The sequence below is a fragment of the Sphaerodactylus townsendi genome, linkage group LG05 (assembly GCF_021028975.2).
Source record: "Sphaerodactylus townsendi isolate TG3544 linkage group LG05, MPM_Stown_v2.3, whole genome shotgun sequence".
Taxonomy (NCBI): domain Eukaryota; kingdom Metazoa; phylum Chordata; class Lepidosauria; order Squamata; family Sphaerodactylidae; genus Sphaerodactylus; species Sphaerodactylus townsendi.
This window is the reverse complement of record NC_059429.1, coordinates 4,529,496-4,658,964: the sequence shown is the minus strand read 5'-3', so window position 1 is coordinate 4,658,964 and position 129,469 is coordinate 4,529,496. Positions and strand designations below refer to the sequence as shown.

Here is a 129,469-nt window from a genome sequence, read left to right as displayed (position 1 = left end):
TCTGGGGAATTCAGATTAGCCTGTACACTCCCACACACGCCAGCTGGGTGACCTTGGGTTAGTCACAGCTTCTCGGAGCTCTCTCAGCCCCACCCACCTCACAGGGTGTTTGTTGTGAGGGGGGAAGGGCAAGGAGATTGTAAGCCCCTTTGAGTCTCCTGCAGGAGAGAAAGGGGGGATATAAATCCAAACTCCTCCTCCTCCTCCTCCTCCTCTTCTTCTTCTTCTTCTTTTCTTCAAGCCCCACCCTCCCCAAGTGGTTCTCAACCTTCCTAGTGCCGTGACCCTTTAATACCGTTCCTCATGTTGTGGTGACCCCCAACCCTCACATTGATCCATTTTACAGGTGGAGAACACTGATGCAGAGTCTCAGGCGACCCCTGTAAAAGGGTCGTTCGACCCCCAAAGGGGTCCCGACCCCCAGGTTGAGCACCACTGTTCAAGAGTTTCCCAACTTGGAGCTGACAGCCGTAGCCGGGCTCATGTTCTGTCGGTTGAGAAGACTGACTATGGGACTGTCGTTATCAGGAGCGTTGCATCACCAAGTCCTGGCAGGCCCCGTCACCGTGCCGCGTTGCTCCTTGCACCCCAGCCTCGACTCCTGCACCTGCCACACCTGGATCACGAGCTGTTTTACTTACCTGTTCTGTGGGTGGGGCTTCCCTTCCCAGAAAGGATCCCGTGTCTGCTCCACCTTGAACTCTCGATCTTGACCACTGAAGGATGGGGGTGGGAGCCGGTGAAGAAATCGGTGAATTCCTCCTTTGCCACCTGATCTCAGATACAAGCAATTGTCCATCCTGCTACAGGAAAGAGCAGTTCAGCAGTTATAGAGTTAACCCAGCATTGCTTAAACGTTAACAAAACAGCAACCTAAATATCTGGGAATGCTGAGCCTGGGGTATTCCAGAGGCTGGTTGTAAATCTTTTGTTTAGCTCTTCATGTTTGTTGTTGCTTGGACTTATCTCTTTCCTTCTTTCCATCCTCCAGGCAGGCTTGGCCTACAGTGGAATGAAACGGAAATGCTTCTTAACAGCTGTAGGTATCTCCTCATTTGTTTGTAAATGGCTCTGCCCAAGAATACATCAAGTCAGGCTCTAGAACAGGGATGGCAAACCTACGGCACGGGTGCCAGAGGTGGCACTCAGAGCCCTCTCTGTGGACACGAGCAAACAGAGTCGCCCTCCCCTCCCCCACACATCTAGGCTGCCCTGGGCCGCTGGGCTCGATTATTAGCATTAAGTTTTGGGGAAGCAGTGTAGGTAACCCTGTTAAGCGCTGTTAAACCCCACCAATGTTCATGTAAAGAACTAAAGTGTGATCTTTTACCTGGGAGTAAGCTTGGTTGCTGGCAATGGGGCTTGCTTCTGAGTAAACCCTCCTAGGGTCGTGATTCACCCGTTGGAAGAGTTGCACGGTTGCTTCAAAGCAAAGCCACCGACTACCACCAAGTTTACTCCTGAGTAATGCACAACTCGGACCCAACCGTTTTTTCTATACTAAAACCTCAGTGCTCAAGTTAAATTGCTGTGTTGGCACTTTGCAATAAATAAGTGGGTTTTGGGTTGCAATTTGGGCACTGGTCTCGAAAAGGTTCGCCATCACTGCTCTAGAACATGTGAGCACCCGCACATGAAGGGAACTGGTTTTCAAGGAAGGCATGGTTGTTTCCCTTGTATCAGAGGGTGTTGCTTTGACGGCCAGCAGATGGCGCTGTTGCGGAACAGAACTGTGGTTCCAACTATCACCGGTGTGGCATGTACACAATAACTGGCACAGTTGTGACATGTACACAACAGGAGGTGTGGAAACAGTATGGAAACCTGGCCGCACGCGAATGCGACATTGTGTGAAAATGTCAAAGCAATCGGTCCAGTAGTTTGGGAGATTACCTGTCAGCAGAAAAACGCACTGATAAGATTTTTATATATATAGATTATCCCATTCTAATACTTCTTTCCTAATCTGAGTTGATCTTAAATAAAAGGAAGGAAGTGGGGGGGGGAGACTTGAGTGAGGGGGTGGATCTGCGGGGGCAGGAAACCTTTGGTAAGGTAACAGATGGTCAGCAGTGAAGACAGAGAAGCAAGTGGCACAGGCACGACTCCGAGTGGATCAGGATATAATGTGCATCCATTTCCCCCAGTAGAAACCAGTGGGGTGTATTATTATACTGGCTGTTTTGGCCTTTGACAATAAATTGGATGCATAGTGCTTTAGAGATGCACACTCCAAAAGGGAATATCAAGCGCCTTCATACAAAGCGCCTTATGCAGCCACTACTTTTGAATACACATCATTAAATACATGTTAAATGGGGATAGGAACTCAACCCACAAGAGGTGCAAAGTTTTCATAACGGTAGCGTGGCTGCCTCTCTCGCACACATGCATAAGCACGAGCAGCCAATCTATTTGTGAATCAAGTCCAGTCTCTTACAGGCTGGCCAAGAAGAGAGACAAGCATGAAAGATCCCCCCCCTGCACGCGCGCGCTTTGTTCTTTCTATTTCAAGTGACTGACAGTGCAATCCTAAGCAGTCACACCTATGTAAACCGACTGAAATCTATGGGGGTTTAGGGAGGTGTAAGTCTGCCTAGGATTGCAGTTCGAGAGGTGTTCGGCTGCCATGGGGATGGGGTGCAATGTGCTTGGCAGATGGCTGGCGAATGGAGGAAGAGAGGAACGGAACAGCACAGCGGGTGCTATGCTTCCAAATGGCAGCAATGGGGTGGGGAGAGAGAGTGGTTGAGAAACATGGAAAGGGGCCATTCCTCGCCCACCCCCAAAAAATTCTTTGTGATCTAGCGCCTACAGCAGATATCCCATACTTGGACAATTGGTATTGAGTATTGGGAAGTAAAACAAAGTCCGCGATTGTGCCATTTTTTTAAAGTATTTGCAGGTTGCCTTTTGGCACAATTAGGGGCCTCTTCATCCACGGCCAAAGGCCTAATTAAGAACATAAGAAAAGCCAGCTGGATCAGACCAAAGTCCATCTAGTCCAGCTCTCTGCTACTCGCAGTGGCCCACCAGGTGCCTTTGGGAGCTCACAGGCAGGAGGTGAAAGCAATGGCCTTCTGCTGCTGCTGCTCCCGAGCACCTGGTCTGCTAAGGCATTTGCAATCTCAGGTCAAAGAGGATCAAGATTGGTAGCCATAGATCGACTTCTCCTCCATCAATCTGTCCAAGCCCCTTTAAAAGCTATCCAGGTGAGTGGCCATCACCACCTCCTGTGGCAGCATATTCCAAACACCAACCACACGTTGCGTGAAGAAGCGTTTCCTTTTATTAGTCCTAATTCTTCCCCCCAGCATTTTCAGTGAATGCCCCCTGGTTCTAGTATTGTGAGAAAGAGAGAAAAATTTCTCTCTGTCAACATTTGAAATGTGTGAAATTCAATTTTTGTGACATTTTTACTAAAGAACGTTTTTATTAAAGAACGGGTGTTGTGTAGAAGAGCAAGCTTCGAGTCCAGTAGGGATTTAGAGGCCAACAAGTGGTGATGGAGCAGCTTCAGGGCTTCCGTGCTGGGCACGGGACAGAGACTGTTCTTGTCGCCGTCACAGATACGCTCCGTGTTCAGCTCGACCGAGGCGGATCGGTGCTGCTGGTATTGCTAGATCTTATCACGGCCACAATCTTTTTGGGGTACGGGGCACTGTCCTTCAGTGGATTGTCTGTTTCTCTGAGACGGGAGTCAGCAAGTGTGATGCAGGGACCAAGCCTCCTGGAAGTGCCCGCTTCATTGCGGTGTGCCTCAGGGGGCACTATTCTCCCTGCTGTTATTTAACATCTATATGCGACCCCTTGCTCAGTTGGTGCGGAGCTTTGGGCTGACCTGCCATCAGTATGCTGATGACACTCAGCTCATTCTGTTGATGGAGGGGAGAGCGGTCGCTGCCCCTGCAGCTCTACAGCATTGCTTGGTTGCTGGTTGCTTGCAGCAGAGCAGGTTAAAATTGAATCCATCAAAGATGGAGATCCTTTGACTGGGCCACAGGGGAGGGGGGATTTTCAGCCGCCGGTGTGGGTGGGGGGTCACATAAGCTCGTCTGCTCGCAGCCTGGGGGTCCACCTGGATTTGTCTCTTTCAATGGAGACCCAGGTGGCCCATGTAACCTGGGCTGCATTTTTCCACCTTTGTCAGGCCCCGCGGCTGGCCCCCTTCCTCTCCCCAGCGGACCTAGCCATTGTGATCCATGCAATGGTCACCTCCAGGTTAGACTACTGTAGCTCGCTCTATGTAGGCCTGCCCTTGCGCCTTCACTGCCCTGCCCCTGCCTGGTGGAACACTCTCCCTCCAGCTGTCCGGGCCTGCGGGATCTTGGTAAGTTCCGCAGGGCCTGTCACACTGAGTTCTTCCACGGGGCCTTTGGAGAGGCTGGCCGCTGATTGGCACCCCCCCTTCTCTTTTGCTTAGATCATACGGTCTCTATAACATCGATGGGACCTTCCGTTCCCTTCCAAAGAGGGTTTAGTTGTTGCGTGTTATTTATAAACAAGCACCTTGCTCGTTATTATATATTGAAATGCTGTATTTTAATGGGTTTTTAGTTATTTTAATGCTAATAGAGCCGTGTTCATATATATTTATATTTGTATGTTGTTATATGCTCTATTTGTTTATATGTCTATATTTTCCATGCTGTACACCGCCCTCAGCTCTTTGGGGGAGGGCGGTATATAAAACTAATAATAATAATAATTTTAAAAAAAACCACAAGACTTTCTGAGTATGAGGTTCCAAGAGTCTGACCCCAGTCCAGGGTGTCCAAGTCTGGCCCTCCAGAGGTTCATGGACTACAGAGCCCATCAGCCCCTGCCAGCATGGCCAATTAAGCACTGATCCTAGTGCAGGGGTGTCCAAGACTGGCCCACCAGAGGTTTGTGGACTACAATTCCCTTTGGAGGGCCAGACTTGGACACCCCTGCACTAGGATCAGTGCTTAATTGGCCATGCTGGCAGGGGCTGATGGGCTCTGTAGTCTACGAACCTCTGGAGGGCCAGACTTGGACACTCATTTCGTAGTCTGAAACTCCCAGGTGTGATGTAACTGCTGAAAAGGCACTCTGCACATCCTCAGGAGCTCTCTTTCCCCACCCCACCCGCTGGGAAAAGGCTTTCCTTCCGCCTCAGCCGATTCCACCACAGAATGAAGCCCCGCCCCCGACGCCTATCCTTTCCCCCCGCCTTTTTCACAACTGTCGTTTCCCGGGTACGCGCATGCGCGCACTCTCCGCTCCCTTCCTCTTGCGCGGCAACGTCGGACACTCAGCCAATCAAGGGCGATCTCTTTTTCCTCGCGCGCGCGCGCGCGCTCCCGTCGCGGAGAGGGATGGAATGCATCCGTCCTCGTCTCGGGCGCGCGCTTCCCCCTCGTCTGGACCAATCGGGAGCGCTCGTCCCCACAGCCAATCACGGGCTGCCGGAGCGGGCCCCGGCGCGCGGGCGTATTTGAGCCACGCCCCCTCCTTCGCCCTCCCTCGTTCCGCTCTCTCGCGGGGCCTCGCTCGGAGCAGGCCTCGCAGCCTCGGCCTGGCGTAGCGCGCCCAGCCGCGCGATGACTGCGAGGGGGGCGGCGACGCTGCTGTGGCTGAGGCGGGGCCCTCGCTAGGCCCGAGGAGGAAGAGGCCGCCGTCGCCGTCGCCATGCCGGCCAAAAGGAAGCTGGTGCCGCCGGCCCTCAACATCACCCCCACCATCGCCGAGGGACCCGGCCCCGCCGGGGGAGAGGGCGACGGCTCCGAGTGAGTGGCGGGCGGGCGGGCGGGCGGGCGGGAGGAGGAGAGGGCGCGCTCAGACGGGGGCCTCGGGCAGCGGGGCCTCTCCTAGGGTTGTTTGGCTGGACTGTTGTCATTAACAGTCAGGCTGTTCAGCTCTTGGATGGGATAAACCCGAACGGGCCTCGTTTATTGATGCTCGGGTCATTCGGGTTCATTTTGCTCATGCTTGTTAACACTTGTGTCATTTGGGGTTTCTTTTATTCCTGTGGCTCATCGGCTGCATGTATCACTCGGGTTCATTGTTAATATTCTTATCAGCTGGGTTCATTTTGTTAGTATTGCTTTATTTTTACACTGAAATCTTCATTGTGTATTAAAGCTTCATTGTCATTACCCCTGTTTCCCCGAATATAAGACATCCCTGAAAAATAAGACATGGTAGAGGTTTTGCTGAAGTGCGAAATAGAAGGCATCCCCCGAAAGTAAGACATAGCAAAGTTTTTTTGTTTGGAAGCATGCCCGACGAACAGAACACAGGAAAAATAAGACATCCCCTGAACATAAGACATAGCGCATCTTTGGGAGCAAAAATTAATATAAGACACTGTCTTATATTCGGGGAAACACGGTAAAAGCATTGTCATTAAAGCTTCACAAATACAAGTGCTGAGCAGTGAAACATCGGGTACTGACAAGGCTAAAACGGTATAAAACACAAGTTTAAAACAGGGCGGCATATGAAATCAATAATTAATAAATAAATGAAAGAACGTGACATCAACAGGTTGGAGTGGTGACCTTCAGAAGCTCTTTAGCTTGGAGTTATCGTTTATTGATATTCATATTATTGGGGTTAATTTTATCCGTATGGTGATTATGTTAGTAGGTTATTCACGTGGCATGTCAGTGTTCACATTATTAGCGATAATACAGTTGCTGGTCCATATGTTAATAACGTTGATATTGACCATGTATTCTTTGTTACTGGTGATTGTTATCATTAATATGTGCCGTCCGTTTGACTGATAATATCAGGGTTGTCCTTTATATTGCCAATAGTGAGTGGCGGGGGGGGGGGGCAGTGTGCCATTGCTCATTGAATAGGGAAGAAGTGCTTAAAGGGGACCTTTATTAGTATTAATGTTATCATGGAAAGCACCTGATAAGACTTCAAAATAAGATTTCAGATGTGTATGTCTGTTAAAGCAAAAATAGGGAGGAGTCTTGTGACACCTTGAAGTCTAATAACATTTTATTTCAGCATAATCTCTCTTTTTTTTAGCTTAAGCCGAATTCTTCGTATGCCATGAAACCTGCATCATGGGAAGTGGGCTGTAGTCTCCACACATCTCTGTCCCTCCATCCCAGACATAGATCCATCTCTCCCTTTGAAATGTTTACTTCATTGTTCTCAGTGGTGAGCCAAAGTTGCTCTCTCCTCCGTTTTATTATAACAGCCCCATGAGGTGGGCAAGGTTGAAAGTCACCCAGCAAGCTTCCATGGGCAGAATATTTGTCCATCATACCTCCTAGCCCGCCTAGTGCATTGCACTGAGGTTCTGCAGGAATTAAAAATTATTGGGAGTGATGATATGAATATAATTCCTATCAGAATTATGGGTGATCTTGAGATTGTCACATTGCTATGGAGACGCCCAATAATATGCAACTTATCCCTGAAATCAGGCTCCATCCCTGAAGACTGGAAGATGGCCAATGTCACACCAATCTTTAAGAAAGGATCTAGGGGGGACCCGGGAAATTACAGGCCAGTCAGTTTGACATCTGTTCCTGGTAAATTAGTAGAATCTATCATTAAAGATAAAATTATAAAACATGTAGAAAAGCAAGACCTGCTGAGAAAGAGTCAGCATGGCTTTTGCAGAGGCAAATCCTGTCTTACAAACTTACTAGAGTTCTTTGAGGGTGTAAACAGGCATGTGGACAGGGGTGAACCGGTGGACATTGTCTACTTGGATTTCCAAAAGGCTTTTGACAAAGTTCCTCACCAGAGACTGTTGAGAAAACTCAGCAATGAAGGAATAAGAGGGGAAGTCCTCTTATGGATTAAAAACTGGTTGAGAAACAGGAAACAAAGAGTGGGTGTAAATGGGAAGTTCTCACAATGGAGAGATGTCGAGAGTGGTGTCCCCCAAGGATCCGTTTTGGGACCAGTGCTCTTTAACCTATTCATAAATGACCTGGAAGTAGGGGTGGGTAGCGTGGTGGCCAAGTTTGCAGATGATACCAAATTATGTAGGGTGGTGAGAACCACAAAGGATTGCGAAGAGCTCCAAGCGGACCTTGATAAATTAGGTGAGTGGGTTCAGAAATGGCAAATGCAGTTCAATGTAGCAAAATGTAAAGTGATGCACATAGGGGCAAAAAATCCAAACTTCACATACACGCTACAGGGGTCAGTGCTATCAGTCACAGACCAGGAAAGGGATTTAGGCGTCTTAGTTGATAGTTCCATGGGAATGTCAACTCAATGCATGGCAGCTGTGAAAAAGGCAAACTCTATGCTGGGGATCATTAGAAAAGGAATTGAGAATAAAACTGCAAAGATTGTCATGCCCTTATATAAAGCAGTGGTGTGACCGCACTTGGAGTACTGTGTCCAGTTCTGGTCGCCGCATCTCAAAAAGGATATTAAAGAGATAGAAAAAGTGCAGAGAAGGGCAACGAGGATGATTGAGGGACTGGAGCACCTTCCTTATGAGGAGAGGCTGCAGCGTTTGGGACTCTTTAGTTTGGAGAGGAGGCGGCTGAGGGGGGATATGATTGAAGTCTACAAAATTATGCATGGGGTAGAAAATGTTGACAGAGAGAAATTTTTCTCTCTTTCTCACAATACTAGAACCAGGGGGCATTCATTGAAAATGCTGGGGGGAAGAATTAGGACTAATAAAAGGAAACACTTCTTCACGCAACATGTGATTGGTGTTTGGAATATGCTGCCACAGGAGGTGGTGATGGCCACTCACCTGGATAGCTTTAAAAGGGGCTTGGACAGATTTATGGAGGAGAAGTCGATTTATGGCTACCAATCTTGATCCTCTTTGATCTGAGATTGCAAATGCCTTAACAGACCAGGTGATTGGGAGCAACAGCCGCAGAAGGCCATTGCTTTCACATCCTACATGTGAGCTCCCAAAGGCACCTGGGGGGCCACTGCGAGTAGTAGAGAGCTGGACTAGATGGACTTTGGTCTGATCCAGCTGGCTTGTTCTTATGTTCTTATGGCGGCTGCTGTAAATAAAACATTTGGGGTTTGAAAATTATAGAGTGAAGGAAAACCGTGGAAGTAAAGAATCTCCTGCTTAAATGAAGGCAGGTGAAGAAGGCATTAAACTTTTCAAAGGGGGAGATGAATCTATGGCGGGAGGGAGATGCAGGGTGGGGATGGATTATATGAGACTTTTAAAGGAAGTGTGTGCATGTGAGTGTGTGTATATACGTGTGTGTATCTGAAGAAGAATGAAGGGTGTTTAAAGAAAAGCTGTACCGGTATTCCCATCGGAATGAAATTTACTTTTTTTATTTTGAACATATTTATGCCATCCACCTAATCAGCATTTTCACCATTATATTCCCGTAATTATTATCAAAGGTATCACTAATTGAGTGGTATTCAGTGTTATGGAAATGAGGAAAAGTAAGGGATGAATTGGAGGGATGTAGAATATCGACTTGCATCTGTAGACTGAAAGGGAGAATGGGTATATGGAAACAGGTGGAGGAAATGGAGCAACAGAAAAAGGTACAGCAATATGTTCTAATGATTTCCCAGTTATTTTTTATAAAGAATGAGTATTACAGGTGTATTTTACTGTGGTCAGTACCATGCATACAGCTTATTTAACTGGTCGCTATCAACAAATACCTGCACAATTGCAATACTGTATTTATGGAGAATATGTCCCTGAGGATGTAACGCGCTACATTTTTTTCTGTCCATTATATGCAGAACCAAGGGTTCAATTTTTAAATAAGTGGTTCTTGGACAATGGGAGTCTAACAGATGTGAAACAGCAAAACTCCTATCCGATACGAATCTGCTGACTTCCTAAACAGTGTCGCACGTTTTGCTGTAGCTGCTAAAAAGATATGGGCTAAATATGCTGAAAGTAAGCAAGGCTTAAACATGTAGTTTCTCTAGTAAGATAGTTGGATTAGCTCGATTTTAATTTCTTAGCATGTGATATTGTATGTTTTTGAGTTACAATTATATCCATATTTGATTTTTTTTAACTTTGTATCTTGTTTTATATAGTTGTCAGGGATTGTAACGGCCTGTGGCCATATGCAGTAAAACAGTGGTGGCGAACCTATGGCACAGGTGCCAGAGGTGGCACTCAGAGCCCTCTCTGTGGGCACGCGCAAACAGAGTTCGTAATGTGGGGGGATATCGTCCCCTCCCATCTAGGCTGGCCTGGTTCGCTGGGCTCGATTATTAGCATTAAACCTAAGACCTAGTTTCGGGGAAGAAGTGTAGGTCACCCTGTTAAGCGCTGTTAAACTGATTTTCATGCAAAGAACTAAAACGCGATCCTTTATCTGAGAGTAAACTCGGTTGCTGGCATGGGGCTTGCTTCTGAGTAAACCCTCCTAGGGTCGTGATTCACCCGTTGGAAGAGTTGCACGGTTGCTTCAAAGCAAAGCCAGTGACTACCACCAAGCTTACTCCTGAGTAACGCACGCCTTGGAGCCAACTGTTTTTTTCTAAACTAAAACCTCAGTATTCAGGTTAAATTGCCGTGTTGGCACTTTGCGATAAATAAGTGGGTTTTGGGTTGCAATTTGGGCACTCGGTCTCAAAAAGGTTTGCCATCACTGCAGTAAAATGTGGCTGCGGTCAGTATCGGCAGTGCAGGTTGAGGGGGGTATTGATTGCTGCTGGACCGATTTGGAGAGGGAAGGCCAATGCAACAGGACCTTTACTGTGGATAGCGGATTAGTTAAAATCCACACGTCGAAGAGGAGGGGGAAACCTGGATAGTTTACCAGCAAATGAATATTGAGTTAGAAGTAAAGGAGAGATAGAGGACTTCTCTTGAGAGCAGAGCAACCTCTGAAGGATGCCATGTATTTGTGGGTTTGGGGGAGGGACACAGGAAGCTGACAGCTTGGGGGGAGGGTATGCATGACAACATGTTCTTTTGAGGAACAGAACAGCTAAGATTGGGAGGCAGCTGTTAATGAAGCAGGATAGATGTCAGAGGAGGGGGGAATGTATTGCACAGCCAGAACACATTATAGACCACAGAGGCGTTTTGGGGAGATTTATAAGACCGGGGTGGTGGTGTGGGAGCCTTGGAAAGAGTGGGTGGGCTTTAGTGAGGGGTGGGTATGGGAAAGAGAAGGAAGCTAACAGCTCAAGGGTGATGGGGAGGTGGTGAAACCGAGTGTTACATAGGAAGGCCTTTAATTTATAGCTCATCTTTCTCCCTGTTATTCAAGGCAAATTCCATTCATGCATCATAAGACATCCAATTTATGGTTCAGTAGGTCTAGGATTACACAGTGGGGAGAACAGTGTATGAATATGAACCCACAAGGAATCTGGAGGGTGCACAGGGAAGAGCAGAAAGAGTGGGAAACATGGATCCTTGGCTATGGCTTGGAATTTACAGTCCATCTCCTCTTCTTTGTATTGTCAAAGGCTTTCACGGCCAGATTCAACTGGTTCTGGAGGGTTTTCCGGGCTGTGTGGCTGTGGTCTGGTGGATTTTGTTCCTAATGTTTCGCCTGCATCTGTGGCTGGCATCTGCAGGGGTGTATCACAGAGAAAAGTCTGTTTCTCACTTTTCTCTGTGCGGTATAAAAGTGGAATAATAAATAAAATAAAAATAAAATAAAATATATGCAATACTAACATTCCCAAACCTAAGGTAGGTTTAGCGATTTAGCAACATACTGTACATCATTTATAACTTAGCATATACAGTTATATTATTTGTCACATTTATGGAATTCAAAAAGTATAAATGTGCCAGAAAATTACAAAAAAATACAAGTCAAATTCCTGGTACTTGAGAATTGCAGTCTGCTGTTCCATGACATGCATTGGCACATTTTTGTCATCTGAGGTGGGAAAAATGTTGAAGATAGTAAACAAACTATGCACCAAACAGAAGAGTATATTATTATTTGGACATAAACTGGTAGGTAGGTAGAACTGCCGCCATATTTGGTTATTGAACTCTATAAAATTGAAAACAGCGGATTTTTGTGAGTTATCACACACATTGTATCTTATTGTTGACAAAGTTACTTATATTCAGAATAAAATCTTGAAAATGTTATATGTGCATGAATTAAACAATGAGTGATCCCTTTTCCTTCGTTCCTCTCATTACAAAAGGGAAATAAAATCGCTTTTTGCAGTGTACGCCAAAATGCTCAAACTTTTGCAGTGTACCCCAAAAGAGCCTTCAAACTTTTTCATCCTGTTTAAGTTGAGTGAGGAACGTTATATTTATCAAAGGATTTAGGTCATACTAAAAGAGAACATGTTTCATAGGAGGCTTTTTCAGTGATCCTCAATTTGTCCATATTTCTGCTGGGGGAAATTGCGGGGAGGGATTGTCAGGCAAAAAAATGTCTCCCCCATTGTTTTTCCTGGGGCAGCGTGTGTCCATTAATTAGTTCGGAGCTAGTTTGAGAGCTGTGTGTGTGCGCGTTATCAATAGGGTGAATTGGGGCTGATTTCTGGAGGAAATTAATTGCGTGTCTGAATTTTTCCCCTGGACTTTGGGTTAAGGCACACCAGGAGTTCAGTAGAGGATCCAGGCAACAGGAGTCCAGGGGATTGGGAGCTGTTTGTTGGCAGGGTAGGCTGGGTCCTATGTATATCTTAATGAGCAATAAGTGTCACCTGGCTACACAATTTGGTCCTTCATGGGACTGTAAGGACAAAGTGTGTAACTTCTGTTCTCAGAGGTGTCGGTAGATTTACTCATCTCTTCTTGTTGTCCTCTGATAAGAATGCCATTAGACATCAGCTGCCTGTTTCTCACGCCAGGCTCAAGGATCCTTCCAGGTCCTAGGAACAGCAGGGGCAGTTAAAAGCCATACTTGTACAAAACAAAAATGCTTTGGTAGAAGCCAGAAGGGGCCAGATCAACCCTGACTCACACAAGCCCAATGGTTCTTCCCCCTGCTTTTCTTCAGAGCACATCTCGTTGACCTCCAGAAGAAACTGGAAGAGCTGGAGCTGGATGAGCAACAGAAGAAGCGACTGGAAGCCTTTCTCACTCAGAAAGCCAAAGTTGGAGAGCTGAAAGACGATGACTTTGAGAGGATTTCGGAGCTGGGAGCCGGCAACGGCGGGGTGGTCACCAAAGTGCAACACAAACCCTCAGGGCTCATCATGGCACGGAAGGTGAGATGGGGGAAAAGGGAAAATGTTCTCCTGATGAGTGAAGCAAAGGCTCTGGGGTGCTGAACAGTGAGGCAGCCAGTACAGTAAACCTGCAAAGTCACAAATACCCTGTGTCATTTCTTGGCAGGGTTCTGTGGTACCTTGAGAGTGGCCATGTTTTGCTGTGATCCAAGAGTTTTCCTATAGAAGCCTCTCCGGAACAAATACTTAAAGATGCTCACATGATAAAAATGCCATCAGTTTCAGGTGCCTTGCTGCTGTTCGGTGGCAGATTGTCATGATTTGACTGATCTGGAATCTGGTAGCATCCCAGTAGGGCAGACGAAGGTTATCTCCCATTGCCCTAATGTTGTTGTTTTGTTTGTGGTTTTCTACTGTTCTAATTGCCATCATTCTGCCTCCTGTACAGTTCATTAAAATCAAGATTGCATCCAGAAAGGCTTACATTTCTGTGACTGTGGCTCAGGCTTTGCTCCATACCCCTTAATTGTATAACTACTTCTGTTTCTTAGCAAGGAGGGGCAGGCTTTTCCTAGAACTGCAGTTCTGTGATATGAAATGTCACGATTGCTGCAGTTTGCTGTTCTGTAGAACTAACGAAGGTAACAGGACCCTCAATGGGACCTAGTGACTAAGCATAGGCCTTTTGTGCACTTGTGATTTGCAGCGCAACTGTGTCCTTTGCAGTGGGGTCTGCCTGCATTTCCTTGTTTACACGCAAGGAGGCACCCCTCTGCTTCTCCCAAGCCTAGCTGCCAGTTTGCCTGCCCCATGCTTCTGTTTCCAGGTTGGGAGGTTGTTTGCTGCCTGATTGCAGTTTTTTAGACTCTGTTTCTATGATCTATCGCTCGTAGAATCAGAAGTACCCAAATTAAAAAAAACAAAATGGAGCCCCATTGATCCCCTGGAAGGTCTGGTGGAACTGCTCCTATGTGGGTGGGGAAAGGTGAGGTGGAGCAGAAAAACCAAGTAAAGCAAGACACCCTCCTGCTCTGCTTCTCTTTCCCTGCACATGCAGGGTAAAAAAAAATGCACTTTGCCCGTTCTCAGAAATCGCAGGGCTTTTCTGATCTGTGGCGTGGTGAGTTCTGGAGAGGGGGGAATACACGTGCAATGAAGAATCTGACTCAGCGGTTCTGTACACTTGTCCCAAAGAGACCAAATGTGTGCAAAAGGCCACACAGACTGCCTAGACCCTGAGATAGAAATTATACCTTGTGATTGGGGTGCTGTGTGGTTTCCAGGCTGTATGGCCATGTTCTAGCAGCATTCTCTCCTGACGTTTCGCTTGCATCTGTGGCTGGCATCTTCAGATCCTCTATCAGATCCTCTGAAGATGCCAGCCACAGATGCAGGCGAAACGTCAGAAGAGAATGCTGCTAGAACACGGCCATACAGCCCGGAAACCACACAGCACCCAAGTGATTCCGGCCGTGAAAGCCTTTGACAATACCTTGTGATTGCCTGGGACCCAAGTGTTATGCTGCATGCTTAAAATTCTCCTGGCTATCCTGTTCTTTCAGTCTTGCTTCTATAGCTGATGGCAGTTGAAAGAAAGAAGGAGAGAGCAGGGATGCCATCCTGCCTGTTTGTTTGTTTGTTTCTCTTGTCTGCTTTTGAAAATAGGGAGACCAGAGGTGGTGAGCTGGGCCTTTCCATTGGGAAGAGAGGGTAGGGATGGGTCTCAGGTGGCTTGTCCTGATTTGCATCTAGCATCCAACCTGTGCTTATCAGGTGTCAGGTCTTGGACTTCTCTTGGAGAGCTCTCCAGTGAACAGCATTCTGAGGCCTCCCCTTCGAGCAGCTCGTTGCCTTGCCCAGCTCAGCCTTGCAAATGTCCAGTGAATGGGAGGCAACAGGACACCTCTGCCGAGAACTCATTAAGGCTAGGGAGGAATATGAGAGTTTCTTGGGCAGATGCCATAGCCCAGGACATGACGTTGTGTCTCTACCCTAGTCAAGTTCTAAGTTGCAAGGGTAACCCGCAGGGACATACAACCTATTTCAACACTGTATTTCCTTCAACTATAATACAAGAGCTAGAGAGCCCAAGAGTTTATTTTGCCAGTCTTAAGGCTCTCTTCTTTTGCATTCACTTGGTTGGAAATTACCAGCGTCTGATGGCTTTCGGAGTGTGTAGGTGATTATTCCCCCGATCCACTTGTGTACACACTTCATATTACATGTATAATAGTACGAACTCTGAAGATTCAGCCACACACATGAAACAAGAAACATCTTAACAGTACAGCAGCATTATAGCAAAAGGACAAAAGAAGTGTGGAAAAGTTGGTGGCGTCTGGCAGTTTCAAATAAAGCTGCCAGATCAGCAGCCTTTCGAGTGTCTCCTGCCATTGGTACAAAAGCACAGAGCAAAGCTGAGCAGGTTTAACCAGGTTTTCTTCCCGGTTGTCATTCTCTCGTGACCACACTGAAACTGTGTAGCTATCCTGTGGTTTTGTTTCCGCTAATAGCTCTTCTTCGGCAGCTGTAAACGAGTGTTGCTGAGGAGTACTCCACTGGCTTTCACCTTGATGTTCTTGTGTCCCTTCCCTTCCCTTTTTTTTTTGCAGCTGATTCACTTGGAGATCAAACCTGCCATCCGAAACCAGATCATCCGTGAGCTGCAGGTGCTTCATGAGTGCAACTCCCCATACATTGTGGGTTTCTATGGCGCTTTCTACAGCGATGGGGAGATCAGCATCTGCATGGAGCACATGGTGAGGACTGGGTTCCTGTCCCCCACCTTTTCCCCCTTTCAAGATGGGACGGATAATTTGGCTGAGAGTATTCGTTGGGAATGCTGTGCCAAGCTTGACTGACTGTACATAATCTGCATGCCTGGGGCACGGCACATTTGCAAATCTTGAGTGATTCATTCAAGTGCCGTGTCCTCTGCGCTGACTCGCTGATGCCTCCCTCCTCTCTAGACACTTCCTCTCTCATGCTGCCTGCCATCTTGTCCTCGACTTCTTCACCCACTTGCTTTCCTTGTTCCTTTCGGGCTCTCATGTTACCAACTCTTACAGTTCCTTTCCCCAACACACTTCCTTGGTATCTTGGGCCCTGCTCATCTTTTAAAATACTTTCAATCCTAGGTTTTGATCGAAGGGTCTTTTAAAATGTTTTTAAGGCTTACACAGAGCTCAGAAAAATGCCTAGTCAGAGACGTAGATCCAAGGGGGAAAGGGGGGTGCGCGACGCACCAGGGGTGTGCCCCTGTGGGGGTGTGACGGGAGCGTTCTGGGGTGGGGGCGGAGGACCCACCAGTGCAGCAGGTGCTTTTCCCCCTTGCTACGGCTCTGTGCCTAGTCCATGAAAGCTTATGTTGGAATAACATCATGTTAGCACCAGTAAACTCTTGTTTTCTTGTTATTCCAACATGCCACCTCTTTTCTTTCCTTACAGTTCTCTAACATGTCACTCCATATCCTGGAATGCTTACCAGTTACCCTTCTGACTACATCTTTGTCACACCTGCACATAACCTGTTTATATACTTGTTCTTGGGCTTGGCTACATGACTGAGAGTATGGCACAATGCATCTTAGATGCTACTGTACTAAATGGCTCTTTAAGCACCTGCCCCCTGGAATGGGTGTCCCATGTTGTGATAGGCCTTAGTCCCAGCCCCTTCTTCACACCAACATACCATTCCTCAAATGGGGAGAAAATAAGGAATTGTTTTCCTCGTACTTGCACTCCTACCGTTGTATCGTCCGTTTCTCAGGCCTCAATATACTTATGAACTAGAATTTGTTTGGTAAGGACTGAGCTTTAGGAGTCTGTTGTTCCCCCAGCTCTCATATTAGCCACATGAGTATTGTGGGGTGCCTCCCTGCCCCCCACTCACACCTTTCTAGAGTTAACAGTAGCTGGAGGGATTGACACCAGTTGGTAAAACTTGCCATTGACTGGTGCAGAGCATCTATCAGGTGGGCACAGGCAAAGGATTTTAAAAAGCCCCTCTCCTCCCACCCACAGTTTTGACTCCTGATCCAAGTCGGTGTGCCCCAGCGTCAGGTTTTTTTAAGCAGCTGGAAAGATGACTGTGGGTTTTTGAGGTTTTGTCTGCTTGCCCCCTGAGGGTGAATTCGCCTGCTCACGGGGACACGGACGGAACATTTCTGCCTGAAAGCTGAAGGGGCTTGCATACAGGTTTCCAGAACATTTACATCCTGCCTTCCCATTTTGACAAAACAGTACCAAAGTCCCTTACATCTGTTATTCGGGGAAAAGAAGGGCAGTATTGCAGTGTGATGAAAATGTGAGATGCTGCAAAACTGAAATGGCTAGAGCAGAACCCAGTCACTATAGTGCTTAAAGTGATGGATTAGAATCTGATAGATCCGGATTGAGATCTCTGCTGTGCCGTGAAGTTTGTTTGGTCACCTTGGTTTAGTCACTCTTTCTCAGCCTCATCAACCTCACAGGGATGTTGTGACTAGGGAAGGCAGAACTGTGTATGTCTTGAGTTCCTTGGAGTAAGTTCGGGATACCAGTACACTAGATAGAAGCACAAGAGAACAATGCAGGGTTTGCTAGACATCAAATCATTGTCTGTGGGGAGGATATTCTACAGATAGGGCATCGCTGCAGAGAAGTTCTGCCTGATCACCATTAGTCTGAAGGGGGGGCAGCAAGATTGGGGTTTTGGAACTGAGGGTTAAGTTGGAGGTGGCAGAACTTTTGGTTCCAGCCAAGAGGATCCGTTACAGATTAGTCCATGAACAGATTTCTCTTCCAGACAAGCCTGTTGTATATGTAAGCGCAGGAACGGGCAGGGAAGGGAATGTCTCTTCTCTTTTAATACCGCTGCCACTTGCTTTTGGAATTCTGTTTGAGCCTGCCTCTCCCCCCTCTCCCCGCCACTAGCATCGTAGGAGAGATGCTGCCATCTGGTGACTTGTTAAATTGTGTTGCTTAAGCAAGGCCCAGTCTGCAACTGAGAAAAAAAAAACTGAATCAGTGGAAAACCTCTTGCCTGTAATTATCAAGTACCAGCAGAAAAGCCCATTTTAAATTAAAATAAAATGGGTTCTAGATAGGGCATGGGGGAGTGCGGGTGGCGAACTGAGCTGGCCAGTGGCAGGCCTGCCTGCCTGCCTTCTCCCACTCCCCTCCCCTGGCCGCTTCTCCCACCCCCAACTTAACTTTCGTTTCTGTTGATGGGTAAGTCTTTGCCTTGGTCTTTGGGGCAGGGAAGGGAAGGGCGGTGGAGAAATGGGGATGGTGCTGCCTGGTCCGGCAAGCATGACTCAGCTTTTGGGGTGGGAAGAGAGTGGCCGGGCCCACTTTTTGTTTGAGGTTGGTGTGGGGGGGGGGGGGGGGCAGCTGGGCCCTGTGGGGCATTGGCGGCTTACGCTGGGTGCCTCACAGGGCCCAACCAATCTTCATGGGGTGGGGGGGGGCCAGGGGCAGGAGGTTCCTGTTGGGCTATTAGCAGTCCATGGGGAACTGGTAGACAGCGAGAGGGTGAATGTGGGGATTCTTCTGGGTTCTGCCCAGCACTGATGAAGGACCTCTCGCTGGCCTTGTGCAGCATCGGCGGCTTCCCACAGATGCCCTGCAGGTCCTGGCTTGGTTGTTGAGGGGGTGGGAGGTGGGGGAAGGGGTCTTCTCCCAGGCCCTGCTCAGCATGGCAGCTTGCTTTCGATTCCCTTCAGGGCCAGCTTGGTCCTTGCGGCGGGATGGGGGGCTCCGGGCATTGCTTACTCCTGGGTTGGGCAAGGCGTGCAGGGGACTTCTTAGAATGTGAGTTGCTTACTGGCTTCCCACCAACGGGCACACAGGATTTAAGTCCAACATGCCCATTGATGGGAAGTGCATTGTCACCACGCATTCCAATCCTTAGCAGTTATGTCTAAGGCTAGTAATCCTCCTTCAGCAAATGGGAGAAAATGATGCCGGCATCAAAAGGTCGAAACGAGTATATATTCCAGTGATGGCGAACCTATGGCACGGGTGCCAGAGGTGGCACTCAGAGCCCTCTCTGTGGGCACACACAAACAGAGTTCATCATGTGGGGGGAAATCGCCCTCCCCCCCCACATACACACATCTAGGCTGGCCTGGCCCGCTGGGCTCGATTATTAGCATTAAACCTAAGACCTAGTTTTGGGGAAGCAGTGTAGGTAACCTTGTTAAGCGCTGTTAAACCCCACTGATTTTCATGCAAAGAACTAAAGCGCAATCCTTTACCTGGGAGTAAGCTCGGTTGCTGGCAATGGGGCTTGCTTCTGAGTGAACCCTCCTAGGGTCGTGATTCACCCACTGGAAGAGTTGCACAGTTGCTTCAAAGCAAAGCCACCTTCTACCAGCAAGCTTACTCCCGAGTAACGCACGCCTCAGAGCCAACCATTTTTTCTAAACTAAAACCTCAGTATTCAGGTTCAATTGCCGTGTTGGCACTTTGCGATAAACAAGTTGGTTTTGGGTTGCAATTTGGGCACTCGGTCTCAAAAAGGTTCGCCATCACTGATATATTCTGTGTGTGATTCTGCACAGGTCGGCAGAGCATTGGACTTTCTCCTGGGAAACCTGTTCACATCACTGCTTGGCCTTAAGCTCAGCCTGTAAATTTTCCCCCTTGGTTTTGTATCCAGCTTTTTAACGGCACTCCCTGATGCAGCCCACAGCAGGCCTTTCACGTATGCTGAATGATGCACTTTCAGCCAACTTCCTATGTACTTCAGTGATGATTTCCAAGAGGATTTTGCCATTTCACACAGTCCAGTTGCAGGCTGCCCTGAAGGTGGATTGAAAATGCCTTTACGTGCGAAAGCACCAGATGTTATTAAAATGCATTTTAATATTTCTTTATTTTTTCTTTTAAAAAATGAAACTTTCCATTACCATTTCAGATTGGCCTGAGGGGTAATAGAATGAAAAAGAGAGCTTTAAAATAATGAGCTCAAACCCCCCCCCCCCTCCCCGGAACAACAACTAAACAAATGAAATAACTTCACACATGTGGAGAACATCTAGTTCTTCTAAACCGGCGGCCAAGACCCCGTGTGCTGATCCTCAAGCAGTTGTGTGCAAAGGAGAAGGCCTCCTGCATTAGAACCGAGGCCACCTCTCCCCCTGTTTCCCTTGCTGGTCTTCCCAGCAGCTGCTGTTCAGAGATTCCCTGCCTCAGAACTGGGATGTCTGCATTGCCACTTTGACTAGTAGCCATTGGTTTCCATAGCATGATGTGCCACAGTGACCTTGCTGGGCTGTCTGCCACAGGCCAGTTTGTCCTCACCTGGGCTGCGCAATTGGAGGGAAAGCGGGCCAGCCAAATCAGAAGCAGGCTTGTAATGGTGCGTGCGTGTGTGCCTCCTTCCCTTTTCCTAACTTTCAGGAAACGAGCAAAGAGTGGTCAGTTGCAAGCATGTCAGCCAGAGAAGTGAGCTCTGTGAAGCAAACGGAAAACTCTCTGTGTCTATATCAGTCAGTCAGTCTTTTTCCCCCCCTTCCAAATTCAGGATGGCGGCTCTTTAGATCAAGTTTTGAAAGAAGCCAAAAGAATTCCGGAGGAGATCTTGGGGAAAGTCAGTATAGCAGTGAGTATGCTTCTGTTTTTCCGTTGTACTAAATTTTTTTTTGTTTAGTTCTGCTTTGGGAAGATTGAGGCCAGGTCTGCCAAAAAGAACGTAGACACACCTCAGTGAATTTTTTCAGACCGAGTTGCCTGTTGCTTCTGCCTCATTTGACATCCCACCAGCTTCTCCCAGGTGTTGGAGGTACTAGTCTGGGAGCTGCGTTTACACCTGCAGTACAGACCACAGTTCTCTCGTTGGTGGGAAAACTAGTGCCTTGCGTTGGTATACAGAACCCCTTCCCATGCTAAAGGGGCTTCTCGGAAATAGCAGGCATGTTGAATACTTCAAAGGACCCTTTGGTTCCATTAACACCCCTTAACTTAATTGAGTTGCTGGTTACATTACAGCCTTTCAGGTAACGTTGCATACACAGTTACCTTGAAGGTGATTTTCATGTGGGGGGGGGGGGGGAACAGTATTCCCAAGTCTGAAGTAAATGCACAAACATTTAATGGGCTGTATCCTGCTACTCTTCTCAGCTGATGGCGGTGATTTGCCCTGATGCAAGGGGCCAGAAGAAAATCCCTCTTGTGTTGCCTCCGAGGAAGGCGCTCCCATTAGCTCAGGGGTCTGCAACCTGTGGCTCTCCAGATGTTCATGGACTACAATTCCCATCAGCCCCTGCCAGCATAGGAATTGTAGTCCATGAACATCTGGAGAGCCACAGGTTGCAGACCCCTGCATTAGCTGAACAGAATGGACAGTACAACCCCGTGTCTGATCTATCCCCTTTTCTAATAGGCAAGGAGAGTTAGAGGCTCTAATTCAGAATGTCTTTCAGGGAGGGGGGCGGGTATGAAGGGTCCATTGAAAGTTACGAAGCGGCCTTGCCATTGGTCCATTTAGCTTCCCTGGCAGTGGCTCCCCAGGATCTCACACAGAGGAGAGTCTTTCACAGAGATGCAAGCCAGAATCCACTGTAGCCCTGAGCGCCACAGCCTTCCGTTCTCGCAACACGCCGGACCGTCCTAGACAGCAGAGGCAAAACCGTCCCCGGGAAAAAGCATCTGGGCCGCCTCAAGGCCATTTCACATTCCTTATGGGAAGAAGATAGAAGTAGAATTGGGGCTGGCCCAGCTAGTATGGTGGGAGGAAACCCGTAGGGCTGCAGAGAAGAAGCTGGAAAGGCTGCCCTCAGTTTGTTGCTGTGTCTTATCAGCCAACACATAGGGCAGCTTGTGTTGCTCAAAAGGTCTATATCCTTCAGAACCTGAGTCATTCCAGGCAGTTCTACCCCTGCAGCTTTCCTAGCCCCAGTCTTCCCCTGACTTCTTTTCCTCCTCATCCCCACCCCATCTCTGGTCTTCCCATCTGCAGGTTCTCCGTGGATTGGCTTACTTGCGAGAGAAACACCAGATCATGCACAGAGGTAAGGGAGCTGGGCTTCTGTTCTGTTTGTAGGGAATCCAGAACATGTCAGCAAAAATAAAATTAGGAAGTTGCTTTGCATCTGTTTACTCAACCCTGCTGTGCTCATCTCAGCCAGAATTCTGCTCAGCGTTTCTCCCCCTACCCTGCTGTTCCCAACCAGTAGCATCACAGAGGAAAGGTGAGCACAGCTATACTTTGCAGGGGGAGGGGGCAATGTTAGCATGCTCTGAGTTCCCTCCATATCCTCAGGGCTTGGAGTGATCAATAGAACAGTGGTTCTCAACCTTCCTAATGCCGCAACCCTTTAATACAGTTCCTCATGTTGTGGTGACCCCCAACCCTAACATTTATCCATTTTACAGATGGAGAACACTGATGCAGAGAGTCTTAGGCGACCCCTTTGAAAGGGTCGTTCTACCCCCAAAGGGGTCCCGACCCCCAGGTTGAGAACCACTGTCATAGAAGTACAATAATGCCAGAACCTGGGAGGAATTTTGTCCTCCTGCCCAGGAACCCTGTGCACAGAGGGAGCTTCTATTAACAGGGGTCCCCTTTTGTTTTACTGGGTGAGATTTGAAAGCGTGCAGTGGGGAGTTTGTTTCTGCAGACAAGAGCGGAAAATTTAAGCCTGCCTTATACAGGCCGGTTCATATAGCCCAGGGGCCATTCTGGCAGGGGCTGATGGGATTTGCAGTCCACGAACATCTGGAGAGCCGCAGGTTGCAGACCCCTGATATAGCCCATTACTGACTTGGGAAAGGTGCTGTGACTCATTGGCTGAGCATCTGTTTTCTCTGCGATTCAGTCCCTGGCATATCCAGCTAAAACGTGCCGAAAGATTCAACTTATATGCGAGTATATATGGTATAAGCATGGAGTAAGATTTATGCTTGGATCCTTAGTGAGGTAGCTGGAAGTCACCATATTTATATGTAGGTGGGGTTTTTTTTCCTTTTGATTTAGTATTATTATGGGGGAAGGGGGGACTAGATCAGGATCTTTTCTTTATCTTTCCATGTGTGTTCTTTTTAGATGTGTAAAATGAATAAAATTCTCATTTTTAAAAAAAGGCCTCTGATGGCACCTGGGGGCATAAAGGAGAAGGTGCTTTCATCTGTTGTTCTTAGTTGTGGTGTTTTACCTGTAACATGTGGGCTGAAAGGAAAAGCAGGATATAAAATGTTTCGATAAGCAAACACAGTGAGTCTGACACTGTGGCGCCTTCCCTTCTGTTGCATCATTTATGTCCTGCCTCTCTGTCATCAGAAAAGGTGGTGCTTAAATGGGGAGGGGAGAGTTTCTTTCCTCCAGGGACTGGCCAACCCGGAAACCACCCTCACTTCTGTAAGGTGTCTATCTCAATTGGGGGGGGGGGGGGGGGAATTAGGACTAATAAAAGGAAACACTTCTTCACACAACGTGTGATTGGTGTTTGGAATATGCTGCCACAGGAGGTGGTGATGGCCACTAACCTGGATAGCTTTAAAAGGGGCTTGGACAGATTTATGGAGGAGAAGTCGATCTCTGGCTCCCAATCTTGATCCTCCTTGATCTGAGGTTGCAAATGCTCAAGACCAGGTGCTCAAGAGCAGCAGCAGCAGAAGGCCCTTGCTTTCACCTCCTGCCTGTGAGCTCCCAAAGGCACCTGGTGGGCCACTGCGAGTAGCAGAGAGCTGGACTAGATGGACTCTGGTCTGATCCAGCAGGCTAGTTCTTATGTTCTTATGTTGGACCCGGTGAAGCACAGACAGACTATTGGCCAATCTGGCCCAGAATTTTATTAGCTCTGAGTAGCAAAAGCTTTCCAAAGTCTTCGGGCAGAAGTCTTTTCCAGATCTGTTACCTGAAGTCCTATCATGACGGGTACCAGAGATAGAAATCGGAACCTTTCTGATGCAAAGCAGGTGTTGTACCTCAGCTGTAACCTCAGTGCAACCTGGGAAGGGTTTGGAGGTCCTCTGTGCTTCTGAGACTTCATCAGAGGCATCCCTTGAGTGTTCTTCTTTGTCCCTGTAGACTAGGAACTTTGTCCACTGAGTCCAGATATGTGAGATAAAGTATCAAAGATTTGGGCTGTCAGCTAATTCCTGCATTCAGCTCCAGAGCTCGATGGATACTTGGAATATGTAGAGTCCTCATTGGGATGCTTGAATTTCTTGTTTGAGTGCCATGACATTTTCTTTTCCTTCATGTTTTGTTTTTTGTTTGTTTGTTTTGAATCCACTTGCAGATGTAAAACCATCTAACATCTTGGTGAATTCTCGAGGAGAAATTAAACTCTGTGATTTTGGAGTCAGCGGTCAGCTCATCGACTCCATGGCAAATTCCTTCGTGGGCACTCGATCCTATATGTCCGTATGTGCTTTTCCACTCTGTATTTTGGGAGTGAACTTTTCCTCTTCCAGTATGTCTTTACCCACTAGCTTGGAGGGTGGGGAAGGTGTTTTGATAGGGTTCATACTCTAACTTTTTTTCAGAATGGTTTGCATTTGTGGGTTACATTGCAGGAGAGTTTCAATGATTAGGACAGTGATGGCGAACCTTTGGCACTCCAGATGTTATGGACTACAATTCCCATTGGCCACGCTGGAAGGGGCTGATGGGAATTGTAGTCCATAACATCTGGAGTGCCAAAGGTTCGCCACCACAGGATTAGGAGCTTGCTTCTCTAGTCTCGAGCCACAAGGGACTTTTCGATACCTAGTTTTAGTTATTGGTCCTTAACAGTGTGAGAGTCTCTTCTTCTTTTCTGCTGCCACTTTGCAAGTGGTAAACTCTGCTAGCCCATAATTGTCACTCTTCCCTGGTTGTTTGTATCCAACTCGTAGAGCAGGGAAGTCTTTTGTCAGCTGAAGGGCTGTGAATTTCTTGTGCATCAACACATTCCAAGCAGCCGGTTCACTTTGTCGTCAGATGTGTTCTGTGAGATTGAATGAACTTGTGTCTTGTGTCTCCTCCCTTGCAGCCTGAACGCTTACAAGGCACTCACTATTCAGTCCAGTCGGACATCTGGAGCATGGGCCTCTCCCTGGTGGAGCTGTCGATCGGACGATATCCCATCCCCCCGCCTGATGCCAAGGAACTGGAAGCGATATTTGGCCGGCCTGTGATCGGTGGAGCGGAGGGGGAAACCCACAGCATCTCCCCGCGGCCCAGGCCCCCGGGACGTCCCATTAGCGGTAGGAGCAATTTGGTTCCTGCCATTAGAAGAAGAAGAAGAGTTTGGATTTATATCCCCCCTTTCTCTCCTGCAGGAGACTCAAAGGGGCTGACAATCTCCTTGCCCTTCCCCCCTCACAACAAACACCCTGTGAAGTGGGTGTGGCTGAGAGAGCTCCGAGAAGCTGTGACTAGCCCAAGGTCACCCAGCTGGCGTTTGTGGGAGTGTACAGGCTAATCTGAATTCCCCAGATAAGCCTCCACAGCTCAGGCGGCAGAGCTGGGAATCAAACCCGGTTCCTCCAGATTAGATACACGAGCTCTTAACCTACGCCACTGCTGCTCGATCAAACACAGGACCTTCTGCTTGATAGGCAGGTGTTGTGACTTCCCAAATAATACTCCTGTGAATGAGAGAAATATTTTGAAGCCCGCGGGTAATGGGAAGGAGGACAGTTAATTTCTGTCTGACATGGCTGCAATGAATCTTTGAAAAGGAGGTGTCATGGGAACCTGTGGAATTGTTTTCTGTTGCATCCTGAATATGTGGAGAGTGCCTTTCCCTTCTTATTGAGGTTTGTAGCCAGCCACTGTGCCATCTGGCTTCATAGATTTTCCAGGCGTAGGAGTTTAAGAGCTCGTGTATCTAATCTGGAGGAACTGGGTTTGATTCCCTGCTCTGCCACCTGAGCTGTGGAGGCTTATCTGGGGAATTCAGATTAGCCTGTGCACTCCCACACACGCCAGCTGGGTGACCTTGGGCTAGTCGCAGCTTCTCGGAGCTCTCTCAGCCGCACCTACCTCACAGGGTGTTTGTTGTGAGGGGGGAAGGGCAAGGAGATTGTCAGCCCCTTTGAGTCTCCTTACAGGAGAGAAAGGGGGGATATAAATCCAAACTCTTCTTCTTCTGAATCTCAGCAACAAGGAAGCCCTGGAAGCACCTGGTACGCATCCACAAGCCCCAACGCCACTATCGGTGGCACTGCTGGTCTGAGCCTCTAGTATCAGGGGGAGACTGCTTGGGGTACAGGGGAGTGCCACACTAGAGGGACAGATCCACGAGACCCAAGTCTCGTTTAATTGGAATCATCCTTCTAACGAGCAGCCTCCACAGGTTCTTAGTGTTGGGAGGTCATTAGAGAGGCCCGTCTGACGTGAGGCCTGTGATGGCCAAGGCAGGCCTCTCGCAGCCATATAAAGAGGCTTGCCAGGGGCTTGCTGAAGCCACCTTGGGAAAGCAAGACCCGGGCTGCACTTCAGCCTCTGCGTGACCTCACCACCGGAGATGGAGACCCTACTGCAGTGGTGGCGAACCTTTGGCACTCCAGATGTTATGGACTACAATTCCCATCAGCCCCTGCCAGCATGGCCAATTGGCTGATGGGAATTGCAGTCCATAACATCTGGAGTGCCAAAAGTTCGCCACCATGGACCTAGTGCATGTTGTGACAGAAGGGTGTGCTAATGGGGAGCTGTTAAGCTGTGTGGCTCTTGAAATCTCCCACTGCCCTTTCTCAGAGACGGCTCTCGCCTGAATTCTGCTCCGGAGAGGTTGCATATTTAGCTGCTCGGGGCAAACAGCCAATGCCTGCCGTTGTTCCAGTTTCTCTATTTTAGAAATTGGAGACAATCAGACCTTCCTCTGCGGGCCTGTTAGGACTGTAAGCTCAATTGGTTGGCTTTGTAAAATAAAAAATCTGCACATGCAACAATTCTTCTTGCCTCCCCCCCCCCCCCCTTTTGCACTGCAGGCCACGGGATGGACAGCCGGCCTGCCATGGCCATCTTTGAACTGCTGGACTACATAGTTAACGAGGTTGGTGACCTGCAGCGATTGTTTTTCAGGTGTAGGTTTCTGCTCCATAGCTTTAAAAGAATCTTGGCCGGGGGGGTGGGGGTGGGGCGATTTTGAGAAATCCAAGTATTATTCCTCATGGCTCATACTTCTCTTCCTGGCTTGCTCATCTGATCCAAATGTACCTCAGTAATGAAGCGCTCAAGCCAGGAATTGTTTTTCCCCTTCGAGCCAATCCCGTTTTGTTGCACCCCACAGTTGGACAGAGACTGTCCAGTTCTTCGTGCTGTGGGTTGCTGCTTGTTTTGTCTGGAGTTGCCTTTCAAGGGGGCACAAAAAGTGAATGAAGGGCTCTTCCCTCCAGCTTGTGATCTGGAACGCTTCGAGGCAACTGGGAGCAAAGGGAGGGGAAAGCAGTTGTGCTCGGTCAGTTGAACAGGAGTGTGAAGAGAGGAGTTTCTAGTAAACGTCCACATTTCTCGGTGGAGGGCATCTTGCAGAGGCCAAGAGGTAAAGAGCTCCAGTAATGGAGGAAGGGGATAGCGAGACTGTAAAGCAGGGGTCTTCAAACTATGGCCCTCCAGATGTTCAGACTACATTTCCCATGAGTCTTACCACTTGGCCATGCTGGCAGGGGCTGATGGGAATTGTAGTCCATGAACATCTGGAGGGCCATAGTTTGAAGACCCCTGCTGTAAAGGGAAGGCTCAGGATAGCCCAATCTCGTCAGATCTCAGAAGCAAGCATGGTCGACCCTGTTAGTATTTGGATGAGAGATGGCCAGGGAAGCCCTGGGTCCCTATGCAGAAGCAGGCAATTGCAAGCCACCTCTGAACATCTCTTGCCTTAAACCCTACAGCAGGGGTCTGCAGCCTGCAGCTCTCCAGATGTTCATGGACTACAGTTCCCATTAGCCCCTAGGTTTGGTGACATGTTGCAAATGGGAAGCTGGTTCAGCAAGGTTGCCGCTCTGTTCTGTGGGCATAAAAACCAGTGGTGTCTCCTGGCATCTTAGAGATGAACAGACTATGCCTTTTGAACGAAGGGCTCCTGACTGGTGGCGTGCTTTCCAGGCTGTGTGTGGCCGTGGTGTGGTAAACGTTGTTCCTAACTGGTTCTGGAGGGTGTTCTGGGCTGTGTGGCCATGGTCTGGTGGATTTTGTTCCTAACGTTTCACCTGCATCTGTGGCTGGCATCTTGAGAGGTGTGTCACAGAGAGAAGCATGTTGCACTTTTGAAGGAAGGGTTCCTGAACTTGCTATGTGCTGTGCTCCTAACTCGTCTTCACAGCCACGATGGTGCTTGTTGACCAAGAAGCTTGTGCTGGGTATCTTTGGGTTATTAAACTTCCCCACCAGCTGTCGGATCTTGTTCTATGGCTCCCAATCTTGATCCTCTTTGATCTGAGCTTGCAAATGCCTTAACAGTCCAGGTGCTCGGGAGCAACAGCCGCAGAAGGCCCTTGCTTTCACATCCTTCATGTGAGCTCCCAATGGCACCTGGTGGGCCACTGCGAGTAGCAGAGAGCTGGACTAGATGGACTCTGATCTGATCTAGCTGGCTTGTTCTTATATTCTTATGTTCTCATGGGGCAGCCTAGAGCCCTGGCCGCAACTTTCTAGCACGTGACTGAATGTTGTCAGGCCAGGAGGAAGTTGTCATCTTTGGAAGTCTTCGACACATGTAGCATCACGCAGTTCTTCGTCTTTTGAAGGGTGCACCAGCATTAGAGCCCAGCACTCTCCCTTCTCTGACCTCTCCCATCCCAGAATACAGATGGGGCAGGTGGTCTGCAGGGCTCCACCCACTGACCTCCACACCATGTTTCTCACTGATGATTTCCAGATCTTTGCCACACTTAACCCTTCTTCCTCCTCCCTTATTCCCAGCCTCCTCCTAAGCTGCCGAACGGGGTTTTCACTCAAGACTTCCAGGAGTTTGTAAATGAATGGTAAGGATTTGCTCTCCTCCCAGGGAAGGTCTTTGGCCCCCAGAGGCTGCCTCCACCCAGATGCGAACAGCTGCAGGAGGGCCGCTCCCCAGCCTGGGGGAGAATCAGGATCATCTTGAAGCGGCCAAGCGGCGGGGGGGGGGGGGGGGATTTCTTTTTTTCTCTCTTTCAAATGACAGAAGGTGTGCGTAAGGGATACGGGAGTGGGCCGGATAGCAAAACCTGTTTGTAGGCTAGTGCTTATTTTCAAAGCAGCTTGTTCTGTGGACCTTAGTGTGTGTATGGAGCAGCAGTGGCGTAGGAGGTTAAGAGCTCATGTATCTAATCTGGAGGAACCGGGTTTGATTCCCAGCTCTGCCGCCTGAGCTGTGGAGGCTTATCTGGGGAATTCAGATTAGCCTGTGCACTCCCACACACGCCAGCTGAGTGACCTTGGGCTAGTCACAGCTCTTCTGAGCTCTCTCAGCCCCACCCACCTCACAGGGGGTTTGTTGTGAGGGGGGAAGGGCAAGGAGATTGTAAGCCCCTTTGAGGTTCCTGCAGGAGATAAAGGAGGGATATAAATCCAAACTCTTCTTCTTCTTCTCTTCTATGGAGGGGACTGCCGTCCGCCCCTGGAAAGTGTGACCGCTGAGTGGTGGGGTTGAGTTGGGATAGTTAATGAAGAAGAGTTTGGATTTAGATCCTATAAGGAGACTCAGAGGGGCTTACAGTCTCTTTCCCCACCCCCCACTTCCAACAAACACTCTGTGAGGTGAATGAGGCTGAGAGAGCTGGGAAGAACTGTGACTAGCCCAAGGTCACCCAGCTGGCATGTGTTGGAGTGCACAAGCTAATCTGGTTCACCAGAGAAGCCTCCACAGCTCAAGTGGCAGAGCAGGGAATCAAACCTAATCTGGTCCTCCAGATTAGAGTACATCTGCTCTTAACCACTGCTGCTCACTGACAGAGTCTTGTATGACTATCTGTTGGATCCTACCCAAGTGCAGATGCCACTCCCAAGTTGGGGTGGGGGGGGGAACCTTGCAAGTGGCAACTATTAATGAACTTTTTTTTGCCTTCTAACAATAACAAAGACTTTCCCCCTCTCCTCCAGCTTAATTAAAAACCCTGCTGAACGGGCAGATCTGAAGATGCTGATGGTGAGTGACTAAGATGTTCGGGGCTGGTACAGACTCCCAGCCAAAATTGAAACTTAGAAGAAAAGCATCCTTCTACCTGGGTATCAGAGCTGAAATTGGTGCATAACTTCACAATTCTGTTGTGCTGGTTTGAGTGGTAGGGAGAATGCAAGGAGCTCCAAATGGGGCAGCTGCAGTCCTCCTGAGCTGTCTCTGAGGCTTCGGTCTGTGCCACCCCACACGTTTTAATAGCCCATGTAGATGAAGGAACCTGAAGGCCAGGTGTTGCATTACCTGTTTTTCTAGGTGCACATCTCAGGTGATGGTCACAATCCTGGGGCGCATGGTTTATGATGCACGTATGCTCAGTTGAGAGCTGTTCCTCGCAGCTCCTTCGTGTACCCTTGAGGACAAATTGAGCGGCATAGAAGAAAGCCATTCCAAATCTCCCCTCTGCCGCAGCCAGTTCTGAGCGGAACTTGTCTGAAGCCCAACAGTGGCATTTTGTTCTTTCCAGAGCTGCCAACAGTTCTGAATGTCGCCAGATTGGCCCAGCAGATGCTGGTGGTGCTGAGGCCGTTCTGTACAAAGTGAAGTCCTGGAAGATCCAGACTGTTCAAAATTGGGGGGAGGGGGAGATAGAGTGTGCAGGGGTGTATTCTTCACCCCAGCCAATATAATTTCTTTCTGGAAAGCATGTTGCAGGATGGTTTTTTATTTTTATACATATATACATACACATATATACACACACACACATATACATACACACACACACACATATAATTATACACATAACAACATTATGAAATTGAAAGTCAGGGTGGCCGATGGTGCCCAAATATCTAGTGGGTCTCTATTTTAATGGAGCAACATTGTTAGCCCTTGTGTCAAAGGAGTCTTTCCAGCAGACAGAAAATTTCTGTGAAATCCCTGTGTGGCGGGGAGAGTGTCTGCAGTTTTGAATGTTCCGTCAGGCTCTCTTTTTCCTGCCCTGCCCCTTGTAATAGCCACATCGTCATCGTCATCATCATCATCATCATCATTATTATTACTACTACTACTACTATTACTATTATTACTATTACTATTATTACTATTATTATTACTATTACTATTATTATTACTATTATTACTATCATACTTGTATACCGCCCTCCCCCGGAGGGCTCAGGGCGGTGGACAACAAGATATACAATAGAGCTCAAAATAAAATCAATAATACCAAAATTAGTTAAGTAAGTAATTATAGCTCTATATACATTAAAACCAACCCCATTAAAATGCAGCTTCCAGACATCTGTTTCCTGTGGGGGATGTTGAGGGGTTGGGGGTCCTGACCTTGTTGACGGGCGCCTTCTCTTCTCCCCCACTTCCAGAATCACACCTTCATCAAGCGCTCCGAGGTGGAAGAGGTGGATTTTGCCGGCTGGCTTTGCAGGATGCTCCGACTGAACCAGCCCAGCACTCCCACCCGCACGGCCATGTGACCGCCCCGCAGGTGGCCATCTCCCCCCCCCCCCCCCCCGGTGTGCACCTGCTTATCTGCCGTCGTCCACTGCCCTTAAGCAGAAGAACAGACCGCCCTTCTTTGCCTGGTTTCTCTTCCGTGGAGACGGCAAAGCACCAGTCCTTTTGAAAAAACCATCCACTCCTCCGGAAGCGAGAGCAGAGGCCGGCTTGCTCCGTCCCACACCCGTGTCGCTGCCCGCTCTCCTTTCTCCGGGCTGAACGCTGCTCAAAGCCTTCTGACTTGGGGGGGGGGGGGGGTTGTTGCTGTACAAGTGCTGCTGCTGCTTCTTGTTTGGTAGTGTCACCAGGTATTAGAGGGGGGCGCACGTTATCACGGTAAGCCAGTTGCTCCAGTCGTGCACTTGTTCTCTTGGGGCGGGGCGGGGGCTAGAACGGTTGGCAGTCGATTCTGCAGGCGGGTGGAAACCTTTGCATAAGGAGCGGTTGGGGCAAAGGTGGGCAGGTTACCAAACAGTGTGACTGTTTGATCAACGTTGGCAGAGGACAGGCAGGCTCCAGCCCTGTGTCTTCCTGGAGCCTGCCAGGGGAAGCGGGGGCGGGGGGGAGGATAGCAGGAGGGCAGTGAGATTCAGGAAGTCTGCTTGGTGGGTGAGAGGACAGCAGTGTGCTGCTTCTCGCCCTCTTCTCCTTCCCTGTTTTATTTTTTAAACAACTTGGTCTCTTGCACGAAAGAGAGCCTTCAATTTCATTTGTCATGTTGGGGTGTGTGGAAGATGGAGTCTGCTTGAGGGTGAAGGTGCCGCTTTTTTCTTACACACACACACACACACACCACCATGCATTCTGGGAATTGCGGTTATGATCCTGTCCTCTGCGCCGGGGGGGAGGGGGGCACATGGTACTGCCTCAGAGCCCCGTTTCCTTCCTGTTCTTGCCTTCTCAGCACTCAGCGCTACATTTCTGAAATCACGCCTACTGCTAATTTAGCAAATAGAAAGGCAGATGGGCTGAGTCGCAATTTTGGAGTAGTTGAGTGAAGGTGAGTATCTCAGCTGCAAAGTCCACGGGCTCCTCTCCCTCCAGCAGAAACCTTGCCTTCTCTCTGAAAAGGAATCCCGTGGTCCACGTGTCCTGTTTGTGGGCACGGCAGCTCCTGCCGAAGAGCAGCAGCACCTCCTGGCCTGTTCAGACGCTCCTGTCTTTTGGTGCTGCTGCTGCTGCTGCTGTGCCTCTCTCCTACGCATGCGTGATTCGGCTGTGATGCTCCTGGTCCCTTTCTCAAGCCGCAATGCCTCACAGCTCAAAGAAGGCGCTGAAGCAGGTAGAAAGTGTTTTTAGAAACATTATTACTTTCCAGAGCGGTAATGGATGCCCAAGGAGTGGCCGTTCGTGGCTTTTGAATGTGGCTAGCTTTTAACAGTGGCTGGTGTTTAGTTTCTCCTCCCCCTTCTCCCCCCCCCCCCCTGTGTCCCTGATCCTCCTTGGAGTTGATCCAGTTTAATTGCTGTGGTTCTTTTTCTCCCCCTCCACCATCCTTTGTTACGGTTTGATAACCAATAATGGCTTCTTGGAAGGGTCATCAGTAAGACCCGATCCGTTCTCCCCTGTCCATTTAAATAACAATTTTTAAGAATTCCCAGATGGATTTCTTGGATTATTCAGACATGGAATGTTCCTACCTTGTTTCTTCTTTTGGCATGTTTTTTTTTAAAAAAAAACAACAACAACACCTGGTTCCAGCTTTGGGAAAGGATAGCCAGGCAGTACCTCTCAGTTAGCCAGACTCAGTCCAGTAGGTAAAGGAAGCCATGACCAGGAAGATGAGCAAGGGTGTGTGTGTGTGGGGGGGGGGGATCTTACTCCACAGTTATTAGAACATCAAGTTGCTCATCGCAGCCTGCCTTGTTGGAGGTGAGCGCGTCAGTTGCAAACTGTAGTGAGGCACGTTCCACTCTCACGGGCAGGGGCATCAGTGGGAGTCCACATGCTGCAAGAGCTAACCTTTCCTGCAATTGCTGGCATGCCTGTTTCTGCTTGCCCCTTGCCTAGTTAGGAAACCAGCTTGGGTATGCCTACGTGGAGCATCTTGCAAAGAGGAATGGTTGTCCCATGACTCACGCAGCCGTCTTACGGGCCTGACTTGGCAGCTGCTTCCTATGGAGGCGGGAAAGCCCGTGGGCATCTCTACACCTGTACTTGGCGCAGCTGGGCATGTGGCTGCCTAAGCCTGGCGACACGACCAAAGCAGACCCGCCAGTCAGCTTTGTCTCAGGTGTGATGTCCTGGCAGAAATCTCTAGCAGGCCGGAGGTTCACGCTTTTCTGCATCTCTTCCCCCCCCCCCCCCCAATTTTGATAACTGAATGGAAGTTTTTGCCTTTATTTCCCCTCACGTCGTTGGTTTAGTTTCATCGCTGAAATGCACTCTGCAGTGGGGCGGCCCCAGAATGGCATTTGGCTCTCGGATGACAATGTGGATCAAACCTCATGCCCTTGGGTGGCTTGAAATGGTCAGAGTTCCGGTCCGCTCAGATCTGGCGTTCAAGACTGGGGATAGAGCCCCCTCTATCCCTTAAGAGCCCCAAATTTTAAAAAGTGCAGTTTGGTCTGTTACATGGAGAAGCCTGCGCACCTTTTTTCCCCTCCTTTGAATCTTTAAAAAACAGGTAGCGTCGATGTTTCCTGGCACCTGTGCGTCCCTTCCAGAGCAAGCCCTAGGCTAAAACAATCACTGGTTCTCCTGAAGCCACAAGAGAGTTGGGAACAGCGTCGTGTCCTGAATTTTCTGGAGTGGCTTCTATTTTGGGGAAGTTGCAAGCCCCCACCCCCAGCTCCCTCTGAACTTTCCCTCCGCTCGGCTCCCTCCACACACACACGCTTGCCGTCTCCTAGCAGCCGAAAGGCTGGGAACAAGCAGAACCCGCAAGCCTGTACGGTTATGAATGTTCCACCTTAGACAAAAGGGCAGTTTCCAAGGGAAAAATATCGGGGAGCTCATATTTGGGGCAGGGCAGGGAAATCTGTTCCCCCCCCCTTTTTTTAGTCCCTTTTTATGCTGCTGATTTTGTGGGTGTTGGAAGAAAATAAAAACGTAATGAACTGTGCTCTTTTTTTGTTTCCTATACATACAGTACAAGTGGCTCTACCATGGTCATCTTTTAAAGAAAACATTTGAAGGCCTTTATTTTTAACCTCGGAGTTACTCGGTTTGATGCAGTTCCTGCAGCTCCCCAGGCAGGCCTTGGCAGTCTTCATCTAGACAGTAGAGCAGCAAGTGGGAAAGGCTGGGAAGAGCTTTTGGATTTCTTTCTGTTTCTGGAGAACGTTGAGAAGTGCTTTCCTATCTTCTTGGTGGTCAGGCAGAGAAAAACGGGATGAGATTGTCTCCGGCAGGCGATTTTTGGGAAGAGGCCGGGGGGACGGGACGGGGGGGGGGGGGGGGGCAGCCTTGTGGCAGGAGAATTAGAATTTGAACTGAATTCTGCAGCTGCTTTTGGGGAGGGGGGGGGCTGGCCCAGTTCCTCGACTGCTAATAATTCTCTCTTCCCTCCCCTCTGCAGGCGTTCAGTTGTTGTCTGTCAAACGGAGTAACTCCTGAGGATTTGAATGTATAATATTCAGTGTTTGAGTTAAAAGTTGTCAATGAACCGGTGGGATCATGTGATCTAATTACTGTACTTTTTGTTGTTGTTTTGGACATAACATATGAAAAGTGAGGCTCTTGATGGGGCATGTGAGTGGGGTTATTTTATGTTTCTATGCCTCTGTTTAAATTAAAAAAGAGAATATTTACTAGGATGTTCTACAGTATAAAAGGTTCCTTGCTTTCTTTTTTGTTGTGCTTTAGGGTTTTATTTCCTTCTCTGTGTGCGTGCGTGCGTGCGTGCGTGCGTGCGTGCGTGCGTGTGCGTGTGTGTTGGGGAGAGTTTAAAGAGAATGTGGTAAGCATTATGATGGTGCAATTTTTTAAAAAAGAAAAAACTCAATATTTTCATCATGGGGAGATAAAATAAATGGCACTTTACATTAAATTGAAATGTTCGCTGTGCTTTGTCTAGCTCAGAACGGCTTACTTACCTATACCCCAATTAAGGCAGAGTCTTCACACCCCATAATTCCCTTGTGGTTGTATCTCTGAGTGGGGGAGGGGGAAATCCTGAGCCCTCCGGGGATAGGGCGGTATAGCAAGTTTAATAAATAATAATAATAATATCAGTCCCATAATGACACTTTGTGGTTTCTGAGCAGTCCCACATGGAAACTGCGCTTGCGCTGGTCAGCCACAGTAAAAATCACACACGCTTCTAGAAATTTCAGTAGGTAACGGTAGTCTAGGTTAACTAGTAAATGACTGAGGACAGATTTGAATGCAGATTCTCTTGCCTTTTCTGACACTATTCCTGTTTCTCAGACTCAAGATAGCCAAGGTACTCTTCTTTTTTCTGGATTAAAAATTGGACATATACCATATATACTCGAGTATAAGCCAACCTGGATATAAGCCGAGGCACCTAATTTTACCACAAAAAACTGGGAAAACTTATTGACTCGAGTATAAGCCTAGGGTGGGAAATGCAGCAGCTACTGGTAAATTTCAAAAATAAAAATGGATGCCAATAAAATTACATTAATTGAGGCATAAGTAGGTTTTTGAATATTTATTTCAAAGAAAAACAGTAAACTAGCTCTTTAAGTGGAAAAGAGGGTCAACAAAAAACAATATGGTATCAACAATAACTTTAAAAGTACAAAAACCTTAGCTCAGCAACCAAGCTAAAACACAAGAGTTAAAATCCTTCAAAACTGGATTCCTCCTCCTCATCGTTATGTCCAAATGTAATCCAACTTAGATTTTAAGAGGGATATTATCAGAAATGGAAAAGGAGTTCAAGTCTTTGACAGTGTGATCCCACCTTGTGACCCTTAACATTCACCAGACTTACAACAAAAGAAACTTTAAATCTGTTTTCTGTTTCATAAACAATAGTGTGCAGTATAACAATGAAATATGGCAAACCAATACAGAAACGATAATCAACATATGATAGTTCTGGCCTGCTATGCAAAACAGAGTAGCAGGGTCTCAGTCCTTTACAGTTCTCTCTAGCTGTGTCCTGTGGCACTGTTGATGGACTTGCAGCTTTGCTGTTCTTTGCTGAGCCCTCTGTCTTTATTGTCAAGCCTTCAGGGGTAGCCCTGAAATATGCAAATACAGTTCATAACAACTGAACTCTGTGAAGTTGACTGGCTACAGGCCTCTTAACAATTCTGAGGAAATGGAGCCTTTTCTTCCTTAGATGGAAAATCTGAGCTCTTTAGCTCCCCCTAATGGATCCTGGGTTACTCAAACAGCTTCAGCTATAGCTGGTGTGAGGTTAGCACAAACTAGGGCACATACAGTTGTATATAAATACCGTATATACTTGAGTATAAACTGACCCGAATATAAGCCGAGGGAGGTTTTTTCAGCATTAAAAATGTGCTGAAAAAGTCAGCTTATACATGAGTATTTATGGTACTTCATTTCTATTTCCAGAAATAGAGAATCAGAGAAGTAGTCAGAGAAAGGTACCCCTCAGTGGTTCTCCAAGGACAGGTAGACTGCCCTGGATTGGCCAGTGTCTGCACCTTGAATGGAAACAGGCACTCCTGGGTGAATGACTCATGCAGAGAAACAGCAGGCTGTTACCTCTGGAGGTGTATAACTCCTCTGGAGTGACTGAGTCACAGTCCGTGGATTTTATTTTCTGAAACTCCAGTGATCTAAAAAGTTTTTTGAAGCCTGAAAGGTCTCTGATCCCAAAAGAAACGGATTCAGAAGAACGTAAAATAAGTGTGATTCAACTCACTGTAGAAGCTTCTTGAAATTCTCTTATCAGATGGAAAGGGTTTTTTTTCTTGAAAAGACTTTTAGCTTTGGTAACTTCGAATGGTCACCCGGACTTCTGAAAATGTGCTGCTTGATAACCCCTTTGGTATGAGAACCTTCTTTCCTAATACAAACGAAGCGATTGCTGATGTTTTGAAGCCTCATCTGATATTCCTGCCTTTGGCAACACGCTGCGAGGCGTCCAGTCAAAACTGCTGGTTCCAGATCTTGAGCCATTTTCCGCAATCGTATCAGAGTACGGTGGGGAAAACTGAAGATTCACTTGTGTCCACCTTAACCCCTCCTCCTCCTCCGGAGGTGTTGCTTTGTGAGGTCTCTGGATAGAGCATTTGGTGTTCTTGCCAAACTCGAATTTCAAATGTGAAGCTGCCATTTCGCAATGTGGTCGCGGAAGGATTGTTGTATATATGGGAAAGGATGCTAATCCAGATGCCGGACAAGTATCGTTTTGGTTTTATGCAGCTTAAGACTTTGAAGAAACCACCCTTTTCTAGCTGTTGAAACGGAACAATATCAAATCCTAGGAAACAAAAGTGAAACTGGAGGGGGTGGTTTCCAAGTGTGTGGGAATCTGGTTGCATCATTCCTTGCTGCCCCCCCCCCCCCATCCATTCTCAACCAAACTTATTACTTGCATTGATCGTATATAGTTTCAGGTGGGAAAGCTGTGTGGCAGCAGAAGAACAGTTGACTCCAGTAATACTTTCAAGACCAGATTGTTAGAGTTGGAAAATGCCTGGAGATTCCAAAGGTGAGGTTTGGGGGAAGGTGGGCAGAGGAGGCACCTCAGTGGGGTACAAGGCCCCGAGAAGAAGAAGAAGAGTTTGGATTTATATCCCCCCTTTCTCTCCTGCAGGAGACTCAAAGGGGCTCACAATCTCCTTGCCCTTCCCCACTCACAACAGACACCCTGTGAGGTGGGTGGGGCTGAGAGAGCTCCCAGAAGCTGTGACTAGCCCAAGGTCACCCAGCTGGCGTGTGTGGGAGTGCACAGGCTAATCTGAATTCCCCAGATAAGCCTCCACACCTCAGGCGGCAGAGCTGGGAATCAAACCTGGTTCCTCCAGATTACATACACGAGCTCTCAACCTCCTGCGCCACTGCAGTGCTTTCTTCAGGGAAACTGATCTCTGTGACCTTGAGATCCACTGTCAGTCCAGGAGATCGCCAACCACCACCAATTGGAGGCTAGCAGCCCTAGCTTTGACTCTTCCCCTGGAAGTTTTGTTGGTATTAAAGGTGCGACGGCACTTGAATTCCGTTCCTTATCTGTGTAATGCTGTCAGTAGAAAAGCGTGCCGTCAAGTTCCGTCAACCTCCCTGCAATAACCATACTGCAGCCATTGTTTTATTGAACAGGATCACAGCGTACAGCTGCCAGCAATTCTTTGCTGGAACTAAGTTTCAAAAGCAGCATTTTTGGGTTAATATCCCTTCCCTTCTAGCCCATTCCCTCTGCACCCCAGCAAGATGAAGTTACTAGCAGTGTTCTTAAAGTGGAATCTTCAAGGCTGCACCAGAGATAAGACAGGTAAAAAAAAAATAATCGAAATGGTGCGAGCCTTTCATACCAACTGTCAATTTCATCATTTAGTTTATGATTATCCTGCTTTTCTCCCCAGCGAAAACCCAAATCAGTTCACAGAAACAAACTCACACAAAACGCTGTTTCTCAGTGTTTCTTTTTAAGCAAAAAGTAGACAAGACTTCCTGGATCTGCCTCCATTAGGTGAATCCATTTCAAGACAAGGCAACTGGCTAACAGCCTCTCTCGCCCTTCAGCTCACACCTCTGGCCATGGCCAGAGAGATACCTGCAGCAGGAGAGAAAGAAACACTTAGATGGGGATTTCAAGCCAGCCACTATCTCCCTGCAATTCCAAAGGAATTGGCCCTATTGCTATATGGCATTCATGATACTAGCAAGCCTGCAGGGGTGATGTGATTTTCTTGAGGTCATACTTAATTGAACTGCCAGCTCCTATGTTCAGATTATGGAAAGAACCATATTCCCATCGCCTAGAAACCTGCTTGCCAGTTGGAAGTTTGTTTAGAGACCCGTTCACCTTCCAGGGCTAGGTAGGTGGTGAGCAAAGACAGGGTCTTCTCTGTGGCAGCACCTCCTCTTTGTAACTTCCCCCTTCATTTGTTTACTTACCGTGTTTCCCCGAATATAAGACAGTGTCTTATATTAATTTTTGCTCCCAAAGATGTGCTATGTCTTATTTTCAGGGGATGTCTTATTTTTCTGTGTTCTGTTCGTCGGGCATGCTTCCAAACAAAAACTTTGCTACGTCTTACTTTCGGGGGATGCCTTATATTTGGCACTTCAGCAAAACCTCTACTATGTCTTATTTTTGGGGGATGTCTTATATTAGGGGAAACAGGGTAGGCTGGCTAGTTGAGGCCACGAAGACACCTTTTCGTTCATGCAGGCATTGGATTCCAGAGGAACAGCTACCCAAAAACGTTAAGGACAAATTGTTATTCTAGAGTGCTTCAAAATTAATTTTGGGGGAGTTTTGTTTCTCTCCCCCCCACACACACACTTTTTAGGTAACTTTTACTGTATAACATTTGGTGGTCTTTGTTCTCCCTGCTAGCCATTCTCATTTAAAGCACTTTGTTGTTATTTAATAGGTTAGGTGTGGAGCCAAAACTGGACTCAAGGCACAGTTTTAACAATGGAAGCAAGTAAGCAGTGGAGTCTTGTAATGGGGGGGGCGGGGGGCACTGGCCCTATGCTACTTAAGTTTGTTCAGAAATAAGCTGCCATTTAAGATGGGAAGTAGGGTTGTCAACTCCAGGTTGGGGCATTCCAGGAGATTTTGGGGGTGGAGATTGGAGAGAGTCGGGTTGGGGGAGGATACTCTGCAGAGTATAAAGCCAAACCGAACCCGCCTCCAAAGCAGCCATTTTCTCCAGACCTCCAGTCTAAAGATAAGTTTTAATTCCTTGGGGATATCAAGACCCCTTGCTACAGAGGTTAAGCTGACCCTAATGGGAATTAGGTTCATGAGTCATTACCTGTGAATTTATTCAAGATGGGGGGTGGGGCGCCAAAGTGGATTACACGAAGCTCCAAAAGGACCTGTCCAAACTGGGCGAGTGGATGTGTCAAATGAGATTCAGTGGTGGTCATGCAGAAAGGTTTAAAGTTTTGGAAAGAAATCCACGCAGAAATGCAGACAATTCTGAAAATTAAATTTGCTCTGGACACCAAGACTGTGTTATTGGGCGTATTTGCCACAACTTCACTTCACCCCAGAGCTCCCCATGGGCAGGGGCACAGTTGAACGCCAGCTATCAGGGCTCACCCCACCCGCAAACTCCACAAGAGGTTCAGGGGCAAGAAGAAGAGTTTGGATTTATATCTCCCCTTTCTCTCCTGCAGGAGACTCAAAGGGGCTGACAATCTCCTTTCCCTTCCCCCCTCACAACAAACACCCTGTGAGGTGGGTGGGGCTGAGAGAGCTCCGAGAAGCTGTGACTAGCCCAAGGTCACCCAGCTGTGGGAGTGCACAGGCTAATCTGAATTCCCCAGATAAGCCTCCACAGCTCAGGCGGCAGAGCTGGGAATCAAACCCGGTTCCTCCAGATTAGATACACGAGCTCTTAACCTCCTGCGCCACTGCTGCTCTTAACCTCATACGCCACTGCAAGGCGCAGTTGCTGGGGGGGGGGGGGGGCTGCAATGCGCCCTCACATGACCCCAGGAAGTGGCACTTGGGGCTCCAGGCCCCTTGCTACACTACTTCATAATACCAAAGAATATTCCAAAAATTTGTCCGTATTTGAGAACAGCAGCCCGAGTAGTATTTGCAACAACAAACCGAAGAATGCCCTAGCTGAAACTAAGGCAATATGCAGCAATGGCAAAATTAACTTTAAATAAGAGACCTATCAACATATTTCATTTAAATTTAATATAAAATATGCATTGTTTATATTAATCCCCTGAATAGGTGAAAAGCAGTGAAAAATAAGGTTAAAAGGAGTAAATTATTAAGAAGAAGAAGAATTTTGGACTTATATCCCCCCTTTCTCTCCTGCAGGAGACTCAAAGGGGCTGACAATCTCCTTGCCCTTCCCCCTCACAACAAACACCTTGTGAGGTTGGTGGGGCTGAGAGAGCTCCGAGAAGCTGTGACTAGCCCAAGGTCACCCAGCTGGCGGCGTGTGTGGGAGTGCACAGGCTAATCTGAATTCCCCCGATAAGCCTCCACAGCTCAGGCGGCAGAGCTGGGAATCAAACCCGGTTCCTCCAGATTAGAGTACACGAGCTCTTAACCTTCTACGCCACTGCTGCTCCATTAACATTTTTTAGGATATAAAATGTAGTGAAAATGGGTTGAAGTGGGAAAGATTAATGGATAATTATATTAAGCAAGCCAGTTTTAACTTGACAGTATGGGAGGTGAGAAATACACAAAAAATTTATAGTAGCAATGGTAATAAAATGTCAGTATTTTTATTAACCTATTTTGGATGATTGGAATCTCTTTTTAAAGTTGTCAGTATTGGAAATTGTTGTGTGTGTGTGTGTGTGTGTGTGTGTGTGTGTGTGTGTGTGTGTGTGTGTGTGTGTATGTGTATGTGTATGTATGTGTATATATATGTGTATATATATAATCTGTTAGTACAACATGATTCATTTCTTTTTCCTCTCATATGTTACATTAACTTTTCTTAATGAAAAATGAAAATTAAGTAAAATGAGATTCAGTGGGAGTGAAGGAAGCAAAGGTTGGGAAGAAAAATCCTATCTGTATATATGCTTTTAGGGGAGTTTGAATTGGCAGCAGATGGCTAGGAAAAGTCTTATAGATTTTCTGGATGCTTGCTCCAGTGAAAACGTGTACGTGGAAAGAGGTTACGGGGCGAAAAGATTGAAAACAGAACATACCGAGTTCCTCACTCCTCCCTTTCTCCCAGGCCAGTCTGGCGAACACAATCCCTGCTTCATCACTTTATCTTCATAGCAACCCTACAACAGTGGTGGCGAACCTTTGGCACTCCAGATATTATGGACTACAATTTCCATCAGCCCCTGCCAGCATGGCCAATTAGCCATGCTGGCAGGGAGACTGACCTGATCCACTGTAGTCTTTATCATCTGGAGTGCCAAAAAATTCAACCAATTGGTAATGCCGGAAGGGGCTGATGGGAAGTGCAATCCCATAACATCTGGAGTGCCAAAGGTTCAGCCAATTGGCCATTACTGGAAGGGGCTGATGGGAATTGTAGTCCATAACATCTGGAGTGCCAAAGGTTCAGCCAATTGGCCATGCTGGCAGGGGCTGATGGGAATTGTAGTCCATAACACCTGGAGTGCCAAAGGTTCACCACCACATCTCTCCTGATCTGCTGTAAACCTTGAGCACTGAAAGGTCCTATCGGCCGGTTCTTCAATAGACCTGTGGTTGCAGGAGCAAACCCTTTCATCAATTGGAATTCTACTATAGCAGCCTTTCACTACTTGCAATTGTAAAATGTCCATGCAAGCTTTAGTAAATGTCTTTCTCTGCTCAAATGTTATAAGTAAATAAAACCATTTCCCCCTAAGCCAGTGTCACCTTGTGGCAGAGTCTGTAAGCTAATTTGGCACTGTCCGAAATCAGGCTTTCTTTTCCCTGCCCTAAAGCTGTTGCTTATCAATTTAATTTGGCGCATCCAAGTTCTAGTATTATTGGGGGGAGGGGGGAGTCCTCTCCATGCACTATGTCAGTGACGGTGAACCTTTTCGAGACCGAGTGCCCAAATTGCAACCCCAAACCCACTTATTTATCGCAAAGGGCCAACACGGCAATTCAACCTGAATACTGAGGTTTTAGTTTAGAAAAAACGGTGGGCTCCGAGGCGTGCGTTCCTCGGGAGTAAGCTTGGTGGTAGTCGGTGCCTTTGCTTTGAAGCAACCGTGCAACTCTTCCAACGGGTGAATCACAACCCTAAGAGGGTTTACTCAGAAGCAAGCCCCATTGCCAACAACCGAGCTTACTCCCAGGTAAAGGATCGCACTTTAGTTCTTCGCATGAAAATCAGGGGTTTAACAGCGCTTAACAGGGTTACCTACACAGCTTCCCCAAAACAAGGTCTTAGGTTTAATGCTAATAATCGAGCCCAGCAGCCCAGGCCAGCCTAGATGTATGTGTGGCGGGGTGGGGGCAACTCTGTTTGCGCATGCCCACAGAGAGGGCTCTGAAGGTCTGCCAGCTCTGGCACCCATTTTAATGGGATTACATACATCCCACTTGCACTATGTTTAATTTTACAGACTTCTGCCCTGTCTTTCCTCACCCTGCAGTCTTTTTTTCTAAAAAGCCCAGACTCATTAGCTTTTTCTGGCAGGAAGTTATTTCAACTCCTTGATCACCTCCATGGCTGCCCCACTACAGAATAATATCTTTGGGGGGGGGCAGGGATTGTCCGGGTCATACAGAGAATATCCAGCTCAGGTAAACTGTGGGACAGGCAAGTTGTGGAACAGCGACTGGGAGGCCACAAAAGGGAATAGGTTAGAGAAGATACAGGTGAGAATGATATACCTTTCAATATCACAAGGGATTTCGTTCCAAAGAAACAGAGTTGGAGGAAGGCAAGAAAGAGGAATGAACAAGATTTTCTAGCGATTGTGGGTTTTCTGGGCTATTGTATGAATGTGGTGGGGTGATTTTAGCTTCTAACATTTCGTTCATGCATGGCTGGCATCTGTGGTTTAAAAAAATTCATAAGTGTGCAGCACAAGAACTTCGACATATGAACAAGGTCAAATCTCCGACATCAATCATTCATTAGGGTGCAATATCCTATATCTGCTGATCTTTAAAAGGAATTTAAAAAATATATAAAGAGGCTAAATGGACTTCCTTGTTGTACATGGTTCAGGAGTTAGTTTGCCTGGGAGCCATAGCCTATTTCACTCAAGCATCTGAGCCTCAAATAAATCACTAGGTTTCATACTGAATGGAGCTTTGGCTGCAAGACTTTGGCTAGAACACTTTGGAACAGGGCATGTAGATGATCGTCATGCTATATCACAAATGAACAGTGATTTCAGGATAATGGTTGTGCAGGAACCATGCTATGCAATTAGGGCATTAATTAAATTGGGGCCCAAAGTCAGATGACAAGATCAAGGATACAGGACTCAGAAACATCATTGGCTGAAATCACTATGCCCATCGAGTTTCATAGCATAGAACAAACTTTGGTGGCTGAGACATCCTGGGATTTGATTACTGGGAGAAAGAACAGGAACACTATAGGACTGCAGCCAAGGAGCACACTGTTACTAAAGGCAGCTCCAGGAGGCAGCTGTCACTGTAAGGTGCGAGGCTACTGCAGCTCATCATCTTGCCATGACATGGGGCTGAGGGAGAATCCAGGCCAAACGTTAGGAGCTAAAAACACCACATTGTGGCCGTGTAGCTAGGGGAACCCACAACAGCCAGTTGATTCTGGTCATGAACCCACAACGCCCAGCTGATTCTGGTCTCTGCTACTCGCAGTGGCCCACCAGGTGCCATTGGGAGCTCACATGCAGGATGTGAAAGCAATGGCCTTCTGCAGCTGCTGCTCCCGAGCACCTGGTCTGCTAAGGCCTTTGGCAACACAAAAAGGTTTTCAATTTGTTGCACCTGCAAAGAATCCAAGAGACGGAGCTGAAGGTAAAAGAGGGAAAATCACCTCACAGTAGTAGGATGCAGACACCCATAGACTTGAGAGGCCTCATGCCAGAAACTCCGTGCACCAGTGGGAAGTGCCAGGAAAGGTCCTCATGAGGTCTACATTCAATTCACGGCAGTTCCTTATGTTATTTATTTATTGTTGCTTATTTATTAGACTTGATAGAACGCTTTAGCTTCCTACAGGGGGCTCTGGGTGATGTACAATAAACGTGGAAAGCCTTTACAATTTAAAATCATAAAATAATATACCAATGTTCCTCTTCTGACTCCAGTAAATGGTTCTGATCTACAAGACTTGTCATGCGGTGGATAGAATTCTGTGCATATCTACACTACTAATTTCAGTACAAACTTCATGTTAGTACTAATTTCACATTGAAGACAGAGCAAGCTTGTTTTCTGCTGCTCCACGGACTAAGAACATAAGAACAAGCCAGCTGGATCAGACTAGAGTCCATCTAGTCCAGCTCTCTGCTACTCGCAGTGGCCCACCAGGTGCCTTTGGGAGCTCACATGCAGGATGTGAAAGCAATGGCCTTCTGCGGCTGTTGCTCCCGAGCACCTGGACTGTTAAGGCATTTGCAAGCTCAGATCAAGGAGGATCAAGATTGGTAGCCATAAATCGACTTCTCCTCCATCAATCTGTCCAGGCCTTTTTTTTAAAGCTATCCCAGGTGAGTGTGCATCCACCACCTCCTGTAGCAACATATTGAAACCGCAATCTGCACGGTGTGCATGAAGAAGTGTTTCCTTTTATTAGCCCTAATTCTTCCCCCCAGCATTTTCAATGCATGCCCCCTGGTTCTAGTATTGTGAGAAAGAGAAAAAAAATATCTCTGTCAACATTTTCTACTCCATGCATAATTTTATAGACTTCAATCATATCCCCCCTCAGACGTCTCCTCTCCAAACTAAAGAGTCCCAAACGCTGCAGCCTCTCCTCATAAGGAACGTGCTCCAGGAGCCGGAGCAATGGATTCCGGGTGCAGGAAAAGAGATTCCATCTAAACATTAGGAAGAACTTCCTAACAATAAGGTCTGTTTGACAGCGGAATCCGCAGCCTCAAAGGGTGGTGGAGTCTTCTCCTGTGAAGGTTTTCAAACAGGCTGAATGGGCCATCTGTCAGGGGTGCTTGGACTGACTGTTCCTGCATGGTAGGGGTTGGACTGGATGGCCCTGGTGGTCTCTTCCAACCAGGGGCGTAATGCCCATTGGGCAAGGTGGGCAGCTGCCCAGGGTACCACCTTGCGGGGGGCATCAAATGCAGGGTTCGTTTTTGGGTATTTTAGTGGTTTTCCATTTTTGGCCTGCAAGGGGTGCAGTTTTTAGGCTAGCGACACCAAAATTTCAGAGTATCATCAGGGGACTGTCCTTATGCTACCCCCCAAGCTTGGTGCAGTTTGGTTCAGGGGGGCCAAAGTTATGGACCCTCAAAACTGTAGCCCCCATCTCCTATTAGCTCCCATTGGAAACAATAGGGGATGGGGCACCCCCTTTGGGAGTCCATAACTTTGGACTCCTTGAACCAAACCTCACCAAACTTGGGGGGTAGCATAAGGACAGTCTCCTGGTGATACGCTGAAATTGTGGTGCTGATATGTCTAGAAATGCACCTCCTGCAGGCACCAATGTCCTGGTGCAAAACAAAAAATTGGTCGTGGTGGAGTGGCTGCCCATGGGGGGGATCCAACTCAGGTTTTGCCCAGGGCTACAGTTTGCCTCGTTACGCCCCTATTTCCAACTCTATGATTCTAGGTATCAAAATGGCTAAATGATGACATTTCATCTCCCAATGAATTGTGGTTACTTAATTTTATGGGGAAGGGGAGGCTGGGGGGGGGTTGTTGTTGCTGGTTGTGAGCTATAACAGGTTGACGTACCAGAACTACAGAGCAAAGTTTCTTCCCTCTACCTCCAATTCACCTCAGGTCTTTGTTAAGGTGTCGTGTGTGTGTGTGGGGGGGCAGTTGTTGGTCTACTGTTTCAAAGATTGGGGTTTTTTTCCCCATTTTTTAACCTATTGGGAGCCAGCATGGTGTAGTGGTTAAGAGCAGGTGCACCAGTAATAGGGAGAACCGGGGTTGAGCCGTGGAAGTTTATCTGGTGAACTAGATTAGCTTGTGCACTCCAACACATGCCAGCTGGGTGACCTTGGGCTAGTCACAGTTCTTCGGAGCTCTTTCAGCCACACCCACCTCACAGGGTGTTTGTTGTGGGGGGAGGGGAAGGGAAAGGAGATTGTCAGCCCCTTTGAGTCTCCCTACAGGAGATAAAGGGGGTTAAAAATCCAACTCTTCTTCTTCATTAGTCTTAAATTTTAATGTTGGCTTTTTGCAGTGTTCCGTTTCATGCTGACTTTTTGCGATGCTTTGTTTCATGTGTTCATTCGGGCGTCCCTAACGTTATTGAGCTTTGGAATTCTGACACAGGATGGTGAACACAGCCACAAAAATGGCTGCCACGGGAAGTGGCGTCATACACAGAGCAGAAACCTAAGTGCAAGACAGAACAGAAGTAATGTGAATTTTCCAGTTACACTGGGTAAGAGTAAATGAGAGCAGATAAAACAACTCTGTCTGGCAGCTGCCACTGAATCAGCATTATTTTAATGGGCACTGCCACTCAGAAGCCCTGCTGGAGAGAGTCCCACATGCCCCTCTTTTTAAAAACTTGCGGGGTGGGGGGGGTGCCAAGAAAATCGTCACTGGCCACTATGGTTGGGTATCTCTGTTAATTGGAAACACCTCATTTAATCTCTCTCTCTCTCTCTGCATCTTATATCTATCTCCTTGTATGTGGAATTACCCTGTTTTAGCCTCTTGATAAACCTGTAAGTTCAGGCTGAGAAAATGCTAACCATCGGCCATCATAGCCAAACAAAGTCTCGAATCCAGGCCTGGCTGGATCTCATCCAAACCTCCAAGTTGTGATTCAATCCTGGTAAGACCAAAGTCAACAAATTAGTTGCCAATTAACTGCAAGAAAGGGACATGCAGTCCAGTCCTGCATTTTCAGAGCCCCTAACGCAGTGGTTCTCAACCTTCCTAATGCTGAGACCCTCTAATACAGTTCCTCATGCCCCAACCCTAACATTCATCCATTTTAAAGATGGAGAACACTGATGCAGAGAATCTTAGGCGACCCCTGTGAAGGGATCGTTCGACTGTAAATAATTGATTGATCGATCGATCGATCAATCGATCTGCAGAAATGCAACAACCTAAAAAGCAAAGCAAAATTTTAAAAATGCTGCAATCACAACAGTAATATATGTGTTTATATTAAGGTGACCAGATAGTCACCTTTGTGATCCGGGACGGGGAAGCGGCCGCGTGCACACGGCCGCAGAATCGCATGGCCTTCTGGGGCTTGCTGTTTGCCACCCTGTCACAGGGCGGCAAACAGCAAGCCCCAGAAGCCTGTGCGCTCCTGCGGCCGGGCGCACAGGAGGCTGCCGCACTGCCTTGCGCCCCAGAAGGCAGTGCAGCAGCCTCCCAAAAATCGGGACAATTTGTAGAACCTGCGGGACGCGGGACAAATTGTCTAAAGGCGTGACGGTCCCGCCAAAAGCGGGACGGCTGGTCAGCCTAGTTTATATACTATACAGCTTTACTTCTCTGCTGCTTTCTTTCTTTGGGACAGACCTGGTCTTAACATTCTATCAGCCCTTCGGGGGAGGGCAGTATATAAATATAATTAATAAAATAAATAAATAAATAAATATAATGTGTTTTCCCTATGTGTAGGGTTGCCAGCTCTGGATTGGGAAATACCTGGTGATCTGGGAGGGAGGGGGGAGCATGAAGAGGGCGGGACTTAGGGAGGGGAGGGATTCCAATGCGATATTCATGCCATAGAGTCCACCTTCCATTTTCTCCAGATAGACTGATTTCTGCCGCCTGGAGATCAGTTATAATAGCGGGACATCTCCAGCCACCCCCTGGAGGTTGACAATACCTCTTTGTGCACTATTTTTTTAAAAAGCCATTAACCACTTTAATATTTTTACCTCATTTGAATTGTTTTACCAAGCTAAGCTCATTCAGCAAACTGTAATCAGTGTCGCTGTGTTTATCTTGCTTATCGTATTTAAAATCCTCCCCTTCATCCCAAGGAGTTGAGAATGCTGTACAATGGTTCTCCCTTCTTTTATTTGGTTCTCACAGCAAGCCTTTGAGGTAGGCAGGGCTGAGAGATCGAGTGAATCATTGGTCGAGGGTTACCAAGCTGAGTTTCTTGGCTGTGTGGATCTTATGTGTAGGGTTGCCAAATTTGGCTTGGAAAATTTCCTGGAGATTTGGGGGCAACGCCTGGGAAGACTGGATTGTGAGGAGGGAAGAAAGAACAGGATGCCAGAGAGTCTGTACTCCAAAGCTGCCATTTTCTCTAGAGCAGTCATCTCTGTCGTCTGGGGATCAGGCAGTGGCGTACCACCAATGGGGACATGGAGTATCCCATGTCCCTGGGCACACACCATTTGATCACGTTGGGGGGGGGCACCTGGTGGCTCCCTCCCAGAGGTGGGATCCAGCAGGTTCTCACCAGCTCCCAAGAGTGGGTTACTAATTATTTGTGTGTGCTGAGAGGGGGTCACTAATTGAGTCCGCTTTTCCACCTCCCCGAGAGGCATCCTGCCTTTGAACGTGAAGGTTCCATATAGCAATTGCGACTAATAATGTAACTCCCTGAACTGGGTTAATCCCTTTCAGGTACTGCAATTCATGGATTCTCAGCCTTTCGTACCTGTTATCTCACCGGTCTCTATCCAAGAACCTGTGTGTTTCACCATTGCTGGGTTCAGATTTGTGAGTTGGGGCATTTTCTATAATGTGATGATGATTTAGAAATGACCTGGTGCAAAAAAAAAAATTTTGGGAGTGCATTGGTGCCCATGTGGGGGGGGGGCAGCCAACTCAGAGTTTTACTTGGGGCTCCAGGTTTGCCTAGATGCATGCCTCTGCCCCCTTTGCTGAGGGGGAGCTGGCGAGGGAACCTGTTACTAAAACGTTTGGATCCCACCTCCTGCCTCCATGCTGCTCAGGTGGGCTCCACAGCCACAGGCCAGCTCCTGTACTCCCTGTGGCCGTGGTGCCTGCCTGAGCTGCCTGCCGGTGAGCTGCTGTAAGTGGGGCATGAGAAGCGCGGGGGTGGGAGGCCCGGGGAGCCGGGAAGGGGGGGTGCGGGGAGCCGGTCATGCCCCAGGCACCACTTTCAGCTGGTACGCTTCTGGGATCAGGTGGAATTCTGGCAGAACTTCAGACGCTCACCTTGACATTGGCAAAACTTACATTTTCACATGTCATGTTTGTAGAAATTTTGAAACAGGAGGGAAACTTATCTTTTCTGGGGGTTAGGGTTGGGGGAAAACTGAAATATATGAAATAATTTCTGATCTACACGAAACTTGTGTGACTGCAAAAAAATATGAATTTTTAAAAACTTGGTGTACAGAATTGTACTATTTGAGATTGAGATATATAAAAGCTTTGGTTTTTCCACTGGCTAGTCCAGGGGTCGGCAACTTTTACCACCCAAAGAGCCATTTGGACCCGTTTTCCATGGCCCCAAAAATCTACCGAGCCGCGGAGCCGCCTCCAGTTCCGCCCCTCCACTCACCTCTCCTTCCAGTGCTGGGAGGCAAAGGTGCCGGGCAGGGAAACCCCCTCTGCCCGACAGAGCAGGCAGCTGGGGGATGGCAGCTGTGGGGATGGCAGAGGGGGGATGGCAGCTGCTCTGGAGGGACACGCCCACGCTACCCTCCGACCTCCAGGGGTCGTGGGCGTGTTCCTCCAGCCCTCGCACGCATGGAGCCACCTCCAGTTCCGCCCCTCCACTCACCTTTCCGTATAAGGCTAAAAGAGCCACACGCAGCTCCAGAGCCGCAGGTATCAGCCCCCTGTGCTAGTCTGTGAATGCATCATATACAGGTGAGCAAAAGAGAGAGAGACCTTATCCTACTTTAGTATATGTACCTTAGCTTTTCCCATCTGAGGGGCAGGAAAAAATAAAAGTTGAGTCTAGGAAGAACAATTTTTATAGAAAACAAAAGTAAGCATGTTACCGAGACAGAAACTCTCTCATTCAGTCACACTTGGACTAGTGTATTTGGATATCAAATTAGACTTTAGAAGACTGTAAACATTTGTGCACAAGATAGTATATGAACTGTCACCAAAATGAATCATATTGTTAAATATCTTCGGAAATGTTTAGTTCTGCAGTTTACACAAGAATTATCACTCTCTATTGCTTAAACAGAAATCTTCATAGTACACATTTTAATAATTCTTTATCTTTAAAAACATCCCACTTATTCCGAAAGATAATTTTTTCTCAGAGCTCCCCCCCAGATTTTAAAAGTTTCCATTAGAAGAATTGCGTGGGGGTGGAGAGTGTTCATTTTTTTCAATTTTTCCTCTTTGCATCTCTGTACCGGCTTCTGTTCTTATTCTCCAGTCATTGTGCAACACTAATTATTTAAATATTTGGCATTTTTGATAGCTAAATTTTACTTCTGAAAGAAATGATCTGCGCTGATGCCACCTCTTGCATTTTTAATAACTTTAGAACAAATAATAAAGTGCTGCCAGTAAAACGCAGATAAAACTATAACCCGCAAGAGAAATTAAAACCATAGTTTTAAACACTTGTGAACATTTCAGATGTTTTAGCTTCACGCCAAAACGCCTGATAGATTTGGCGCTCACCAAAGAGGCCTTCGGCATTCTAGGTGCCACTACACAAGAGCCCCTGTCAGAGGGAGATGGGATTTGAAAAAGATCTGGGGGAAAGACCTGGAGTCTTGGGCAGTCTTATATGGCAGCAGGCAATCCTTGGGTTCCCCAGTTCCAGGCTGTTAAGTCTTACAGTATATGATAGTTATAAGGACTGCAACAAGACAACCACTGTGTAATTGCTGACAGTTGTTTCCGTATAGGGCCTTGCATTAATATACTTGTGTCCCTGAATATAAGACATCCCCGGAAAATAAGACATAGTAGAGGTTTTGCTGAAGTGCGAAATATAAGGCATCCCCCAAAGAAGTAAGAGATCGTAGGCAAAAGTTTTCTTTTGTTTGGAAGCATGCCAACCAGACGAACACAGAAAAATAAAGACATCCCACAGAAAATAAAGGCGGTGAGGTTTTGCTGAAGTCACAGAGGAAATATAAGGCATCCCCGAAAGTAAAGGCGTGTAAAGTTTTTGTTTGGAAGCATGCCAGCCAGACAAGAACACAGAAAAAAAAATAAGACATCCCCTGAAAAATAAGATCGTAGGTAGGTTTTGCTAGTGCTAAATAGCAAGGCATCCTCAGCAAGATTTTAGCAAAGTTTTTTTGTTTGGAAGCATGCCCCGACTTAACAGAACATTGCAGTAGAAAAATAAGACATCCCCTGAAAATAAGATGTTGTAGAGGTTTTGCTGAAGTGCGAAATATAAGGCATCCCCCGAAAGTAAGACGTAGCAAAGTTTTTGTTTGGAAGCATGCCCGACGAACAGAACACAGAAAAATAAGACATCCCCTGAAAATAAGACATAGCGCATCTTTGGGAGCAAAAATTAATATAAGACACTGTCTTATTTTCAGGGAAACACGGTACCATTTCATGTGCACGCTAACCACTGCCCCAGAACAAAAAGTGAAAGTAACCAGACCTAACCCAGCAACAATAGCCAATCAATAAATTGCAACCAGACCTAACATAAGAACATAAGAAAGAGCCTGCTGGATCAGACCAGAGTCCATCTAGTCCAGCACTCTGCCCCTCGCAGTGGCCCACCAGGTGCCTTTGGGAGCTCACGTGCAGGAGGTGAAAGCAATGGCCTGCTGCTGCTGCTGCTGCTGCTCCCGCTCCCGAGCACCTGGTATGCTAAGGCATTTGCAATCTCAGATCAAAGAGGATCAAGATTGGTAGCCATAACCCAGCAACAATAGCCAATCAATAAACCCTTCGGGGGTGAGGTGGTCTACAAATATAATAAATAAATAAATGATGACTACAGGATCATCTCTAAATTCTTCACTGGCAATCAGAGCTCACCTAGAAAGGCTCTGATAGAAAACAACTTTGGCCTCATTGGGAATGGATTCCCCATTTATTATCGAAATAAGCCAGTTTAGAGCAACTGTAAGGCAGGGGTGTCCAACTCTGGCCCTCTAGATGTTCATGGGCTACAATTCCCATCACCCCTGCTGGCAGTCGTAGCCCATGAACATCTGGACGGCCAGAGTTGGGCACCTCTGCGATAAAGAATGAGATGGGGGGGAGGTTCCTCCCATTCAAAGACCTGCCATCTCTCAGCCTCCCTTATGGAAATAATAATACTGACCTACCTTACAGTGTTGTCTTGAGTTTAACAGCTGATGTAATGGTGAAGATACTCTCTGCCTCAATATCATTCTCCCCACCCAGCAATATGGGAATTAATAATACTAATAATATACCATGTTTCCCCGAAAATAAGACAGTGTCTTATATTAATTTTTGCTCCCAAAGATGTGCTATGTCTTATTTTCAGGGGATGTCTTATTTTTCCTGCGTTCTGTTTGTGGGGCATGCTTCCAAACAAAAACTTTGCTACGTCTTACTTTTGGGGGATGCCTTATATTTCGCACTTCAGCAAAACCTCTACTATGTCTTATTTTTCGGGGATGTCTTATATTAGGGGAAACAGGGTAGTAAAAGAGCCAAAATAATGCCTTGCGGAGATCTCCAAACAACTCCAAAATGCTACATAGAAACCAGATGTGTCTTTTTGCAATATAACCGTGGAAGACACACAGCTGGGGACTGGCAGTTCTTTCTCTTTGCTCTGCTATGTCTGTTGTCCTATAACTTCCGTAATTTGCTAAATCTGAGTTTCTGCTTCCCTTCCCCTGCCCACAATCCAGTTTTGCAAAGGTGGGATCCACCTGCTGCCGTGCACTCTCTTTGGAGTCCCTCCGCCACATGAGGCCTGGCTGCTTCAATTTGTGCGGAAACCATCATCTTGGACCGGTTCCCTGTTGATCTGCGTGTTCTGGGTTAGATAACGTGGACCGCAGCCATGGGAAGGGCCGGGAAGGCGGCTGGGGGCAGGGTCCCTCCTGGCCGGGGTGGGGTCAGGAGAGGAAAGCTTTTGCCAAGGAGGGCATTGCAAAGAGGAGGACAATGTCAGCAAGCACGCTCTGGGCACAGCAAGGGGAAGAAGTGGAGGAGGCAAAGGGTGAAACGTGGCAGGCGAAGTGGAGGGTAGGTGCGTGGGTGGGGGGGGGGGTCGCCTTCAGTGGCAGTCAGTCCAATCTACCCCAGCCTCTTCCTTTGCAAAAGGAAGAAAAAGAAAGAAAGAAAGAAAGAAAGAAAGAAAGAAAGAAAGAAAGAAAGAAAGAAAGAAAGAAAGAAAGAAAGGCTCATTCCGCACATGCAGAATAATGCACTTTCAAACTGCTTTCAGTGCTCTTTGAAACTGTGCGGAATAGCAAAATCCACTTGCAAACAGTTGTGAAAGTGGTTTGAAAATGCATTATTTTGCCTGTGCGGAAGGGGCGAAAGAAAGAAAGAAAGAAAGAAAGAAAGAAAGAAAGAAAGAAAGAAAGATCCGCCCCAAGGACAGGACCTGCCCAGCCAGTTTGCAAAGGCTGGTCAACGTCCCTTGTCAATTGCTGCTGCGGCTGCAGCTTTAAGAGAAGGGAGGGGAGCCCGGGCTAGCCTTAGAAAAACCAGGAAGGGAGTTTACACGGCGTCATACGGGGCTTTGCATCTACTGTTACAGTAGGGGCAGGAACAGCAGAGAGAGCGAGAGGAGAGAGAGAAGAGGGAGGGAGGGAGGAAGGAAGGACTTGGAAGAGCTGCTCAGGAATTGACTCCAAACTCCAGGCGGGCCCCCCTCCTCTTCCTCCTCCTGGCCCCACACCCTCAGGACCAACAAGGTAAGAACTCTGCATTAGGGGGGGGGATGGGGGGGAGGGGGTTATCAAGAGATTTGACCCCTCTGCTGGGGGGGGGGGGGGAAGGAGGAAAGTCCTTTCCTTGATCTCTCTCTCTCTCTCTCCCTCCCCCCCCCCCATCATCTGCTCCTTTAATCCTAACTTTAATTTTCAAAAAAGCGAGCTGTTCTGGGTGTTCCGGGTTGCATGGGAGTGGGGGCACAGCTGGGGGAAAAGAAGATTGACGTTTGGGTTCATGGAGGGGGGGGGGGGCAGAGTGAAGGTGAAAGTGGTTGAGTGAGTTGAAAGGGGGGGGGGGGGGGGGGGGGGGGGGGTTGCAATTGGGTGGGGGGGGGGGGAGAGGCTGGAAATAACTTTCCTCCCCCTCCCCCTCCCCCCACCCAAGTGCCCGCCCCCCCCCCCCCCCCCCCCCCCCGCCCCATCCCCCCCCCCCCCCTCCCGCCCCCCCCCCCACCCCTCCCCCCCATCACCCCCCCCCCCCCCCCCCCCCCCCCCCCCCCACCCCCCCCCCCCCCCACCCCCCCCCCCCCCCACCCCCCCCCCCCCCCACCCCCCCCCCCCCCCACCCCCCCCCCCCCCCACCCCCCCCCCCCCCCACCCCCCCCCCCCCCCACCCCCCCCCCCCCCCACCCCCCCCCCCCCCCACCCCCCCCCCCCCCCACCCCCCCCCCCCCCCACCCCCCCCCCCCCCCACCCCCCCCCCCCCCCACCCCCCCCCCCCCCCACCCCCCCCCCCCCCCACCCCCCCCCCCCCCCACCCCCCCCCCCCCCCACCCCCCCCCCCCCCCACCCCCCCCCCCCCCCACCCCCCCCCCCCCCCACCCCCCCCCCCCCCCACCCCCCCCCCCCCCCACCCCCCCCCCCCCCCACCCCCCCCCCCCCCCACCCCCCCCCCCCCCCACCCCCCCCCCCCCCCACCCCCCCCCCCCCCCACCCCCCCCCCCCCCCACCCCCCCCCCCCCCCACCCCCCCCCCCCCCCACCCCCCCCCCCCCCCACCCCCCCCCCCCCCCACCCCCCCCCCCCCCCACCCCCCCCCCCCCCCACCCCCCCCCCCCCCCACCCCCCCCCCCCCCCACCCCCCCCCCCCCCCACCCCCCCCCCCCCCCACCCCCCCCCCCCCCCACCCCCCCCCCCCCCCACCCCCCCCCCCCCCCACCCCCCCCCCCCCCCACCCCCCCCCCCCCCCACCCCCCCCCCCCCCCACCCCCCCCCCCCCCCACCCCCCCCCCCCCCCACCCCCCCCCCCCCCCACCCCCCCCCCCCCCCACCCCCCCCCCCCCCCACCCCCCCCCCCCCCCACCCCCCCCCCCCCCCACCCCCCCCCCCCCCCACCCCCCCCCCCCCCCACCCCCCCCCCCCCCCACCCCCCCCCCCCCCCACCCCCCCCCCCCCCCACCCCCCCCCCCCCCCACCCCCCCCCCCCCCCACCCCCCCCCCCCCCCACCCCCCCCCCCCCCCACCCCCCCCCCCCCCCACCCCCCCCCCCCCCCACCCCCCCCCCCCCCCACCCCCCCCCCCCCCCACCCCCCCCCCCCCCCACCCCCCCCCCCCCCCACCCCCCCCCCCCCCCACCCCCCCCCCCCCCCACCCCCCCCCCCCCCCACCCCCCCCCCCCCCCACCCCCCCCCCCCCCCACCCCCCCCCCCCCCCACCCCCCCCCCCCCCCACCCCCCCCCCCCCCCACCCCCCCCCCCCCCCACCCCCCCCCCCCCCCACCCCCCCCCCCCCCCACCCCCCCCCCCCCCCACCCCCCCCCCCCCCCACCCCCCCCCCCCCCCACCCCCCCCCCCCCCCACCCCCCCCCCCCCCCACCCCCCCCCCCCCCCACCCCCCCCCCCCCCCACCCCCCCCCCCCCCCACCCCCCCCCCCCCCCACCCCCCCCCCCCCCCACCCCCCCCCCCCCCCACCCCCCCCCCCCCCCACCCCCCCCCCCCCCCACCCCCCCCCCCCCCCACCCCCCCCCCCCCCCACCCCCCCCCCCCCCCACCCCCCCCCCCCCCCACCCCCCCCCCCCCCCACCCCCCCCCCCCCCCACCCCCCCCCCCCCCCACCCCCCCCCCCCCCCACCCCCCCCCCCCCCCACCCCCCCCCCCCCCCACCCCCCCCCCCCCCCACCCCCCCCCCCCCCCACCCCCCCCCCCCCCCACCCCCCCCCCCCCCCACCCCCCCCCCCCCCCACCCCCCCCCCCCCCCACCCCCCCCCCCCCCCACCCCCCCCCCCCCCCACCCCCCCCCCCCCCCACCCCCCCCCCCCCCCACCCCCCCCCCCCCCCACCCCCCCCCCCCCCCACCCCCCCCCCCCCCCACCCCCCCCCCCCCCCACCCCCCCCCCCCCCCACCCCCCCCCCCCCCCACCCCCCCCCCCCCCCACCCCCCCCCCCCCCCACCCCCCCCCCCCCCCACCCCCCCCCCCCCCCACCCCCCCCCCCCCCCACCCCCCCCCCCCCCCACCCCCCCCCCCCCCCACCCCCCCCCCCCCCCACCCCCCCCCCCCCCCACCCCCCCCCCCCCCCACCCCCCCCCCCCCCCACCCCCCCCCCCCCCCACCCCCCCCCCCCCCCACCCCCCCCCCCCCCCACCCCCCCCCCCCCCCACCCCCCCCCCCCCCCACCCCCCCCCCCCCCCACCCCCCCCCCCCCCCACCCCCCCCCCCCCCCACCCCCCCCCCCCCCCACCCCCCCCCCCCCCCACCCCCCCCCCCCCCCACCCCCCCCCCCCCCCACCCCCCCCCCCCCCCACCCCCCCCCCCCCCCACCCCCCCCCCCCCCCACCCCCCCCCCCCCCCACCCCCCCCCCCCCCCACCCCCCCCCCCCCCCACCCCCCCCCCCCCCCACCCCCCCCCCCCCCCACCCCCCCCCCCCCCCACCCCCCCCCCCCCCCACCCCCCCCCCCCCCCACCCCCCCCCCCCCCCACCCCCCCCCCCCCCCACCCCCCCCCCCCCCCACCCCCCCCCCCCCCCACCCCCCCCCCCCCCCACCCCCCCCCCCCCCCACCCCCCCCCCCCCCCACCCCCCCCCCCCCCCACCCCCCCCCCCCCCCACCCCCCCCCCCCCCCACCCCCCCCCCCCCCCACCCCCCCCCCCCCCCACCCCCCCCCCCCCCCACCCCCCCCCCCCCCCACCCCCCCCCCCCCCCACCCCCCCCCCCCCCCACCCCCCCCCCCCCCCACCCCCCCCCCCCCCCACCCCCCCCCCCCCCCACCCCCCCCCCCCCCCACCCCCCCCCCCCCCCACCCCCCCCCCCCCCCACCCCCCCCCCCCCCCACCCCCCCCCCCCCCCACCCCCCCCCCCCCCCACCCCCCCCCCCCCCCACCCCCCCCCCCCCCCACCCCCCCCCCCCCCCACCCCCCCCCCCCCCCACCCCCCCCCCCCCCCACCCCCCCCCCCCCCCACCCCCCCCCCCCCCCACCCCCCCCCCCCCCCACCCCCCCCCCCCCCCACCCCCCCCCCCCCCCACCCCCCCCCCCCCCCACCCCCCCCCCCCCCCACCCCCCCCCCCCCCCACCCCCCCCCCCCCCCACCCCCCCCCCCCCCCACCCCCCCCCCCCCCCACCCCCCCCCCCCCCCACCCCCCCCCCCCCCCACCCCCCCCCCCCCCCACCCCCCCCCCCCCCCACCCCCCCCCCCCCCCACCCCCCCCCCCCCCCACCCCCCCCCCCCCCCACCCCCCCCCCCCCCCACCCCCCCCCCCCCCCACCCCCCCCCCCCCCCACCCCCCCCCCCCCCCACCCCCCCCCCCCCCCACCCCCCCCCCCCCCCACCCCCCCCCCCCCCCACCCCCCCCCCCCCCCACCCCCCCCCCCCCCCACCCCCCCCCCCCCCCACCCCCCCCCCCCCCCACCCCCCCCCCCCCCCACCCCCCCCCCCCCCCACCCCCCCCCCCCCCCACCCCCCCCCCCCCCCACCCCCCCCCCCCCCCACCCCCCCCCCCCCCCACCCCCCCCCCCCCCCACCCCCCCCCCCCCCCACCCCCCCCCCCCCCCACCCCCCCCCCCCCCCACCCCCCCCCCCCCCCACCCCCCCCCCCCCCCACCCCCCCCCCCCCCCACCCCCCCCCCCCCCCACCCCCCCCCCCCCCCACCCCCCCCCCCCCCCACCCCCCCCCCCCCCCACCCCCCCCCCCCCCCACCCCCCCCCCCCCCCACCCCCCCCCCCCCCCACCCCCCCCCCCCCCCACCCCCCCCCCCCCCCACCCCCCCCCCCCCCCACCCCCCCCCCCCCCCACCCCCCCCCCCCCCCACCCCCCCCCCCCCCCACCCCCCCCCCCCCCCACCCCCCCCCCCCCCCACCCCCCCCCCCCCCCACCCCCCCCCCCCCCCACCCCCCCCCCCCCCCACCCCCCCCCCCCCCCACCCCCCCCCCCCCCCACCCCCCCCCCCCCCCACCCCCCCCCCCCCCCACCCCCCCCCCCCCCCACCCCCCCCCCCCCCCACCCCCCCCCCCCCCCACCCCCCCCCCCCCCCACCCCCCCCCCCCCCCACCCCCCCCCCCCCCCACCCCCCCCCCCCCCCACCCCCCCCCCCCCCCACCCCCCCCCCCCCCCACCCCCCCCCCCCCCCACCCCCCCCCCCCCCCACCCCCCCCCCCCCCCACCCCCCCCCCCCCCCACCCCCCCCCCCCCCCACCCCCCCCCCCCCCCACCCCCCCCCCCCCCCACCCCCCCCCCCCCCCACCCCCCCCCCCCCCCACCCCCCCCCCCCCCCACCCCCCCCCCCCCCCACCCCCCCCCCCCCCCACCCCCCCCCCCCCCCACCCCCCCCCCCCCCCACCCCCCCCCCCCCCCACCCCCCCCCCCCCCCACCCCCCCCCCCCCCCACCCCCCCCCCCCCCCACCCCCCCCCCCCCCCACCCCCCCCCCCCCCCACCCCCCCCCCCCCCCACCCCCCCCCCCCCCCACCCCCCCCCCCCCCCACCCCCCCCCCCCCCCACCCCCCCCCCCCCCCACCCCCCCCCCCCCCCACCCCCCCCCCCCCCCACCCCCCCCCCCCCCCACCCCCCCCCCCCCCCACCCCCCCCCCCCCCCACCCCCCCCCCCCCCCACCCCCCCCCCCCCCCACCCCCCCCCCCCCCCACCCCCCCCCCCCCCCACCCCCCCCCCCCCCCACCCCCCCCCCCCCCCACCCCCCCCCCCCCCCACCCCCCCCCCCCCCCACCCCCCCCCCCCCCCACCCCCCCCCCCCCCCACCCCCCCCCCCCCCCACCCCCCCCCCCCCCCACCCCCCCCCCCCCCCACCCCCCCCCCCCCCCACCCCCCCCCCCCCCCACCCCCCCCCCCCCCCACCCCCCCCCCCCCCCACCCCCCCCCCCCCCCACCCCCCCCCCCCCCCACCCCCCCCCCCCCCCACCCCCCCCCCCCCCCACCCCCCCCCCCCCCCACCCCCCCCCCCCCCCACCCCCCCCCCCCCCCACCCCCCCCCCCCCCCACCCCCCCCCCCCCCCACCCCCCCCCCCCCCCACCCCCCCCCCCCCCCACCCCCCCCCCCCCCCACCCCCCCCCCCCCCCACCCCCCCCCCCCCCCACCCCCCCCCCCCCCCACCCCCCCCCCCCCCCACCCCCCCCCCCCCCCACCCCCCCCCCCCCCCACCCCCCCCCCCCCCCACCCCCCCCCCCCCCCACCCCCCCCCCCCCCCACCCCCCCCCCCCCCCACCCCCCCCCCCCCCCACCCCCCCCCCCCCCCACCCCCCCCCCCCCCCACCCCCCCCCCCCCCCACCCCCCCCCCCCCCCACCCCCCCCCCCCCCCACCCCCCCCCCCCCCCACCCCCCCCCCCCCCCACCCCCCCCCCCCCCCACCCCCCCCCCCCCCCACCCCCCCCCCCCCCCACCCCCCCCCCCCCCCACCCCCCCCCCCCCCCACCCCCCCCCCCCCCCACCCCCCCCCCCCCCCACCCCCCCCCCCCCCCACCCCCCCCCCCCCCCACCCCCCCCCCCCCCCACCCCCCCCCCCCCCCACCCCCCCCCCCCCCCACCCCCCCCCCCCCCCACCCCCCCCCCCCCCCACCCCCCCCCCCCCCCACCCCCCCCCCCCCCCACCCCCCCCCCCCCCCACCCCCCCCCCCCCCCACCCCCCCCCCCCCCCACCCCCCCCCCCCCCCACCCCCCCCCCCCCCCACCCCCCCCCCCCCCCACCCCCCCCCCCCCCCACCCCCCCCCCCCCCCACCCCCCCCCCCCCCCACCCCCCCCCCCCCCCACCCCCCCCCCCCCCCACCCCCCCCCCCCCCCACCCCCCCCCCCCCCCACCCCCCCCCCCCCCCACCCCCCCCCCCCCCCACCCCCCCCCCCCCCCACCCCCCCCCCCCCCCACCCCCCCCCCCCCCCACCCCCCCCCCCCCCCACCCCCCCCCCCCCCCACCCCCCCCCCCCCCCACCCCCCCCCCCCCCCACCCCCCCCCCCCCCCACCCCCCCCCCCCCCCACCCCCCCCCCCCCCCACCCCCCCCCCCCCCCACCCCCCCCCCCCCCCACCCCCCCCCCCCCCCACCCCCCCCCCCCCCCACCCCCCCCCCCCCCCACCCCCCCCCCCCCCCACCCCCCCCCCCCCCCACCCCCCCCCCCCCCCACCCCCCCCCCCCCCCACCCCCCCCCCCCCCCACCCCCCCCCCCCCCCACCCCCCCCCCCCCCCACCCCCCCCCCCCCCCACCCCCCCCCCCCCCCACCCCCCCCCCCCCCCACCCCCCCCCCCCCCCACCCCCCCCCCCCCCCACCCCCCCCCCCCCCCACCCCCCCCCCCCCCCACCCCCCCCCCCCCCCACCCCCCCCCCCCCCCACCCCCCCCCCCCCCCACCCCCCCCCCCCCCCACCCCCCCCCCCCCCCACCCCCCCCCCCCCCCACCCCCCCCCCCCCCCACCCCCCCCCCCCCCCACCCCCCCCCCCCCCCACCCCCCCCCCCCCCCACCCCCCCCCCCCCCCACCCCCCCCCCCCCCCACCCCCCCCCCCCCCCACCCCCCCCCCCCCCCACCCCCCCCCCCCCCCACCCCCCCCCCCCCCCACCCCCCCCCCCCCCCACCCCCCCCCCCCCCCACCCCCCCCCCCCCCCACCCCCCCCCCCCCCCACCCCCCCCCCCCCCCACCCCCCCCCCCCCCCACCCCCCCCCCCCCCCACCCCCCCCCCCCCCCACCCCCCCCCCCCCCCACCCCCCCCCCCCCCCACCCCCCCCCCCCCCCACCCCCCCCCCCCCCCACCCCCCCCCCCCCCCACCCCCCCCCCCCCCCACCCCCCCCCCCCCCCACCCCCCCCCCCCCCCACCCCCCCCCCCCCCCACCCCCCCCCCCCCCCACCCCCCCCCCCCCCCACCCCCCCCCCCCCCCACCCCCCCCCCCCCCCACCCCCCCCCCCCCCCACCCCCCCCCCCCCCCACCCCCCCCCCCCCCCACCCCCCCCCCCCCCCACCCCCCCCCCCCCCCACCCCCCCCCCCCCCCACCCCCCCCCCCCCCCACCCCCCCCCCCCCCCACCCCCCCCCCCCCCCACCCCCCCCCCCCCCCACCCCCCCCCCCCCCCACCCCCCCCCCCCCCCACCCCCCCCCCCCCCCACCCCCCCCCCCCCCCACCCCCCCCCCCCCCCACCCCCCCCCCCCCCCACCCCCCCCCCCCCCCACCCCCCCCCCCCCCCACCCCCCCCCCCCCCCACCCCCCCCCCCCCCCACCCCCCCCCCCCCCCACCCCCCCCCCCCCCCACCCCCCCCCCCCCCCACCCCCCCCCCCCCCCACCCCCCCCCCCCCCCACCCCCCCCCCCCCCCACCCCCCCCCCCCCCCACCCCCCCCCCCCCCCACCCCCCCCCCCCCCCACCCCCCCCCCCCCCCACCCCCCCCCCCCCCCACCCCCCCCCCCCCCCACCCCCCCCCCCCCCCACCCCCCCCCCCCCCCACCCCCCCCCCCCCCCACCCCCCCCCCCCCCCACCCCCCCCCCCCCCCACCCCCCCCCCCCCCCACCCCCCCCCCCCCCCACCCCCCCCCCCCCCCACCCCCCCCCCCCCCCACCCCCCCCCCCCCCCACCCCCCCCCCCCCCCACCCCCCCCCCCCCCCACCCCCCCCCCCCCCCACCCCCCCCCCCCCCCACCCCCCCCCCCCCCCACCCCCCCCCCCCCCCACCCCCCCCCCCCCCCACCCCCCCCCCCCCCCACCCCCCCCCCCCCCCACCCCCCCCCCCCCCCACCCCCCCCCCCCCCCACCCCCCCCCCCCCCCACCCCCCCCCCCCCCCACCCCCCCCCCCCCCCACCCCCCCCCCCCCCCACCCCCCCCCCCCCCCACCCCCCCCCCCCCCCACCCCCCCCCCCCCCCACCCCCCCCCCCCCCCACCCCCCCCCCCCCCCACCCCCCCCCCCCCCCACCCCCCCCCCCCCCCACCCCCCCCCCCCCCCACCCCCCCCCCCCCCCACCCCCCCCCCCCCCCACCCCCCCCCCCCCCCACCCCCCCCCCCCCCCACCCCCCCCCCCCCCCACCCCCCCCCCCCCCCACCCCCCCCCCCCCCCACCCCCCCCCCCCCCCACCCCCCCCCCCCCCCACCCCCCCCCCCCCCCACCCCCCCCCCCCCCCACCCCCCCCCCCCCCCACCCCCCCCCCCCCCCACCCCCCCCCCCCCCCACCCCCCCCCCCCCCCACCCCCCCCCCCCCCCACCCCCCCCCCCCCCCACCCCCCCCCCCCCCCACCCCCCCCCCCCCCCACCCCCCCCCCCCCCCACCCCCCCCCCCCCCCACCCCCCCCCCCCCCCACCCCCCCCCCCCCCCACCCCCCCCCCCCCCCACCCCCCCCCCCCCCCACCCCCCCCCCCCCCCACCCCCCCCCCCCCCCACCCCCCCCCCCCCCCACCCCCCCCCCCCCCCACCCCCCCCCCCCCCCACCCCCCCCCCCCCCCACCCCCCCCCCCCCCCACCCCCCCCCCCCCCCACCCCCCCCCCCCCCCACCCCCCCCCCCCCCCACCCCCCCCCCCCCCCACCCCCCCCCCCCCCCACCCCCCCCCCCCCCCACCCCCCCCCCCCCCCACCCCCCCCCCCCCCCACCCCCCCCCCCCCCCACCCCCCCCCCCCCCCACCCCCCCCCCCCCCCACCCCCCCCCCCCCCCACCCCCCCCCCCCCCCACCCCCCCCCCCCCCCACCCCCCCCCCCCCCCACCCCCCCCCCCCCCCACCCCCCCCCCCCCCCACCCCCCCCCCCCCCCACCCCCCCCCCCCCCCACCCCCCCCCCCCCCCACCCCCCCCCCCCCCCACCCCCCCCCCCCCCCACCCCCCCCCCCCCCCACCCCCCCCCCCCCCCACCCCCCCCCCCCCCCACCCCCCCCCCCCCCCACCCCCCCCCCCCCCCACCCCCCCCCCCCCCCACCCCCCCCCCCCCCCACCCCCCCCCCCCCCCACCCCCCCCCCCCCCCACCCCCCCCCCCCCCCACCCCCCCCCCCCCCCACCCCCCCCCCCCCCCACCCCCCCCCCCCCCCACCCCCCCCCCCCCCCACCCCCCCCCCCCCCCACCCCCCCCCCCCCCCACCCCCCCCCCCCCCCACCCCCCCCCCCCCCCACCCCCCCCCCCCCCCACCCCCCCCCCCCCCCACCCCCCCCCCCCCCCACCCCCCCCCCCCCCCACCCCCCCCCCCCCCCACCCCCCCCCCCCCCCACCCCCCCCCCCCCCCACCCCCCCCCCCCCCCACCCCCCCCCCCCCCCACCCCCCCCCCCCCCCACCCCCCCCCCCCCCCACCCCCCCCCCCCCCCACCCCCCCCCCCCCCCACCCCCCCCCCCCCCCACCCCCCCCCCCCCCCACCCCCCCCCCCCCCCACCCCCCCCCCCCCCCACCCCCCCCCCCCCCCACCCCCCCCCCCCCCCACCCCCCCCCCCCCCCACCCCCCCCCCCCCCCACCCCCCCCCCCCCCCACCCCCCCCCCCCCCCACCCCCCCCCCCCCCCACCCCCCCCCCCCCCCACCCCCCCCCCCCCCCACCCCCCCCCCCCCCCACCCCCCCCCCCCCCCACCCCCCCCCCCCCCCACCCCCCCCCCCCCCCACCCCCCCCCCCCCCCACCCCCCCCCCCCCCCACCCCCCCCCCCCCCCACCCCCCCCCCCCCCCACCCCCCCCCCCCCCCACCCCCCCCCCCCCCCACCCCCCCCCCCCCCCACCCCCCCCCCCCCCCACCCCCCCCCCCCCCCACCCCCCCCCCCCCCCACCCCCCCCCCCCCCCACCCCCCCCCCCCCCCACCCCCCCCCCCCCCCACCCCCCCCCCCCCCCACCCCCCCCCCCCCCCACCCCCCCCCCCCCCCACCCCCCCCCCCCCCCACCCCCCCCCCCCCCCACCCCCCCCCCCCCCCACCCCCCCCCCCCCCCACCCCCCCCCCCCCCCACCCCCCCCCCCCCCCACCCCCCCCCCCCCCCACCCCCCCCCCCCCCCACCCCCCCCCCCCCCCACCCCCCCCCCCCCCCACCCCCCCCCCCCCCCACCCCCCCCCCCCCCCACCCCCCCCCCCCCCCACCCCCCCCCCCCCCCACCCCCCCCCCCCCCCACCCCCCCCCCCCCCCACCCCCCCCCCCCCCCACCCCCCCCCCCCCCCACCCCCCCCCCCCCCCACCCCCCCCCCCCCCCACCCCCCCCCCCCCCCACCCCCCCCCCCCCCCACCCCCCCCCCCCCCCACCCCCCCCCCCCCCCACCCCCCCCCCCCCCCACCCCCCCCCCCCCCCACCCCCCCCCCCCCCCACCCCCCCCCCCCCCCACCCCCCCCCCCCCCCACCCCCCCCCCCCCCCACCCCCCCCCCCCCCCACCCCCCCCCCCCCCCACCCCCCCCCCCCCCCACCCCCCCCCCCCCCCACCCCCCCCCCCCCCCACCCCCCCCCCCCCCCACCCCCCCCCCCCCCCACCCCCCCCCCCCCCCACCCCCCCCCCCCCCCACCCCCCCCCCCCCCCACCCCCCCCCCCCCCCACCCCCCCCCCCCCCCACCCCCCCCCCCCCCCACCCCCCCCCCCCCCCACCCCCCCCCCCCCCCACCCCCCCCCCCCCCCACCCCCCCCCCCCCCCACCCCCCCCCCCCCCCACCCCCCCCCCCCCCCACCCCCCCCCCCCCCCACCCCCCCCCCCCCCCACCCCCCCCCCCCCCCACCCCCCCCCCCCCCCACCCCCCCCCCCCCCCACCCCCCCCCCCCCCCACCCCCCCCCCCCCCCACCCCCCCCCCCCCCCACCCCCCCCCCCCCCCACCCCCCCCCCCCCCCACCCCCCCCCCCCCCCACCCCCCCCCCCCCCCACCCCCCCCCCCCCCCACCCCCCCCCCCCCCCACCCCCCCCCCCCCCCACCCCCCCCCCCCCCCACCCCCCCCCCCCCCCACCCCCCCCCCCCCCCACCCCCCCCCCCCCCCACCCCCCCCCCCCCCCACCCCCCCCCCCCCCCACCCCCCCCCCCCCCCACCCCCCCCCCCCCCCACCCCCCCCCCCCCCCACCCCCCCCCCCCCCCACCCCCCCCCCCCCCCACCCCCCCCCCCCCCCACCCCCCCCCCCCCCCACCCCCCCCCCCCCCCACCCCCCCCCCCCCCCACCCCCCCCCCCCCCCACCCCCCCCCCCCCCCACCCCCCCCCCCCCCCACCCCCCCCCCCCCCCACCCCCCCCCCCCCCCACCCCCCCCCCCCCCCACCCCCCCCCCCCCCCACCCCCCCCCCCCCCCACCCCCCCCCCCCCCCACCCCCCCCCCCCCCCACCCCCCCCCCCCCCCACCCCCCCCCCCCCCCACCCCCCCCCCCCCCCACCCCCCCCCCCCCCCACCCCCCCCCCCCCCCACCCCCCCCCCCCCCCACCCCCCCCCCCCCCCACCCCCCCCCCCCCCCACCCCCCCCCCCCCCCACCCCCCCCCCCCCCCACCCCCCCCCCCCCCCACCCCCCCCCCCCCCCACCCCCCCCCCCCCCCACCCCCCCCCCCCCCCACCCCCCCCCCCCCCCACCCCCCCCCCCCCCCACCCCCCCCCCCCCCCACCCCCCCCCCCCCCCACCCCCCCCCCCCCCCACCCCCCCCCCCCCCCACCCCCCCCCCCCCCCACCCCCCCCCCCCCCCACCCCCCCCCCCCCCCACCCCCCCCCCCCCCCACCCCCCCCCCCCCCCACCCCCCCCCCCCCCCACCCCCCCCCCCCCCCACCCCCCCCCCCCCCCACCCCCCCCCCCCCCCACCCCCCCCCCCCCCCACCCCCCCCCCCCCCCACCCCCCCCCCCCCCCACCCCCCCCCCCCCCCACCCCCCCCCCCCCCCACCCCCCCCCCCCCCCACCCCCCCCCCCCCCCACCCCCCCCCCCCCCCACCCCCCCCCCCCCCCACCCCCCCCCCCCCCCACCCCCCCCCCCCCCCACCCCCCCCCCCCCCCACCCCCCCCCCCCCCCACCCCCCCCCCCCCCCACCCCCCCCCCCCCCCACCCCCCCCCCCCCCCACCCCCCCCCCCCCCCACCCCCCCCCCCCCCCACCCCCCCCCCCCCCCACCCCCCCCCCCCCCCACCCCCCCCCCCCCCCACCCCCCCCCCCCCCCACCCCCCCCCCCCCCCACCCCCCCCCCCCCCCACCCCCCCCCCCCCCCACCCCCCCCCCCCCCCACCCCCCCCCCCCCCCACCCCCCCCCCCCCCCACCCCCCCCCCCCCCCACCCCCCCCCCCCCCCACCCCCCCCCCCCCCCACCCCCCCCCCCCCCCACCCCCCCCCCCCCCCACCCCCCCCCCCCCCCACCCCCCCCCCCCCCCACCCCCCCCCCCCCCCACCCCCCCCCCCCCCCACCCCCCCCCCCCCCCACCCCCCCCCCCCCCCACCCCCCCCCCCCCCCACCCCCCCCCCCCCCCACCCCCCCCCCCCCCCACCCCCCCCCCCCCCCACCCCCCCCCCCCCCCACCCCCCCCCCCCCCCACCCCCCCCCCCCCCCACCCCCCCCCCCCCCCACCCCCCCCCCCCCCCACCCCCCCCCCCCCCCACCCCCCCCCCCCCCCACCCCCCCCCCCCCCCACCCCCCCCCCCCCCCACCCCCCCCCCCCCCCACCCCCCCCCCCCCCCACCCCCCCCCCCCCCCACCCCCCCCCCCCCCCACCCCCCCCCCCCCCCACCCCCCCCCCCCCCCACCCCCCCCCCCCCCCACCCCCCCCCCCCCCCACCCCCCCCCCCCCCCACCCCCCCCCCCCCCCACCCCCCCCCCCCCCCACCCCCCCCCCCCCCCACCCCCCCCCCCCCCCACCCCCCCCCCCCCCCACCCCCCCCCCCCCCCACCCCCCCCCCCCCCCACCCCCCCCCCCCCCCACCCCCCCCCCCCCCCACCCCCCCCCCCCCCCACCCCCCCCCCCCCCCACCCCCCCCCCCCCCCACCCCCCCCCCCCCCCACCCCCCCCCCCCCCCACCCCCCCCCCCCCCCACCCCCCCCCCCCCCCACCCCCCCCCCCCCCCACCCCCCCCCCCCCCCACCCCCCCCCCCCCCCACCCCCCCCCCCCCCCACCCCCCCCCCCCCCCACCCCCCCCCCCCCCCACCCCCCCCCCCCCCCACCCCCCCCCCCCCCCACCCCCCCCCCCCCCCACCCCCCCCCCCCCCCACCCCCCCCCCCCCCCACCCCCCCCCCCCCCCACCCCCCCCCCCCCCCACCCCCCCCCCCCCCCACCCCCCCCCCCCCCCACCCCCCCCCCCCCCCACCCCCCCCCCCCCCCACCCCCCCCCCCCCCCACCCCCCCCCCCCCCCACCCCCCCCCCCCCCCACCCCCCCCCCCCCCCACCCCCCCCCCCCCCCACCCCCCCCCCCCCCCACCCCCCCCCCCCCCCACCCCCCCCCCCCCCCACCCCCCCCCCCCCCCACCCCCCCCCCCCCCCACCCCCCCCCCCCCCCACCCCCCCCCCCCCCCACCCCCCCCCCCCCCCACCCCCCCCCCCCCCCACCCCCCCCCCCCCCCACCCCCCCCCCCCCCCACCCCCCCCCCCCCCCACCCCCCCCCCCCCCCACCCCCCCCCCCCCCCACCCCCCCCCCCCCCCACCCCCCCCCCCCCCCACCCCCCCCCCCCCCCACCCCCCCCCCCCCCCACCCCCCCCCCCCCCCACCCCCCCCCCCCCCCACCCCCCCCCCCCCCCACCCCCCCCCCCCCCCACCCCCCCCCCCCCCCACCCCCCCCCCCCCCCACCCCCCCCCCCCCCCACCCCCCCCCCCCCCCACCCCCCCCCCCCCCCACCCCCCCCCCCCCCCACCCCCCCCCCCCCCCACCCCCCCCCCCCCCCACCCCCCCCCCCCCCCACCCCCCCCCCCCCCCACCCCCCCCCCCCCCCACCCCCCCCCCCCCCCACCCCCCCCCCCCCCCACCCCCCCCCCCCCCCACCCCCCCCCCCCCCCACCCCCCCCCCCCCCCACCCCCCCCCCCCCCCACCCCCCCCCCCCCCCACCCCCCCCCCCCCCCACCCCCCCCCCCCCCCACCCCCCCCCCCCCCCACCCCCCCCCCCCCCCACCCCCCCCCCCCCCCACCCCCCCCCCCCCCCACCCCCCCCCCCCCCCACCCCCCCCCCCCCCCACCCCCCCCCCCCCCCACCCCCCCCCCCCCCCACCCCCCCCCCCCCCCACCCCCCCCCCCCCCCACCCCCCCCCCCCCCCACCCCCCCCCCCCCCCACCCCCCCCCCCCCCCACCCCCCCCCCCCCCCACCCCCCCCCCCCCCCACCCCCCCCCCCCCCCACCCCCCCCCCCCCCCACCCCCCCCCCCCCCCACCCCCCCCCCCCCCCACCCCCCCCCCCCCCCACCCCCCCCCCCCCCCACCCCCCCCCCCCCCCACCCCCCCCCCCCCCCACCCCCCCCCCCCCCCACCCCCCCCCCCCCCCACCCCCCCCCCCCCCCACCCCCCCCCCCCCCCACCCCCCCCCCCCCCCACCCCCCCCCCCCCCCACCCCCCCCCCCCCCCACCCCCCCCCCCCCCCACCCCCCCCCCCCCCCACCCCCCCCCCCCCCCACCCCCCCCCCCCCCCACCCCCCCCCCCCCCCACCCCCCCCCCCCCCCACCCCCCCCCCCCCCCACCCCCCCCCCCCCCCACCCCCCCCCCCCCCCACCCCCCCCCCCCCCCACCCCCCCCCCCCCCCACCCCCCCCCCCCCCCACCCCCCCCCCCCCCCACCCCCCCCCCCCCCCACCCCCCCCCCCCCCCACCCCCCCCCCCCCCCACCCCCCCCCCCCCCCACCCCCCCCCCCCCCCACCCCCCCCCCCCCCCACCCCCCCCCCCCCCCACCCCCCCCCCCCCCCACCCCCCCCCCCCCCCACCCCCCCCCCCCCCCACCCCCCCCCCCCCCCACCCCCCCCCCCCCCCACCCCCCCCCCCCCCCACCCCCCCCCCCCCCCACCCCCCCCCCCCCCCACCCCCCCCCCCCCCCACCCCCCCCCCCCCCCACCCCCCCCCCCCCCCACCCCCCCCCCCCCCCACCCCCCCCCCCCCCCACCCCCCCCCCCCCCCACCCCCCCCCCCCCCCACCCCCCCCCCCCCCCACCCCCCCCCCCCCCCACCCCCCCCCCCCCCCACCCCCCCCCCCCCCCACCCCCCCCCCCCCCCACCCCCCCCCCCCCCCACCCCCCCCCCCCCCCACCCCCCCCCCCCCCCACCCCCCCCCCCCCCCACCCCCCCCCCCCCCCACCCCCCCCCCCCCCCACCCCCCCCCCCCCCCACCCCCCCCCCCCCCCACCCCCCCCCCCCCCCACCCCCCCCCCCCCCCACCCCCCCCCCCCCCCACCCCCCCCCCCCCCCACCCCCCCCCCCCCCCACCCCCCCCCCCCCCCACCCCCCCCCCCCCCCACCCCCCCCCCCCCCCACCCCCCCCCCCCCCCACCCCCCCCCCCCCCCACCCCCCCCCCCCCCCACCCCCCCCCCCCCCCACCCCCCCCCCCCCCCACCCCCCCCCCCCCCCACCCCCCCCCCCCCCCACCCCCCCCCCCCCCCACCCCCCCCCCCCCCCACCCCCCCCCCCCCCCACCCCCCCCCCCCCCCACCCCCCCCCCCCCCCACCCCCCCCCCCCCCCACCCCCCCCCCCCCCCACCCCCCCCCCCCCCCACCCCCCCCCCCCCCCACCCCCCCCCCCCCCCACCCCCCCCCCCCCCCACCCCCCCCCCCCCCCACCCCCCCCCCCCCCCACCCCCCCCCCCCCCCACCCCCCCCCCCCCCCACCCCCCCCCCCCCCCACCCCCCCCCCCCCCCACCCCCCCCCCCCCCCACCCCCCCCCCCCCCCACCCCCCCCCCCCCCCACCCCCCCCCCCCCCCACCCCCCCCCCCCCCCACCCCCCCCCCCCCCCACCCCCCCCCCCCCCCACCCCCCCCCCCCCCCACCCCCCCCCCCCCCCACCCCCCCCCCCCCCCACCCCCCCCCCCCCCCACCCCCCCCCCCCCCCACCCCCCCCCCCCCCCACCCCCCCCCCCCCCCACCCCCCCCCCCCCCCACCCCCCCCCCCCCCCACCCCCCCCCCCCCCCACCCCCCCCCCCCCCCACCCCCCCCCCCCCCCACCCCCCCCCCCCCCCACCCCCCCCCCCCCCCACCCCCCCCCCCCCCCACCCCCCCCCCCCCCCACCCCCCCCCCCCCCCACCCCCCCCCCCCCCCACCCCCCCCCCCCCCCACCCCCCCCCCCCCCCACCCCCCCCCCCCCCCACCCCCCCCCCCCCCCACCCCCCCCCCCCCCCACCCCCCCCCCCCCCCACCCCCCCCCCCCCCCACCCCCCCCCCCCCCCACCCCCCCCCCCCCCCACCCCCCCCCCCCCCCACCCCCCCCCCCCCCCACCCCCCCCCCCCCCCACCCCCCCCCCCCCCCACCCCCCCCCCCCCCCACCCCCCCCCCCCCCCACCCCCCCCCCCCCCCACCCCCCCCCCCCCCCACCCCCCCCCCCCCCCACCCCCCCCCCCCCCCACCCCCCCCCCCCCCCACCCCCCCCCCCCCCCACCCCCCCCCCCCCCCACCCCCCCCCCCCCCCACCCCCCCCCCCCCCCACCCCCCCCCCCCCCCACCCCCCCCCCCCCCCACCCCCCCCCCCCCCCACCCCCCCCCCCCCCCACCCCCCCCCCCCCCCACCCCCCCCCCCCCCCACCCCCCCCCCCCCCCACCCCCCCCCCCCCCCACCCCCCCCCCCCCCCACCCCCCCCCCCCCCCACCCCCCCCCCCCCCCACCCCCCCCCCCCCCCACCCCCCCCCCCCCCCACCCCCCCCCCCCCCCACCCCCCCCCCCCCCCACCCCCCCCCCCCCCCACCCCCCCCCCCCCCCACCCCCCCCCCCCCCCACCCCCCCCCCCCCCCACCCCCCCCCCCCCCCACCCCCCCCCCCCCCCACCCCCCCCCCCCCCCACCCCCCCCCCCCCCCACCCCCCCCCCCCCCCACCCCCCCCCCCCCCCACCCCCCCCCCCCCCCACCCCCCCCCCCCCCCACCCCCCCCCCCCCCCACCCCCCCCCCCCCCCACCCCCCCCCCCCCCCACCCCCCCCCCCCCCCACCCCCCCCCCCCCCCACCCCCCCCCCCCCCCACCCCCCCCCCCCCCCACCCCCCCCCCCCCCCACCCCCCCCCCCCCCCACCCCCCCCCCCCCCCACCCCCCCCCCCCCCCACCCCCCCCCCCCCCCACCCCCCCCCCCCCCCACCCCCCCCCCCCCCCACCCCCCCCCCCCCCCACCCCCCCCCCCCCCCACCCCCCCCCCCCCCCACCCCCCCCCCCCCCCACCCCCCCCCCCCCCCACCCCCCCCCCCCCCCACCCCCCCCCCCCCCCACCCCCCCCCCCCCCCACCCCCCCCCCCCCCCACCCCCCCCCCCCCCCACCCCCCCCCCCCCCCACCCCCCCCCCCCCCCACCCCCCCCCCCCCCCACCCCCCCCCCCCCCCACCCCCCCCCCCCCCCACCCCCCCCCCCCCCCACCCCCCCCCCCCCCCACCCCCCCCCCCCCCCACCCCCCCCCCCCCCCACCCCCCCCCCCCCCCACCCCCCCCCCCCCCCACCCCCCCCCCCCCCCACCCCCCCCCCCCCCCACCCCCCCCCCCCCCCACCCCCCCCCCCCCCCACCCCCCCCCCCCCCCACCCCCCCCCCCCCCCACCCCCCCCCCCCCCCACCCCCCCCCCCCCCCACCCCCCCCCCCCCCCACCCCCCCCCCCCCCCACCCCCCCCCCCCCCCACCCCCCCCCCCCCCCACCCCCCCCCCCCCCCACCCCCCCCCCCCCCCACCCCCCCCCCCCCCCACCCCCCCCCCCCCCCACCCCCCCCCCCCCCCACCCCCCCCCCCCCCCACCCCCCCCCCCCCCCACCCCCCCCCCCCCCCACCCCCCCCCCCCCCCACCCCCCCCCCCCCCCACCCCCCCCCCCCCCCACCCCCCCCCCCCCCCACCCCCCCCCCCCCCCACCCCCCCCCCCCCCCACCCCCCCCCCCCCCCACCCCCCCCCCCCCCCACCCCCCCCCCCCCCCACCCCCCCCCCCCCCCACCCCCCCCCCCCCCCACCCCCCCCCCCCCCCACCCCCCCCCCCCCCCACCCCCCCCCCCCCCCACCCCCCCCCCCCCCCACCCCCCCCCCCCCCCACCCCCCCCCCCCCCCACCCCCCCCCCCCCCCACCCCCCCCCCCCCCCACCCCCCCCCCCCCCCACCCCCCCCCCCCCCCACCCCCCCCCCCCCCCACCCCCCCCCCCCCCCACCCCCCCCCCCCCCCACCCCCCCCCCCCCCCACCCCCCCCCCCCCCCACCCCCCCCCCCCCCCACCCCCCCCCCCCCCCACCCCCCCCCCCCCCCACCCCCCCCCCCCCCCACCCCCCCCCCCCCCCACCCCCCCCCCCCCCCACCCCCCCCCCCCCCCACCCCCCCCCCCCCCCACCCCCCCCCCCCCCCACCCCCCCCCCCCCCCACCCCCCCCCCCCCCCACCCCCCCCCCCCCCCACCCCCCCCCCCCCCCACCCCCCCCCCCCCCCACCCCCCCCCCCCCCCACCCCCCCCCCCCCCCACCCCCCCCCCCCCCCACCCCCCCCCCCCCCCACCCCCCCCCCCCCCCACCCCCCCCCCCCCCCACCCCCCCCCCCCCCCACCCCCCCCCCCCCCCACCCCCCCCCCCCCCCACCCCCCCCCCCCCCCACCCCCCCCCCCCCCCACCCCCCCCCCCCCCCACCCCCCCCCCCCCCCACCCCCCCCCCCCCCCACCCCCCCCCCCCCCCACCCCCCCCCCCCCCCACCCCCCCCCCCCCCCACCCCCCCCCCCCCCCACCCCCCCCCCCCCCCACCCCCCCCCCCCCCCACCCCCCCCCCCCCCCACCCCCCCCCCCCCCCACCCCCCCCCCCCCCCACCCCCCCCCCCCCCCACCCCCCCCCCCCCCCACCCCCCCCCCCCCCCACCCCCCCCCCCCCCCACCCCCCCCCCCCCCCACCCCCCCCCCCCCCCACCCCCCCCCCCCCCCACCCCCCCCCCCCCCCACCCCCCCCCCCCCCCACCCCCCCCCCCCCCCACCCCCCCCCCCCCCCACCCCCCCCCCCCCCCACCCCCCCCCCCCCCCACCCCCCCCCCCCCCCACCCCCCCCCCCCCCCACCCCCCCCCCCCCCCACCCCCCCCCCCCCCCACCCCCCCCCCCCCCCACCCCCCCCCCCCCCCACCCCCCCCCCCCCCCACCCCCCCCCCCCCCCACCCCCCCCCCCCCCCACCCCCCCCCCCCCCCACCCCCCCCCCCCCCCACCCCCCCCCCCCCCCACCCCCCCCCCCCCCCACCCCCCCCCCCCCCCACCCCCCCCCCCCCCCACCCCCCCCCCCCCCCACCCCCCCCCCCCCCCACCCCCCCCCCCCCCCACCCCCCCCCCCCCCCACCCCCCCCCCCCCCCACCCCCCCCCCCCCCCACCCCCCCCCCCCCCCACCCCCCCCCCCCCCCACCCCCCCCCCCCCCCACCCCCCCCCCCCCCCACCCCCCCCCCCCCCCACCCCCCCCCCCCCCCACCCCCCCCCCCCCCCACCCCCCCCCCCCCCCACCCCCCCCCCCCCCCACCCCCCCCCCCCCCCACCCCCCCCCCCCCCCACCCCCCCCCCCCCCCACCCCCCCCCCCCCCCACCCCCCCCCCCCCCCACCCCCCCCCCCCCCCACCCCCCCCCCCCCCCACCCCCCCCCCCCCCCACCCCCCCCCCCCCCCACCCCCCCCCCCCCCCACCCCCCCCCCCCCCCACCCCCCCCCCCCCCCACCCCCCCCCCCCCCCACCCCCCCCCCCCCCCACCCCCCCCCCCCCCCACCCCCCCCCCCCCCCACCCCCCCCCCCCCCCACCCCCCCCCCCCCCCACCCCCCCCCCCCCCCACCCCCCCCCCCCCCCACCCCCCCCCCCCCCCACCCCCCCCCCCCCCCACCCCCCCCCCCCCCCACCCCCCCCCCCCCCCACCCCCCCCCCCCCCCACCCCCCCTTGTCGTCCATAACATCTGGAGTGCCAAAGGTTCGCCACCACTGGTTTAGTTAGTGTTTAAGAGCAGCAGAATCTAATATGGAGAACCAGCTTTGTTTCCCCACTCCTGCACCCGAGCGGCGGACTCTTATCCGATGAACTGGATTTGTTTCCCCACTCCTGCACATGAAGCCTGCTGGGCGACTTTGGACAAGTCACAATCCTCTCTGGACTCTCTCAATCCCTCCTACCTCAAAAGATGTCTGTTATGGGGATGGAAGGCAATTGCAAGGGCACTTTGAGCCTCCATAAGGGTTGAGAACAGCAGGGTCTGCAAACCAGCTCTCTCTTCCTTTGCCCTCCTGTTGCGCCTGGTCTTTAGGCCATAGAGGTCAGGTCATGTGGATAAACTGTGTGGTTTCGAAGGTCTGCTCTGGCACCATGCCCCACGGAAGTCCTTCGCCTACCCAAACCCTGCCTTCCTGAGGCTTCACTCCCCAAAACTCCAGGCGTTTCCCAACCCGCAGCCGGCAACCCTAAGTGTCAGCCGTGCTGCCTTGGCAGAGCCTCCATGCTCAGCAGCATTCTACCTGACGGTGCCTGTTGCTCGTGGACGACTGCCGAGCAGAGAGCGACGGCCTCCGTGCCCTGCTTGCGGGCTATCTGGCTGGCGTGAGACAGATTCTGCATTGAGGAGGCTGCAGCTCATACCAGGAAACGGACGCATTTCTCCCGGCGTCCTCAACTTTTCTGTTCCCGCGCGCCCAACCCGAAGGTCTGGAAACTGGGTTAGTCTGTTCTGCCCCCACTGCTTCCCTTGACTGACATCTCTTGCCCCGACAAGCCGAGCACGAGAGAGAACATTGTGTGTTTTGACTCTCCCCTCTTTGGTGAGCTCCATTTGCTGATTGTGTCTTTCGGGAGGAGGGGGGCGGGGGCGGCAGCGGCAGACTTTTAATAATAGGGCCAAGTTCCTAGGAATTTCCTCAGGCCCCACTCCCTCCTGGCTTGCAGCTCGACGCCCCGCCGCCTCTGAGTAGGGAGTGAGTAGACGCCGCTTGTCCCCACTTCTTGTTCTAGACACAGCGGGGATTGCGCAAGGGTTATTTTGGCTCGTTCCTCCTCGCCAGTAAAACTCTTCCTTCCTCGTTTGGGAAGAAAACTATCAGCAAAGCACGGAGTCGAACTGAGCAGGGCTGACAAGAAGCAAACCTGTTAAAATAAGCATGGGAGGGAGGGAGGGCGGGCCTGGCTGGATGGCTAAGTGGAACCTCCCCACCCAGAGGCAATCTACCAAACACTAGGGCTGAAAAACCGGGGAGGCCAGCTTCCTCCTTGCAGGTTTCCCTGGAAGACTCTGGCTGACTGGGCTTCCGTGGGCGTTTTTGGTCTGATCAGGCAAGATCGTGTGCCTTTATAACAAGGCGGATATAATCCCATTTTATCCTCACAGTCACAATGCAAAGTGGCCCCGGTTGAGACGGGGTGACCAGCTTTTCTGGGCTTCGTGGCGGAGGGGGGTGTCAGCCCCAGATGTCTGGGAAGAGGCCGCGTCTCCACAGGAGAACATCTGGGCATGCCAAAGCCGCCACTTCAAGGCAAGAGACCGTCAGAGGTGGTTTTCCGTGGTCTGCCTCCATGTGGAATGGGAGAGCTCTGAGAGAACTGTGACTGGCCCAAGGTCTCCCAGCAGGCTTCCTGTGGAGGAGTGGGGAAACAAACCCAGTTCGCCAGCTGAGAGTGTGCCACTTTTAGCCACTACACCATGTTGGCTCTCTGGGTAACCTTAGACCGGTTTTTCTCTGTGTGTAACCCACGTGCTTTTGACATCCTTATCATCAGTCTTTACGCACATAAGAAGCTGGGGCAGCATCTGCCACGTCTAAGGTTTTGGGAGACCGGGATCCACACCCCACGTTCAACTGCAGCGGATTATATCTGTAACCAGCAAATGGAGTTTGCAGCCATACTCAGAGGCGTAGCTGGGCCAAAAGGCGCCCGGTGCACACTCTGTGTCCCCCCCCCCCCCCCCGCCCCGCGGCGCGCTGCCCAGTGGTGGGGTTCAGCCAGTTCGCACCACTTCAACAGAACCGGTTGTTAAAATGGTGCTTTTAAACAACCAGTTGTTAAATTATTTGAATCCCACCACCGGAACCGATTGTTAAATTATTTGAATCCTACCACTGGTGCTGCCCCCCCTCCCCCCCACCTCACCCTTTACCTTAGTGCAGGCTGGAGAAGCGGCCTGTTCCCTTCAGGCTGAAAACGGCCTTGTGGGAACTACACTTCCCATGAAACCCTGGGGCTCGCAAGGTCTCCTGGGAAGTGTAGTTCCCGCCAGGCCTTTTTCAGCCTGAAGGGAACAGGCCGCTTCTCCAGCCTGCACTGTTTGACCAAGGTAAGGGGGGGCGACCCCCCCCCCCCCCGGGCATGTGCCTGGTGCAACGCGCGTGCCCCGTCCCCCTGGTAGCTCTGCCTCTGTCCCACCAAAAGATAACAGGAGATTTGTTACTGGTTGCTGGTCGGCGGCCACACAGATGGCCAAAGCAACAATGGCAAGTTAGCATCAATGTGGATCTGAAAATTGCAGGCCTGCAATCAGACATTGCGCTTGATCAAGAGAAATGGCATTTAAAAATCCGAGCAGCAGACCCCGCATAGCGTGGGACAACGCTAGGAAGAAGAAGATCTGCCGTTTCCTGGACCGTCTTTGTTCTAGATCAGTGGTGGCGAACCTTTGGCACTCCAGATGTTATGGACTACAATTCCCATCAGCCCCGCCAGCATGGCCATGCTGGTAGGGGCTGATGGACATTGTAGTCCATAACATCTGGAGTGCCAAAGGTTTGCCACCACTGTTCTAGATTGTTCCATTTGGGTCCTAGTACTTACCGAATTCTGTCCCCATGGCACTGGGACCCGAGTAGAGCAGTCTAGGACAAAGATGCTCCAGGAAATGGCAGATCAGTACACAATCGGTGGGACATAAGAACATAAGAACAAGCCAGCTGGATCAGACCAGAGCCCATCTAGTCCAGCTCTGCTACTCGCAGTGGCCCACCAGGTACCTTTGGGAGCTCACAGGCAGGATGTGAAAGCAATTGCCTTCTGCGGCTGTTGCTCCCGAGCACCTGGACTGTTAAGGCATTTGCAATCTCAGATCAAAGAGGATCAAGATTGGTAGCCAGAGATCGACTTCTCCTCCATAAATCTGTCCAAGACAGAATGTATTAGGGGAAGCATTCTGGTCAGGAGCCTCTTTTTCAATAAATAAAGGGGATTCTTGGCCTAGCAAAACTGTAACGGTTGCAGGGATCCAGTTGTGCTAAATTCTGCAACGTCGGCTCGTACCCTTATAATGCCACTGCGCTCCCTGCCAATCTCAAGGACTGGGAACAAGAAATCCCACCTACACAGCTCCCCACCCGGGCCCTATTCCAAAGCTCCAGTGGAAATTTACCAACGTGATCTTCGCTCTTGCTACATACCAGACTCCCTTCTCTGTGGCACGTTGCCAGGTCAGCCGGGCGATGCCGGAGCAGTTTGCTGGGGAGGGGGTTAGGTCGATAGCTGTTGACTGGAATGTGTTTGTTTTGTGTTAAATGTGTTTAAAAGGGCTGGCAGGTCCTCCCAAAGTCGCCCAAAGTTATGTTTTTTTAAAGCAGCAAATGATTTCTCCCCCCACCCCCTTCTTGGAAACCATTTTGAATGAAGCAATGTGGAGAATCTCAGCTTTTATAGACAAACCCTAAAGGTGATTCTCGACACACCATGCTTTATAGCCTGGCCCATACAGAACAAAACCTATCTTCTGTTGTAAATTTTATTTTTAAAATTCAGTCTCTCTTGGCAGCTATAAAACCATTTATTTCTACTTTTCCTCTGTGGTTCAGTTCAGACACAGTGGGTGGATCCAACCATCTTCTAAGTTCTTCCGCCCACATAGCTGGCTCTCGCTCCAACACAAGAGCCACTGAAGTTAGATGTAGACTCTTTGGACTGGAGCTACATTTGAGTCCATTTGCACCTTGGGGGCCATAGACATGTTCAGGGCTTTCAAGAATCAGACTCCATCAGATTTGATGGTACGAACCTCAGCTCTTGAAAGTGTATACCAGGGGTAGGGAACCTGCGGCTCTCCAGATGTTCAGGAACTACAATTCCCATCAGCCTCTGTCAGCGGTAGGGGCTGATGGGAATTGTAGTTCCTGAACATCTGGAGAGCCGCAGGTTCCCTACCCCTGGTGTATACCCTAGCAATCTTGTTAATCTCAGAATCTGGCCCTCTGAAACTATCCTTGGACTCTAAACTTGAGCCATAATGGAAGGTGAGTTAATGAATTAACTTTGCTGAAGTGGAGTGATGGATTTACCCATATGCCAAACCATGGTTGTACTAATAATGTAGTGCGCAAACTGCAGTTTAAGCTTCCAGGCAGATCACAGGTAAACTATGGTTTAGTTGTACTTTCCTTTTTTATCATATTTTTATTTATTTATGGCACGCGCACACACACCCCCGGTGTGGTTTTCAAGACTAGAATTGGGCGGAGGCAGTTTGCTTTGCCTGCCCGCCGGCCCCGTGTCACAGCCCTGATCTTCCTTGGAGGTCTCCCCTCCAAATACGTGCCGGGATCAACCCTGCTTAGCTTCGGAGATCTGATGAGTTCAAGCAAGCCCGGGCCGTCCAAGTCAGGTCTTCCACCATTTTAGTGTTTAGATGTGTAGGTTCACTCCATTATAGCTCTGAATTGGTCAGGTTTATGTCTGGATGATTCAAGACATACAGCCAAATCACAAGCACAGTGGAACCTCGGTTTTCGTTGGTAAACCATCCGAAAAGAATTGATGAAAACCGAAACCGATGAAAACCGAGGCAGACTTTTCCATAGGAATCAATGTAAATCCACTTAATCCATTCTAGGCACTCCAAAAAACATACCAAAAAACACATTTTTTTGGTGAATAAGCATCGTGTTTAATGCTGAAAACAGTAACAAACAATAACACTAGGACCAGCTTCAGAGCCAGTGGACCAACGTCGCACCAGAAGGCTGTCCAAAGAGGTCTGTTTCTGACCCCTCTTTAAGATTTGTCGGAAATGGGGCAAGACATTGTCATGAAACAAGTTGCAGACACAGCCTGCAACAGCTTTGTCCGGGTGATTTTTCTCCACAAACCCCTGCACCTGACTGCAAATGGATGAAAACCGAGGCAAATTGTTCACTGCAAAAAATCGATGAAAACCGAAGGCAATGAAAACCGAGGTTCCCCTGTAGAATGAACCGTTGGGCTGGATCACCCGAGTCGAGTCTGCTGAGGTGGTGGTGCTTTCGCCCGGGCAATTGAGTGTTTTCTCTGATGCAAGAGGGTTAGTGCCGTCACTAGCCAAAAGGATCTGCGTGACCCAATCCCATGGTGTTCGAAACAGTTGCTCGCAAACCAGGGCTTGTCTTTTCATGGGTAGCCCATTGGGATCTTCAAATCTGCAAACATCACTGCCTGCAGCCAGCTGCTGGGGAGATCCACTTTCATAGCAAACCACTCACTTGCGGTTGCTTCCCGACCAGCAAACCTTGCAAACTGTGATTGAATTTATTGTCGAAGGCTTTCACGGCCGGAATCACTGGAATGTTGTGGGGTTTCTGGGCTGTATGGCCGTGTTCTAGTAGCATTCTCTCCTGATGTTTCGCCTCTGAAGAATTGTGTTCAGTTCTGGTCGCCACATCTCAAAGAGGATAGTGAAGAGATAGAAAAAGTGCAGAGAAGGGCAACGAGGATGATTGAGGGACTGGAGCACCTTCCTTATGAGGAGAGGCTGCAGCGTTTGGGACTCTTTAGTCTGGAGAGGAGACGTCTGAGGGGGGATATGATTGAAGTCTATAAAATTATGCATGGGGTAGAAAATGTTGACAGAGAGAAATTTTTCTCTCTTTCTCACAATACTAGAACCAGGGCGCACTCATTGAAAATGCTGGGGGGAAGAATTAGGACTAATAAAAGGAAACACTTCTTCACGCAACGTGTGATTGGTGTTTGGAATATGTTGCCACAGGAGGTGGTGATGGCCACTCACCTGGATAGCTTTAAAAGGGGCTTGGACAGATTTATGGAGGAGAAGTCGATCCATGGCTACCAATCTTGATCCTCTTTGATCTGAGATTGCAAATGCCTTAACAGTCCAGGTGCTCGGGAGCAACAGCCGCAGAAGGCCATTACTTTCACCTCCTGCATGTGAGCTCCCAAAGGCACCTAGTGGGCCACTGTGAGTAGCAGAGAGCTGGACTAGATGGACTCTGGTCTGATCCAGCTGGCTTGTTCTTATGTTAAGATGCCAGCCGCAGATGCAGGTGAAACATCAGGAGAGAATGCTGCTAGAACACGGCCATACAGCCCGGAAACCCCGCAACGCTCCTGTGACTGAATTGCTCTTCAACATTCTGGTTTGGAGGGAAAGGACAAAGTACAACAGGGACCGAGGGGAAACCTCTGAAGTCCAAAATCCCTCGACGGCAGTCATGTGATGGGGCTGCCTTGTGTTTTCCCTCCTTACATCTTCTCAACCCTTTAAGGTTTCTGATTGTGGTGTGTTTGAAGCATAAAGGCCACAGTTCGTCGATTCAGACATGTTCCAAACCGTTCTTGAGATTCCTTGTCCGGACTTCATGTGATTTCTGCACGGAGCCCTTTCTGTTCTGCCACTTTTGATTTTCCTAGGAAGTTTCAAGGTGAATATCTCCAAGCTTGCACTGTTAAAAAGGCAACGTCTCTTTTTGTTGTTGCTCTGTTGGATGTATGCCTTGTGCAGGTTTTTTTATCAGTGAAATGCTCGCGTTCTCATCCTTTCAGTCTCTGGAAGCGAAATATTAAGATGGGAGCAGATATACCTTGTCAAGTTTATGCACACGAAGTCTCACGTGAGGCAACACACATCCTGCCATTTTTACCCACGGCGGCTTGGTGTAAAACTTGATTCAAAGCCAGTGAATGACGCGTGACTGGACGGGGGAGCCTCATGGACACTATCTTGAACGGTGTGAAAATATTTTGAATGCTTCTGTTCGAGTATATCCAAAACCCTGAGACCAAAGGTCACCCCGGGCTGTCAGAAGGGGGAAGTTGGTGTGCCATGCGTAGTCACTGCAGAGCATTCAGCAATAATTCCCTCTGTGAGAATAGATCACGTTGCTATTTTCCTCTGGGGCATCCTGGAGGTTTATCAAAACATGTTGATAAAAGGTGTTCTCTTGGATGGTTTCAGCCATCTTGTGGGTCTTCTTTATCCTTCCGATTTTGGTAGGCAAGATGGCTTCCACCACCCAAGAGAAGACCCCTTCACGGTAAGTATCCAATGGGTTGTTTTAAAATATCCTTGCGGAATGTAGAAAACCACAAAAGGGGAATAGAAATACCACTACAACAATAAAACAATGAATGATACATACACATTGTGTTGTTTCATTTATTTATTTATTTTATTTGTAGGCCGCCTCATCCCCGAAGGGCTCAAGGCGGCTTCCAACACGGCTGTTCCCAACAGCAAATAATACAACATAAAAGTTAAACCGTTAAAACTCAGCAGCAATCAATCAATACATTAAAAAGCCAGATTGTGTAAACACATATATACACAGGCGCCCGATCTAAGGCCAGAACAGAAAAAGGGGAGGGGAGGGGAGGGGAGGAGCTAGGCAGGGCCCAGGCTGGCGGTTTTGATTTTTAATGGGGGGCGGTGGAACTGTGGTGGTTGTTGTTGTTGTTGTTTATAATATGTATGTTTTAGTTGTTGATTAAGAGTTGTGGTTCCGGTATATAAATGTTTAAATTATTTTCATTAAAATATATTTTTATAGTTTGGCCTTGATCCAGACAGATTCTTTTCCCTTCTTTAAACAAGAGACTGTCTCTGGCTCAGTGAATCTGGACTTTTACCTGGGAATCTCTGGAGAGCAGGGAGAGCGTCATTACCCATTTGAGTGGCGGCTGGCAGATCTCCCTCCTTTGAAAGAAACCCGCTTCTTGACCAATTTATTGTCAGCCTTCTGGGACGGTGGTCTGAATGGATCTCTGGGCTGAGATCTGGATTTTGGATCACCCAGCGCTGCTTTGGGCTTCTCACAAGAGGCCAGAGATGCCCGGTGTGCATGTTCAGGTTGGAGGAGACCTTAAAAACAGTCTGTCTACGTGGCAAGGGGGTGGGGTGGGGGGCTATGGTGCTTTCTGGTTCCCAGACTGTGCAGGAGGAGGAGGGCTGGCAAAGGGGGAGAAGAATACACTGTCTCAAGTAGCCCTTTCCTCTTGCTGAGGCTGGTGAACCCCATGAGGTGTGGACAGACTCGTCCCCGGGACTCCGATGCCAATTCATATGCGCAACTTTTGCAGTCTGATGACTGTTCCCTGCTCCGACCCGGTTTGTTTTATTTTAAGCGATTTTGCTCTGCTTTCAGACCCGTCTTCCTTCCAGGGCAGCGAAAAGATTTCAGGTCTACGGCCGAGGCAGCAGCAGTCACTTCATTCTGCCCTCCCTCCCTACATTTGTATTCATAGCTATTTGTATTTTGCCTCCTTTCCCCCCCTCCCCTCCTCCCATCAGCCTTTTAAATTTTTATGAAGGGCACCACGTGGATTCAGCCATATTTTTGAACGCTGAGGTTTTAACGATTGTCGATCTTTATCGTTTTCGATGGTGTGGTGTGAACTGTTGTGCACCTGACCACAGTCCAGAAAGGCTGGACTACAAATCATCCACGAAATAATAAGATAATAATAAAAGTTGGCCAAATCTACCACGCTCACCTGGGAGGGTAAGCACCCTTGGGGGGCTTATTTCTGAATAAATAGTGCGTAGGGTCAGGCTACTGGGAGCGTGCGCTCCAAAGTGGGAAATCTCGCCCTGCCCATTGGTTTGCCTTGTGCCATTCATTTGCACGATGGGCACTGCTTGCTAGGAGCAGCAGTGGCGTAGGAGGTTAAGAGCTCATGTATCTAATCTGGAGGAACCGGGTTTGATTCCCAGCTCTGCCGCCTGAGCTGCGGAGGCTTCTCTGGGGAATTCAGATTAGCCTGGGCACTCCCACACAGGCCAGCCGGGTGACCTTGGGCTAGTCACAGCTTCTCGGAGCTCTCTCAGCCCCGCCTACCTCACAGGGTGTTTGTTGTGAGGGGGGGAAGGGCCAGGAGATTGTCAGCCCCTTTGAGTCTTCTGCAGGAAAGAAAGGGGGGATATAAATCCAAACTCTTCTTCCTCTTCTTCTTTTGGGGTGGTTGTAAGCGGTTCTGGGTTCATGCACGCAAAGCCTTTCTTGCATGTTCAGAGAGCTGTATAAATTCTTCATGCTATCACTAAATAACATGTCCTTTTAAAAAATTGTTGGGAGTTCGGACTGGCTTCTTTCTCGCTGAGATGGTGAATTTGGTCATCACCCCTTTGGGATTGTGGGTGTCTGGAATAATTCCCGAAGGGTGAAGAGGCATCCTAGAAGAGGCATTCTCCTGGAGGCGGGGGACATCTTGCTGGGTGGTTTCCCAACCCCTTCCTCAGGGAGGCAGGAACTCAAATTGTACTCCAGTATTTTTCCTGCCTCAGCAGGGAGGTCAGTGATGTTTGTGGGCTCCTACATTTCAGCTATTTCCTAGAGCTTCTCTGTTCTTCTTGTCTTATCCTTTCTGTGCGGATTCTCTGCCTCCCTCCCCTTTCTTCTGGTAGTTGCTCGGTGGGAGCCAGAGTGGTGAAGGGGTTAGTGGTCTAGTCTCACAAGACCAGAGGTGCCAAAAGAATGGCGCAAGGCAGACAAACGGACAAGACTAGAGATATTTGAAGGGATATCATGTCGGTGAGGGAGCAAGCTGCTCCAGAGATTGGGACCAGGAGTCATGGGTTCAAGGTGAAGGAAAAGAGATTCCACCTAAACATCAGGAAAAACTTCCTGACAGTCAAGGCTCTTCGACAGTGGAATGCACAACCTCAGAGGGTGGTGGAGTTTTCTTCCTTTGGAGGTTTTTCAACAGAGGCTGGATGGCCATCTGTCAGGAGTGCTTTGATTGCGTGTTCCTGCATTTCAGGGGGCTGGACTTGATGGCCCTTGGGGTCTCTTCCAACTCTTTGATTCTATGCCCATTTTAAAAAAAATCCTTTCATGTAGAAACTATAATGGGGGGTTCTGGGCTTCAGTGGTGTAGGAGTTTAGAGCTCGTGTATCTAATCTGGAGGAACCGGGTTTGATGCCCAGCTCTGCCGCCTGAGCTGTGGAGGCTTCTCTGGGGAATTCAGATTAGCCTGTGCACTCCCACACACGCCAGCTGGGTGACCTTGGGCTAGTCACAGCTTCTCGGAGCTCTCCCAGCCCCACCCACCTCACAGGGTGTTTGTTGTGAGGGGGGAAGGGCAAGGAGATTGTCAGCCCCTTTGAGTCTCCTGCTGGAGAGAAAGGGGGGATATAAATCCAAACTACTCCTCCTCCTCCTCCTCCTCTTCTTCTTCTCCTTCTCCTTCTTCTTCTTCTTCTTCTTCGACCGTTTTCAGCAAGAACATCTGCGGAACAGAATCTAGGCATTCCTTGGTCATGGTCGCCACTCCTCGAGTATTTCTTTCATGAAGTTTTGCAATGATGAAAAGGGAGCCCAGACTAGAATTGCTCTGTTGGAACACACTAATGCCCTTGGTGTTGCATTGACAAGGGGACCGAGTCCGGTGAGAAGTCGGCCATTTGGGAGGGACACGGGGAAGGGTAGGAGCGTGCCCATAGCATGGGTGGCCCACACTTGGCTACCGGAAGCCAGCTAGGCTGAGAACAATGAAGGAAGGGGACGGGCAGCACTGTCTCTTGGCAGAGCCGGCTGCCCTTTTGCCCTTACAGGGGTGACCCCTGGGAGCAGTGCGTGAGCTCCATTCCTTGGTGACAAGAATAGATACAAGTGGATTTCCCTCTTCTTTTCAGAACAGGTATTTTTCTCCGTGAGAGAACCAGAACGGTGTAACGGTAAAAGCGGTGGACTATAATCTGGAGAACCAGGCGTGATTCCCCGCTCCTCCACATGAGTGTGGTTCTCTTATCTGGATTTGTTTCCCCGCTCCTCCGCATGAAGCCTGCTTGGATTACCTTGGGCCAGTCCCAGTTCTTCAGAACTCTCTCAGCCCTACCTGCCTCACAAGATGTCTATTGTGGGAAGAGGAAAGGAAGAAGTTTATAAGTTACTTTATGACTCTTTATGGTTGAGAAAAGCGAGATATAAATCCAAACTCTTCTTGTTCTGTGTGAGAACAAGTGTGGTATAGTGGTTAAAGCAGGAGGGTCCAACTCTGGTCCTCCAGATGTCCGTGGACCAATGGGAATCGTGGTTCATGAACATCTGGAGGGCCAGAGTTGGACACCCTTGAGTTAGAGTGACAGGTTAGGAGAAGACCTGAATTCAGGTCCTCCCTTAGCTCCAATGCATGCTGGATAAACTTTAGGCCAGTCTCTCCCTTGCATCCTGGCCTACCTTGCAGGGTTGTTCATAAGCTAAAAAGTGGAGAAAGGAACCATGCACTGTGCTGTAAGTTCCTTGAAGGCCTAAAATTGTATAAAAGAAGAAGAAGAGTTTGGATTTATATCCCCCCTTTCTCTCCTGCAGGAGACTCAAAGGGGCTGACAATCTCCTTGCACTTCCCCCCTCACAACAAACACCCTGTGAGGTAGGTGGGGCTGAGAGAGCTCCTAGAAGCTGTGACTAGCCCAAGGTCACCCAGCTGGCGTGTGTGGGAGTGCACAGGCTAATCTGAATTCCCCAGAGAAGCCTCCACAGCTCAGGCGGCAGAGCTGGGAATCAAACCCGGTTCCTCCAGATTAGATACACAAGCTCTTAACCTCCTACGCCACTGCTGCTCCTTCTATAGATGTAGAAGGGAGGAATCTCTTGTCCAAGGTAGCACCTGCCTCCTGCAGAGCTCACCAGTAGTTTCATTTGGAATAATGAACAATTGAAAAGTCATCTGCCTAATTAATTGTTGGGACAACTTCTGTAGCAACCCAAAAAGCTTTGTAAAATCAATTAAACTTCCAACCGCCGTTGCACTGTTAGGAAACTTCTGTACAACGTCTTTGTGCACACACTTTTTAAAAATCTGCATAGTGTTTTTAACTAGTTTAATACTTGGATTGTAAGTTTCTGTGGGGACCTCTTTTCCCTTGCTAGACAGAACATAACAATAGGTTTAAAAAAAAGGCACCGAATCATTGCTGACCCATCGGGTGACGTCACATCATGACATCTATGGGACAGAATTTGTTTGCAAGGTAGTTTGCCATGTCCTTCCCCGGCCATCAAAGCTTTACCCCCAGCATGCTGGGTACTCATTTTACCAATCTCGGAAGGATGGGTTGGAGAAGGAGAAGGATCTCCCTCATCTAAGGAATCCTGTGTTCATTTATACCATCGGATGTTTTAATGGTGGAAATAGAGACATGCTTTTGTACCAGAGGATGGATTTGTTTGTTTGTTTGTTTGTTTGTTTATTGGTCTTACAGACCGCCCTCCCCCGGTTCATCCCCCCCCCCACAAGCCCCCCCATGCTGTCATATGCTGGTCAAGACTTGTTCCACAAGTCTCTTCACGAATCCATTCTCTGCTGAGCGGAACCGCAGTGGCATAGTGGTTAAGAGCAGCTGCACTCTAATCTGGGAGACCAGGTTTGATTCCTAGATTAGCCTGTGCATTCCAATACATGGCAGCTGGGTGACCGTGGGCTAGTCACAGTTCTTTGGAGCTCTCTCAGTCCCACCCACCTCATAGGGTGTTTGTTGTGGGGGGGGGGGGAAGGGAAAGGAGATTGTAAGCCCCTTTGAATCTCCTTACAGGAGAGAAAGGAGGGGGTTATAAATCCAAACTCTTCTTCTTCTAGTTGGCAAAATCCCCCCCCCCACATCCTACAGTCTGCCCTCAGTTCACAGTATACGTTGCCAGCATGACATGCGTCGGAGCAGCGCCTGCCCTCTTAACATGCATGTGCGCAATTCTGCGCAGCTGCATTAACAGCTTCATGGCTCTTTGTATGCATAATTTGTGGTGTTTCTACTTGTAAGCCTCCTCCAGCTGGACTCAGGAGAAGTTGCAGGAAGTTTTCCTAAACCAGTGATGGCGAACCTTTTCGAGGCCGAGTGCCCAAACTGCAACCCAAAACCCACTTATTTGTCGCAAAGTGCCAACACGGCAATTTAACCTGAATACTGAGCTTTTAGTTTAGAAAAAACAGTGGGCTCCGAGGCGCGTGTTACTCGAGAGTAAGCTTGGTGGTAGTCTGTGGCTTTGCTTTGAAGCAACCGTGCAACTCTTCCAACGAGTGAATCATGACCCTAGGATGGTTTACTCAGAAGCAAGCCCCATTGCCAACAACCGAGCTTACTCCCAGGTAAAGGATCACACTTTAGTTCATTGCATGAAAATCAGTGGGGTTTAACAGCACTTAACAGGCTAACCTACACTGCTTCCCAAAAACTAGGTCTTAGGTTTAATGCTAATAATGCTAATAATTAATTAGCTAATGCTAATAATAATGCTAATAATCAAGCCCAGCGGCCCAAGCCAGCCTAGATGTGTGTGTGTGTGGGGGGGGCACTCTGCGTGTGCCTGCAGAGAGGGCTCTGAGTGTCACCTCTGGCACCCGTGCCATAGGTTCGCCACCACTGTCCTAAACAAATGCGCTAGGGAGGGTCTGGATTTTGACATCTGTCTTGCGGTGGCCTCTGAAGCTAGCTGGAGCGGTTCGTCCGTGGAGCAAGCCTTTGGAGGTTTTTAATCAGAGGCCGTCTGGCCGCAACGCTGATTCTATGAACTGAGACGGAACTGACCGGGAAGTCAGGAAGGGATGAGTCAGAACTTGGTTCTCGTGGCCCTTTCGTACATGCCCAGGGCCATGCTGGTCGCCACTTTGGGGTCAGGAAGGGGTTTTCCTCCAGGTCGGATTGGCCAAGGATCCTGAGGGGTTTCTGCCTTCCTCTGGGCGTAGAGCAAAGGTCACTGAAGAAGTTGGGAGGAGATTCACTTGTGAATTTCCTGCATTGTGCAGGAAGTTGGCCAAGATGACCCTTGATGTCCCTTCCAGGTCTGTGTTCCTGTGCTCTGATGGGGTGTTGGAAAACTGTCCCTAACAGATCAAAGTGTCACTTATCACAATTAGATCCACTGCTTTAAAGCACCAGGCCCCTACATCAGTGGTGGCGAACCTTTGGCACTCCAGATGTTATGGACTACAATTCCCATCAGCCCCTGCCAGCATGGCCAATTGGCCATGCTGGCAGGGGCTGATGGGAATTGTAGTCTATAACATCTGGAGTGCCAAAGGTTCGCCACCACGGCCCTACATAGATCCCCTCCCAACTGTAAGGGTTTGGAAAATATGGGACTGAACTTTGGGGTGGATTATTCCCTTGGGTGTTCAATGGAGTAGTAGAAGAAGAAGAGTTTGGATTTATACCCCCCCCCCTTTCTCTCCTGTAAGGAGACTCAAAGGGGCTTACAAACTCCTATCCCTCCCCCCCCCCAACAAACACCCTGTGAGGTGGGTGGGGCTCAGAGAGCTCAGAAGAACTGTGACTAGCCCAAGGTCACCCAGCTGGCATGTGCTGGAGAGCACAAGCTAATCTAGCTCACCAGATAAGCCTCCACAGCTCAAGTGGCAGAGTGGGGACTCAAACCTGGTTCTCCAGATTAGACTGCACCTGCTTTTAACCACCACGCCACGCTGGCTCTAATAGGATCTTGAGCCACATCTTGTAATGCTGTGATGTGGTTGCGATGCTATTGTGGCAACTTGAAAACACTTTTTTTTGCCAGTATTTATTACTTTGAGGGGCTGGTGTGATGGGAGTGCGAGAATCCAGTTCAGGAAGCGCATCGTGCCGGCTCCTTGCAGTGGCTCAGAGGTCAAATGCCAGCCACGCGATGACGCTTCTGTATATCTTCTTTGGTTGGCTCTGCTCACTACAAACCAGGCTTCCTAGTCAACTGTGGTTCGCGTGAAGGAAGGGCTGTGGGTGGCTCAGTGGCAGAGCATTTGCTTGGCGTTTCCAGTCGGTAGCCGTTGAATAGTGGTTGATGTGAAGACCTCCACCTGAGGCTCTGATGGGAATTGTAGTCCATAACATCTGGAGTGCCAAAGGTTCGCCACCACAGCTCTAGGGAACAGCTGCCAGTCTGGGAAGACAAAACTGACCTACAGTGATGGATAGTCTATTCTAGGGGTCTGCAACCAGCGGCTCTCCAGATGTTCACGGACTACAATTCCCATCAGCCCCTGCCAGCATGGCCAATTGGCCATTGTAGTCCATAAACATCTGGAGAGCCGCAGGTTGCAGACCCCTGGTCTAGCTAACCAAGAATGTGGAGCTTCTACCGTTTTGGAGTCCCTTTCTGGTGAAGGGAGCTTCGGCTCTTAAAACCTTATACTCTGGAAATGTAGTTGGAGGCGTGCGGCGTGACCCGAGGCCAGGCACCCACTCCCAGCGCTGACCCTGGCGAGTATTTGGGTGGGAGATCTCCCAGGGGTTCCAGGGTTGTGACACAGAGACCGGCAGTGGCCAGCCATCTCTTGAGTGTTTCCTGATCGCTGACCATTCTCTGACACTGTGTATACCTGTGCGAGTCACTGTTTTTAGCCGCCACCTCCACTTTAAAGGACAGGTGTTGAAAAGCCATTGGAGGGGTCTTGCGCCTGTATGGTGTAATGGTTAGATGTCAGACAAGGATCATGGATACCCAGATTTGAATCCCCACACTACCGTGAAACCTAGCTATTTGATCTTGGGCCAGTCACCCATTGTCAGCCAAACCTAGAAGACGAGTTGGATTTATATCCCCCCTTTCTCTCCGGTAAGGAGACTCAAAGGGGCTTATGAACTCCTTTCCCTTCCCCCCTCACAACAAACGCCCTGTGAGGTGGGTGGGGCTGAGAGAGCTCCGAAGAACTGTGACTAGCCCAAGGTCACCCAGCTGGCATGTGTGGGAGTGCACAGGCTAATCTAGTTCTCCAGATAAGCCTCCACGGCAGAGCGGGGAATCAAACCTCCACGGCAGAGCGGGGAATCAAACCCGGTTCCTCCAGATTAGGGGCTGATGGGAATTGTAGTTCGTGAACATCTGGAGAGCCGCAGGTTGCAGGCCCCTGGTAGAAGATGGCAACGCATGTATTTTCAGTCTGTTCGGTTTATTTTCAGTGGTCCGTGCAAAATGTGGTTAAGGTTAGTGCTGAATTTTTTCTATTTTGTAACGGGTAGATGTCAGGGTTTGCTCCCGGAGGTAAGGAGAAGGGAGTCCGCATTTGTAATTCCAAGGTGTGTTGACTGTTATGATAAGTTTTACGCATTTACTCTTTATCCCCTGGGCTACTTTCTAATGTTTCAACCACACGCCTAGGCGGGGGCAGATTGACTATCTAGCTTCTGGGGAAATGTCTTGGAGTACGGACTCCACAGCATAGCATCTAGCTTAATGGTTCTCAACCTGGGGGTCGGGACCCCTTTGGGGGTCGAACGACCCTTTCACAGGGGTCGCCTAAGACTCTGTGCCTCAGTGTTCTCCATCTGTAAAATGGATAAATGTTAGGGTTGGGGGTCACCACAACATGAGGAACTGTATTAAAGGGTCGCGGCATTAGGAAGGTTGAGAACCACTGCCTAAGACTCTCTGCATCAGTGTTCTCCATCTGTGAAATGGATAAATGTTAGGGTTGGGGGTCACCACAACATGAGGAACTGTATTAAAGGGTCGCGGCATTAGGAAGGTTGAGAACCACTGCCTAAGACTCTCTGCATCAGTGTTCTCCATCTGTAAAATGGATCAATGTTAGGGTTGGGGGTCACCACAACATAAGGAACTGTATTAAAGGGCCGCGGCATTAGGAAGGTTGAGAACCACTGCCTAAGACTCTGCATCAGTGTTCTCCATCTGTAAAAGGGATAAACGTTAGGGTTGGGGGTCACCACAACATGAGGAACTGCATTAAAGGGTCGTGGCATTAGGAAGGTTGAGAACCACTGCCTAAGACTCTCTGCATCAGTGTTCTCCATCTGTCAAATGGATCAATGTTAGGGTTGGGGGTCACCACAACATGAGGAACTGTATTAAAGGGTCGCGGCATTAGGAAGGTTGAGAACCACTGCCTAAGACTCTCACCATCAGTTCTCCCATCTGTAAAATGGATCAATGTGGTAGGAGTTGGGGGTCCACCTACAACATAAGGAACTATGATATTAAAAGGGCCTTTGGCATTACAGGGAAGGTTGAGAACCACTGCCTAAGACTCTCTGCATCAGTGTTCTCCATCTGTCAAATGGATCAATGTTAGGGTTGGGGGTCACCACAACATAAGGAACTGTATTAAAGGGCCGCGGCATTAGGAAGGTTGAGAACCACTGCCTAAGACTCTCTGCATCAGTGTTCTCCATCTGTCAAATGGATCAATGTTAGGGTTGGGGGTCACCACAACATAAGGAACTGCATTAAAGGGTCGCGGCATTAGGAAGGTTGAGAGCCACTGATCTAGCTTCTGGAGAAGGGTCTTGGAGGACGGACTCCACAGCATTGCATCTAGTTTCTGGGGAAGTGACTTGGAGGACGGACTCCATCAGCTGAGGGCCCTCCCCTTCTCAAATGCCACCTGGTGATTTGGAAGTGGAGGATGGGGTTTGGAGAGGGACCTCACAGGTTATAATGCCACAGAGTCCACACTCCCAAGCAGCCGTTTTCTTCAGGGGAACCCATTTCTGGAGATCCGTGGAAATTCCAGTAGATCACCAGGATGTGGGCAACCCAATTTGGTTGACGTCCCTTCGGGAACCAGTCCCAAGAACTGGTAAGACCTGGAAACTGCAAGAAGAGAGCAGGAGGTGGATGAGAGGGTGAAGAAATCTTTCTCCTAACCAAGCTGGATTGGCTTTGGCTGGCCTTGCTTAATGGCTGAAGGCTTCCGCCCCCGCCCCCCCCCCCCTTTCCCCGCAGTCTGTTCAGGGTGCCTTGCTATTAGTCGTCATCAGGAGGCGTTAAAAACCCCTCCCTGTTTTGTGGGCAGTCACAAATCTCCAAAGGAGCCAAGGAAGCAACCACAGGAAGTGGTGATGGCCACTCACCTGGATAGCTTTAAAAGGGGCTTGGACAGATTGATGGAGGAGAAGTCGATCTATGGCTACCAATCTTGATCCTCCTTGATCTGAGATTGCAAATGCCTGAGCAGACCAGGTGCTCGGGAGCAACAGCCGCAGAAGGCCATTGCTTTCACATCCTGCATGTGAGCTCCCAAAGGCACCTGGTGGGCCACTGCGAGTAGCAGAGAGCTGGACTAGATGGACTCTGGTCTGATCCAGCTGGCTCTTTCTTATGTTCTTAAGGCCATTGCTTTCACCTCCTGCACGTGAGCTCCCAAAGGCACCTGGTGGGCCACTGCGAGTAGCAGAGAGCTGGACTAGATGGACTCTGGTCTGATCCAGCTGGCTCTTTCTTATGTTCTTAAGGCCATTGCTTTCACCTCCTGCATGTGAGCTCCCAAAGGCACCTGGTGGGCCACTGCGAGTAGCAGAGAGCTGGACTAGATGGACTCTGGTCTGATCCAGCTGGCTCATTCTTATGTTCTTAAGGCCATTGCTTTCACCTCCTGCACGTGAGCTCCCAAAGGCACCTGGTGGGCCACTGCGAGTAGCAGAGAGCTGGACTAGATGGACTCTGGTCTGATCCAGCTGGCTCATTCTTATGTTCTTAAGGCCATTGCTTTCACCTCCTGCACGTGAGCTCCCAAAGGCACCTGGTGGGCCACTGCGAGTAGCAGAGAGCTGGACTAGATGGACTCTGGTCTGATCCAGCTGGCTCTTTCTTATGTTCTAAAGGCCATTGCTTTCACCTCCTGCCTGTGAGCTCCCAAAGGCACCTGGTGGGCCACTGCAAGTAGCAGAGAGCTGGACTAGATGGACTCTGGTCTGATCCAGCTGGCTCATTCTTATGTTCTTAAGGCCATTGCTTTCACCTCCTGCATGTGAGCTCCCAAAGGCACCTGGTTGGCCACAGCGAGTAGCAGAGAGCTGGACTAGATGGACTCTGGTCTGATCCAGCAGGCTAGTTCTTATGTTCTCATGAACCAGGAAGCCACTCAGCACCCCGGGAAGGCAGAGGGGCTGCGGAAGGGCGCTTGCCAAATGGCAGCCCTGGGCGGCATCCGTTCGCATGCAGGCAGATGGAGCTGCATTCCTGGGAGATTAAATGTAGTCCCGGATGACACGGGAGAGAAAATTGGCCAGCAGTCATTTGGGTGGAGTAACCTGTTTTGAGGCAACCCCTTGCGACATCTCGCAGCTTGCCCTACTTTTCGAACAGCGGTGGCGAAAATGCCGACGAAGGTTTGGCTTGGCGGAAGATCCTCCCCTCTTGATGCCCTCGGAGCGGGTTAGCTGGCTCTGCTGGATTTGGCTTGGCACGGGGCTGTGTCTGCCTTTCTGCCGGCTCGTGTGGGCCCACGGAGCCTCTCTGGCAGTGGTTAGGAGGTTAAGAGCTCGTGTATCTAATCTGGAGGAACTGGGTTTGATTCTCCGCTCTGCCGCCTGAGCTGTGGAGGCTTATCTGGGGAATTCAGATTAGCCTGTACACTCCCACACGCGCCAGCTGGGTGACCTTGGGCTAGTCACAGCTTCTCGGAGCTCTCTCAGCCCCACCCACCTCGCAGGGTGTTTGTTGTGAGGGGGGAAGGGCAAGGAGATTGTCAGCCCCTTTGAGTCTCCCGCAGGAGAGAAAGGGGGGATATGGATCCAAACTCTTCTTCTTACGGTGGAGTTGCCCGGCCTGCCTCCTGCCTCCGTTGTCGACTCACAGCTGATGGCTCCGGAAAATGGGCTGAGTAGGACCAGGTTTGGCTTTTGTGTGGAGGGGCACCAGGAGGGGGGTACACAGACCTTTTCAGCGGAAGGGTGGGCGTACCCGGCCAACTTCTTCAGGATGTTCAGCGGAAGGGTGGGCGTACCCGGCCAACTTCTTCAAACCCTGCTGGATGAGGCCAGAGTGGCAGCCTCTAAACACACTGTTTCCACACCCCACCAGCTGCTGCTATTCAGAGGTACACTCCTTCTGCCTAAGGAAGTTTTGTTGCACAGCTGTAGGACAGACATCTCTGCCTTCACAAGTTTGCCTAACCCAGTCCACAAGCGAGTGGCTAATGCTGCATCTTGTGGTAGTGAGTTCCGTCAGTGTGTTTTGTGCCGAGGCTTCTCTTTGTTTGACCTCAAGCTACCCACTATCGGAATGTGATGTGATGCTGTGCCCCTGTCCAGAACTGGAAAGGGGGGGCTTTGTTTTCCCCCATTGCTGCCCCAAAACAACAACGAATCAGAACGCAGGTCACTGGGGATGTTTACGCGTACAATTGTGGTGTAAATACAAAAGCCCCCTGCTCGTGCGAAACAAACTGGAGTATTTCCTCCCGGTCTTCACTCGATTCCTTCACAGAAACGGACAGCCATCCGAAGGGAGAAACCGGGATAAAATAGACCCGGATTGTAAAATACCGATTGTAATCCGATATAATTGTGCTGTGCAGAAACGTTCCCTTATGTTGTAATTCTTGCATAAATTCCAGTGGGTCATGTTGGCCACTGAGTTGTGCTCCTGTTTGGACTCAATCTGGGTGCTCTTTTTGCAGCAGCTGAGTACATTATGTTTCCTCGAAAATAAGACAGGGTCTTGTATTAATTTTTGCACCCAAAAATGCATTAGGGCTTATTTTGGGGGGTAGGGCTTATTTTCAGAGAAATACGGTACCTTCACAATTCTTTAAGGCAGCCCTCTTGCTTCCCTGTCACATGTGACGGAAGCTGCATCCTCATTGGCAGGGAGCACCCTGCTGGATCACACCATCCTGAGCTGTAACTACCGTGTTTCCCCGAATATAAGACAGTGCCTTATATTAATTTTTGCTCCCAAAGATGCGCTATGTCTTATGTTCAGGGGATGTCTTATTTTTCTGTGTTCTGTTCGTCGGGCATGCTTCCAAACAAAAACTTTGCTACGTCTTACTTTTGGGGGGATGCCTTATATTTCGCACTTCAGCAAAACCTCTACTACGTCTTATTTTCCGGGGATGTCTTATATTCGGGGACACAGGGTACCAGTAGGACTTATTTTTGGAGTAGGGCTTATATTTTAAGCCTCCAAAAATCCTGAAAAATCATGATAGGATTTATTTTCGGGGTAGGTCTTATTTTTGGGGAAACATTATTATTATTATTATTATTATTACTATTACTATTACTATTACTATTGTTGTTACTATTACTACTACTACTACTACTATTACTATTACTATTATTATTACTGTTGTTGTTGTTGTTGTTGTCAGTTGCCCTCCCCCTGGTGGGCTCAGGGCGACTTACATCATTTAAATTCATAGTTAGTTCAACTTCGGTTTTAAAAATGTTAACATTTACCATTTAAAACAACTCAGCTCATTAAGTTTTAAAACATCCAATACCCCCCCCCCCATTTGGCAGCTGACATCCAAATGTGATAGTAGGGGAGGGAAAGTAGGGTAGGGGCCAGCTGTTCACTGGAGGTCCTCAGTTGTTACTATTTCTACCTCGACCACAGGCTTGGTGGAATAGCTCCATCTTGCCGGTGGAATGGCATCAAGTCCTGCAGGACCTGGTCTTGTTGGCCACAGCGTTCCGCCAGGCTGGGAAAAGGGTCGAAAAAGCCCTGGCCATGGCTAACCGGACCTTTTTCGGGGCCAGGGATCAACAGGAGACCAGAGCACTCTTTGGGGAGCGTACCAAGAGAGGCAGCCTCTTAAGGAAAAAGGCCCCAAACTGTTCAGGGCTTTAAAGATCAACGCCAAAACCTTGAACCTAGGTTGGTACTCCACCTGGAGTCAGTGCAGTTGGCGGAGCACTGGTTGAGTGTGCGTGTATCTGCTATGGCAGTGGTGGCGAACCTTTGGCACTCCAGATGTTATGGACTACAACTCCCATCAGCCCCTGCCAGCATGGCCAATTGGCAGGGGCTGATGGGAATTGTAGTCCATAACATCTGGAGTGCCAAAGGTTCGCCACCACGATGCTATGGGGTCTCTGTTAGGACCCGTGCTGCTGCATTTTGAACCTGTTGGAGTAGGTCCAAAGGAAGCCCTGCACAGACCGCGTAGTAGTCCAGCCAAGTGGTGAACGTTGTGTGGATGACTGTGGCCAGGTAAATTTGGGACAGGTAGGGTGTCCAGTAATCTCGGCTGGTAGAGACGGTGAAAAGCCTGGCAAGCAACCTGGGTGACTGGAGTCTCCAGCGATGAGGAGGCATCTTGAATCGCTTCGGAGCTGTTGATAGACCATGGAGCAGACATCTGCACCCCATCAAGAGTTGGTAGTTGGCCCTTCTCTTCAGCCCCTCACCTTCCCAGCTACAGGATTTCCATCTTTGCTTTTAACTCTTTCAACCCACCCACCACGGCCTCCAGGCATCTAGCCGAAACATCTGGGGCAGAGTCTGGCCAGTCATCCACCAACAGATAGAGCTGGATAGTGTCGGCATATTGGTGGCATTCCAGCCCAAACCTTCGGACCAACCTGGCAAGATGGGGTATATAGATGTTAAACAATATCAGAGAGATTGTTGCCCCTTGTGGGACCCCACACACCCACGAGTGGCATGTAGAGCTTCAATAGCTACCCTCTGTCCCCAACCCCGGAGACATGAGCACAGCCACTGTGTGAAGCAAGCCTTTATTGGCATAGATAGCAGTACAACAATAATAAAAACAGATTAAAAAGCATATACAATACAGGATATACATGTTAGGACGAAGGAAGTCTACTGGCATTTAGTAATTTCCAGGAGAAAGTCTGCCACTATCATACAGAGAGAAGGATCAGGGTTGTCCAACAAGTGGTGTAATCGAAATAAATCGGGGAGATCGGATAAATGTAAAGGAGTGAGATTCACATACTTGGATCTGACTTCCTTGAATCTGAGACAGTGAAATAATTGGTGGACAGTGAAGTAATTAGTGGGCACAAGCACAGCCACTGCAAGACTGTCCCACAAATCCCCCCCGTTGGCTAGGCAGCTGGTCAAGATGTTGGACTCACCAAGTTGAACGCTGCCAACAAGTCAAGTGGTATCAGCAGCACCAGCCTACCTCAATCCAGGTGTCTCCTGAGGTCATCTGTGAGGGTGACTGGGGCGTCTCTGTGCCATGACCATCACAGAGACCAGAGCTGATGCATCATCCAAGGAAGCCTGAAGTTGCTCCGCAGTCGCGCTCTCAACTATCTTGCCCAGGAAAGACAGATGGGACACTAGTCAGACATGGGACAGATCCATAGGACCAAAAGATCTTCTTTAAGAGTGGCCTTCCCACAATGCCGAAGAGTCTGCCCTCCCGAGCACCCATTTTCTTCAGGTGATCTCTTTAATTTGCAGATAAGCTGTAACTCCAGGGATTCCCAGGTCCTAACTGGAGGCCGGCACCCCAGACCCTGCTCCCAACAGCATGGGCCCCAGAGTCAGAGGAAGGAGGAGGATATGGGTGCTGTCTCCCCCTCCCCAGCTGAGCTGAAGCCACAGGGCAGATGTGTAGAGGATGTAGCCTCCCCTGTCTTGGTAACCACTCATTTCAGCCATGATGGCAGACGACACAGTTGCAGGGACAATGTGGAATCGGGGCCAGAACACCAGGATTTCGGAGCACCTTAAACCACTGGTCTGTGAGACGGACGGTCAACTTTGCGTGTCCAAAGCTGCTCCCACCTTGTTGAGGTTCCCCTGACCCGTTGTGGCCCTGGAGCCCGACACGAGCGGAATGACAATCTTTTCATCTTAAAATTTGCACTTGCATTTTAATTTGGAGAAAGCGGAAGAGGAAAGGGGGGGGGGGGAGAAAGACATGTATTGTGAGTTGCCACCTGATCTGGATTTCCCCCCCCCCAAACCTAGTTGTATGTAAATCAGCTTATTCTAAAACCGATCCAAGTATTGTGAATCTTACTCCTTTCCATTTACCCCATCTCCCCGATTTAATTAGATTGCACTACTTGTTGGACAACCCCGATCCTTCTCTCTGTATGATAGTGGCCGACTTTCTCCTGGAAATTACTAAACGCCGGTAGATTTCCTTCGACCTAACATTTATTTCCTGTTTTGCATAGGCTTTTTAATCCGTTTTTTATTATTGTTTGTACTGTTGTCCATGCCAATAAAGGCTTGCTTCTTATTCTAAAACCGTGGTTCCTGCTTAAATTTGGCATTGTGATTTTCATATATGTTTGCATTTATTGCTTTAGCAAACGTGACTTTTGAATGCAACTATTTTACTGGGGCTAGAAATCTTGTAACGTCTCCTTTGCTGCAAAGCAGATGGATCAAGTGGAAACATTCCCTCTTTTATTAGAAGATAATAGTAGACCTTTCCGTTGCGAAATTTTATGGCCCTGTGGTTGATTTTTATAGCCAATCAGATGTGGTCTACTCTGTGTGTGTGTGTGTGTATTAGTATTAGTAGTCTAAGCCAGTGGTGGTGAACCTATGGCACGGGTGCCAGAGGTGGCACTCAGAGCCCTCTCTGTGGGCACTCGTGTACAGAGTTCATCATGTGGGAGGGGGTGGAAAATCACCCCCCCACACACACACACACACATATCTAGGCTGGCCTGGGCATGATCCTTTACCTGGGAGTAAGCTCGGTTGCTAGCAATGGGGCTTGCTTCTGAGTAAACCCTCCTAGGGTCGTGATTCACCCATTTGAAGCGTTGCACGGTTGCTTCACCAAGCTTACTCCTGAATAACACGCGCCTCGGAGCCAACCGTTTTTTCTAAACTAAAACCTCAGGATTCAGGTTCAATTGCCGTGTTGGCACTTTGCGATAAATAAGTGGGTCTTGGGTTGCCGTTTGGGCACTCGGTCCCGAAAAGGTTCGCCGTCACTGGTCTAAGCAGTATGAGGTAAAGAGAATAGAGCAAAAACAGTAGGGACAGTGGTTAAGGTAGAAAGTTGGGCATTGGGTAAAAGAAATAGATTTATCGATTAAATATCTGGGGAGGAGGGTCCAAGCGATCCTCTGGCTCATCTAAAACTGGATCCTGCGTGGCCTTGCATGCAAAGAAATCCATGTGTAGAGATACCTTATACTGGGTCCAGATAACTTTGTGTCATCTCGCCAGTTGGCAGTGGCTCTCTGGCGTTTCTGTCATGGTCACTAAAGGGAACCTCCATGTTCTGAAAGATGCCAGTGACAGGAGGCAACGCTTGACCTCTGTGCTCTGTGTTGTTTGCCCTCAGGGCGCTGTGCAAAACAGGTTGCTGGAGTAGATGGACCACTGGTCTGGTCCGGCAGTGTCAAGAAAGGCATTTGCCAGCTCTTGAGACACTTAAACTCAAGATGCCGGGGATAAACCTGGGACTTCCAGCAAGGTTCCATCGCTGAGAGTCTACAACCGTTCACAGGAAGGTTTCTCGTAGCTGTGTCTCGTCTAAAGGAGATGTACCCAATAAAATGCTTTCAGCCTATGGACCCAGTTGTGCGCCGTTATGGCATTATGGCTCTTGGCGTTTTAACAAGCCTGGTTCTGAAAGACGTTTTGGACACAGAATTGTCCTGGAACACGAGACATCTCTGGTCACCTATGACAAAAAAGAATCTTTTGAGGAGACTCGATTGGGGGGGGGGGGTTCTTTATTTCTTCCTTCTTCCTGTGTCTCTCTCTCTCTCTTTCTTTCTTCTTCCTGTGCCTCAGTTCCTTCCTTTTTTTGTGTGTCTCTCTTTCTTCTTCCTGTGCCTCAGTTCCTTCCTTCCTTCCTGTCTCTCAGTTCCTTCCTTTCTTTGTGTCTCTCTCTCTTCCTTCCTTCCTTCCTTCCTTCCTTCCTTCCTTCCTTCCTTCCTTCCTTCCTTCCTTCCTTCCTTCCTTCCTTCCTTCCTTCCTTCCTTCCTTCCTTCCTTCCTTCCTGTGTCTCTCTCTCTTTCTTTCTTCTTCCTGTGCCTCAGTTCCTTCCTTCCTGTGTCCCTTCCTTCCTTCCTTCCTTCCTTCCTTCCTTCCTTCCTTCCTTCCTTCCTTCCTTCCTTCCTTCCTTCCTTCCTTCCTTCCTTTCTTTCTTTCTTTCTTTCTTTCTTTCTTTCTTTCTTTCTTTCTTTCTTTCTTTCTTTCTTTCTTTCTTCTTCCTGTGCCTCAGTTCCTTCCTTTCTTTGTGTCTCTCTCTCTTTCTTTCATCTTCCTGTGCCTCAGTTCCTTCCTTCCTTCCTGTGTCTCTCTCTTTCTTTCTTCTTCCTGTGTCCCTTTCTTTCTTATTCCTGTCCCTCAGTTTCTTTCTTTCTTTCTTTCTTTCTTTCTTTCTTTCTTTCTTTCTTTCTTTCTTTCTTTCTTTCTTTCTTTCTTTCTTTCTTTCTTTCTTTCTTTCTTTCTTTCTTTCTTTCTTTCTTTCTTTCTTTCTTTCTTTCTTTCTTTCTTTCTTTCTTTCTTTCTTTCTTTCTTTCTTTCTTTCTTTCTTTCTTTCTTTCTTTCTTTCTTTCTTTCTTTCTTTCTTTCTTTCTTTCTTTCTTTCTTTCTTTCTTTCTTTCTTTCTTTCTTTCTTTCTTTCTTATCCTTAACTCTCCAAATGGCAAACTATCATGTACCTTATTAATTAAAATTCATTCCTTTCCTGCCCTTCCTCAAAGCACCTCAGACTGGCACAGGTAGTTATTCCTGTTCCCGCATTACCCTCACAACAGCCCTCTGAGATGTAGGTTCGGCTGAATGAGTCACTAGCTCAGTGTCTCTCCCTGTGGACTTCATAACTGAGTGACGATTTGAACCCAGATCTCCTTGGGTTTTGGTTCTTTAACCACGACATGGAACTGAGGTGACTTATAAATCAGCCCCAGGTTTGAGTCTCTGTTCACTTAGGCAAACTTAGACCGGTCGACATCCTTCATTCCCTTCATTCCATCTATCAATATATTTTGGGGGCAGGGCGGGGTGGGTTATAGTACTAGATTACTCTGGCTAAAGTGTTATTATGGATGCTGAGGATTAATTTGAACTTCTTTAAACTCGCTAATATTGTGTTTGTTCTGGTTTTACGATTTAGGACTAAAAGAAGGTCCTTGAATTTCTAAGGGAGGCTGATTTAACTTCTTCACCCCGCCACTGTGCTATCACTGATGCTTTCCTAGCTTTTCTTAGGAGGTCCTCTGTCTACCCCACAGAAGGGGGGAACTGGCAAAAAAAATCCCTCTCTCATTGATAGTGGAAAGGGCCTTCAAGTCACAGCCAATTCATGGTTTCCCGGGCAAGAGATGTTCAGAAGGGTCGCCTGCCGTCACCTGCCTGTGCTCACCCACTCCGGACTCCCTTGGTGATCTCGTATCCAAGTACTAACCAGAGCTGACCCTACTTAGCTTCCAAAAATCTGGTGAGGCTGGGTTAGCCCGGATTATCCAAGTCATGTTTATGTCACATCCAGCCCTCGTAACAAATGAGTCCAACCCCCCTGCTCTGAGGTCTCGTAACCTTCTCAAAAGATCCTCTTTTCTTGCCTGGAGTTGCTGGAGGCTGGACCTGAGACCTTTATCACGCAAGTCTTGTCCTCTAACCATTGAGCTCTGGCTCTGCCTGCAATCGTAGCTGAACACGTATGAGGCTGTCTTATACTAAGCTGACCATCCGTCCCGCTTTGGGTGGGACATTCACGCCTTGAAAGAACTTGTCCCGCGGGTTTTCCCCAATGTCCCGGGTTTTGGAAGGCTGCCGCACTGCCTTCTGGGGCGCAAGGAAGTGCGGCAGCCTCCCGCGTGGCCGCAGGAGCACACTGCCTTCTGGGGCGCTGCCGCTCCTGCGGCTGCATGCGCACGCGGCCGCAGAGGCATGGCCTTCTGGGGCGCTGCCGTTTCCTGCCCTATGACAGGGTGGGAAACGGCAGCGCCCCAGAAGGCAGTGCGCTCCGTGTGTGTGTGCGCGAGTGTGTGTGGCTGCGCGAGTGTGTGTGTGTGTGTGTGTGCGAGTGTGTGTGCGCGCGCTCCGTGTGTGTGTGCGAGTGTGTGTGGCTGTGCGAGTGCGTGCGTGCGCGTGCGTGCACAGGGGGCCGCCCGCCCGTCCCGGTTCTTGAAGGTGACCATCTGGTCACCTTATCTTATACCAAGTCAGAGCAATGGATCCTCCTTGTCCAGTGTTGCTCAAAATGTGTCCTGTGGCCACGCTCTTGCCCGGTGTCCTGTTAGAGCAGCTGTCATCTGACAGATCTCTGTCCTTGTGAAATTCTCAGCTTCAGTTTTCTGAGAGCCAGTGTTGAGTAGTGGTTACAGCAGGGGCACTCTAATCTGGGGGAATGGGTTTGATTCCCCACTCTGCCACTTGAGCTGTGGAGGCTTATCTGGGGAACTAGATTAGCTTGTGCTCTCCAACACATGCCAGCTGGGTGACCTTGGGCTAGTCAAATAAATAGTAATAATTAAGTCAAATAAATAATAATGATAATCACAGTTCTTCGGAGCTCTCTCAGCCCCACCCACCTCACAGGGTGTTTGTTGTGGGGGAGATTGTAAGCGTCATCTTCTTCTTTTCTTCTTCTGGAACAAGGGTTTTGATGGACTTCTGGAGTCCTGCCCCAGCCTGGATGCTTCAGAGTTTTATAATTGGGATATATTTATGATGGCACATTCTTTGGTGCTTGGTTTTGGGTGAAAGAATAATGTTGGAGCTCGTGGTCTCTGTCAAGATGGCAAGCTCCTAATAACGCCTACAGCACAGGTGTCAAACTCATGGCCCTCCAGATGTTATGGACTACAGTTCCCATCATCCCCTGCCAGCATCAGGCTGGCAGGGGATGATGTCATGAACACTACTCGAATTATAACTTTATATGGAAGAGCACAAAATGACACCTATAGCCCCTAGAAACATTATTGACGGTAGACATACCTTTTAGAGACCGAGGTGCCCAGATTGCAACCCAGAACCCCACTTATTTATAGCATAGGAGTCAACCATGACGAATTGAACCCAGAATACTGAGGTCTTAGTTTAGAAAAGCAATGGTTGGCTCCGAGAAATGCGATAAGCTACTCGAGGAGTAAAGCTTGGTGGTAGTCGGTGGCTTTGCTTTGAAGCAACCGTGCAACTCTTCCAATGGACGAATCACGACCCTAGGAGGGTTTACCCCATTGCCAGCAACCGAGCTTACTCCCAGGTAAAGGATTGCTTTAGTTCTTTGCATGAAAATCCAGTGGGGTTTAACCTTTAAAAGCTTAGCAGGGTTACCTACACTGCTTCCCACAAGAAACGTAATGCTAATGTCAGCGGGCCAGCGGCCCGGTAGGCCAGCCCTAGATGGTATTATATTGGGGGGGGGGAGGGAGGCTGACTCCTGACTGCTTCGTGCCCACAGAGAGAGCTCTGGAGTGCCACCTCTGGCACCCGTGCCATAGGTTCGCCATCCCTGGCCTAGAGAAATTAGGAGAGAATGGAAAGCTAACTCTCCGTCTTGTGTCTCGTCTTCCTCCTCCCACACTCCAAACCCAGTTTCTGTACCAGCTGTTCTTAGAAAGGTCTCTGCAGAGCCCCGGGAGGAGCCACCGACGGAGGAAACCTGCTCAGACCTGCCTGTGCTGTTCCAAAGAGCTGTGTTGGCAGAGATGGCTCCTATTCCAAACGGGCCTTTTATTGTGGTGTAGAGCTGGAGGACCGGCAGTGCCGCCTCTGTTGATAAAAAGCAAGCAAGAGGCAGGTTCCTCTGTGGGGCCGATGGGGTGACCGGCCGCTTCTGCAGCCAGGGAGGGGAGCAGAGTTGGAGGCCTGGGCATCCCGCCGCCAGCTGGGAGTTGTCATCAAGTATTAGCGCCATGAAATTGTAGTCACTCTCCCGCCTTGAGCTGGCTGGTGTGGTCCATCTGAGAAGGTCCGTCCTTTGGCGCAGCCCAAAGCACAGGCGTCGCTCTGCTTGTTTCTCTGGGGAAAGGGAGGGGCTGCAGCAGGAGCAGCTGGGGCTGGCGGGAAGGCGGAGGCTCGGATCGATGGCTGCGGTTGCCATGCAGGCCTGGAGATCTCTGCGAAATTGTAGCTGACCTCCAGACTTGAGGGATTAGATCTCCTAGAGCAGGGGTCTTCAAACGATGGCCCTCCAGATGTTCATGGACTACAATTCCCATCAGCCCCTGCCAGCATGGCCAAGTGGCAGGGCCTGATTAAGGGAATTATCAGACCGATCAGTTTATCTGGGGAACTATAGTTGAAGACCCACGTCAATCTCGGCCCGTGGTAGCGAACCTTTGGTACTCCAGATGTTATGAACTACAATTCCCATCAGCCCCTTCCAGCATGGCTTCCAGCTTGGGCAAGTGGCAGGGCTGATGGGAATTGTAGTTCATGAACATCTGGGGGGGGCATAGTTTGAAGACCCATGTCCTAGAGCCATGGTGGCGAACCTTTGGCACTCCAGATGTTATGGACTACAATTCCCATCAGCCCCTGCCAGCTTGGGCAAGTGGCAGGTCTGATGGGAATTGTAGTTCATGAACATCTGGGGGGCATAGTTTGAAGACCTATGTCCTAGAGCCGTGGTGGCGAACCTTTGGCACTCCAGATGTTATGGACTACAATGAGATTCCCCAATTGGCCATGCTGGCAGGGGCTGATGGGAATTGTAGTCCATAACATCTGGAGTGCCAAAGGTTTGCCACCACTGTCCTAGAGGAAACGGCATCTCTGGAGGGCTGACTCGATGGTATTATATCCCGCTGAGGGCCTTCCCAAACCTCCCCCTTCCCACACTCCACCCTCAAATCTCCAGGAACGTTTTAACCAACAGCTTCCTGGGCAGCCTTGGGCCCAGGGCCGCCTTCCTGCCCATCTTCGCTCACAGGGCGTTTGTGAGAATAGAAAAGGGACAGCTGGAAAACCAACTGGAGTATCTTAGAGGAAGGTGGGGGTTTTGGGGGGGGGGGCGTTTCTGTTAATCCACAGGTGTCAAACTCGTGGCCCTCCAGATGTTATGGACTACATTTCCCATCATCCCCTGCTGGCAGGGCATGATGGGAACTGTAGTTCATAACAACCGGAGGGTCGTGAGTTTGACACCTGTGTCTTAATCAGAAACAAACCACATGAGAAGGTGTTTCTTGCAACTGGCCCTTCAGTGACAGCAGTGTTGTTTTCCAGATGTTGCATCTGGCCCTTAAATGGTACCAAAAAAGTCTTTCAGCATTTCCTCTTCTTCCTTCCTAGCTCCACCCCGCTCCCCTTGTTTGCTATCCTTGCATCTCACCGTTGCCACCAGGTTAAGAGGACAGGCATGAACTTTTCCAGGGATTCTCCAGTGGAAATACCCTGCCACTGCCCAGAAGGGCGTGTCCCCCTGCCCCCCCCCAGAAGCAGGCAGACTTCGTATAAGAAACTGATAGCATGGCTGCATAGTAGGTGTTTCAGAGAGCACTGGTCAAATTGGATCATGCTCAACTTTTTCTTTATTCTTGACTTTATTCTTGACTTTTTCTAAGGCTCGTTCCGCACCTGCAGAATAATGCACTTTCAAACTGCTTTCAGTGTTCTTTGAAGCTGTGCAGAATGGCAAAATCCACTTGCAAACAGTTGTGAAAGTGGTTTGAAAACGCATTATTTTTGCGTGTGCGGAAGAGGCCTATGTTAATGTCTCTCATGCAACATATTTCAAGTGTAGTTTTACCGATCTCTTCTATTTTTCCGAAGTAAAATACTTCTAATTCACGCTATTTTTGTCCGGGCTGGAGTGGGGGAATGAATGAGACTTGAGGAAACAAGCAACATTATAGCGTGCCAAGTTGCTAAACTGCATGACCACAATGATAAGTTTAAAGCAGTTTTTTTACTGAAATCTCAGGAATTAGTGGATGGGGGTGTGTGAAAAAAAATCTCTCTTGTGCTGAGGGGGGGTGGAAGTTCACTATCTTACGCCCGTCCCCAAGGCAAACAGAACCAGCTGGCATTTTACAAAATAGACGGGGGAGTCTGTGTGCCTGAGTGAGAAGCGCATGCAAATGTTCTCAATTTACATTAATTTATCTAGGGCTCATTCCGCACATGCAGAATAATGCACTTTCAAACTGCTTTCCAGTGCTCTTTGGAAGCTGTACTTGGAATGGCAAAATCCACTTACTGAAGAAGCAATTGTGAGAGTGGTTTGAAAGCTTGCATGATTTTTTTTACGTAATGCCCGGGAAGGGGGCCCTGAGGTTTTGGAGGTTCTTAATTAAGCTTTTTTGGGAGCACGCGATTGTCCCTTGACAAGAAGGGGTGCAGGCATAAGGACTATCTATCACAGGGCTCTGTAACCGGTGGCTCTCCAGATGTTCATGGACTACAATTCTCATCAGCCTCTGCCAGCATGGCCAATTGGGGCTGGTGGGATTTGTAGTCCATGAACATCTGGAGAGCCACCGGTTGCAGAGCCCCGATCTATCACCTTCAGCTGTGTGGGTCACTTATGAGAAGGTGGTGGGGGTTTTAATGGTGGGGGCATTTGATCCCGATCACAGTTTGGGGCGAGCGGTTGGTCCTCGTCCCTGTTCCCTGTTGGTGCATTTCACAGACTCTGCAGTTTGGCAACCCCAAATTTCTTCTTGTTTTTTTTTTTGTTGCTTCCCCTGGGCGAGTCTGCGGTGGGTGGGGAGCAGGCCTAACCTGTCTGAGTCTTGCTTGGTCGTCAGGAGCGCTGATGGGGCCAGTCGGGGCGCTGACAGCATCCTCGCTTCTGGGAGGGGGGGCGAGCAAGAGCAGGAGGCGGAGAGAAGCAGGGAAACAGCATTGGGAATTGTTAGAAAAAGGGTTGGGTGGGGGAATTCCAGTCTCGTGATCCTCCCAGGTAGATGGAAGGTGCACCTCCATTTGGGATCCTGTGTAATGGCTCCGGGCCCTCACGGGGACCCACAAATGAGTTCCATGGGGAGACCTGTAAAGACCGAGCTATTCCATGAGGCTTTTTTTAGGGGAGGAGCCAGCTGGCTGATATCTGATGCCCGTTAACAGCTAAGACCTGTTGTTCCCCTCTTAGAGGAATTTTAGAGGAGTTTTAATGGTCGAACGCCATCTGCATTTAAATGATTAAGAAACTTGGGCGCTGCATTTTAACTTGATTTTAATTTGATTATTAATATTTAGCATTGTGTTTGTTTATCCACTTGTTTGTATTTATGCTGTAAACCGCCCTGAGCCCCTCGGGGGAGGGCAGTATATAAGTGGAATGAATGAATGAATGAATGAATGAATGAATGAATGAATGAATTTTATTTATTTATTTATTTATTTATTTATTTATTTATTTATTTATTTATTTCTGGTTGTCACATCTTGGGGAAGGTAACATGGATCTGGAGAGAGTGTGGTCTTCCCGACAGGACCGTAAGGGAGGGGGCAAAGTCTATAAAAAATATACTTTAATACTTTGGAGGTTTTCAAACAGAGGCTGGATGAACATCTGTCGGGAGTGCTTTGATTGTGTGTTCCACTTAGCGTGGCAGGGGTTGGGACTCGTGATGGCCCCTTGGGGCCTCTTCCTACTCACTATGATACTCCAGGGGACATAGGTATGGAGCCACATGGGGGGGGGGGTTGGGGGTGGGGCCCACACCCCCACACCCATCCCTAGGGCATCAGCCCACGCCTCCCCAAGCCCTGCCCTGGCCCTAGCACTTATAAAAGCAGCTCACCTCAAGATTGGCAGCCCCATCTCCCTATTAAGCTCCACTGGAAACAATGGGGGGATGCAGGGCACCCAGCACAGAGTCCACTTAGCTTTGGACCCCCTGGACCAAACTTCACCAAACCAGGGTAGTATCATCAGGAGAGACCCCCCAAACAATCCCTGAGAGTTTGGTGCTGCTAGCCCAAACAATGCGCCCCCTGCAGGCCAAAACCTTTAAGCTCTGTGGTTCTCAACCTTCCTAATGCCGCGACCCTTTAATACAGTTCCTCATGTTGTGGTGACCCCCAACCCTAACATTTGTCCATTTTACAGATGGAGAACACTGATGCAGAGAGTCTTAGGCAGTGGCTCTCAACCTTCCTAGTCCCGCGACCCCCTGGACCAAACTTCACAAAACCTGGGTGGTATCAATAAGAGACTGCTTCACAGTGATGCCTCCCAGGTTTTAGTGAAGATTTAGTTCAAAGTATCCAAGTTATGGACCCTCAAAGGTGTAGCCCCCATCTCCTATCAGCTCCCATTGGAAACAATGGAGGATGGGGGCACCCCCTTTGGGAGTCCATAACTTTCAGACCCCCTGAGACAAACTTCACCATAAACCCGAGTAGTAGTATCATCAGGAGAGGAGCTAAACAATCCCTGAGGAGTTTGGTCCTGCTAGCAGCAAACAGTGCGCCCTTGCAGGCCAAGAGCTCCAAAGCTCTGTGGTTCTCAACCTTCCCTAATGCAGCACGACCCTTTATTACACTTCCCTCCATGTTTGCTTGGTGGACCCTAGCCCTAACATTTGTCCATTTACAGATGGGAGAACACTTAGGTGACCCTGTGAAGAGAATTCGTTAAGACCCCAAAGGGATCCTGACCCCCAGGTTGAGAACCACAAGCTTATCACAACACAACACAAGCCTTTATTGGCATATAAAACAGGACAAAGTTTTAAAACAAAACAAGGTTAGAAATACAGTTAAAATTACTAATTTCCAGTATAAAATTTGCAACACTTTCACAAAAGAGCACATCAGAGCTGTTCAGGAGAGTTGGTATCTTATAACTTTTCGTGCCACTAGGTGAGAACATTGCAAGAAAATGGAATTCATGTATTTCATTGCATATCTTATTGTATTTAGGGCATTGCCAGAGCAAGAGGGAATGGTCAAGTGTTTCCAACCGTAGTCATATCACATGAACAAACTCTTTTAGAACCCCGTTCCATATTCTTAGGAAATGCACTTCCCTCCAGCCAGAGGCTGATGGCAGCACGATTACATCTTGCAGTGGCCGAGGCTCTCTCTCTGGAGTTAAGGATTAATCAGCCAGGCGAAGATATGCTGCCATGGTTCCAGCGCTTCAGCGTGGGATTAATAATGTAATTAGAGAGAAACAGGTTGTCTTGGCAGCAGGAGTCAGAATTAGAGAAAATCCCAAAGATCCAAAGAGCCCTATTCTTAGCAACTAGTCTGAAGGCTTTACACCTTTGTGAGCATAAGGAGGTGATTCCAAAGGGGAAACCAATAAGCTTCAACCTTTCTAAAGATCAAAGTATACCATTCTGAAATAAAGTGATCCTGATAACAGAGGGAATAGAGGCTATTGGATCTTACTAGAAAATGTATATGCAGCGAAGCTAATATTTTATGGCCCTTATCCATTGCCAAGGTTTCTACAAATTCGTTTGGCCAATCTCAATGCACTGGCATGGCATAAAGGCGCACACATCTAGGGAGCCCCATTAGTTTCCGAAGGAATTTGGAATGTAATAAATTAAATGATTTATTTATTGCCGAAATCCAAATGGGGGAACCGTACAGTTGCAAGGAGCCAATCCTAGCCTCAAAAACCTTCAAAGCCACCACAAACTTATCATCTAGGGGGCACTTAAGAAACTTGTGCTCATGCAAATCCACCTCTTCCTCAGGAGATCAGTACTTGCTTGAAAAATCTGTAGACAAGGCCTTTAGTCAACAGTCACCTGGTCGACTATGGCGAGTACCAAACATCTCCAAGGGGCCAGGCAAATTGATGTTTCAGACCCTTGGTGTATCACCAGCGAAAGCCCAAGTGGGCCAGTGAATCTTTTGGCCGTCTTTATTTATTTATTTTATTGATTTATTATTTAAATTTATAGACCGCCCAATCCCCAAGGGTCTTGTTGAAACCATGTGAAGGGGAGATTGTCTGAAACGGGGGGGGGGGGGGGTCTTCTTTCCGCTGACCATGTTTCTTGTCTCTCTGCAGCCCTCTGGTGTCGGCATGGAGGGCGGTGTGGACGGCCCCATCGGGATCCCCTTTCCCGACCACAGCAGCGACATCTTGAGCAGTCTGAACGAGCAGAGGAACAACGGCCTGCTCTGCGATGTGGTGATTCTGGTGGACGGGCAGGAGTTTCCCACCCACCGCTCCGTCTTGGCCGCCTGCAGCCAGTACTTCAAGAAGCTCTTCACCTCAGGGCTAGTGGTCGACCAGCAGAACGTGTACGAGATAGACTTTGTGAGTGCCGACGCCCTGTCGGCGCTGCTGGAGTTCGCCTACACCGCCACCCTTACCGTCAGCACTTCGAACGTCAGCGAGATCCTCAATGCCGCCAAGCTGCTAGAGATCCAGGCGGTAAGGGAGGTTTGCACAGATCTCCTGGACAGGAAGATTCTGGCCAAAAATGACCAGATGGATACAGTAGATCAAATTGATCAAAGGAACCATCTCAGAGCGAAAGAGTACCTGGAATTCTTCCAGAGCAACCCCATCAACGGCCAACACGGCAGCTTTCCATGGACCAACCAAGACTTGAGAGACCTTCAGAGACTCAACTTCCGTGGCCTAAAGGAGGAAGAGGAGCCGGATTGCAACGGCATGGACTTCTACTCGCAGGCTGCCCTTAATGAAAGACCAAAGGCGAATGACTGTGACCCTGACAGCAACCATGCCAGGTGGTTGGACCAGGAGGAGGAAGAGGCCAAGGGATCCTTGTTCTCACCCTCCCAGAATGGACAATTTGGTGGGCGCAACCTGCCGACAGCAGGGGAGGATGAGACATCGGCCGCAGGTCAGCTGGACCATGAGGTCGGGGACTCCCCTGCCTTTGCTCCTGGGGGAGGGGAGGGGGAGGATGCAGATGCCCGGGACGTGGACGGCCTAGCTGCCAGCACCCTCCTGCAACAGATGATGGTAATTTCCAAGGTGGAAGAGTGACAGCAGCTGAAGGCCCGGCGAGGACGCCAAGGATGGCAGCGAGGTCGGCCAGGTTTATGGATTGTGCCGAAATATTTTAGCACTTCCCAAGAGGGTGAGGTCTATCCGTCCTGGTCCCAGAAGGAGAAGAAGATCCGAGCAAAAGCATTCCAGAAGTGCCCCATTTGCGAGAAGGTGATCCAAGGGGCTGGCAAACTCCCCCGCCACATCCGAACCCACACAGGCGAGAAGCCCTATGAATGTAACATTTGCAAAGTTCGGTTTACAAGGTAAAAGTAGGCCACAGGCTTCACTGCAGATTTGAGGAGCTCATTTCGATACGTGTATAGAAACTGCAGAGTGCATTTAGGGATCGCGAGGAGCTGTGTGTTGCAGACCAGACTTGTGAACTAATGCAAGACTGGGCATTATAGCGGCGGAGCCACATCCGGCCACACCTGAGGAGCCACATCGACCGCCTGAAGCCCCTGACTGGCCCTTGCTGGGGAGGCGAAGCCCTTTAAACCCCTTGAAGCAGTTTGCCCCTTGGCTGCCCGAGCTTCTCTTGAGCACTCGCACTCCTTCTGCTACTGGCCCGGCCCTCCACAATATTTTCTGTTTCTTATGCGGCCCCATGGAAAAAATAATTGCCCACCCCTGAAATAATGTCTAGTGGGAATTTCGTTGGGAATCTGAAACCTTGCATGTAAGATTAGGAGAGCAGCAGTGGCGTAGGGGTTAAGAGCAGGTTTGCTCTAATCTGGAAGAACTGGGTTTGATTCCCCGCTCTGCTGCTTGAGCTGTGGAGGCTAATCTGGGGGATTCAGATTAGCCTGTACACTCCCACACATGCCAGCTGGGAGACCTTGGGCTAGTCACAGCTTCTCGGAGCTCCCTCAGCCCCACCTACCTCACAGGGTGTTTGTTGTGAGGGGGGAAGGGCAGGGAGATTGTAAGCCCCCTTGAGTCTCCTTACAGAAGAGAAAGGGGGGATATAAATCCAACTCTTCTTCTTCCTTCGGTGCGAGAATGCATCTGGGCCAGCTTTGAGTTTAGGAATCAGTGGAAACTTCTGAAAGCTTTAAGTCTAGTGCAGTGATGGCAAACCTTTTAGAAACTGAGTGCCGGGGGCGGAGCGAGGGGAAACTGCACCTGGGGCACGCGTGCACCCTGTGCCCCTTCCATCCCCCCGCCCTGCCCTGGAATGCCCTTGGAATGTCCCGAAACCCCCCCGCCCCGGAACACTCTCGCCACCCTCTTGCAGGGGTGCGCACCCAGTACGTCGCGCACCCCTTGCCCCCTTGACGCTCTGTCACTGCCGAGTGCCCAAACTGGGGCGACAGCTCGCGTTCCCACAAAGAGGGCTCTGAGTGCCCCCTCTGGCACCCGTGCCACAGGTTCGCCACCACTGGTCTAGTGGGAGCCTGGCATACAGTGTTGTCCCACTTTCGGATTTGGAGGCGCACTATTGCCCTTAATGTTCTGTTCTTAGAATCATAGAATCATAGAGTTGGAAGAGACCCCCAAGGAGGGCCATCAAGTCCAACCCCCTGCCATGCAGGAACACACAGTCAAAGCACTCCTGGCAGATGGCCATCTAGCCTCTCTTAAAAAACCTCCAAAGAGGGAGACTCCACCACACTCCAAGGTAGTGCAATCCGCTGTCGAACAGCCCTGACGGTGAGGAAGTTTTTTGATGTTTAGGTGGAAGCAGAAAACAAGCTTGCTTCCTCACCAATAAGACATCCCTTCAAATATCTAAACGTGGCTATCATGTCACCTCTTATCCTTCTCTTCACCAAACTAAACATACCCTGCTCCCTAAGTCTCTCCTCATAGGGCATGGATTCCAGACCTTTTACCATTTACCATTCTTCCTTCAAATATAGTATATTTTTTACCATTTACCATTCTTTCTCTAAATAAATATAGGTTTCACAAGTGTCTCCCAAACTGTGCCAACCCTACTTCATCCCCAGAGGTAGGATTCTGTTCTTTGGGCCTTGTGTATGTTAGCCCAGACCACCTCCAACCACTTCCTTCTATTTATTTACAGAATCCTATCAGCAAACTGAGTTCTAAATATTTTTTCAAGTAATCCTCTGACCCATGAGGTGAATGTCACACACGACGTTTACTAGGCAGACTGTATTTACAGGATGGCAGCTGTGAAAAAGGCAAACTCTATGCTGGGGATCATTAGGAAAGGAGTTGAGAATAAAACTGCAAAGATTGTCATGCCGTGGTGCGACCGCACTTGGAGTCCTGTGTTCAGTTCTGGTCGCCACATCTCAAAAAGGACATCGAAGAGATAGAAAAAGTGCAGAGAAGGGCAACGAGGATGATTGAGGGACTGGAGCACCTTCCTTATGAGGAGAGGCTGCAGCGTTTGGGACTCTTTAGTTTGGAGAGGAGACGGCTGAGGGGGGGATATGATTGAAGTCCTATAAAATTATGCATGGGGTAGAAAATGTTGACAGAGAGAAATTTTCTTCTCTCTTTCTCCCAATATACTACTAGAACCAAGAAGGGGGGCATCCAGTTGAGAATGCTGGGGGGGGAAGAATTAGGACTAATAAAAGGACACACTTCTTCACGCAACGTGTGATTGGTGTTTGGAATATGCTGCCACAGGAGGTGGTGATGGCCACTAACCTGGATAGCTTTAAAAGGGGCTTGGACAGAGGAGAAGTCGATCTGTGGCTCCCAATCTTGATCTGCCTTGATCTCAGATTGCAAATGCCTTAGCAGACCAGGTGCTCAGGAGCAGCAGCAGCAGAAGGCCATTGCTTTCACCTTCTGCATGTGAGCTCCCAAAGGCACCTGGTGGGCCACCTGGTGGGCCACCTGGTGGGCCACTGCACGTAGCAGAGAGCTGGGCTAGTTCTTATGTTCTTATGGTTTGCCATTGCCTTCCCCCATCATCTACACTTTGCCTCCAGCAAGCCGGGCACCTATTTTACCAATCTCGGAAGGATGGCAGGCTGAGTCCACCCTTTGTTCAGGTTGTGGGCAGAGTTTTGATTGTAGTACTGTAACTTACCACTCTGCATCACGGGGTTCATGGTCTAAATCACAGGTGTCAAACTCGTGGCCCTCCAGATGTTATGACGACAATTCCCATCATCCCCTGCCAGCATGATGCTGGCAGGGGATGATGGGAACTGTAGTCCATAACATCTGGAGGGCCGCGAGTTTGACACCTATGGTCTAGATAATTGGAGAACTTAAATAATTGACAATTGTGTTGATATAAAGAACAATAATCAATTAAAATGTATTAATGAAAATGTGTTAGTTACATATATACAGAGGTGGGATTCAGCCAGTTCGCATCGGTTCGAGAGTTCCGGTAGCTACAGTTTGGCAGAGTTCGCCAAACCGGCTGAATCCCACCACCGCCAGGGGAGGGAGAGTGAGGCCCCCACAGCGCGCACTCCCTCCCTTGCGTCCCCCCCACCGCCGCCCACTCAATTGGCTGCTGTGAGGAACGTGGCTGGCCCAGCCAGGGCCTTCCTCCACCTCTGGCTGAGCTGTGCAACTGGGAAGGCCCCTCCCCCGCCAGGAGATCTCGCTGGTGCCCTCCAGCGTGGCCAGACAACACCGGTGCAATCCCCAGCAGGGGAGAGGTCTCCAGCCGCACAGCTCGACACAAGGCCTCAGGCCCGGCCACGCAGCCGGGCCTCCTCTCCTGCCAGAGATCTTTCTGGCGCTGACAATACTGGCACGATCCCCAGCAGGGGAGAGGTCTCCCTACCGCTCGGCTTGGGCCCAGCCACGCAGTCGGTCCTCCGTCCTCCTTCCCTGCCAGGGAATCTTGCCAGTGAGGACAACACCAATGCCCTCCCCAGAGAGGGAGAGGTATCCTGGCCACGTGACTGGTAAGGCCCCTCTTCCCTGCTGGGGATCTGACCGGTGTCGTAGCCAGCAAAGGAGAGGTCTCCCAGCTGCGCAGCCAGGAAGGCCTCTCTCCCCTGGGGGGGAGGGATTTCCCCAGCACCATCCAGCCCGCCAGACAACGCTGGTGCAGCCTGGGTCTGAGGCAGAGGAAAAGGCCCCATCTGGGCCAGCCACATCCCTCCAGGTAAGTGGGCAGTGGCGGGGTGTGTGCACCGGGGTGGGGGAGGGGGCGAACTGGTCACTAAATTATTTGAATCTCACCACTGCATGCATACATACATACATACATGCAACATTGTAATGAAATGAAAATGTTTCTCATGAGTCATCCTTCAAATGGAATCTGGGAACATAGCAAGTTTCTAAAAAAGTTAAAATGAGTTTTTAGACCTGTTGACATAATTTGGATTGGGTGGTAACTTGGAGGATCCGTTTGGCATGAAATTCCCAGGGATCTGCCACGTGTCTTTGCCACTTTATAGCTACTCAGATAGTGTAGTTTTGAATGCTGTGATTAGAAATGGCTCTTCAATGTCTTCAATGTGAGCAGCAGTGGCGTAGGAGGTTAAGAGCTCATGTATCTGATCTGGAGGAACCGGGTTTGATTCCCAGCTCTGCCACCTGAGCTGTGGAGGCTTCTCTGGGGAATTCAGATTAGCCTGTACACTCCCACACACGCCAGCTGGGTGACCTTGGGCTAGTCACAGCTTCTCGGAGCTCTCTCAGCCCCACCTACCTCACAGGGTGTTTGTTGTGAGGGGGGAAGGCAAGGAGATGGTCAGCCCCTTTGAGTCTCCTACAGGAGAGAAAGGGGGGATATAAATCCAAACTCCTCCTCCTGCTCTTCTTCTTCTTCTTCTTCTTCTTCTTCTTCTTCTTCTTCTTCTTCTTCTTCTTCTTCTTCTTCTTCTTCTTCTTCTTCTTCTTCTTCTTCTTCTTCTTCTTCTTCTTCTTCTTCTTCTTCTTCTTCTTCTTCTTCTAATAAAAATAAATCTTTTCCAGTCCTTCAAGAAGTTTCCTTTAAATGAAGATGCTATGAATGAAACCTGGGGCCCTCTAAACATAAAGCCAAATGCTCTGGCCCCCCATTGGACACGAAAGGATATATGCCACGTGTTCACAAGACCCAGGGTTCATTGGGCTTCAGAGTTACCAACTGAAACCGCCCCAAACTTGTTTCCAAGAATTATCTCCCGAATCTTCCACTGGGAATTTTGATTAGTTGGCCGTGTGATTATTCGGCTAACAAATAGTGTTTTGTGAATATTCTGTTTGGGGGAATTTTAAAGGTAATAACTGCATCCCCAGCATCTCATTTTAAATGAAGCCTGCAGGAGGGTTGTAGAACCAGTAAAAGACACCGGAGATTGCTTTCTGCTGAGAGCTTTTGCATTTGATGCATTTTTAATCTGTCTTTTTGGATACACGTGGTGACATCGCACCATTTTCAGATAGGGAAGATGTGTTTTAGTTAGAACTACCTTGATTTAGAAACTGCTTTGAGAATGTGTTTGTTTCTGCTTTCCAGAATTTGTTTCTGCTTTCCAGAAGGGTGCCTGTGTCCCACTGTGGAGTGACATGGGGTTGCTGACTTCCAGATGACTCCTGAAAGTCACACCGGTGGCATGCTGTCACAAATGGTGCCCAGGGCTTGCCCAGGGCACCACACCCAGCTCCTGGCCAAAATCCCCCTGCCCCTGCTGCTGCCAAATTCCCCCTACCACTGCCACAAAAAACCATCCAACAAACCTTTTTCTTTTCCGAGTGGCTCTGGCCAGGGGCCGAGCGAGGGAAAACTGTATCCGGGGCGCACGCATGCCCTGCGCCCCTGCCGTTCCCCCCCCCCCACGCCCCCGGAATGCCCCGGCTACGCCCCCACCAAAGCACATGCCCAGGGCATTGCGCCCCCATCCCATTGGTGCTACGCCACTGGCTCTGGCCAGCAACTAACTGGGGGCTCACCAGTCGGCATTGCTCAGAAGAGGCAAAGTTTTGAACAGGGGGAGGTGACAGCAAGGGGAGTTTGGCCGGGGGGAGGGAAGAGTTGGCCGAGGGCTGGGCACAGGGAGCAGAGAGAGGGTAGGTGGCCAAAATGCACCCCTCACACGACTCAGGGGGATGTACCTGGGTCTTCTGCCCCCGTAGTCCCGCCAGTGGCTCACCCTGAATGACAACTGCTCTCCAGACGACAGAGATCAGCTCTCTTGAAGGAAATGGCTGCTTCGAAGGGGGCAGGGGCTCTGTGGCATTACAGCCAACCGAGATCCATTTCCTCCCCAGTGTCCCCTTCCAGTGCCAAGAGTCTGCTAAGTGCAGAAGTTTATAGAGAGAGAGGGAAGAGCAGTGACCCATCGTTGTCAAATGGGGCGGAGCCAGATGACAAGCTGGTAAAGCTGTGAAGGCTTCAGGAGGGATTTCTGCCATGGAGGGTGGGGGTGGGGATCTATAACAGAGTCCCAGTAAAAGGAGCTGCCTGCAGACCCCTTCTGAACATCGCTCACCTTGGAAAAACCCCAGCGGGTTGCAATCAGAGGCACACCATGGGTAAATGGCGCCCGGAGACAAATTGTCTCCAGGATGCCCCCCCAGGCTCTGCCCCCTGATGCCCCCAGGCTCCACCCCCCACTGACCTTGACCCCGCCCATGTCACCATGGACATGGGCAAGGTCTAGGGTGCCCACCTCCCCTCCCCCTGCCGGCTGGGCTCGCAGCCAGCAGCCTGCAGTCTCTTCTGACTGGGGAGGGGAGGAAGGAAGGAAGGGGGGAGTCCAGGGTGGGTTGAGGGTGCTTGGAGGCAGCAGGAAGTCCTGCTGCCTCATTGTTTTTGCAGCCTTCTCGACTGACAGCGGATGGAGGTTGGAGCCGCAGCGAGGCAGCGACGAGGAACAGCAGGGACTTCCCCTAATGATCACCCTGAGGGGGCCGATTTTGCGCCCCGCGTGACCAGAAAGAGTGGCGTAGCCGAGGGGACAAGGGGTACCCCTTGTCCCTAGGTAGATACGCCACTGGTTGCAATATGTCAGCTGCAACAGCACTTCCGCTGGAGGTGTGAAGCGGTGAGCTCGTGCCAATCCTTTCTAACGCTCTTGCGTCGATCTTTCCCCTCCCCTTTTTATTTTCTTCCCTACAGGCAGGACAAGCTGAAGGTCCACATGAGAAAACATACCGGTGAGAAGCCCTACTTGTGTCAGCAGTGTGGGGCCGCTTTTGCCCACAACTACGACCTGAAGAACCACATGCGCGTCCATACGGGCCTGCGCCCCTACCAGTGCGACAGCTGTTTCAAGACTTTTGTCCGATCTGACCACTTGCACCGGCACCTTAAAAAAGATGGTTGCAACGGCATCCCTTCCAGAAGGGGGCGCAAGCCCCGGGTGAGAGATGTGGGCGGCATGCCCATCCCGGCCACCAACCCTGACGACGGAAGCTTTGCGGGGGCCGACGAGGCACAAGAATCGCAGGACGCCAGCCCGCCGCAGGACGGCCCGGGACAGCACCTTGACGATAGCTCGAACGCCGAAGCGGCGTCAGAAAGTTTGAATGTAGTAGGGGGTTCGTCTGAGGGTAACACGCAAAAACTCTCCTAAACCAAAAAAGAAAAAAAAAGAAAAGAAAAACCAACCCGTGTCACAAAATCTAGTTATACCTTTCCTCCGATGCTCCTTGAAAGTTATGGTTTCCTTGCCCTTTTTGTGGAAAGAAAAAATAGCCTTATAGATTGATGATATATCGCTGTTTTGTGATCTTCCCATAATAACCAGTTATTCTAACTTCTTATAGCCACGGATTAATTTTAAGCTTTTTTTTTTCACCCTTTGAAAAGAGATTATTGAGGGGGGGGGGAGGGTGAAGATGTCTTTAAAGTATGAAATGAAGCTTCCAGAGTTTAGTTTGTTAAAGTAACACACACGCATATAGATATAATATATTGGAGATTTTTTATCTATTTTAGCTAGTAGAATGTTCTTGAGGACAGAAAAGCAGGGAGGACAATTGTGCCAGAAGTCCTTGGAAATATTTTTTTCCCCTCTTGGCAAATGCAGTGTCCCTCCCACCCACCCTCTGCCCCCTTCCCTATCTCCACCCACCAGAACTCAAAGTGCTCATTTTCTGAGAATATCTTTGGAAAACCTAAGGGTAGCCACCCTTGATCAGATATGGTAGAGAGATTGGGAAGGTTTTGATTTCTTTGTGTTTCCAAGTTGTCCTCAGTCAGCTGTTTGCATGCAAATTGCTCTTCCCGTTGTTTAGGCGTTAAAATTCATAGAAGAGGGAGGGGTACCTCCCTCGATTTCAAAATTAGCTGAAGTGTAGCCTTTACATTATAGCTGAGCCTAGATGATTTGGCCAGGGGGCTCCACATGAATTGTATGTTGTTCTTTGTTACAGAGTTCTGTTACGGACTTCAACAATTTTTTCCTACTGTTATCGGTACATGTTAAGGATAAGCCTGGCAGGGCTCGGTGAGAGCCGGAAACTCAGAGGCTCTTGCCGAACGTTAATTGTGGAGGGGGTACCTAGGTATCACGGGGTTTTTTGCCAGCTTCCTGTGCCTCTTGGCTACCCTCCAGCAGCGACACGGAAAAATTCACCCAGGATTTGACCCACATGGTTGCACTGCTCTGAGTGCTGTGCCCGTTTCGTCTATTTCAAAGGATGCTCGGGCACCCCTGTTGGAAGATACACTTTTTCACTGAGATACAAGCGATGACAGGTGACCGTTTGGGTACAAGCCTAGAGTGCGATTGATGGGATGTAGTGCCAACCTGTTTTTGGCAGCTTTCCAGCCTCCCAATCATTTCCTTAGCTCTTCTGCTTTTATTGCATTTTAATTTCATTTAGCTACCTGTCACCCAAAAGACTGTGGGAACCCTAGTTCTGTGGGGAAACTCTGGAGACATCATCCTAAACTTTGCTTCCAGAATTCCTCGGGGGGGACTAACTTAAAACTGGCTAACATTTGTAGGACTGGATGCACCCTATTTAGGTTTAGCTTACTTGGAAACAACCCCTTGAAATCAGTGTAGCTTACGTCCAGGTAAACTTGGATAGAATTGTGCTGTTCCGGGCCTGATCCCGGCGGATGCATAGTCTAAAACAGCTTAATTTGGAGAAAGCTGGAGGTCGGGATTTCATCCCGATTCCTGTCCTAACAGGCTATTTTGAAGACTGTTGGACTGACTCGTCGTTTCATATCCTTCTGCAATCATTCATTGTTGGTCTGATTGGGGCTCTGTACGTTCAAACAGCATTGAAAAAGTTGCTGTATGGCAGTGAGGCTTAGACATAACACTTCATCCTTGGAATACCATTTGCCCATGCGTGGTGGGCAGCTAGAAGCCACCACTCCAATCCCCTGCCCTTGACTAGTTGAGGAGCCGGAAGGAAAAAAAATAGCCACCATAGTAACACTCTGGGAATTTTATTGTGTCTCTGTGGTCTTTACTGTAAATATTAGGAAAAAATCCTAGCGCATTACCTGGAAGTGACATCACATCCTCCCCAAATTCCACAGGACATTACACCCTCCCCAGGCACAGCCGTCAAACTCTCTAGGCATTTGCTAAAGCGATGCTGATACCTCTAATTCACCCCCGACATCATAACTACTGTCCCGTTCCATGGCTAGGCCTTACTGTATGATATTAACAGGAAAGTGGTCCCAGAAAGATGTGCTGTTGAAATGTTCTCTACAAACTCACAAAGAAGTTCCAATTTCGATGTGTGTTGAAAGACTTTTTTTAAAGACTTAAAAGACTTTTTCAGCTTCTCCAGAGTTGGGGGAGAGGGATTAGAGAGACACTCCAGAAACCGGACAAGGAGTTTCAGTCTCACCATTTCCAGCCTTCCGCTTGCATTGCTTCACGACTCCTAACTCACATCTTGTCTCAAACTGTCCAGGTATATCAACCTTTTCCAGTTACGTGAGATTTCTGGGCTGCCTCTTTCAGCCAACAGTGCTGGCGTCTGTCAGGTTAAGCCTGAAAAGTTTAAACTTAATGGCAAGAAAATGAATATTTGGGGATGAATGAATTGGGAGGAGCCAGACCCTTCGGATGAGCACTCTGGGCTGAGGAGACTTGTATTTCACTGAATGGGTCCCCGTGTGATAATATGGCCTATTATCTGGGGTGGGGCAAGTATGGGCTTGCCCAAGAAAACTGCACTGGAGATGCCAACTGGGAGGTGATTTGGTGGTGGGGTGAAGGAAAGGGGGTCTTTGATCTCCAGTGGCTCTCTGAATACACAACCTTTTGGTGAAGTACAACAATTCTCTAAAGTTTCCCTCTTCCCTTTCTTCCCTTCCCCCGTTGCCCTTTCTTGGTACCAAATATGTGAGGTTTGGCCCTCATATCAAAGATGCCGGACTGTTAGCACAAATCAAGCTCATCCCTAATGGGTTCCTTAAAGCTAAAGGCAAGCCCCAGGGATCTCAACGACACCCCCCCTTCCTTGGTTTGTGAGATTTTACACAACCTGAGTTGCACTAAGGCATGTCGATTTGGACCGTGGCGAGGTGCGTGGTCCAAAGCCGGCTTCGACAGTTTGCTTCCCTCCCCTACCTAGAGGGGACAGGATTTAAGTAACACAACGGCTACATCGGGTTTATAAACGGCACAGATCCCTCTTAAGCTAAAGAACCAAGGCACCTTTTAGCCATTTCAGAGTTTTATAAATGCACAGTTTAAAAAAAATGATTTAAAAGTCAGAAAGAGATTTTAGTCCTTTTTATTTAAAAAAAAAGCACTTTTAAGATTTTTTTAAAATTTTAATATTAAAAGGTGAACCGTTTGGCCGAATGTAACTGAACAGGGAGTATCCGTGTGTGCTTTGAGGAAAATGTGAGTGGGGTATGAGGGGAGAAAGAGTCAGGGTTGGGTGGGATGTTTATTTAATATAGAAAAAGCAATAAAAAAACACAAAAAAAGATTAGAAACAAAGAAGTCTTAGCACTTTGCAATGGAACGGGTACTTTGAAATCACTTTATCTTAATTTAAAAAAATATATAAAAAAGAAAGCAGCAAAATATGTTTACACGTTGAAACCATCTTCTACGGAAAGAAATTTATTGTTGTTTATTGTTTTTATTAAAATAATTCCTAAAATTGAATTTATTTTTGTAAGAGAAAAAAAAATGTATATATATATCTATATATTGAGAGCGAGAACGAGAGAGACTTAAAATGGAATCCACCGTTTTTTGGTTTAGCCGATTTGTTTGGATACAGACCTGGGAGGACTGCCGTTAATTAGATTCTGTGACACAGCAACAATTTTAAACAACCCTCGGAAGTGATTTGCACTTCAAAAAACATAAATATAAAAAAAATGGAAGCTTGAATTTTTAGGCAGGAATCATGGGTTATTTTGTGTATGGTTTTTTTTTCTCCTTTTAAAAAAAAATGTCTTATAGCCAGTGCTGGCCTGTATGTTTCCTAATTTCGACTTCCCATTATTAATCCACAATCTCAGTCCCGGGACCTTCTTGACGTAGGGCGAAATGTAAGAACTTGGCATCTTGTCGTTCCCCACCCAAGACAGATTTTCTACCACTTTGTGGCACTGGGTATTTGTCGGGACTGGCAAATACTGACTGAAACTGCCTTCCAGAAAATTCTCAGCCCGTGACTGCCGCCCTTCTCACCTTTATGTTCCCAGGAGCCTAAAGAATACCAGCAAAGAAGAATGTTACTGAGTCCCTCTTGAGTTACTCAAAGTTGAAAGTATCGAGGAGGAGCTCGGATCTAATTTCAATTGAGGCAAACTATCTCAAAACACAGGCCAGGTTGAGATCACGTTTACGGCATAAACAGAGAGAGACAACTTTACATTTCTTTCTCGTTTAGCCCCTGTGGGCTCATGGGCCAAATTGTCAGCCTCAAAGTCCCAAATTTAGTTTTGAGGCTGGGATCTTTGGTGGACTGAAAACTAGAGATGGTTAAGTGGACATTTCGCCAAGTAACAAAGTATAGAGAGAATTCACACCAAAAAAAGACCCCAGTCAATGGAGAACGGACTCCATGTGATTGGTTGATACCTATGTTCTGACACATTCTGTTGAATGAGAGAAATCAAACAAATGGTGTTTGAGAGCCGGAAACAAATAAATTTTCCTGCATTGCAGGAAAGACTTTGGGTTAAGAACGTGGGGACATTTGTCAACCATGTTTCCGGTTTTGCTTTGGAATCATTGGGCAAGACTTGCCAGCAATGATGGCTCTAGTATCTGCAAGGTCAGGTAGAAAATCCATTTTGGGTCGATAACAGTGAGGTTTCTGGAACAGCCAAGTGGGGTTGTGAACCCGTCCGTAACGGGGCTCACTGATCTTGCGATGCCTGAACTGCCCCAAATCTTAAGGGCACACAACTAACAACCCTGCATGTCTTTACCCCATCCAACGTTGTTGGGTTTTTTTTTCAGTTCAGTGATTTGGTTGACAAAAACGTCTAACTTCCTTTGCTGGTTTGCTAACCCTCTCGACCAATCTAGCTCATACAAGGAATCTAAAGAAGGTCCCGGGTACTTAGACTGATGTGCCCATCCGGTCCTTTCCCCCAAACCTCACCTTCCACGGAGACCCTTGGCTTAGCACTGACTAAAGTATCTCATATGCAAAATTAGTGTGGACTTTGTAAATAGATAGCTACATGAAGTTCTGTATTGTAATCAGAAGTTGTGGTATCTCTTCCAGTTTGTTTTTTCGCCTCTGTCTCCATGGCTGTTTCACATTTTGTGTTTTCCCCTCCCTGTTTCCTTTCAAAGCTACCTAGAATCCATTAAGAAACAAAATGTTCCCTCTCCCACCCAGTATGGGCAGTCCAAGAGATTTTTCCCCAAGACAGATTGGGATATTACCCTTGCCACTGGGAACCTTCAACATGGTTTTTTGTACCCTTTCTGAAATGGATTGGTGCGATGGCCAGGAAACGGTAGAAAGTGGGGGCGGGAGCAGCAGCGTACTTTTTTGATTGGCAGTCTACATCCCGGAGAAGAAGTCAGTTCTTGGCTTCCCAGTCAAAGGCAGGAGGGGCCCCTGTTCATTCCAAATCTGGGCAAGACTTCCTGTTTGCAAACAAACCGTTTTTTTAAAAAAACACCTTCGACTCTTGTCTGTTTGTAAATTTGGACAAACTGCAATCTGGTTCCGAGCACCCAAATCCCACTTCTCTCATCTTCCGTCTCCCAGTTTCTTCTTGTTTACCAGACGCAGCAAAGACTGGTTTATTAGCTGGTACCATTTGGGACCATTTACAGTACAGCTTTAAATTGGTTTAGCTGTCATGCCCTTGCCCCAGGGAACTATGGGAAGTGTTTGTAGGGGAAAGGGGGAATCTCTAACGGAGAGTTCTGCAACTCTCACCAAAGTACAACTCCCAGAACTTTGTGGGGGAAGCCATGACAGTAAAATGGGTACTCAGCTAGTTTTGTAGTATAGAGCTGTCCGTTTTTCACCCATCTTATTTTCTTCTAAACCGAGATACTGCACCTTGCTCATAATGGGGTTTTCTTTCCCCGCTGTTAGTGGTCAAGGGGGTGGGCTTGGGGGGGGGGGAGCGGGTGGAATCCAAAGCAAGACTCTTGGGGCGGGGCTAAAATTTGAATATCTGTGCTGGCAACACTTTAACACAAACCTTGGTGTGTTTGCACTAAACCAGAAAGATTTTTTAAAAATGTACCTTCTCCGTTTCTGCCTTAACCTTCTAACGCCCCTTTGTGTGAGCAGCAACGCCGCAAAAAAGATCGCTCTGCATGTAAGCCCTCTCCGTCGAATCACATCCTGTATATAAAACGTTTTGATTTTTAAAAAACAAATTCTTATTTTATTTTTTACGAAAAAAGGAGGTTGTGATAAGGTGTTGCCAAAGAATCTGCTGATTTTGCCGCATTTCAGGAATAAGAAGAAAAGCTTTTTGAATAACAGCCACACACAAAAATACAGACACAGAAATGTTTCCTTTGCTGCCTGCTTTATTTTCCCCTTTTGCTTTGTTTTTAAATTCCTTGGCCAATGTAATTTCAATGTATGCTTGTGAGGGTATGTGTGTCTTCTACGTCAACTTCTTCTACTTGTTTTTGGGGGAGCTGGGTTTCCGGTTTACCATTAACTTTGATTTCCTCCAATCAAAAATGATGGAAGGATGGGGTGGAGGGCCAGGGATCACCAAGTTGGCAGGAACGCCACTGAAAAACAAGAATTCCACCAAAGAGAATTAGCCCAATAGGCTGGTAGGGTTTTGAACCTGAGATGCGGAAGAGCTTTCTCAACCTTGTTCCAGATGTGAACCAATCATGGCAGAGGTAGGGCGACGCCATTTTGCGGTTGCCCTCCCTTGGCCCCTAGTCTAGAAGGAAACTTGCCTTGGACACACAAACTCTATTATTTGTTCCTGTGAAAATATCATGACCTCTGACCCCACTGAGCACCCCTCTTCTCCCCTGTGGTTCCCTTCACAGTTTTTTGTGTCAGAAACCAGCATTGGGGGGTCTGCCAAGGTAATAGTGCTTTTATGTCTTTCTTCCTCTCCCCCCAAAGAAAGCAACCAGTGAATGTAAATGATGAAGGTGGGGGGGGGGGGGGCATGGTTAACAAATGCAGGGAGGGTGCTTGAACACCAAGATGGTGAGATGTCATAAATTTCTAGCATGTTCTGCTGTAAACTCTGTGGTGTACCGTTCCCTCACCATAGAACTCTCTACGTTAGGATGCAAGGCCTGGAGTGGTCTCTCTTTTCCCAGGAGACTTTGAGTGGTCTCTCTTTTCCTAGAAGGCTCGGAATGTTTTTTCTCTGCCTAGAAGACTTGGAGTGGTCTCAGCTTTCCCAATTCCCCAACATGGAAGTGCTGGTTAGCCAGCTGAGAACCGCAAACTATCAAGGGATGGGTTTTTCCATCTCCTGTGCATCCCCGAGGAAGGAGCTGATGTGAGTGTTCGAGCGATCCCCGTGTTGTCGTGCTGTGATCCCAATTTGTGAGGCCCTCCTCTCCCACCCGTGGATTTTTAGTTGCGCCAACCCCATTTCAGCTTTCCTTCTTTTTCAAAAATGCTGGATCCTCTGACAAGATCCTTCGATTCCTAAGCAAAATTGGTTTTTACAAGGTCTTTCTCTCCCTCTAAGATCTTGCGGGGGCAAGAACTTTGGAGAATGGTCCCGTCGGGTCGGGCTTTCACTTCTGGAACATGGGGAACAGCCAGTTCTCAAAGAGAGTCAGATGGGTGGCCAACTCTTTCTTCATCTCTTGTCCCTGGTCTTGGGCTTCAGAAGAGAGACCCTGTTCACTAAACTACATCACTATCATGTAATCACGTAATCTCCCTCCCTCCCTCCCTCCCTCCCTCCAAAAAAAAAGCCTTAAGCATAACAAAAGGAGGATACAGCATCTTGAAAAACCAATAGACTTGTCCTCTTTTGCACTAACACTGACCCATTTGATCCGATGGGAATCTTGTTCTGTTGCACTTTGTGGGGGGTGGGGTGGGGTGGGGTGGGGGGGCGCCACACTTTTTTGGATGTGCCAGAGAACGTTTGCACAGAACTCTGGGTTTCCAGGCAGTGTTTTGGAAAAGGGATTTTCGCTGCAAGTTAGAAAAGGGCTTCCTTTTTTTTATCTCCATATTTGCTCCAAACTTTCTTCTCCTTTCAGGCCCCAAACATTTCAAAAAAAAAAAAATAATAGTTCTTAGAAACAGCCTTAGAGACTTACTGAGTCAGATCGTTCAAAGCTGGAGAGGAATTTGATGGGAATTTGCGTGTGTGTGTGTGTGTGTTGGGCAGTGGGGTTTCCCCAGCTTCCTGTTTTAGATTTAATGAAATCTCCATCTCTTCACACACACCCTTCTCTCTTCAGTGTGAATTAGGCTCTGCTCATGAATTGTGGGTTTTATTTCAGTTGATTTCTGTCAAGATTGGAGATAGCTGTGTTTACTCCCCTGCAATCCCCATTTTCTTCTACTCTCTCTCTCTCTCTCTCACTCAAAGCAGCCCAATACTACTATTTGAAATGAAACTATAGAGCTATTTATATTTTCAGTATAATATGCCTTTTGATTTAAGAGGAACACTTATAACTTTTTTTTTTTAATTTAAAAGTCATCCGCATGAGATTAGCATCCTTAGATGGGTACCCATTGAGGGTCCTTTATATTAGATGGGGGAAATTCATGGGATGCTGTGCTGAAGCTACGTTTTTAAGAAAAAGATATATATATATAAAATAAATATATATGTGCGTACAAAGAAAGCTTAAACTTAACCTGTGAGCAGAGGTCTTCCAATCGTCTTGACCCCTCTCCCAGAAAAAGAGATTCAAAGACGAGAGATTACTACGGATGGGGCCACTGTTTCTTACATTTTTATCCATAATATATCGTTGTTATATATAAAGAGAATAATCTATCCAGAGCACTTGAAAATTCATCTCTTTTTGGAAAAGAAATCCCATAAATGACTAATTTGCGTGTGGTCAGGCTGGCGTTGCACAGAAAAGACATTCCATAGGTTGTATGTTTTGATAATTTTCTTAGAAAAAAATTGGGAGACAAGTATAAAATATACATATATATATATATTATCAAATGCACTTTTACGGGAACTAGGGGGGGCTTAAAATAAAAGTATATTATATATAATTAGAAAGATACCACAGTTCTTTCATTATTGTATATATAAAACCCACTTTTTTAAAAAAAGTGATGTAATCAGATAGTGCTTTGTTTTGTTTCCACTTTTTTTAAGAAAAAGAAAGCTCCAAATAAAAGGTTAAAAAAAGATAACAGTTTGATAGTCTGAACTGAAAATATACAGAGCTGGCAACAGCAAGGATTTAAAGAGCTGCTTAAAAATGCTGATGAATCTTAGCTGTGCCCAAATGGATATTTGACTTGGTTCCTCTAATCCAGGGGTAGGGAACCTGCGGCTCTCCAGATGTTCAGGAACTACAATTCCCATCAGCCCCTACCAGCATGGCCAATTGGCCATGCTGGTAGAGAACTGATGATCTGGCCTCCCCTGGAGCGGGATTCTATCAATGGCACTTAGCTTTCATTGTAACTTTCAAAAGGCTCTTGGATTTGGATTTGTTAAGTGACTATGTAGAGGTTGGAGAGGTGCTTGGCTTCCAAGGAACACAAGCGTTCCCTTGAGGCTATGAGGTCAGATTCCGGCCAGAAGTGATTGACCACCACCATTTGGCTCCAGTCAACTTGAAGTCTCTTGGTTGGTGAAACAGGACTTTCTCGCTTCAGCTAAACTCCTTTCCACAGATATGTGGTTGGGATCGAACTCAGACCTGTCTAATTTTTTATTAAAAGGCAGTAGGCCTAAGATTTCTCCCATTGGTGATTT

At 55.3% G+C, this 129,469-nt stretch overlaps 2 protein-coding genes and 1 long non-coding RNA gene across 3 annotated transcripts in view; all 3 read left to right on the top strand.

Moving 5' to 3' along the window:
* Nucleotides 1-5,445: 5,445 nt before the first annotated feature.
* Nucleotides 5,446-35,601, top strand: MAP2K2 (mitogen-activated protein kinase kinase 2). Its single transcript, XM_048496488.1, has 11 exons — nucleotides 5,446-5,750; nucleotides 12,903-13,113; nucleotides 15,687-15,833; nucleotides 20,585-20,662; nucleotides 22,019-22,070; nucleotides 24,303-24,427; nucleotides 25,038-25,251; nucleotides 26,983-27,047; nucleotides 28,916-28,977; nucleotides 30,074-30,119; nucleotides 31,478-35,601. The coding sequence occupies exons 1-11, from the start codon at nucleotides 5,653-5,655 to the stop codon at nucleotides 31,586-31,588; spliced, it is 1,209 nt and encodes a 402-aa protein (XP_048352445.1). The 5' UTR covers nucleotides 5,446-5,652; the 3' UTR covers nucleotides 31,589-35,601.
* Nucleotides 35,602-54,740: 19,139 nt separating this feature from the next.
* On the top strand, nucleotides 54,741-125,212 carry ZBTB7A (zinc finger and BTB domain containing 7A). Its single transcript, XM_048496136.1, is given in 3 exon segments — nucleotides 54,741-55,058; nucleotides 111,295-112,514; nucleotides 119,255-125,212. Coding segments are annotated over 2 exon segments (1,662 nt in total). The 5' UTR covers nucleotides 54,741-55,058; nucleotides 111,295-111,309; the 3' UTR covers nucleotides 119,712-125,212.
* Nucleotides 125,213-129,151: 3,939 nt separating this feature from the next.
* The window catches only part of LOC125432525, a 3,048-nt gene continuing 2,730 nt past the window's right edge, over nucleotides 129,152-129,469 (top strand). The window contains exon 1 of the long non-coding RNA XR_007244487.1: nucleotides 129,152-129,469. This exon is cut by the window's right edge and continues 1,521 nt beyond it. This is a non-coding gene — a long non-coding RNA (uncharacterized LOC125432525).

What these genes read in the sequence shown, in the direction of transcription:
- MAP2K2 (XM_048496488.1), top strand. Translation starts at nt 5,653, where the DNA reads ATGCCGGCCAAAAGGAAGCTGGTGCCGCCGGCCCTCAACATCACCCCC. An exon ending in ACACCAGATCATGCACAGAG is followed by an intron (nt 22,071 to 24,302) that starts GTAAGGGAGCTG and finishes ATCCACTTGCAG; the next exon opens with ATGTAAAACCATCTAACATC. An exon ending in GCACTCGATCCTATATGTCC is followed by an intron (nt 24,428 to 25,037) that starts GTATGTGCTTTT and finishes CCTCCCTTGCAG; the next exon opens with CCTGAACGCTTACAAGGCAC.